Below are 103,638 nucleotides of genomic sequence, written 5' to 3' on the forward strand. Positions count from 1 at the left end.
CACTCCCTTCTTCTCTTTGCCTGGCTAACTCTTACTCATCCATAGAACTCAATAAAATATCACTTCCTGAAAGTGGCCTTCTTTGGTTCTTAAGCTAAATTAATTCCTCTTGTTCTATATGCTTTAACTGACCCTGATAGCAACTTGCAAATATGCACCTATTTATGGCATTGTTGGTTCAGTGTCCGTGTCTTCCCCTAAACTGTAAGCTTCTTGAGTGCAGAAACCCTACATTTCCTCTCAGCACAGTGCCTGGAACAACAACAAAAAGACTTAATGAATATTTGTTGAGTGAAATGAATGAGTATTAAAAGATTAAGCTGGGGTGGCTGGGTGCTCAGTCAGCTAAGCCATCAGATTCTTGATCTCCGCTCAGGTCATGATCTCACGGTTCATGAGACTGAGCCCACATGGAGCTCTGCACTGACAGCTTGGAGCCTGCTTGGGATTCTCTCTCTCCCTCTCAAAGTAAATAAACATAAAAAAAAAAATGGGGCACCGGGGTGGCTCAGTCCATTAAGTGTAGGACTTCAGCTCAGAGCATGATCTTGCACTCCGTGAGTTCGAGCCCCACATCAGGCTCTGTGCTGACAGCTCAGAGCATGAAGCCTGCTTCGGATTCTGTGTCTCCCCCTCGCTCTCCCCTCCCCCACTCGATCTCTCAATCAATAAATGTTACAAAAAAAAAAAAACAAAACAAAAACATTAAGCCAAAGGAAGCACATTCTGACTAGACAATGGACTCTAGGCAGAAAGACCAGCCCCCACCCCCCCCACCCAGGTCATCCCCTGTCGCTCCAAGACAGGGATCCTCTTGCCTCCACCCCATAAAGATGGTGCCACCCAATTGCTGTTACTCTTGATCAACCTTATGGTGTCTCTAGGGCGGTTGGGTTGGGTTGGATTGGGTTCGGATTTTGCTTTCCCAGTGCATGCTTTGCCTACCCAAAAAGAGTATAAGCCACTTGAGAAAAGAGATAAGATCCTATTTCTTTGTGCTTTCCCAGTACCTAGCACTTCACCCTGCACATAGCAGGTACTCAGTCAAGGCCTCGGGATACTGAAGACTCTAGAATTTCTTCTCTCAAGATCTCAGGACACGGGGAAAGAATCTCCCCATGTGGGATGATAGATGTCAATAACTGTCACAGAGCACCTTGGCTAGGCCCTTCCCATTCCAGAGACGAGGGGACTGAGGCGCAGCAAAGCTGAGCTGACTCGCCCAACGTCACAGGGTTCACGCAGGCAAGAACTGGGATTCAAACTCAGGTCCGTCTGTCTCCCAAATACAAGGGACAGGGCCCGAAGGGGCTGGGCTCCCAGCACTCTAGGTGTCTCCTCCAGATGCCCCTGAGATTATCACCTCGGTTCCCCAGAGGCCAAATACCCCAGGGGTTATAAGAATTCACCATGAGGCGCCCTGAGGAGCCCTCAGATTTCCCCTTCTCAGGTAAGCGGGGGTTAAATAATCCTGCACTCACTCTACATTATGTTTTTGAGTACCTGTGGTAGGTGCTGGGGATACAGAAATGAATCTGCCTTTAAGGAACTTAGAGTTCCTCACAGAAAATAAAACTGTCTTTTGTTATGAGTCCCTAGAGTAGGCCCTTGCTAAGACCATTCACCATGGAAACAGGGATCAGGGGTCTGTCTCAAATGCTGCCTCAGTTTCCCAATGTAGAATGAGCCTGCAGATAGAACCTAGTAGATGATTAGGGAACTTCTGTCCCTGGGATCCAATAGTGAATTTGGCCCCTTGGTAGGAAGGAAATCAATCTTGGAGAGCTGGACATTTAACCTATTAGCCTGACAGGTTGGCAGCGCTACTGGACTTTAAGCAGAAGCATCAGGGGAGAAGAATAAGGATGGCGAACAACGTTGCTAAGGACTATGGGAGTTGCAACTCCCATTTGGAATCATGAGAAATGCCCTGGCCAGTACCTGGACCAGGAGACAGAACAAGCTTCCTCCCTGATCAGTGGACACTCCTGAACTGATTGATAGCACCCGTTGCTGCCACACCCCTCTGGCTCACCCAGGCCTAGGCCCTCCAAAGTTAGCATAACCTAGGGGCACCTGGTCGGCCACTCAGTCAGTAAAGCAGATGACTTTTGATCTCAGGGTTGTGAGTTCAAGCCCCATGTTGGGTGTTGGGATTACTTAAAAATAAATTAGAAAATAATAATAATACAAATTTAAAAAGATAAGGTTAGCATTCCTGGGGAACAGACAGGGCACCCTTACTTCCAAACTCTCACCCAGAATTTCTTATGCAGTAGAAATCCTCAGATCCACAGACAGGATTCCAGAGGCTCTGGTCAGTTCCAGTCTATGGTGGAGGAGCACTTAAGTGGTCTTGCTGACCTCCAAAGAGTGCCTGGGGTGGAAATAGTCCAATTGTGCCTAAATATAGCCTCCGGCAGAAAATAATATAGAACAAGGGAAAAGTGAGCTGATAAGCCCAAGCAATAGATATTTACTGGATATTTATCAAAGGAAATGTACATTCTTTAAGTCTTTTGTCAATTACCAAGGGTGATTTGTACATAAGGCACCTTGTTTCTATTCCATCCAGCAAGAACTTATTGAGCATATTGAAAGGTTATGAGGCTAACACAGTGCAAGGTACTGTGGGGACTGCACAAAAAAATAAGAAAACAGGACAGGAAGTGAGACAATCTGGGTCCTACGATCAGCTCTATCCCGGTGTGTTGTTGGATGAGTCATTTTCCCTCTGGACCTTCGTGTCCTTATCTGGGAAACAGGACTTGGACTTCTGTTCTCTAAGGTCTCTTTCAGTTCTGACATTCTGTGAATTCCAAATTAGATGTGATGGCAGATGTGACCACATCCAGCATAAAGCTGGACTTCAAAGTTTGGGCTGGACCTTCATTCCCTGAGATGCTTTAAGTCCTGCCCTTGGGCTGTTTACAATGTGTTCTAGGGGCAGAAGAGTTTATTTCAGGGCAAACAATTCATGTGCCCTGAGGCACAAAGCAAAGGCGGCACTGAGGACTGAGTTGTGCAGAATATGATGAAAACTGCCCCCAGGATGCCTGAGCTTGGCTCAGGTCTCTCTGTGTGACCCTGAATAAGTCCCTTCCTCTCTCTGGGCCTCTGCTTGTGTATCTGTAGGATTAGAGGGTTGGACTGGATTCCCTTCCTTCCAGCTAGAGACTTTTCTGGATGGTCCAACAAGGTGAAGTTGAGAAGGAAGGATGGAAAAGGAGTTCCTTCTTCCTGCCCTTCCTTCCTCTCCCCTAGGGCCCTCTTCTCTGGGCTTAGGGCTGAAGGGAACTGCTTTCAGGCCAGCATCCAGGAAGAGTCATCTTGACTGAGATGTTTTGGGGGAAGAGTGACAGGTGCCTGGCAAGCTGCCATTCCTCTGCCAGTTTCCTCATCGGTAAAATGGTATGATTGGATGGCTAACTTCCGAGGATTTTTCCAGCTCTGCGAGCCAACATTTCTACAGTTGTAGCTCACAAAAACAAAACCAAAATTAAGAAGGCCTGGCTGGAGGTGAGAGCCTCAGTCATTCACTTGAGTGTTACCTGGCCCTCAACACTTTCTGTCCCTTCCTACGCCACCCAGCTCCTGCCTTTCTGGACCAGAGATCAGGAGCAGGTCCCTGTCTCCATACTCAGTAATGACCAAGCCTGGGGAAAGCCAGCCAGCATCATGGCTCATAGATTAAGGTATGAATTTGTTTTTTTTTTTTTTAAGCTTATTTATTTATTGTGAGAGAGACAGAGACAGCGTGAGTGGGTGAGGGGCAGAGAGAGAGGGAGAGAGGGAGAATCCCAAGCAGACTCCGCATGGTCAGCACGCAGAGGCTGACGTGGGACTCAAACTCACAAAACCACAAGATCATGACCTGAGCCGAAATCAAGAGTCAGACACTTAGCTGACTGAGCCACTCAGGCCCCATGAATTTGCTTAAAATAGACTGTTCTGGGGGCGCGTGGGTGGCTCGGTCAATCGTCCAACTTCAGCTCAGGTCATGATCTCGTGGTTCATGAGTTCAAGCCTGGCATTGGGCTCTCTCCTGTCAGCACAGAGTCCACTTCAGATCCTCTGTCCTCCCTTTCTGCTGCTAACCCCTCTCAAAAATGAATAAACATTAAAAAAAAATAGACTGCTCTGGGCACAGCTACCACAATTTGTCATGGTGTATTCACACACACACACACACACACACACACACACACACACACACAAAGAGAACGAGCAGAGGGGCACCTGGGTGGCTCAGTGGGTTAAGCGTTTGACTCTTGATCTCTGCTCAGGTCATGATCTCATGGTTTGTGAGATCAAGTTCTGTGTCGGGCTCTGTGCTCACAGCACAGAGCCTGCTTGGGATTCTCTCTCTGCCTCTCTCTCTCTCTCTCTCTCTCTCTCTCTCTCAAAATAAATAAACTTAAAAAGAGTGGGGGGGGGGGGTGGAGAGAGCAGCTTCTCTGCCAGTCCTCTGGTCACATCTACCAAGAGCCTCCCACAGCAGCCAGGTAGGTACCTGCTAAGGGACAGCAGGTGACCAGAAGGCCTAGCACAGAAGACAATGCTTCTTAGCCCAGGTCCCCCCAGGAGCCTGGAGCGGTTCACACAGAACCTTCTTACCCCTCTAACAGCAAGAAGAGCAGGAGGTCCAGGGGGATGGCTGAAAAGGAAGCCTATCCTCTCCCCCACATCCCTGCTGGGACCTGGAAATGAGGCCCGGGATTTCCTGGACTATACAGGGCTCCTCTCTGCCTGCTCAAGAGTCGAGGCCACATGAACACAAGACTGGAAGCGACAGCTGTGGTCAGTCACATCCCACATGTCCGCAGGTTCCTCCAGAAGCTCTTCTCTGGGCAGAGCATGGGTGTTCGGGAGGGAACAGAGTATGCAAATGTGCCTGCCCTCTCAGAACTTTATGATCCTTTGGAAACAACAGAGCCCCAGAAAACAAGATGGAACAGTGGGGAAGGAGGGAGTCTGGGAGACACAGGTCAGGTTGGCCTAGAAGCTCACGCAAATCATCTGCTCTCTCTGCGCCTCAGTTTCCCCTCTGTGATTGGAGGGTTGGACCCGCTAATTCTGGAAGACCCTCTTGGCCCAAAGGTCATAAAACAAAAGAGAACAAGACACGGACTTACATGCTACGTGGAGGGGCAAGGACTATCACCACTCAAAACCCGGCCTAATTGCCTTCCCTCCAGCAAACAGTCTTCAGGTGACATACGTTTCACCCCCCCTTTTTGTAAATATTTGTCGAGCGACTTCCTTTTTGAAGGGCCTTGTCTCCTATGTTCTCGTTCTCACAACTCTACAAGGTCGATATTATGAACTCCATCTTCTAGACAAGGAGAGGAGGACCAGGGAGGTTGAGCAACCAGTATGTGGCAGGCCAGGGCACAACCCAGGCTCTCTGGGTACAGCACCACGTGAGGTCTCCCCAGCTTTGAGGGGGTCTTCCCCAAACGGGCAGAGACAGCTCTGTCATCTTTCTCCAGGAAACTCCTTGAGGACCCAGGACCTCCGCAGGACATCCTTGATTCATATGTCTGGAAGGCACATTCCATCATCCTTAAGCAGCAGGGCCTCTGGCACGTCCATCCTGCCTGGCAGACAGAGCAGCAGACAACAGACTTTCCCTGTACCATTCGGTGTCATCCTCTGACCCATAGGTGGGTGTGATTGTTATTAGCTCACTTTTAAGATGAGGTTCAGGAGGGGCACCTGAGTGGCTAAGTTGGTTGAGCATCTTGGTTTCGGTTCAGGGCATGATCCCAAGGCTCCTGGGATCAAGCCCCGCATCGGGCTCCATGCTGAGCGTGGAGCCCGCTTAAGAGTCTCTCTCACTCTTGCCTGCTCTCTATCTAAAAAAAAAAAAAAAAAAAAAAGATGAAATTCAAGAGACTTAACAAACCTGCCAAAAGCCACAAACCCAGTAAGTGAAGATGCCTTCCTGGCCCAGACCCCTGTCTCTACACTCAGCAACGGCCATGCCTGGGGAAAGCTAGCGTCATGGCTCCTACGACAAGCTAGGCATTTGTTTAAAAACAAAGACTATTCTGGGGCGCCTGGGTAACTCAGTTGGTTAAACGTCTGGGTCTTGATCTTGGCTCAGGTCATCTCACTCAGGTCATGATCACTGAGGTCATGATCTCACTTGATCTTGGCTCAGGTCATGCGTGATCTGACAGTAGGGAGCCTGCTTGGCCTGCACGGACAGTGCTGGGATTATGTCTCTCCCTCTCTCTGCCCCTCCCTCGCTTGCTCGTGCTCTCTCTCTAAAAATAAATAAATAAACTTAAAAAAATAAAATAAAGTAAAAACAAAGGCTATTCTGGGTGCAGCTATTGCCCAGGTTAGTGGAGCCCAGAGCTTGCTTGTTTTAACCACTGGATTCCACCCCAAGGACGGAGTATAAAGACCCAGTTGGCCACTTCCTAGCCATGAACTTGGAAACGTACTTAAAACTCTTCGAATCTGTTTTATCACCTCTAAAGACCGACAACATCCTCCTCACTGCGTCCTTGGGGCCTGACACCCAGTACTTGTGTGAAAGGCTGGCCGGCTAGGCTCCAGGTAAACACCACCCACCCCCCCCAACCTCGGTGTTACCACTCCAGGGTTCTGAGGTGGTTGATAGGCTACTGGCCACTCCCATTCCCTAGGCAAGGTACTCACCTTCCTCACCGGAAATGACTCCTTCCCCACCCTCTCTCACCTTGCTGTTTCTCGCTCCTGAGCTCCCCATTTCACACTCCCAGGCTTTATAGAATTGCCCTGGGGATGGGTGGGGGTGCAAGCCCAGATATCCACCCCCAAGTGTGTTTCCCTGCTCCAGGAAACCTGCAGGAGAAAGGACTCCAGGCGAGGGTAGCCAGAATTAGCAAATAAAAATACATACAGGATGCCCAGTTATATTTGAATTTCAGATAAAGAAAGAATAATTTTGTATACTTATTATATTAAGTTCATAACTTTTTAAAACTTATTTGTTTTTATACTTATATTAAAAGATTATTCCTTATCTGAAATTCAAATTTAAGTGGGTGTCCTTTATTTTATCTGGCATCCACGCCCCAGATCCCCTTGGAAGACTGACCTTAATGGCAGACAGCCCAGGAAATGGCTTTTATCAGGAGTTTTTAAGCACTTTTAAGTACAATTTGCATAACATAACAGTTACCCATGTTCGGTGTACAAGTCAATATTTGTTAGTAAATTTGCCACGTTGTACAACCATCACAAAAATCCAGCTTTAAAACATTGTCATCACCCCAATAAGTACCCACTTACAATTAATTCCCATGACTGTGCCCACAAATTGCTTTTTTAAACATTTAATAAATCGTTTTTTCTCCTGTATAAAGCCACAAATTCTTTTTTTTTTTTTTTTTTTTTAAGTTTTTAAAATTTATTTTGGGAGAGACAGAGTGTGAGCAGGGGAGGGACAGAGAGAGAGGCAGAAAGAGGGAATCCCAAGCAGGCTTCTCGCTGTCAGCACAGAGCTGAAATCAAGGGTCCCACGCTTCACCAACAGAGCCACCCAAGCGCCCTTCAATTATTATTTTCTTAGGATAAATGCTCAGAAGTGGAGTTGTTTTGTCAAAGGGTCTACACATTTTTAAGGCTTTGGATAGTATTTTCCGACCCAGTAAGGGACACTACCATGGGACCCGTTGTCCAAGTCAGAAGCCTCAAGTAGGGGGTTCAGTGCAAGAGAAGACGACTGACGGCTGAAGGCTGACATGGGAGTGGCGGTGTATAGGTGATAGGGGGAACAAGCGGGGGGGGGGGGGGGGTGCAGAGGAGAGAAGCTACCAGGCATTGAAGACTGTCTGGTACTGGGGATACTGGGGAGACACCATGTAGGACTTCCTTGGAAACCAGAGGAATACTCTTGCCCCCCCCCCCACCAGCCACAGGTGCTCGAGGCAGCACACTTCAGGAACTCCTTCCCTGCCACCCCCTGTTCCTCTTGAAGCTCCTCCAAGCAAGCTGGATGCCAGCTCTCCAAGATCCAGCCAGCTGCAGCCTGCCCAGAGTCCTGCCCACCCCCACAGCTCTGAGTGGGTCAGTCTGGCTTCCAAAGGCGGACCCTGGCACCCCACCAGGGGTCCAGCCTCCTTTCCCCTCCCCCTCCCCCAACCTTGGAGGAAGACCAACTGGGAGAGGCTAGAGCAGGTGGGTGTCGGATTGGGGGCGTAGCTCTTGAGATGACTCATAAGGCCACCCGCCACCCGACGGGAGAAAGGGGCTGGGGGATGAATGGATTGCAAACCAGAGGGAGGGGCTGAGGAGATGAGCTTTGGTGCCTTGATTCGCCCGCGTCAGTTTCTTCAACATCTGCAGTGCGTGGGGTTGAGCGATCCCACTGGGGGGTTGTAGGGGGTAGGGCTGGGAGGCTGGCTGACGTTTGCTTCCCGCCTGCTGGGTCGGCCGAGCAGTTCATGAATGACTCACCTCATTGTCAGGCTGATTCACTGCTCTCCTGGGGACTTGGAGGGCGGGGGGGGAGGCTGCAGCAACCCCCTCTGAACGACTCAGACTGTCGCACACACACGCACACGGGCGCGCACACGGGCGCACACGCGCGCGCGCGCGGGGGCGGGGCTCCAGCGGGTCCACTTACCTGCTGGGGTCAGTGCCCCATAGATGGGTTTCTGGGATAAGACGGAGGGGGATGCACACCACTTGGTCTGTGGAGAACAAGTCTTGAGGTTTCTGTCTAATCTACCCATGGCTATTTACATTCAATTTAATTAAAATTAAATACAAAAAACTTCAGTTCCTCAGTTTCACTAGCCACATTCCAAGTGCTCAAAGCCTCAGGTTACTAGTGGCTACTCCGTCGCACAGAGTGGATAGGAAACACCTCCATCAACACAGAATGGTCTATCAGTAGCGCTGGTCTGCACAACCTTCACGCACACAAAGCCACACAAACAGATCAGCCCTCCCCCAGCCCAGACACTCAGCACCCCCACCCACTATGCAGCACGCAACACTCATTTCATTCCATACACACGCTCACACAGCACCCACCTGCCAACGTGGCCACGCGAGACTCACAATGTCCATACCAAGGAAAATCTAAACATAAACACACACACACACACACACACACACACACATCAGCACACCGATTCACATACAACTGTTGGTACAATAAAAATACAAGTTAGGGGAAAATGCATTTGCAAACATGCTGAAATAGATACAAACTCAAACCATGTGGTTCTCATAACAAATCTCAGCACATGTTTGCCAACTCAAGTAGGGGGGAAGGGAACCCACATTGTTGAGTCCCTGCCAACGTGCCGGGCATGGAGTTAGCCATTTCAATGCGTTAATTCAGTTAATCTCACAGCAACTTTGCAAGGAAGGTATATTGTCCCATTTTTATAGATGAGGCAGCTAAGTTTCAGAGAAGAAAAGTAACTTAACGCAAACTGTCACACAGCCACTTAGCAACAGGGTCAAATACAAACCAAGATTTGTTTAACTTCATAGTCAATGCAGCATGCTGTCTCCAAACACACATGCACTGGCATTGGTGCACGTGCACACACACATGCACACACACACACACACACACACACACACACACACATACACACTCAAGGTGTGTCCTCCTTTGTACCTAAGAAGGTGAGTCTCCTCATCCAGCAACTGCAGGGATTTGGGGAAGTAAGCAGATTCATTTATACTCCCTCTTAACAAATGGCATTAAGTCATTCAACAAACACTTGCTAAGTGTCTTCGGTGTTCAAGTCCTATTCCAAGTGCCAGTTCACAAAAGGAACGCCACAGTTGTCGCCCTGAAGGAGTTTGAAATCCAGCAGAGAGGTGTGAGGGAAGCCTAAAGACAATACAAGGTATATAAGAGACCCAAGTCATAATGGAAGTAGGCCAAAAATGCAGGGAACCAAAGAGAAGGTAAGCTCTCTTACCTTCTGGGTAAGATCTCCTGGGGCAGTAAGGAAGGCTTCTTAGAGGAGGCAGCCTGTGAGCCAGGGCATGAAGAACGAGTGGGGTGGAGAAGGATTGGTATTGATTAGGAGATTGGTTGAGAGATGAGCTAGGGCAGGGAGGCACACACCAGGGCATTGCAGGCCCTGGGGATTTTATATGTCATCCCTCAGCAACTGAGAGGACTGAAATTTTTTTATGATGGAAAATAGTATCCCATTGGCATGTTAGAAAGAATGGACAGAGGGAGACCATGCAGGAAGCTACCACCATGGCTCAGGTGGGAGTTTGTAAGGCCTGATGTACATACAGTTGGAAGGCATCTGGACAAGGTGAGGGATAGACGGGGATGGGGGAGTTGGGGTGTATCCTAGTCCCAAGAAAGAGCAAGGCAACAGGTTTCTGACCCCTGAAAATGTGATCAAAGCCATGGATTCTCGCTCAGAACAGGGCATATAGGCATAGGTGCACAGTTTTTGCGCATAATTATAATTATAGGGGGCTTATATTCTCTGAAGCCCCAGGTTAAGAACCCAGTTCCTTGGAATTCTAACAGGCAGAACGACATAGTGGTTAAACCCTGTGTGGAATCAGACTGCCTGCTTCCTCATCTCAGCTCCACCACCTATTAACTATAGGAGCTTGGGCAAGACATTGACCTTTTCCTCCTCTGTAAGGCAGAAGTAGTCCTAGCACCTATGTCGAGGCTTGTTACAATGATCAAGTGAGCCAATACATGGAAAGTTCCAGAACAGTGCTCAGGAAGTACTGGCTGTTATAACGGGTTACATCAGAGTGCTATTAAGACCCTCTCACTACACTCACTCCTTTTTGTACCCCACTTCATAGCTGGGGGGCTGGTGCCTTCTCTTGTGGCCCTCTAGCCCAAGTCCGGGCAGCCCACTTTGCCCTTTCCCGGAACCCACCCCTTCCTTTTTGGCCTGAGTCTCCATTATCCTCAAGGCTGGTTCTTAGAGTGAACGCTAACCTCTCTTCTAGGAGGAGGGAGAAAAGGATCGAGGTCCCATCACCATACAGACCCAATCCTTGCTTTTCCCTTAAGATGACATTTGATTTGGGGGAAGGGAGACCCTTCAGTACGGGGGTCCTTCCCAACTGTAAAATCGCAGACCACCTCCTCACTGTGTCCTGCCATCTCCTCTCTAAAATGTCGCAGGTCCACATTTTCCCTTTGCTCCAACCACCTATCCCCAACTCCATCCAGGTTCTAACAAGAGGTGGGGCAGTAGATGGCCAAGTTCATTTAACTTAGTAAAGTGATGGAGGAGAAAATAGGATTTCCCATCAGAAGGTCCACCACTAAGTGACTGTGTGACCCTCAGGGGGTCTCTTATCCCCTGGACCTCAGTTTCCTAACCTGTAAAATAATACTGGCCCCTCACTCTTCATGGGATCTTCGTGGAGACAAAATGAGCTCGTGACTAATACTGGAAGCCTCAGACTCCAGTGTGGATAGGAGTTGCTATTAGTCCTCTTGGCCTTTTGGGGTCTGTGATCCCCCTTCAGCTGGAGCTGACAAAGCCCGGATGCCTGAGGGGCCCTGAGACTGGGTCTCCAGGATCATCCATAGCTGAGCAGGAAGAGCTGTGCCCAGGATTCCAGTAAGGAGAGGAGGTCCCAGGTCAGACGAAGCACAGAGGCTATGAAGGAATTCCCAGATTGGATGAGAGGAGTCCAGCTTTCACCTCCCATCGCCGTTTTGGCTTCCATTCTGACATGTGATGGGTAAACTGGTCCATATGAAGCTATGACGGCTGTCCAGAGGTGAGGCCAGTCCAGGCCACATCCAAGATCCAAGATCCAAGATCACATCATTAAGAACTTGAATCAGCTACCTTCCTCCTGCCTTTTGAGTCCTCAAAACTATGCAGCTCTAGGGGCACCTGGGTAGCACTGTTGGTTAAGCCTCAGACTCTCTCTCTTTTTTTTTTTTTAATGTTTATTTATTTTTGAGACAGAGAGGGGCAGAGCATGAACAGGGGAGGGGCAGAGAGAGAGGGAGACACAGAATCTGAAACAGGCTCCAGGCTCCGAGCTGTCAGCATAGAGCCCGACGCGGGGCTCAAACTCACTAACCTGAGATCATGATCTGAGCCGAAGTTGGACGCTTAACTGACCGAGCCACCCAGGCGCCCCTTGCCTCAGACTCTTGATCTCAGCTCAGGTCTTGATCTCAGGGTCATGAGTTCGGGCCCCATGTTGGGCTCCAAGCTGGGTGGGAAGCCTACTTATAAATAAATAAATACATAAATAAATAAATAAACAAACAAACAAATAAATAAATGACTATGCAGCTCTCATGTCACTCCCTATAGTGACAAGCAAGAAGGAAAACAGGAGGACTGAGGACTGGCTCAGTGATAAGAGCTAACTAGCTATGCCAGCTCACTGGGACCCTGTGCATCCCTCTGCACAACTATCCTAGACTATTTTTTGACCTATGTCTCCTTGACTTGTGAACTTGAGGGACAAGGACTCTTCTTAACGTCTCTATCTCCAGTGTTAAGCATTGTGCCAGATACACGGTAGTCATTGTGTCATTCATTCAATAATTCTATTGAGCGTTGTGCTAAGTGCTGGAGATACAAAGTTGAACAAGCCAAAGTCCCTGCCTACACGGAACTCATATTTTTTGCTTGTTTGTTGTTTGTTTGATTGGTTTGTTTTGGTTTTGGTGCTGAAGCCCGAGAGCTCATATTTTAGTGAGGAAGACACACAATAAAGATGTAAACCATGGGTGGAGGGATGTTACCTGAGAGACCAGTGACAGGGAAGATCTGAGATCTAAGCTGAAATATGAAGGGTAAAAAAAGCAAGACCAAGAACATCTTTGCTTAATACCTACGTGTTGCAAGGATGGATGGACAGATGAATGGATAGACAGACCAATGGGGCGGATTCTGATGTGAATGAGACTCACGCTCTAGTGCCAGGTCCCTGGTGTGCTTAACTCTAGAGAGGAGGGTGTGGGCGGCACTGGGGACCCAGGATTCCCAGCCTGCTCTCCCAGAACTCCTGTTGAAGCCGCCGACCTGACCCGAGGGGCCGCTGGGGGGCGACCGAGAGCCCATTCATTTCCCTTTAAGGCCGAGGCGGAAGACTGACGGAGGAAGGGCCTTTGTGTCGGCGGGATAGAAATAGGCCAGCCCCTTTAAGAGGGCGGAGACTCGGGAGCCGCGGCCGCTTCGAAAGTGGCCTCGGGCGCTGGTGCTCGGCTTCCCGGGTTTGTCGGCCCCCGCCGGGGTCGCTGAGTAGCCTTTCTCCGACCTCGCCTCAGAGACCGTGCGGCCCGGACTCCGACGCTCCCACCGCAACCAAGACCGAGGCCCCGGCGACCCCTCGAGTCGGGGGCTTCCCGGCCACCCCCCTCGCCGGAGCCCGCCGGCCGTCGCCATGGTAATGCCGCGCCCGAGTCCGCAGAACTGCCTTCCGGCTTCCAGCCCTTCTCTCGTGCTAGCTGCAAGGCCGGCTAGGGTTTGGGTCAGAGCTTGGTGGCTTCGGGAGACCTAGGTTCTAGTCAGTGCTTGCTCGGAGACCCTTGGGAAGGTCCTCGCCACACACCTACCTCCCTCTGGGCCTCAGTTTCCCTCCTGTTGCCTTCCATCTCTTCTTGGAGAACTCCTGGTCATCCTCCCCGGTTGGTTCAAATGTCACGCCTCCAGAGCCCCCACCCCCTCCCCCTAACCCGGACACTCTGATCCTTGGACGCTTGGGGGTGGGGGTGCCTAACTGTAGCCCTTGCTCTTTTGGCAACCGGGGTTTAGGCACAGCCCTCTGCTCTGGAGTTCGACGCCAGTCTAAGAGCTGGCCACAGTAGCCCTGCTGCCTAGAAAGAAGGAACCGTGGACTGGGACATCCTACCCTCCTGGGACGCTGGCTTTGGGGCATGGGATTAGAGAGAAGGAAACCATTGGTTTGGCTTTCAGAAACAAGGCCACTAGCACTGCTGGGCATGCTTGGATTTATGGTGGCCTCTCTCTTATTTGACATGGGTTCCCCAGGCCAGGTCTTTGGGATGTTGCAAAATCCTTAAGCCCATGTGCACAGCGCGGAGTCCAAAGAATGACCCAGGTTCCCTCTGGCAGCCTTCCTCTTGCCTCCTCCCCCCTCTCCCAGGGCTAATGCAGCTGGATCTGCGTGGATTATTTTACAAGAAGGGATTCTAAATCATCCAAGCCTTTAAGTAAATCCCATCTCTCCCCTCCTCATCCTTTATTCCTCCCTCAGCACTAGCAAAAAAATAAAAAATAAAGAAAAATAAAGAACAGTACACCTGGTGGTCGTGTTAGAATTGGAAAGAAGCGTAGTGAGGACAGAATGTACTTGCAAGCAGAATTTCTCCTCCAACCTCAATTGCTTTGTTTTCCTCTCAGGCATGCAGTTTGCAGAAGCTGTTTACTGTGGAAGAGGAGTTTGAAGATGAGGTAAGGAAGTGTTGGTGATCAGAGATAGCAGACGAGGTCTTGAGTTGTAAACACCCAGACTCAGAACATTTCGAAGCAGCCTGCCCCAGCCTCCTTTCTTTTGACATGTATAGCTTTTGTGTCTGTGAGAGGCTGAGAAAACATGAGACATGTAAACAGCCTACTTAACCGTTTTAGAAACACAAAGCCAGAGACGTGAGGTGCCTAAATGGTAAGGGCCCTGGCCTGGAAGCTATATTATGTGGATGATTCGATTCACCTTTACGATGACAGACTTGAGGTGGGAAAGAAAGTTTATGGAGAGCCAGAGACAACACAGTGACTGGATGACGGGAGGCCTGAGGTCGGTCGCCAAGTGGCTATGTGAGCCAGGGAAAATTACTTCATTCTCTGGCCTTCTGTTTTCTACAGTATGAGGGATATTCTTTTGCTCCAAAGGCTCTTCCCTTCCCTCTTTCTCAGAAGATGAGGGATTAGACTGGATCGGAAGCCAGCACATTAGAATCACCCCTGCTGAGGCCCTAACACATACCAATTAAACCAGGACTTCTAGGGATGGGCCCAGGCAGGGCTATTTCTAATCTGGGGCTATTTCTATAGTCAGAGATCACTGAATAAGCTAGCCATCCCCACAGCTCTCTTTCTGCTCAGATCCAATGGATATAGTTTCCTCTGGGAGGCCCAAAATTGCTACCTGAAATCCTTTTCAGAAAGAGGTAGGATTGAAGTGAGTAAAACCCAAATAGGTAAATTAACCTGCTTAAGAATACAGCACCAACAATCCGGGTGAGGTCCTCGCCTCCTGATTCCAGTCTACATATATGGAAACTCTTAAGCTGCATTTATAGAGTAGAATTGCTTTACTTTATCGGCAACAAGCCATTCCAGCCTATTTTTTGTCTCCCAGCTCTGTACTTTAAAAATTATGTTTAGGAATGGGGCGCTCAGTCAGTTGAGCATCTGACTCCAGCTCAGGTCATGATCTTACAGGTTCGTGGGTTCAAGCCCCACATCAAGCTCTGTGCTGACAGCTCAGAGCCTGGAGCCTGCTTCAGATTCTGTGTCTCTCTCTCTGCCCCTCCCCTGCTCATGCTCTGCCTCTCTCTCTCAAAAATAAACATTAAAAAAATTTTTTTTAATCATGTTTAGTAAATAAAATAAAAATCACATTTAGAATTTGTCCAGATGCCCAGTTTGTACCTAGTATGGTGATGAATGCTGCACCAGGGGCCCCACAGTCCTTTTCACAGTTCTTTTGAGGCTTTTGGAACCTGAAGTTTGAAAGGGAAAACAGAACTTCCTCAGACCCCTTAAAAATCAGTCTCTGGCTTTGCTCATTCACAGAAGCCCTAAGACATAATGATAGGGGCACGTCTGAGTTCTAATCCTGATTCTGTGAAGGTACTTAACTTCTCTGAGTCTCCATTTCTGAATCCATAAAACAGGAATAATAATATCTATTAGGGCCATTGTGAAAATTCATTGCAAGAATTCTGGTAAAATGTTTACATGGTCCCTGGCACCTGGCATGGTTTCAGATTGTTACATGTTTTTGTTATCACTTGGAGACTTTAATGCGGTTTTTAAAAAAATTCAAAATTGCCCGCTTTGTCGAGGAGATGCGTCCTTGTCCTTGTCTTTCAGCTTTGTAGATGTGTATTTACAGGCTGCAAAAGTGGCTAAGTGCCCCACTTGGTTCTTACCAGGTGATGGTAGGACGGCTGGGCCAGCAATGGGATTAAGGATGAAGGTCTCAGGACACCCGGGTGGCTCAGTCACGAAGCGACTGACTTCGGTTCAGGTCTCATGACTCACGGTCCATGAGTTCGAGCCCCTCATCAGGCTCTATGCTGACAGCTCAGAGCCTGGAGCCTGCTTCTGATTCTGATTCTGTGTCTCCCTCCCTCTCCACCCCTTCCCCACTCATGCTCTGGCTCTCTCTGCCTCAGAAGTAAATAAACATTAAAAAAAGTTTTTTTTTTTAAAAGAATGAAGGTCTGTGGGGTGCCTGGCCAGCTCAGTGGGTAGAGCACGTGACTCTTGATCTTGGGGTCGTGAGTTCAAGTCCTACATTGGGCATAGAGATTACTTAAAAAAAAAAAAAAAAGAGTGAAGGACTCTGACAGTTCAAGTTTCTGTTCCATGGCCAGTCCCTTTCCCCCTTCCCAAGGCAGATGACATCATGTCTGAGAGTGAGCTCTTTTTTTTTTTTTTTAATGTTTATTTATTTATTTTGAGAGAGAGAGAGACAGAGCTTGAGGGTGGGGTGGGACAGAGGGAGAGACACAGAATCCAAAGCGGGCTCCAGGCTCAGAGCTGTCAGCACAGAGCCCGACGCGGGGCTCAAACTCACAGACGCGAGATCATGACCTCAGCCAGCCAGAGTCGGAAACTCAACCGACTGAGCCACCCAGGCACCCCTGTGAGTGAGCTCTTTAGGAGAAAAGGGATCTGTCAACCTCCAGGATCATCAGGATTTTATTGCTGCTGTAATTCTAATATTGTTATTATTGCTAAATCCCATGATAGTCCTGCTAGAGTATGCTACACCCCCGGTAATACACAAAGCCAGGAAAAACCTTTCTCTGGCCCAGACACTCCAGTGCAGCAGGACGGGTTGGGGGTGGAGGGGACCTTCCTGTCAGTTAAATCAGCAGTTCTAACTCAAAAACACCCTCAGAACAGGTCTGTTGCTCTCGAAGGTGTCAATCTCACCTTGCTTCCCAACTGGAATCCATACTTAATTTAACTTGCCTGAAAAGCTATATTTAACTTCTGCCTATCTTGCTGGATCCAAGGCCTCTGGCTTAGTGAAGGCTGTGTGTGTGTGTGTGTGTGTGTGTGTGTGTGTGTGTGTGGTGGAGGAGGGGGGAGGAGTGCGTTGAGAACAGGCAGCATGACCAGCTGGATAGACCCCTGTTGCACAGGCTGGACACCAGAAAGCTTGTTTTCTTGAGATGGGTGTGTGGCCTTGGGTGATTGGATTCCTTTGTGCCCTGGTATGTTTGCTTCTCCTGCCACTCCCCTGACTGCCACCGCTTCCCTGTCCCCCGAGAGAAGCTACCTGAAGACTTAGCCTTAGAATGTTTCTTTCTTGGTGCGCCTGGGTGGCTCAGTCGGTTAAGCGGCCGACTTCGGCTCAGGTCATGATCTCGCGGTCTGTGAGTTCGAGCCCCGCGTCGAGCTCTGTGCTGACAGCTCGGAGCCTGGAGCCTGTTTCAGATTCTGTGTCTCTCTCTCTGCCCCTACCCCATTCATGCTCTGTCTCTCTCTGTCTCAAAAATAAATAAACGTTAAAAAAAAGAATGTTTCTTTCTTTCCTTATTTCCTTTTTTTTTTTTTTTAAAGATTTTATTTTTAAGTAATCTCTATACCCAACGTGGGGCTCGAACTTACAACCCTGAGATCTAGAGTCCCATGCTCCACTGACTGAGCTAGCCAGGCATCCCACCACCTCCAGGCTTCTACCGGAAACATTCTGGGGCACCTGGCTGGCTCAGTGGGTGGAACATGAGACTCTTTTTTTTTTTTTTTTTCTAACATTTATTTATTTTTGAAGGAGAGAGAGACAGTGCATGAGCAGGGGAGGGGCACAGAGAGAGAGGAAGACCTAGAATCTGAAGCAGGCTCCAGGCTCTGAGCTGTCAGCACAGAGCCTGACACGGGGCTCAAACTCACAACCTGTGAGATCATGACCTGGGCTGAAGTCAGATGCTTAACCGACTGAGCCACGAGGCGCCCCTGTGGAGCATGGGACTCGATCTCTAGGTTGTAAATTCGAGCCCCACGTTGGATATAGAGATTACTTAGAAATAAAATCTTAAAAAAAAAAAAGTCTGGAAGTGGGCTCATAGACAAGGTCAAAGATGGTGAGAGACTCCACCATTGTCCTTCATGGCTTGGTTTCTCACTTGCATATATCTGTGCTTATATACACACCACATGCATGAAAGTAAGAGCAAGACTGTTCCTTTGGGGCACCTGGGTGGCTCAGTCGGTTGAGTGTCCAGCTCATATTTTTGGCTCAGTTTCACAGTTCATGAGTTCAAGCCCTGTGTTGGGCTCTGTGCTGACAGCACGGAGCCTGCTTGGGATTCTCTTGTCTCCCTCTCTGTCTGTCCCACCCCCCACTTGTATGTGTGGGTGTGTGCTCTCTGTCTCTCTCTCTCTCTCTCTCTCTCTCTCAAAAATAAATAAATAAACGTTAAAAAAAAGAGAGACAGAGTGTGTTTCTTGATTTCCAGATGCCAAGACCCACTATCTCTGCTTCTTTGTAGGATTTTTTATCTGCTGTGGAGGATGCAGAGAACGAGTTTGCTGGCTCACGGCCTTTGAATGCTGGATGCCTGAGACCTGTCTCTTCTAGGCCACAGGAGACCGTGCCGGCACAGTCTTCTGGGCAGCTGCCGTCATGCCCCACTGCTCCCTCAGAGGCTTTGGGCCCGTCAGCCCTGGGACTCCGCCTTCCTACCTCCAGCATGCCCAGGGCCATCAGGGACCCGCCTTCCATAGGAACAGCCCCCCTAAGGCCTGTCTCGACTTCTGGCAGCTGGACTGGCCATCAGAGACGAGGGACCCTGCCAGAAGTGCTCAAAGAGCCAGCGAGACCCCAGACATCAGCCTCCCGCCCCCTGCTCACCTTTGAGAGCCAACAGCAGGTGATTAGTGGCTTTGAGGGGCCTGAACAAGATGAATTTGATAAGGTCCTGGCAAGCATGGAGCTGGAGGGGCCTGGCGTGGAGCTGGAACTTGGAATCAGCAGTGAGGCCACGGGAATCCCGCCCACCTGGCAGCAGGAGGACTTAGCTTTGGCTAAAAAGGCTCGCGTAGCTGAGCTGAGCAGGTCTTGCCAAAAGGGGCCCACGCCTGCCTCCCACATAACGAGTGTCATGTCAGCCGACGATGAGCCCCCAGCACCTGGGGTCCACTGTAGGACTGCACAGCCCCACCTGAGACCCGGTGCCGTGAGCAACCTTCCTACCCCAACTGCCTCAACAGTTCCTGCTCAGCAACCCCACTCGGAAGCCTGCCCTCAGGGGCCCGCTCTTCGAGCGGCACAGCCTCTCCAAGCTGCTGGCCGGCCTGTTCAGAGCAGCCTGCAAAGTCCTTTCCCTGGTCAGTCATTCCAACGTCCAAATGCCTGCTTGCGTGGCAAATCTCACCTTCCTGGACCACGAACTCCCAACTCGATCTGTTCTACTCCCTCGAGGACTATCTCTGCGTTATTTCCTCGGAGCCCCTTACAACCCCGAGCTCCAGCGGCTTCCGTCAAGTGTCCTGCCGGCACCCCAAAGAGCCCCCATTCCTCCCTGGTTCCCCAAGCAGTTCTCCAGCCACCCATAGTCACCAACCACCTGGTGCAGCTGGTCACTGCTGCCAACCGGACACCCCAGCGACCCGCCCGCACCAAAACCCGCCGCTTCCCCGGCCCCGCAGGGATCCTGCCCCACCAGGTGAGTGACGGCTTCTCGTTGGCAGAAGGGGTCCAGGACGTTGCGGGGACAAGGGGGAGAATCTGGTCCCAGAATATCTTCACTCCTGGGGGAGGGAGGGAAGGAGAAAGTGCAGAGAGAGGGCTGTTTTGTTTTTTTTAATGTTTATTTTATTTGAGAGAGAGGGAGACACAGAATCCGAAGCAGGATCCTGGCTCGGATCTGTCAGCACAGAACCTGACGCGGGCCTCGAATCCACAAACCGCGAGATTATGACCTGATCCGAAGTCGGATATTTAACCAACTGAGCCACGCAGGCACCCCAGAGAGGGGGCTTTCCAAGTGGTAGAAGAAGTCAAAAAAAGTGGGAAGAAAGAATCAAGTGCTTGAAAAACCACAGGCGAGAGACGTGCTTTGGCTCTGAGAACCTCACGACTTTTATTCTTCTGTTGAGCACCTACTGTTTGCTAGCACTAAGGCAAGGCAGATTCATTCACGTCTGTTTCCTAAGGACTTGTATGTGTTGGTCAGTTCGCTTGGAACTGGGAATGCAGAGGTTAAAACAGAAGTAGTTCCAGCGCAGTGGAAGAAGCAGACGCGAACGAGCGATTAGACATAAAATGCATAGTGTGAGTAGAGGTCATTCCCTAGGTGCAGAGGAGACACTGGACTCCTTATGCTTACCGAGTGGGCTTTGGAGGGATGGCTAGGAGGTTAACAGGTGTGTATAGGAAGGCTGTGCTCCGGGAGGCATGTCAGCGGTGGCAAGACCGGGAAGAGCGTGTGCGAAGGCACAGCGGCGTAAGAGCAAGATGCCATCAGAGGTGCAGAGAACAGCTCACTGCGGCTGGTGTGCGGGGTCGGTGTGGGGAAGCCGGGCTGTGCCGAGAGTTTGAATTTCAGCGGTGGTGGAGGGACAGTATCCGTCAAAGCATCTTGGATCAGATCCCAGATAACGGGATTCTGCGGGTCTGATCTGGTGGTGATTGGTGTACTCCTTTTCTCACGTTTTAGGGCGGTTCAGATAATTTCTGCCTGTTCCTTGCTCTTCGCTGGCACTTTAAGGGAAATCCAAGGAGGCCATCTACCTTCCTCCTGGGCTAGATCTCTGCAGGGAAGGGTTCGGTCCCTGAGAAGGGATTTGGGGAAAGCTGCCCCTTTGCCTAGCCCAGGCCTCTCTATCCGGGTCATTGCCTCCTTCAGGAAGCCCTGGGTTTTGTTCCTGGGCCAGCTCCAGCTCCCTCACATTCCCAAAACAGTCCCCAAAGCATCTTTTTTTGAGCTGCCAACGAGGCTCCTGAGACTTCGTTAGGAGAGACGTAATATGTGTTAATTGTCCCTGATAGTTTCCTGAACTCATTATGTAACCCAGACAAGAAGCTGCAACTTGTAAATAACAGCTGCTGAGCTCACTCTCGCCTTCTTCTTCTCTCTCCCCTTGCAGCACAGTGGGAAAAATCTGGAGGAGATCATGGTTTCCACACCCCAGACTCCGACTCATGGTGCCCTGGCTAAATTCCGGGCCGAGGTAACTGGTTCCCTGCGGATATTCACTTCCGGGGCATCATTTAAGAGTGAGGGACATCCCTGCACGTTTTAGGAGTTGAGAAGCAGAGTCTATGCTGCTAGGCCTCCCCGCGGTGACGCACCAAAGGGCACGTGGCGAAGGCCGTTTGGGAAAGTGGCGATTCTCCTGGCACAAAGTGAAGCCTGTCCTGATGCTGACCGAGGCCAGGGGTCCAGTCTTCCCTACTCCTCTAAGAAAGAAAGGCCCAGCTAACTCCCGTCTTTCCTCAGGGGAGGGGAGCATAATGGGTATTAGGCAATCGTATCTCAGGAACCCCTCCTCTCAGGTTTCTGAGAATTGAGTGGGGAACGATCTGCCTTCATCTTGCCTCCAGTGGATTTCTTTTTGGTGGGGGAGACCCATCCTTCCTCCTCACTGGGATTCTCGTTGACCTACTCTGCCCTCACACCCACTTTTGCTTTTAATTCTCTAGCAGTTTTTCTCTTTGCTGTAGTTCCACAGATCTATCAGTCCGCTTCAGGTCCAAAGCAGCAAATACTCCTCTGGGTTCAAAGCATTTTTTTTTTTCTTTTTAACGTTTATTTTTCAGAGAGGACACAGAGTGCAGGCAGGGGAGGGTAAAGAGAGAGGGAGACACAGAATCTGAAGCAGGCTCCAGGCTCCGAGGTGTCAGCGCAGAGCCCAACCCGGGGCTCGAACCCATGAACCACGAGATCATGACCTGAGCCGAAGCCAGACGCTTAACCGACTGAGCCACCCAGGCGTTTTTTAATATGAGCATTTTTTAATATAAGAAGGTTAATAGTTAAGCCAGAGGCATCCCAAATAAAATATGACTGTTTCGAAATGACTTAAGTCACTATGAAAGCCTATCAATGTAAGTGGGGGCTCCCTGGCCCTAAGACTTTTCGAGGCTGTTACACAAGAGACAAGCATGGATAGACCATCTTTTGCTTCGGGACAACTAAAGTCAGGAACTGACTTAAAATTTAAAAAAAATTTTTGAGAGAGAGGGTGCAAGTGAGTGAGGGACAAAGAGAGAGAGAGAGAGAGAGAGAGAGAGGATCCCAGGAGGGGCAGAGGGAGAGAGAGAAAGAGGGGTGAGAGAGAGAGTGGGGCTCACCCGAAGCGGGGCTTGTGCTCACCCAATGTGGGACTCAAACTCATGAACCGTGAGATCACGACCTGAGTCGAAGTCAGATGCTTAACGACTGAGCCACCCAGGTGCCCTAAAATGAAATGAAATAAACAAGGAGCACCTTTGCTATTGCTGTTAAATGAAAGATGTGCTGTGCAACCAGATCTCACGTACCATTCTGAGACCTAGAGGATAAGCGAAAGCAGAGACTGTGCCTACCATGTTGCAGGGAATGTGCCCTTCCCTCCCACCCCTCCATCCTGTCTCGGTCAAGGTCTGTAGCAAGGTGGGTCCATTAACACAGGCTCCCCCTCTGCTCTGTGGTGCCAGATTGTTACTAGTTCCCAGGCGTCGGTGGAGGAGGATTTTGGGCGAGGGCCCTGGCTGGCCATGAAATCTGCTCTGGGCCTGGAGGAGAGAGACCCCACCTGCTTTCTCTGTACCTATAGCATCGTCATGGTGCTGCGGAAGGTAAGGGTCCTGGGTGCTGAGATGTGCAAGAAAGACCGTTTTTACCCTTCCTACCAACCTGCTGTCCTATTCCACCTTAGGAAAGGGGCTGTCTGTTTGCTCCCTCTTACCCCAGGGCCTGTCTCTGAGCAGCAGCACGGAGTCCCTTTTGGTTGTGTCATCTTCCGCTCACCTAGCATTTCACTAGCATCGACAGTATCAGGCACAGGTGGGAGCAGAAAGTGGGTTATGGCTATGTCTCTGCACATCCAGGCCTTGGATGAGGCGGGGGTAAGCACACTGTTACCCTTCGAGCTCCCTAGAGGTCAGGTGTCATATGCAGACACATTCTCGTGGCCTGCTGTGATGTAGCTCTCTATAAATACATATATGCCGGAGAAAGGAAGCAGGGGGCAGAAAGGACCTGCCAGCTTCGGGTCTGCTAGAGAGAGACAGGATGGGTCCTTCAGACGGCCCTTTTGCCCCCCACAAAAAGAGCATCACCACACCTGTACTCTCCTCCCCTCCTCCTCCCCTCTGGTTGCCCTGGTGCACTTGGGAACCTTACAGGTGGGATGTGGCTTGCTCAGCAAATGCCTCTCCTTGTAACCAGGCAGCCCTGAGGCAGCTTCCCAGGAACAAGGTCCCCAACATGGCAGTGATGATCAAGTCCCTGAGTCGGAGCACGATGGACGCCAGTGTGGTTTTCAAGGACCCCACGGGTGAGAAGTTAGGTCCTGGGGGTGTCTGATGAGTGGCCTTCGTGGAGTTCAGGAGATGAGGAGGAGTCACCCTCTTCATTTGCAGATGGGAAAATTGAGGCAGTGAGCAGCCCACTTCCCAGCCAGGGCCCAAACCAGTCACTGTGCTGTCCTTGACCCAGACTGATGGGCCGCGCGGTATTTGCAGGAGAGATGCAGGGCACGGTGCACAGGTTGCTGCTCGAGGCCCGGCAGAGTGAGCTGAAGCCTGGCTCAGTGTTGCTGCTGAAGCAGGTATGGGGGCTCCAAATGGGGACCTCCTCTCCAACCCTCCCAACCCTGGAGAAGGCCCCTGAGTTGTCCGTCTGGCTCCCTTCCCTCCCCAGTCCCCAGGCCAGGAATGGTTGGGCTGGTGCTAGACCCCGCCTGCTATTCTGTGGGGCAGATGGGGATGGGGGGGGGGGGGTTGTGTTGTGTGGAGAGGAGGGTGTGGTATGTGCTTCTGCAGGGCAGGGGCAGGAGCGGTTTGGGTGAGCCTGGTGCAGAAGCCAGAGAGGGAGAGGCAGGCGGGGACCAGGTGGCATGGGACAGTATCTTAGCGCCCCGTCAGGGCACTGACCTTCCCCTTCCTCGACCCCAGGTTGGAGTGTTTTCTCCTTCGCTCCGAAATCACTACCTCAACGTGACGCCCAACAACCTGGTCCATATTTACGGCCCAGATTCTGGGGATGGGAACTTCCTCAAGCCATCTCCGCCCTTCCCCAAGGTAAGAGGAGCGGGATGGAACGGGGCCCGGGAGATCCGCTTTCTGCCTGTATATTCTGGTGTCTTCCCCTCCTTCACCCTGGGGAGCAGAGTGTGAAGGGGGCAGTTGCCCTGAGGTGAAGAGATGCCTTTGGGGACAGGGTCATCTCCTTCTGTTCCTGGTCCAGCCGCCTGCCAGATGGCACAGTAACAGGACCTAGAGCAGCTGGCTTCTTGGGGATCGTGATCTGATGGCAGGCTTGAGCACTGGAGAGGATAGGAGTCACTTGAGAACTAAGCAAGTTGTGCGTCCCCCAGAGGGTGTGGCCCTCAGTAAGTGACGGAGGCTCAGATCTGCTACAGGTGGCAGAGAACAGTGAGCTACATACAGACTGTCGGGTGAGCCGGCACTTAGCCTGCATCTTCCCTCCTGGCCCCCACCTATGCTAGGTGAGGCGGCACCCACACAGAACCCAGGTGGGGACACCCCCCTTGGGAACTAAAGGAGCCCAGGGTTCCAGGCAGCTCCACTCCAGGCTAAGAGTGCAGAGCCTGGCCTTGACTTGGCACATAGTGTCCCTCTGTGGCCACTTCTACACTTCCCGGGATCCTGGGTTGTTATCATGGCCCAGCCTGGAGGTCAGGAGACCTGGGTCATGTCCCCACTCTGCTGGTAATTTGTAACGTGACCTTGGGCAAGTCCTGTCCCCGCCCCTGCTGTTGCTTCATCTCTGAAGTGAAGGGTTAGACCTGATGACTTCTGCTCACGCTCCACCCTTGGCTCTAATGGCCTACTTCCATTTCTCTTATCTTTCCCCTTAACCTTCCACGTTTTCTCAAAATCACCCTGCTTCCAAAAGATCATCTTTCTTTTTCTTTTAAGTTTCAAGATATCCATACTCCTTGACAAAAATCGAAATGGTACAGAGAATAAAGCAAAGCTTGTAACTCACTCTTCTCCGCTGCCATCCCCTAGGGCTAACCGTAGTTAACAGTTTAATTACTAATTTCCACTACCTGCTCATATATCAGCTAGTGTGGGGATTATTAAAAGCTTTTTAATCCCAGGCTAACTCCTCAGCATATTTTTGAATGGCTTCTTCACTCTCTGCTCCAACTATATATAGATTTCCTAAAGCACCAGATGCCAACAAAATTAGGAAAGAAGAGTGCCCAAAAAGTGTTTTGTTTTTTTAATTACCTGCTGTTTTGGGTGTTGGGTATTTTTATCTCCCTCCCCTGGGTGACTGGCCCCTGCCACACTCCTCTATTGTTTTTCCTGAACCCCCACCTATTCCATTGAGGTCGTCTGGGTGGATGTGGAATTGTCCAGAGGGGTATCCAGAACACAGGCTTTGGTAACCAGGCTGTCTGTCCCCAGGACCCAGGGAGCTTCCCTGGCAGCCTCCACCATGAGACTGCGAAGTCTGGAAGAGGCCTCAGAACAGCGCACGATGCAGAAGCAGGGCCATCCCCTGAGGAAGAACTCCCAGAAGCAGGTAAGGCAGTCAGCTCCCCAGGAGCAAAAGAGGTTCTCCTTCTATTTCCTCTTGAATAGCACAGCCAGAAGAACCTGGCTGCATCTTTCTCCTCCTCCTGTGAATCTTTGGGTCTTACGCAACCTTACAGAAATCGGATGTGGTGTCTTTTCTGGCCAGGCTGCAGGCCCCGAACTAACTACCAGTGTGATAGGGGCCACATAAAGCAGATACAGCGTGAGCCACAGGTCTCCCCCATTTCCAAGCCGTGTGCTTTTAGCCACAAGGAGGAGATGAACCGGCACCGTCCTTCTGCCACAGCTTGAGTCTTCCATGGGCTGATGGCCAGACCCCAGAGGCAGATTTCCGTATCCTGACCAAGCTCAGAGGCCCTGCAGGCGGTGCTGAGGACTCACACGTCCGTGTGGGACCAGGACACAGACCCGAGAGGCCCAAATACTGGGTTAGGGTACAGCCAGCTTGTTCCTCGGGGGGCAGCATCCCCCAGATGAAGCTAGCACAATCCAAGTCTGCGCCTTAGCTTTTCGATTCCATAAATCCAACCCTGTCTGGCCTCACAGTTCATTGAGATTATGGGTAAGTGTCTCGCGTTAGGGGTGCCTGACTAGCTCAGTCAGAACAGTGTACGACTCTTGATCTCAGGGTTGTGAGTTCAAGCCCCACACCGGGTGTAGAGGTTACTTAAATAAATAAATAAATCTTTAAGTGTCTCACATGAACCAATTTCGCGTTAGACCAACGGATAAACCACAGAGCCCATTTACTTATAGCCTATGAGAAGGTACTCCTTATGCTGGAATCTTCTCTGGAATGTCCTTGTAAGTAAGCTTGCTGACAAGCCAAACCATCCTCAGAAGGTCGCCAGGGGTCAGGGAGTGAGACTGAGGAGACTTGCCTGTACGATATTGTGGCTGGTGTCACATCTCCGCTGTAGGGACAGACATGCCGAGCGGACAACTACTTGTGGTGGCTGGACAGGGCCTGGAGACGCCAATACTCATTCTTACTCTGATTCCCAGTTTCCTGGCCCTCACTGATTACTCATTTCCCCTTCATTAAATGTAGAGTTTCCCCGAACCGTCCTAATGTAGCTAGTGAGGGGCACCTTTTTTTGTTACAAATTTCAGTCCCACTTCCCCGAGTACAGGGCTGGTCACCTTAATCAAATTCTGAATGCCCCCAAACAGGCTTCTATCCTTCCAGCAGCCATGTTTATCACGTGCCCTGAGCCAGACCAGACTCGCCTCTGCAGGGGTAGTTTCCAGCCCGACTTACTCCACGGGCGGCCTGATCCCGTCCGTGGCGCGGGAGTTTTCTAGCTGGAAGCCGTGGCGCTGGCATGGGATGGAGCTTGAGTAGGCTCACCACGGGCAGGCCGTTTGACCTCTTTGAACTCGGTTCTCTCAGATAAAGTGGGGATTCTAACAGGAAGCACCATGAACTGCCCCGTGAAGTATACTGTGAGGACTGGAAGGAAGGGGTGAGTACGGCGGGTGCGGCCCCGCACCCGGTACAGCACACGCTCAGTATGTGTTAGCTGCTGTGTCAGCAGTAACAGTACCAAGCTCCATTTCCAACTTCTCAGACACAAGCACCCGTCTGAGAACTACAGTCAGGGCCAGTTACTTTCATTCCAAACGCCCCTGAATGCCCTTTGGGGAAGGGGATGATGTTGTCTCACGCTCTTGAGGTGAGAAACCAGATTAGGGAATGCCGTGATTCTGAACACCTCAAAGGGCTTTCCCCGCCTTTTTTCTCCCTCTGGCCAATGAGAGGGTAGCACCAGAGAATGTCTGTCTGCTCAAGCACTCTGGATGGAAAGAGAGGAACTACTGAGGCCCAGGCAAAGCGTCTTTCTTGACAGAACGGCCCAGGCATTTTGTCCGTACCCCTTGTGTGTGTGTGTGGGAAGCAGAGGGAAGGTGGGAGTCAGGCCGGCCTCGGGCCCATTAGTGCGGTCACCACTGCCCAACTGTGTGGCCTGGTCCAGGCCTCCCTGAAGGGCAGGAGCTTTGGACCTGAGTCACGTGGAACCCTAACGCTGACACTAAGTCTGCCTACCCTCTCCATCTCCCCCTGCAGATGACCTAGATGGACTCCTGAGTGAGCTCCCCGAGGACTTTTTCTGTGGGACCAGCAGTTGGGACTGCCCCGAGGCAAGGCACCCACCGTGAGCAGGCAGCCTCTCAGCACCCAAGCAAGGCCCCGGTTGTGTCTGATCGGGTCCCCGGGAGAGAGGAGGCCTGGCACGACTGGGGAATAAACACAGCTGAGGACTTTTATGGCCGCCCCCACCCTGGATGCTTTCCCTGGGAACGCCCTTGTCCCTCGGACTCTCCGCTGCTGTCACTCATACCGGAACTCAGCCCTGGGGTGGCCCTTCTGCTCCTCTGTCCTCCAAGCCCTTGGGTGCATCCGTTCCTTCTGCCATCAGGGAAGGTGTGGCACTCTCCTGCCTCACCTTGACTTTGGGGGCCCCTGAGCTCCTTACTCCCTATCCCCTGAACACCTGAGGAGCCACACCACAGCAGTGGCGGCCGTCCCTCCAGTCAGGGAAGGAACACACTCAGACTTCCCTCTGCTTTGTCTCTTGAGACCTGTGGCTGCCCAGCTCACCCGTGCCCAAGGTTCCCAGGTGTGGGGGGCAGGGGTGTGGCTGTGGTGTCTTGTTCTGAAATAAAGCAGCTGCCTGTTCTGCCCGCCTCCCTCTCCCCTCCACCCTCGCTGCTCCTGGTCTTGTCTGTCCTGCCGGAGGGGCTTTGACCAGGGCGGAGCCAAGCCGCTCGTTTTCCTTCTCTCTCTGTCTCTCTCTGTCTCTTTCTTCATAAACTTTTCTTCTAGACAGTTTGAGATTTACAGAATTGTCGCAAAGATAATACAGGGAGTTCCTGTGTATCCCACACCCAGTTTCCCTGTCGGCATCTTACGTTAGCGTGGACACTTCTTACAACCAAAGAACCGGTATCCGTACATGATGATTATTAACTGGGCTTCGTGCTTGCTTCAGATTTACAGCTTCCCTGCTGTCCTTTTTCTGGTCCCTGACCCCACATTCCATTCAGTTGTCCTGTCTCCTCAGGCTCCTCCTGGCTCTGGCAGACTCTCCTTGTTTTTTGTGACTTTGACAGCTTGGAAGAGTATGGGTCCAGCATATTCCAGGAGGCCCCCTATTGGAATTTGTCTCATAAAAAAAAAAAAAAAAAAAAAGATGAGACTAGGGCTACATGTCTTGTGGAGGAAGACCACAGAAGTAAGACCACACATCAAGGGTTGATGTTGACCTCGACCACCTGGCTGAAGGAGGCGTTTGTCAGGGTTCTCCACTGTAAATTTTCTTCTTCTCTCTTTTCATACTGTCCTCTTTGGCAGAAAGTCACTAGGTGTTGCCCATGCTGAGGAATGAGGAGTCCTGTTCTACTCTCTCTAAGGGCAGAATGTCTGTATAGATTATTGGGGATTCTCCCTCATTTCCTACTCAGTCCTACATTTATATCAGTGTGGGCTCGTGGGTATTTGTTTTATGTGTCGGGTCCTAACCCAACGCTACTTTACTGTGTTGTCCAACAGTTCCTTGTCCTGTAGCTTTGCTGTGCTACCTTTCAGACCAGAGTTGGACAAGGGGCATGTGTACAAGGTGTGATTATACCAAGTTGCCAACCTTGTTCTCCTCTCTGGAATGAAGGGAAGAAAGGAATCGTCCCCCAGCTCGTGGTTGAGGGGGTGTGGGTTAAAGACCCTAGTCTGACTGCCAGCCTCCCCTGCGTCGGCCTCAGCCTTCCCTAAGCTGCTGTGCATCTGAGGCCTCCAGTGGGTCTGGTGCCGCTCTGGGGGAAGGCGCTAATCTCTTTCTTCCCGAAGAAAGGCTGATCCCCTGGATCCCTGTCTCAAGGCTGAAGTGAGCGAGTGCTTTAAGAACGCCATGTTCAGCTGGCTTCTGGTTGCTGTGGGGCCCTGTTCTAAAAGGCTTTTGTGTTCCAAGCCCAGGAGCCAGAAGGGGCCAATTTGCTAGCAACCTTCCTACCTGAACAGATCCTGCACTTCTCCCTCTTCTAGCCACTGCGAATTCCCCAGCCCTGCTGACGCAGCTCAGATCTGGGACACAGCCCACCTGTGCTGGGGGGTCATCCGGTACCTAAACCGCTCCGTGCCCCTTGGCCTGCAATACCACTCCCCGCTCAGTCCCCTTGAGCCCCGCTCTCTACCGCTCACAGTCCTGACCGGCATCCTGGAATCTTGTGTCCTTCCTTACCCTACAGGCTCAGCTCCCAGAGGGCAGGGTGGGCATCCAGTCACCTGGCACTGTTCCCGCCACTAGAACTGGGCTCCCTGGGGGTTTGTGTGGGGGTTGGAGTAAAAGCCTCCATTTTCTGCCCTCAGGAAGCTAAGGCTAAAGACAGGAGACAACACACGGTATCTTTGAGGACTGGGTTGTGGTCAGAGCACCTTCAGGCCTGCGTGACAGACAAGAAGGCTGCAGAGGAGCTGAGGAGGTCAACACAGCCCTTCACCCTACACGTCATGACCACTGTGTGCCTCAGAAGGACGGGGACACCTACCCCACCTTGGCCCCTCTTGGCCCCACCCGGCCCATCGGCTCCCAACCCTGGGAACCCAGCTGTGGGTGCTGAGCTAGGCCGTTGGCGGGGCAATTAAAACACCAAATGGGTTCCAACAGGGTTAATCACAGCCGCATTTATAGAGGCGCCTTTCTCTGAGGATCTCCAAAGACCTCGCTGCGCATGATGTCATTCCTCCTCTGGGATCCCCCACCCTGGAATACCACCAAGAAGCTGGGGCCAGAGTGGGTGAACAGCAGGGTAAGGGCAGTGCCGGAAACAGCCCAGGCTGCTGCCACCCACTTGGGCAGGCAGATGAGTGTTCGGGCTGGCAGAGAACAAGGGCCCTCAGTCAATGCACTACACATAAGGGGCCAGCCTGCTGCCAGCCAAGCGCTTCTAAACACCACATCCAGACCTATTGTGTGCCAGGCCCTTGCTGGGCCGCAGAGACCCAGCTGAATAAATCCTGGCCCTGCCCTGGCCCAGCATGGCCGACTTCTGTCCACGGGACACTGGGCTAGGTCCTTCGCAAAGTCCGCGTGAAGTCCTCCTGGAGCGCGGGGCAGGGGAGTGGCAGGGAAGGGTGAGGAGCCTCAATGAGGATGCTTCGGGCCCGAGGAACCGGGCTTCACTTTGGAGAGGGCAGCTGTTGGAAGCCAGCAGACACCGTCAAGCTAGGAAATGAACCATTTTAGATCCCTCCACTTGGGTGGCAGAGCAGAGGGATTGTGGCCAGAGAAAGGAACAGCAGGAGGCTGGGCCCGTCTGAGTTAAGGGCACTGAGATGGTGACTGACAGTGCGAGAAGCAGCGCTGGGACTTTGTGTGAGGGATCAGGGGGAGGAAGTAGTCAGAGGTAAGGGAGCAGGGGCTGCTGCGGTGCCAGGGAGGGGAGGAGGCGCTGCGGGCTGAGGGGCCAGGAGAGCCCGCAGCGCTGGCGCAGATGGACCGGGCCGGGCCGCCGTGGGGCTCGGCTGGCCCTGAGGGGCCAAGGGGCCTCCTGCCAGCACACTGGGAGAGGTTGGGGATTGGGACAGCCGAGGTTGGGGCATCCCTTGTACCCTCCCCTTCCCCCCCCCTCCCCCGGCTTGGCCGCAGCACCAGCCAGTGCTGTTTCACGGCCTCGTTCCTCCCCCTAGAGGCTCCTGGAAGGACAGCTGCTTTCTCTTGGTGAATGAGTTTGTGGTTTGTAGGTGTCTTTGGTCCTAGTGCCCAGTTGCCAGGTGGACCCCTTGCCTGGCAGGCAGGTGAGCCCTTTTAGGTGCCGGGGGATGGGGGGGGGCGGGGACACAAAATTCATTGTGGGCAGTTTCTAGAGATCATGCTGGCCTGCTGGGAGGGTGGGGAAAGGCTCTCACCACTGTCCGCCCTCATGTGGCCACAGCAGCTGGAGCCAAAGTGCACCATCTATGCAGTCTGGCCACCTGGGGTCCTAGTCCTGGCTCTGCTCCAAGCGGTGACCTTGGAGCCAGTAATTTCCCCTTGTTAATTTCCCCTTAAGTTCCTCATGGTTAAAACCGACATAAAACCACCCACCTCAGAGGTGCTCAAGTGTGATCAGTGGCTTGATTGTATAATTTATTGTCAAAACCAAGCTTTTTACCTCCGTGAGCCAGGAAGTATGGCCCTTGGAGTGAAGATGGGTGTAAAAGTTGGGGTGCCTGGGTGGCTCAGTTGGCTAAACATCCATCTCTTAATTTCGGTTCAGGTCATGACTTCATGGTTCCTGGGTTCGAGCTCTGAATCAGGCTCTGCGCTGACAGCGAGGCACCTGCTTGAGATTCTCTCTGTCTCCCTCTCTCTCTCTCTCTCTCTCTCTCTCTCTGCTCCTCCCTGCTTGCACATTCTCTCTCAAAATAAATAAATAAACATAAAAAAAAAAGAACGTAAAGGTAATGTAATTACTTGCAAAGCCCTGTGCATATGTGTGCAGTTATCCCTACCACGGCAGACGCTGGAAGACCTGGCTGCATCCTGTCTCCACCTGCCCGTATCTCCTGGGCTGGGCTCCGCCCTCCAGCCAACATCTGAGAGGCGGGGGCACTCAGGCTCTTCCTCCCTGTCCTCCCCGTCTCCCAGATCGACTGTTTCACTCCCCTCGGCCCTTGCCAACCCAAGATGCTCTCTCCAGAGAAGTAGGGGATGCTGACCATGAAGTTCCGTCCCAGATGGCCTCAGCTGAGGGCCACTGCCCCATTGGGAGGCTGTCAGCCGGGGCAGGCGTTGGCCCAACACCTTCTCTGCACCAGGATCACGACTCTGGGCAAGCGGTGTTTACTAAACCAGCGAAGGACCTATTTATAGCCTCAGCTGCTCTTCTTGCTGGGTCACGAGTGAGGGGCAGGGTGGCTGCTCAGAGCGAGGGAGGCAGTCGGCCGAGGGAACCGGGCTGTGCCCAACTGCCACTGCCCAGACCCCTGGGCCCCTCCGCATGGCAGAGGAGACCTTCCCCTTCACCTCCTCCGCGCTGCGCGCTCTCCGCCTGCAGCGGGAGTGGCTGGAGTGGGAGGACCGGCGGCGGGCTGCGGCCCAGCAGTGCCGAAGCCAAAGGTGCCCCCCCAGCACCCGGGCCCGACTCACCAGACCACGCCGCTGCTGCCGAGACCCGGCCGTGCACAATGCTCTGTTCTCCGGTGACCTGCCACAGGTCCAAGCCCTGTTCCAAGATGAAGACGCTGCCAACATGATTGTGGAGACTGTGAGCAACCAGCTGGCCTGGTCAGCTGAACAGGGTAGGGAGCACCCAGTGGGGAAGAAGATGAGGGAGGGTAAGGGGGTGGGGGTGGGGGTGGGGAAGAGGACAGCCTTGGCCCCGCCGCCTCCCTCCCGACCACAGCCTTGACCATTCCTTCCTACAACCCATTCTAGCTCCCTCCTAAGCAGAGATGAAGCGTAGTTAGCGGTTTGTATGTCTTTTCAGAGTTAAAGTTATATTAACATATCAATTACATGGGAACAGTTATTCTGATGCAATTTTTTCTCTGAATATATATATATATATATATATATATATATATATATATATACACACACACACACACAAACACATATTTAAGGGGTTTTTTTTAAGTTTTTTTATTTTGAGAGAGAGAGTCATGTAAACACGATCGCAAGCAGGGGAGGGGCAGAGAGAGAGGGAAGGAGAGAATCCCAAGCAGGTGATGCAGGGTTCAATCTCATAAACGTGGGATCATGACCTGAGCCGAAAGCAGGAGTTGGACGCTTAACCGACTGAGCCACCCAGGCACGCCTAAGATTTTATTTTTAAGGATTTCTGCTCAGGTCATGATCTCATGGTTTGTGAGTTTGAGCCCCGTGTCTGGCTTTGTGCTGACAGTGCTGAGCCTGCTTGGGATTCTCCATCTCCCCCTCTCTCTGCCCCCCCATCCCCGTGCACGCGCGCACATGCACCCACTCACTCTCTCTCTCTCTCTAAAATAAATAAACGCTTTAAGATTTTTTAAATAAAATAAGTAAGATTTTATTTTTAAGTGATCTGTACACCCTATGTGGGGCTCAAACTCACAACCCCAAGATCAAGAGTCACGCACTTCACTAACTGAGCCAGCCAGGCGCCTCCACATAATATTTTAAATAGATGCATAAATTATATTGTATGAGTGTGCCATGATTTATATAACCAGCCCCCAAATAGACTGGGTAGATAGGGTTCCTTTTTTAGAAAATTATTTTAAATAGCAATATGATGAACATCTTTGTGTACTTGCCAGAGAGTTTCCTTAGGTGCTATTCTGACCCGTGGGTTTGTCCGTGTAAACCAAATACCTCAACTGAGATCGCCCTGCTCTTAAGACCGACAGAGATTGCCTCAAATCCCACACGTGGATCTGGGGGCTCAAAATCCTCGGAGAGCTTATGTTCTCACAGTCACTGCCAGCGTCAGACTCCTGCTTGGCCTTAACTGTTAGAGATGTGACCCGACCCAGGGTATCCTGGTCTCATCCTGCAGCATATCTATCCCCAAATGGAACTCGGCCTTAATTTCAATCCTAATAAAAAACAAAGCATGCTTTACCCCAAATTTGGCAAACCCAGGAATCTCCTTCACCGTACTGCAAACAACTTACAGTTGGATATTAGGCATCTGCGTCCTAAGCCCTTGGGGGTGCCTGGTTGGCTCAGTCGGTTGAGCATGTCTGATTTCAGCTCAGGTCATGATCTCACCTAGGATCAAGCCTCGAGTCAGGTTCCACACTGAGTGGAAGAGCCTGCTTGGGACTCTCTGTCTCTGTCTCTGTCTCTGTCTCTGTCTCTATCTCTTTCTGCCCCCTTCCCCCACTCTCGTGTGTGTGCTCTCTCTCTCTCTTAAATAAAAATTTAAAAATTTAAGTAAAATAAAATAAAAGGCTGTCCCAATTTATATTCAGTGAGCCCCTCTCCGTAGGTACAGCCCTGCACAGCGTTTGTGCTCAGCCAAGGGTGCAGAGGGAAGGCCAGGGTCAATTGCATGCCACAACCTGCCCTGCGGATATCACATACCCCGCCCCCAACACTGCCTCCTCTCCCCAGGGTTCTGGGTGCTGACGCCTAAGACGAAGCAGACGGCACCCCTCACCATTGCTGCTGCCCGAGGCTACACCGACTGTGCCCGCCACCTGATCCGGCAGGGAGCTGAGCTGGACGCCCGGGTCGGAGGCCGGGCAGCCTTGCATGAGGCCTGTGCCCGGGCCCAGTCTGACTGTGTGCAGCTGCTGCTGACCTTCGGTGCCAAGGCCAACGTGTTGTCTGAGGAGGGCACGACCCCCTTGCACCTCTGCACAGCCCCTGAGTCCTTGCAGTAGGTGCCCAGGGGAGGGGTGTGTGTGTGTGTGTGTGTGTGTCCAGCTCACATGGCCGGAAGAAGGGGAAACACCTCACATACACATGTCCTCACAACAACCTGGGAGACAGGTGTCATCCTATGGGTGAGAAAACTGAGGCTCAAAAAGTTTTAGTAACTTGTCCGTCATGTGAGCTAAGCCCAGGGGGCAGAAGCCTTGTTGTTTTTTTGGAAAACCTATCCCAACCACAGTCTCTTAGCCTCTATGCATCCTCTGTAGCCAAATTCCTACCTGTTTTAAGGCAGGCATCAAGAAAGATGTAGCCCAGTGTTTCCCAACCTTAGTACAAGCCCCGGCCACACACACACCTCCTCCTCCCAAATTTTAAGATCGACAAGTTTTTCCAGGGGTCGAGGGTTGTGCCGAATGGGTGAAGGGGAGGGGGAGATATAGATCTCCAGTTACGGAATGGATAAGGCAGGGGAATAAAAGGCACAGCATAAGGAACATTGTTATAGCGATGTAACAGGACAGACGTAGCTACACTTGTGAACATAGAATAATGTATAAACTTGTCAAATCACTAAGTTGTACACTTGAAATTAATGTAACGTTGTGTGTCAACTATACTAAAAAGAAAAAAAAAAACTTAAAAAAAAAAGATTAACAGGGTTTTGGCCCCCCCTACATGATGGCATTCGTACTTTTCCAGATCAGGTCCCCAGCCGGGGCTGGCAGTGGTAGGGAGTCAAGGGCTTCTGGGAGACACTCCATAGCCCACATGCTGGGGACCTCTCCCCAGCTGGATCTAGATCAGCAATGGACCCAAGTGATTCTAAGTTTCCATCCCTTTCTTGAATTCTTATGAGCACACGGTGCACTTTCCAACTGACATTATCCTTTTAAGTGAACTTACCGAAACCCTCCTGAGTGAGCTCTCCAGTGTTATTTATTTATTTTTCATTAAATTTTTTTTTAATCCTTATTCATTTTTTTTTTTTTTTTTTTTTTTTTTTTTGAGAGACAGAGCGCGAGCGCGGGAGGGGCAGAGAGAGAGGGAGACCCAGAATCCAAAGCAGGCTCCAGGCTCCGAGCTGTCAGCACAGAGCCCGACGTGGGGCTCCAGTGCCCCAACCACGAGATCATGACCTGAGCCGAAGTCAGATGCTTTACCAACACTGAGCCACTCAGGCACCCCTCTTCGGTGTTACTTAAGTGTGGTATTTAGAGACAAAAATTAGCCCATGATTAGAACTGACCGAGGAAATAAAGTTTACGGATGACTGGGCTGCTGCTCCATTCTTGGCCACGGAGCATGGAGCCTCCTGCATCTGTGAACTGAGGAGGGGTGGGGGGGGGGGCTGGAATACTGGCCATTTTGGGGAGGGACACTGACACCCGGTCATCAGGGTTTTGCTGGGGATGCCGGATCTGCTCCTGGGCTTCCGGTGGCTCCCATTCTGGCTTTTTAATTATAAATTACTGTTAGTTTAATTGCATCATTAATGGAGTTTGTTTCGTGTTTGTTTTACCCCGTGGTGGTTAATGATGTATGTTTGCCTCAACAGTGTTCTGGCCTATAATTTTTCCAGGGACTGGAAGACTGTGAAACACGTGCTCCCTAAAATCTGGGTTTTGTTGTTTTCTCTAAGGGAAAGGGGAGCGGGTGGGTCTTCAGGTGCCTTCCTCTGCTTGAGTGGATATCACTGGTCCAGAAGGGTGGTCTTCCAGGTTGGAGGCATGAAGAAAATATTAGGACTTCTATTTCTTTTTCTTTCCGTCTCATACTCTAATTTTCTATGCGTAACATTCATCAAGGACACAGTAGTGGGTTTTCAAAACATTTTGTGCTATCAAAATGTTAGGAGACCACTGGCAAGGGGATCAGAACCAGGCCCTGGGGCGGGACGGCGGGCGGGGTCCCAATCCGCTTGGGGAGTCAGGTTTCAGAAACAAAAATTAGCCCATGATTAGAATTTACTGAGGAAATAGATTCTGGGAGGAACTGTCTGAAGCAGTGAGTACTAATTCTGACGCCGCCTCTAACTTGCTGTGGGTCCTTGGCCGTGCCGAGCCCTTTCTTGGCTGAGGTTTTATCTGAAACCTGGAGATGTTCCTGGTGACATCGATAGGCCTTGAAGCTCTGCCGTCTGTCCTGGGGCTTCTGTGAGTCTGATGGTGCACACCACGCTCGCTTCCAGCCTCTAGGCGAGCGGGATGGGAAGCAAGGGGGAAGGGGATGACCGCAGGCCAGGCCTTGGTCCCTCAGCATTGGCCTCTGGGCCTTGCGCCTTGCCCCCAGGTGCGCCAAGCTGCTGCTGGAAGCGGGCGCGACTGTGAACTTGGCGGCGCAGGACAGCGAGATGACACCCCTGCACGTGGCGGCGGCTCGCGGCCTGGAGGAGCACGTGGCCCTCTACCTGGAGCACGGCGCCAACGTGCACCTGCGCACCAGCCAGGGCGAGACGGCCCTGAACGCGGCGTGCGCGGGGGCCGAGGGCCCAGGCAGCTGCCGACGTCACCAGGCGGCAGCGCGCCGGCTCCTGGCGGCCGGGGCAGATGCCCGCGCTGCCGGGCGCAAGCGCCACACGCCGCTGCACAACGCCTGTGCCAATGGCTGCGGGGGCCTGGCCGAGCTGCTGCTGCGCCACGGGGCCTGCGCTGGAGTGCCCAACGGGGCGGGCCACACGCCCATGGACTGCGCGCTGCAGGCCGTCCAGGACGCCCCCAACTGGGAGCCCGAGGTCCTCTTCTCAGCGCTGCTTGACTACGGGGCCGAGCCTGTGCGCCCTGAGGTGTGCAGGGAGGGCCTGTGCAAGGAGGCCCGAGTTGGGTGGGGAGCTCACGGCTGGAATTCCTCCCCACCCCCACCCCGGGAAGAGGGGGACCGAGAGACTGAGAGCCCGGCTCTGTGGTCGTCTGTCCCCACCTTGGAAAGGACCACTGAGGGCTATAGGGGAGCGTGTCTAAGGAGAAGAGAGCTCCCAAGGAGACTGGTTGGGGCCAACAGGTTGCAGCCCACTTGAAGGTGGGGTAAACCGAGGCATGGGAAAGAGTGGGGAGAGACGCAGACTTTAGCCTCCCAAATTTGGGTGTGAATGGGGCTTCGGCTTCGGCTGGGCTTGGGTCTGCCCTTGGCCGGGAGAGCTATGGTGACCCTAAGACCCTCTTTTGATTCCTAGATGCTGAAACACTGTGCCAACTTCCCTCGGGCCCTGGAAGTCCTGCTTAATGCCTACCCTTATGTCCCATCCTGTGATACCTGGGTGGAGGCAGTGCTCCCAGAGCTGTGGCAGGTAAGCATGTCCACCCCAGGGGCACAGCTCCTTCCTGGGCTCTGGGGGAGATGGAGAGGAAGGATGAGCCCCAGGCCTTATCCGTCCAGGGTGGGCTTCTCAGGGCCCCCCTCCCCCTGGCACCTCAGAACAACCTCTAATCCCACACACCTCTCCTGCCTCTGTCACTTGTGCCAGCATGGGCATTTATCAGCGGGCTGTGTTGGCATCTTTGGAGTTGGGCGTGGGTGCAGTCATGGCTGAGACCCTGCCCTACAGCGCGGTCCCATCTCCCATGACCCCTGCCGGGCCTCTGGGCTCTGAATCTGAGTCTTTCAAGATGCACCAAACACCTGGGGCGGGGGTGGGGGGGTGGGGGTGGGGTGGGGGTGCATGTTGCAAATGCCCCCGGGGCCCCCAGCTCTAGGTCATCCTGAGAGGTCAGAGTCAAGGGTACTGGGCCATCTGATCCCGTTCCACTCCTGGCCTAGGAGCACGAAGCCTTCTACACCTCGGCCCTGTGCATGGTGAACCAGCCCAGGCGGTTGCAGCACCTGGCCCGGCTGGCTGTGCGGGCCCAGTTGGGTGGCCGCTGCCGCCAGGCCGTCGCCAGCCTCCCACTGCCCCCCGTCCTCAGGGACTACCTGATGCTGCGTGCTGAGGGGCGTATCCAGTGAGCCCCACGCCAGCTCATCCCTCCGGCGGCTTCCCGAGCTGCTTGCTGACCTCCAACCCCACCCGGGCTTCCGCTATCCGACGGGAAGGTCTGCACACTCCGCCTTCACCCACCTCCATCTCCTTTGCTTACGTGGATGCCCCCCCCCATCCACCAGGCCCCCAGGCGAGGAGGGGGGATCCTTGTTGTTCCCCCCATCCCCTGCCACCCGTGTACTTGCCTGGCCTCGTCAAGAGTCACAGACTCTGCCTGTACCTGCACTGCCTCTGCCCGAACTGCCTTTGTTGCTTGACGGGAAGACCTCGCTGACGGGTCTTGAGACCCATGCCCGGCAAGGATGCCGGAACTCCCTTTGGGAATCACAACTCTGATCATGCCCTTCAGCGGCTCCTCACTACCTGCAGGCTAAAATCCAAATTCAGTAAGATTGATACATCTTCCACCGCTGCCTCCGCCAAGCTCTCTGGTCCTCTGACCCCCTCCCCCCGCCTTCTCCCTCTGAGGTTCCTGTGACCCAGCCTTAGCAAACTTAGCAGCTGGTTGCTGGATAGGAGCCACGCTGCTTCGCTTCCAGGCACCTGTATGCGCTGTTCCCTCTGCCTGGTGTACCCTTCCCGCATTTTTTTAGCCTGGTCGAAGCTGAGGACAAAAGAGCGCTATCAGCCCGATAGCACGATCTCCTCAGAGCCCTCTTTGGATTGCACTTTTAAAAATAAGAGCCTGTGTCTGCATCAGCTTGGCTGAGACCGGGACTGCATTCCTGGAACAGGCATTTCAGCAAACGGTTGTTGAGGAAGGAATAAATGCGTGATGCCTGGGACCCGTTTACGGTCGTGCCCCCCTGTGCCCCCACCGGTGATGCATGGTGTCTTAAGCAATGGTCACTACACTTGTGGTCTCTAAGGGCCTGTGACAGGAGGACAAGCCACCAGCTGTCCCCTTCTCACTTCCTCCTCTGGCCCCCGAGTCTAAAGTACCATCATTCATCTTTAAGAGGAACCTTTTGAGCCAAAGCAGTTTTTATGAATGCAAATAAATGACTTGTGCCCAGAATCAAAGCGTGGATGTGTGAGATTGAAATGTGGCTGAGATACGGGGCACCTGGGTGGCTCAGTCGGTTGAGCGTCCGACTTCGGCTCAGGTCATGATCTCACGGCTCAAGGGTTCAAGGGTTCGAGGGTTTGAGCCCCACATCGTGCTCTGTGCTGACAGCGCGGAGCCTGGAGCCTGCTGCAGATTCTGTCTCCTCTCTCTGCCCCTTCCCCGCTCACGCTCTGTCTCTCAAAAGTAAACATTAAAAAATTTAAAAAAAAAAAAATGTGGCTGAGGTCCCCCTCACTCCATTTCTTTCACCCCACCTTTGTGCTCTTCCGTGGTTCCCAAGTTTTCTGCACGGAGCACCTGTTACACTTGTGATAGGAAAAAGGGTATAAGGACAAACAGAAGGCCCCTGCCAGACCCTGAGCCTGTCGTACCCACCGCAGGAGAGTCCTTTTGCTGAGGGACCTGGGCTGTCCCCTGCCATTACTACCTGGAGTCACACGGTAGAGATGGGTCAGGAGTCCTGGGGGCCGCCTCCTGCCGCTGTCGCCCGGCCCACTCTCCTCCGTGGAGAGTTGCATCTGAGGATCTTCCCTTCCCCCAACACGAGGACGGTTTTGTACCTTGGCATGCAGAGAGGCAACCTCTCCTTTCTGGAAGAAAGTTTTGCTTTAATTTCGCAGACCCAAAGAGAAGAGAGGGAAATCCTCTCTAGTCCTGGGCCCAAGCTGGGAGCCTCGCTCTCAGGGGAGGATGCTGAGGGGTCCACCCCTTAACAGTAGGCAGACCCCAGTGAGCTCTGCCTCTTCTGTTCTATTTACAGCCGTGAAAAAATGCCCACTTAATAAAACCCCCAAAGAGACATGAGATTAGGTATGTTATTTTGGGGTAGGAGAAGATCTTCCAGGGTGAAAGCATACAAGATTAATAGATTGGATACAGAAAAAAAAAAAAAAATTATTTGGTTATAAAACCACCAAATCTTAAGCACAAGTAAACGACAAAATATTGGGGGGTGCCCGGGTGGCTCAGTCAGTTGAGCATCTGACTCTTGATTTCGGCTCAGGTCGTGATCTCGCAGTTCATGTGTTCGAGCCCCCACTGGTAGCGTGGAGACTGCTTAGGAGTCTCTCTCTTCCTCTCTCTTTGCCCCTCCCCCCTCAAAATAAATAAACTTTTAAAAAAAGACAAAATATTGGGGGGAAAATCTGCAACTAAAAGATTTCACTTCCTTCATCTGTGAGGATAGGAACAGTATCTGAGTTTTTTGTTTGTTTTTAATGTTTATTTATTTTTGAGAGAGAGACAGAGTGGGGGAAGGGCAGAGAGAGAGAGACAGACCGTATCCAAAGCTCTGAGCTGTCAGCACAGAGCCCGACGTGGGGCCCGAACCCACAAACTTCGAGATCATGACCTGAGCCAAAGTTGGACGATTAACTGACTGAGCCCCCGGGGCGCCCCAGGAACAGTATCTGGTTTATTCACCACTGGTGACTGGGTGCCTGTGCAGGGCTTTGCGGAGAGCGGACCCTCCAATATCTGTCGAATCCATGAATGGTGATGCTCAACCTCGCCAGCAATCAGGAAAATACAAACTGAAACAATAATAAGATACTATTCGCCCACCAGATTGAGGGAATTAATTGGTAAAGACTGATAACACACAGTGCCCAGGAAGATGGAACTTTTTGCTCGTCCTGTTGGTGGGAAGAGAAATTGCCTTTTTGGTGGGCGATTTAGCGGCACCCTTAAGCACTGCTCCCCAGTTACACAAAAGGCTGGCACACATGGGAACGTTCGCCCCAGCACTGCCTGCAAGGAGGACACACGAAGCGGGAAATCGTGAATAAATCCATACTCTGGCGTACAACGCGGCCCTTACAAAGGGTAGTCCCTCCAGCAGGAAAGAACTGGGGAGGGCTTCCACGTGACCAGCACAAGGTATTACCTTGGAAAGATTTTCAAGGCCGTTGTTGAAGAGAAAAAAATAGGTCGGGATGCGATACGTCCAGCAAACAAACAAAACCAGACCCCACGATCGCAGATGAAGAGAGAACGGCCCAGAGGCAGGTGCCCAAAAATTCTCCTCTGGGAGGGGAGAAGGACTGTGACAGTGGGGCATTTCACGGTCTGTATTTAAGGGGCGCCTGGGTGGCTCAGTCGGTTAAGCGTCCCACTTCGGCTCAGGTCATGATCTCGTGGTTTGTGGGTTCGGGCCCCACATCGGGCTCTGGGCTGACAGCTCAGAGCCTGGAGCCTGCTTCTGATTCTGTGTCTCCCTCTCTCTCTGACCCTTCCCCACTCATGCTCTGTCTCTCTCTGTCTCAAAAATAAACATTAAACAACAACAACAACAACACACATTTATTATCTTATGGTTCCTATGGGTTAGAAGTCCAGACATGGACTTCTATTCATTCTCTCTATTCTGTTCTCTTCTATTTTCACTCTCTCTCTCTCTCTCTCAAAAATAAACATTAAAAAAGAAAGAAAAAATATATGGTCCATATTTTAAATTTTTTAAAAAAATTTCAATCCCACCATGTGTTTGTTGTTGTTGTTGAAGTAGGCTCCACGCCTAGTGTGGGGCTTGAACTCACAACCCTGAGATCAAGAGTCTCATGCTGTATGACTGAGCCAGCCAGGCACCCTGCCACTATGTGGGGTTTTTTTTTTTAAGTTTTTTTTTTTCATATTTGAATTTTTTACAAACAGGTACCCATGGATTCTTGTGAAATTAAAAGTTTTTTAAGGGAAGAAAACACAAAAGGCCTAAACAATCAATTTACAAAGTGACTGAAGAAATACGAAAAATGGAAAACTCTCTAGTAAGCCAATGAAGGAAATCAAAGGAACAGACACGCCTCTCTCTATCAGATTGGCAAACATGGATGAATGACACAAAGTGCTTGGGGAAGGAGCAGTTTTAGCAAAACAGACTTACTGTACACATTCCAATCCAGGTGCCCTGGAAAGCCCCTTTCAAAACACTCTTAACTGTTTCTTGTCCTTTTCTCTACACGTTCATAAAATGCATCCTTTGCTTGCATCAACCTCCCCGGTTTCTTTTTTCTCTTTAAAAAAAAAAAAAATTTTTTTTAATGTTTATTTATTTTTGAGACAGAGAGAGACAGAACATGAACGGGGGAGGGTCAGAGCGAGAGAGGGAGACACAGAATCTGAAGCAGGCTCCAGGCTCTGAGCTGTCAGCACAGAGCCCGACGCGGGGCTCGAACTCACGGACCGCGCGATCATGACCTGAGCTGAAGTCGGACACTTAACCGACTGAGCCACCCAGGCGCCCCTCTTTTTTCTCTTTAAAAAAATGTTTAGGGGCACCTAGGTGGCTTGGTGGGTTAAGCGTCTGACTTCAGCTCAGGTCATGATCTCGTTGTTTGAGAGTTCGAGCCCCGCATCGGGCTCTACTGTCAGCGCAGAGCCTGCTTCAGATCTTCTGTTCCCTTCTCTCTCTGCCCCTCCCCTACTTGTTCTCTCCCCTCCCCTCTCAAAAATAAATAAACATAAAAAATGTCTACTTCTGGGGGGCGCCTGGGTGGCTCAGTCAGTTAAGCATCCGTGTTGGGCTCTCAGGGCTCCTCACAAGGAGCACAGAGCCTACTCGAGATTCTCTCTTTCCCTCTTTCTCTGCCCCTCCCCTGCTTGCTCTCTCTCTCTCTCTCTCTCAAATATAAATAAACTTTAAAAAATTTTTTTGTATTCTTGAAGTATGGTTGACATACAACGTTACATTAGTTTCGTGTATACAACATGATTCTACAATTCTATACATTATGCCCAACCTCCACTTTTATCAACCCTTCATCCCAGCAGCTGAGCATTCCAAGTCTACCTCACCCCTAGCCAATCCTTCTTCCTTTTCTGTTCCATCCATTTTCTTCCCTGCCACGGCCGTCTTAGGACTTCACCTTTGGCCAGCAGAGAAGAGAACTCTCTCAAATTCCCCATCTCTTCCCTCCAGCTTCTCCGAATCCAACCATCATTCATCGAATACATCTTGACCAAGTAACTCCTATAGGCAGGCACCGGAATCGATTGGGGGGATAGTGGAGTAAAAATAAATAAATAAATAAATAAATAAATAAATAAATAAATAAATAGGACACGAAAACCACAGCTCCTCCCTTTAAGGAATTTGGTAAAACAAAAAAATTAAAAACGACAATACAGTATGATAAGCGTCCTGGCAGAAGTCGGTCCATGCAGCTTACGAAACACGAGAGTGTTTGTGCCTAGTCCCCAGATGGATTAGTCAGATAGCTGGGGCAGTCAAAAAGCCGGATTTCCAGCCTCCTCTGCAGGGCAGCCCTGGCCACTGGCTGCACCCTCCTGGGCTTCAGAGGTCACTGCTCAGTCAAGTATTCCCTTCTCAGATAGCCTTGATTTTCACTTCCCCCTTTCCCTCTGCTCTTTCCTCCTTGTAGGATCTTGTATCAGGATTCTCAGAACCTCCCCCCACTAGTCCCCGTTCTCTCTAGCCTCCACCCTGTTTTGGGGGAAGGAAACAGTAGTGGGTGCCATTCACGCTGCTATAGGAATGGAAATAGGTACAACCTGCTAGAGGGCATGTATCAAAAACCTTGATAATGTGAACACCCTTCGATCCAGCAATTCCATTTTTTGGAATTTATCCTAGGGAAAAAATCATGGATGTGTACAAAAATCTGTCATCAAAGACACACAAAAATTTTTATTGAGACACTGTTTCAAAACAACATACTGAAAACAATCTAGATGTCCATCCAAATGAGATAATTAGCTTAAAATTAAGACGCAACAGAGGGCACTTGGGTGGTTCAGCTGGTTGAGCGTCTGACTTTGGCTCAGTCATCATCTCAAGGTTCGTGAGTTTGAGCCCCATGTCGGGCTCTGTGCTGACAGCTCAGAGTCTGGAGCCTGCTTCGGATTCTCTGTCTCCCTCTCTCTCTGCCTCTTCCCCGCTCATGCTCTCTCTCTCTCTCTCTGTCTTTCTCAAAAATAAATAAACATTAAAAAAAAAAAATCCCTTGCTGGGGCGCCTGGGTGGCTCCGTCGGTTAAGCGTCCAACTTTGGCCCAGGTCATGCTCTCACGGCTTGTGGATTCAAGCCCTGCGTTGGTCTCTGTGCTGACAGCTCGGAGCCTGGAGCCTGCTTCGGATTCTCTGTCTCTTGTCTCTCTCTCTCTCTCTCTCTCTCTCTCTCTCTCTCTCTCTCTCTCTGCCCTCCCCTGCCCATGCTCTCTCTCTCAAAAACAAATAAACATTAAAAAAGATTACGGTGCAATATGGAAGATAATACTGTTGAACAGCTACTTAAAGCTATGCTATGATGCTATAAAAATATTCGGTGACATAGGAGACGCTTCATGGTATACAATTAATGAAAAAAGGAAGGGACCAAATACTGACAATAAGATCATACTGACAGAGAGAGAGGAGAGAGAGAGAGAAAGAGAGAGACAGCTTGAGCACAGGCACTGGATGACTTTAGCTATAGCACAAATGGCCTCATGTGGACAATTATTTATTCTCTGTGAGCCTCAGTTCCCAAACCTATAAAATGTGTATAATAAGAGCTACTTGATTGGGCTCCATAAGATAATGTATATGAAGTAGTTAGCACAGTACCTGGCACATAATAAACTCTCAAAAGCGCTAATAGTGGTTCAGCTCATTGGCTTATTCGTTCCCTCAAGTATTTATTGAGAGCCCTTGAACTTGCTACTCTCTCTGTTTGGAACTTTGCTTGATAAATCTCTATTCACTCTTCAAAACTCCGTGTAGCTATATTATGATGCCCTGCCCCCTCCAGCATTCTTCAAAATAAAAACACTAAATTTTAACCCCCCAAAATACACATATGCATACATTAAAACAATACCTTACCTTTCAGGGGCACCTGGGTGGCTCAGCCGGTTAAGTGACCGACTTCTGCTCAGGTCATGATCTCACGGTTCATGCGTTCGAGCCCTGTGACAGGCTCTGGGATGACCGCTCAGAAACTGGAGACTGCTTACGATCCTGTGTCTCCCTCTCTCTCTTTTTGCCCCTCCCCCACTTGTGCTCTCCCTCTCTTTCAAAAATAAATAAACATTTAAAAAAAAATCCCTTGGGGCGCCTGGGTGGCGCAGTCGGTTAAGCATCCGACTTCAGCCAGGTCACGATCTCGCAGTCCGTGAGTTCGAGCCCCGCGTCAGGCTCTGGGCTGATGGCTCAGAGCCTGGAGCCTGTTTCCGATTCTGTGTCTCCCTCTCTCTCTGCCCCTCCCCCGTTCATGCTCTGTCTCTCTCTGTCCCAAAAATAAATAAACGTTGAAAAAAAAAATTAAAAAAAATTAAAAAATAAAAAAAAATCCCTTGCTGGGGCCCTGGGTGGCTCCGTCAGTTAAGCGTCCGACTTCGGCTTAGGTCATGATCTAGCGGTTTGTGGGTTCAAGCCCTGCGTCGGGCTCTGTGCTGACAGCTCGGAGCCTGGAGCCTGCTTCAGATTCTGTGTCTCCTTCTCTCTCTGCCCCTCCCCAACTTGTGCTCTGTCTCTCTATGTCTCTCAAAAAATAAATAAACGTAAAAAAAAAATTTTTTTTAAATACCTTGCATTTCACAAACGTACTGTTGATCAAAAGAAGCCAGACCAAAGAATTGAAAGCAGGGACTCAGATAGATAACTCGTACATCAATGTGCGTAGCAGCACTATTCACAATAGCCACAAGGTGGAAACAACACAAATGTCCATTAACAGATTAACGGATGAAGAAAATGTGCTATATACATACGATGAAATATTATTCAGCCTGAAAAAGGAATGACATTTTGGTAGAGTCTACAACATGGATGAGCCCTGAAAACATGGTTAAGTGAAATAAGCTGGATACAAAAAAGACAAATATTGTACGATTCCACTTATATGAGATACCTGGAATAGGAAAATTCATAGAAAGTATAATAGAGGTGGGAAGGAGGCATGGGTATAGGAAATGGATAGTGGTGATGTGTGCATGACATTATGAATGTCCTTAATGCCACTGACTTAGCCACTTAAAATGGTTAAAGTGGGGGCGCCTGGCTGGCTCAGGTGGTAAAGCATGTGACTCTTGATCTTGATCGCAGTCATGAGTTTGAGCCTCAGGTTGAGTGTAGAGATTACTTACATAAATAAAATAGGGGCACCTAGATGGCTCAGTCAGTTGAGCATCCGACTCTTGGTTGCAGCTCAGGTCATGATCCCAGGGCTGTGGGATTGAGCCCCACATCAGGCTCCATACTGAGTGTGGAGCCTGCTTAAGATTCTCTCTCCTTCTGCCCCTCTCCCCCACTTGCACATGCTCTCTCTCTAAAACATAAATCAACCAGTAAGTAAATAAATACATTATATGGTCAAAACGGTAAATTTATGTGTATTTCACAATAAGACTTGGGGGAAAAAAGCTAGATGGTTTGATTCCATTTATACAAAGTACAAAACCAGAGAAAACTAATCTATGGTGACAGAAGTCAGTGGCTGGAAAAGGACATGAAGAGGGGTTATGGGGTCATTTGCTATGTTTTTATCTGAGTGTGGGTTCCACTGGTATTCAATTGGTGAAAACCACCAGCTCTTCACTTATAAGTTTACCCCTGTCTGCCTTTTTTATACTTCATTCAATAGTTCACCAGAAAACGACAAAAATCCTAACATGTCTTCTGGAAAAAAAAAATTTTTTTTAAATAATCTCTATGTCCAATGTGGGGCTCAAACTCACACCCCCAACCAGGGGGGGAGCCAGCCAGGCACCCCCGAAAGAATTTTATTTTTGAGAGAGAGAGAGAGAGGCAGAGTGTGAGCGAGGGAGGGGCAGAGAGAGAGGGAGACAGAATTCGAAGCAGGCTCCAGGCTCTGAGTCGTCAGCGCAGAGCCGGATGAGGGGTTCGAACTCACGGACTGCGAGATCATGACCTGAGCCGAAGTTCGACGCCCAACGGACTGAGCCACCCAGGCGCCCCATGAAAGAATTTTAATTGCAAAAATCCGGATAAGTTCTCGGGAGATGAACCTTTTTCCTCCTGTCTTTTTCTGTGCTCCTTTTCTTGCGCCTTAAGCCTGCGCTGAATCTGTGCCTTCTTTGAAATGCTTTCTCGCCTTATTCACCAAGGTCCCACGCTACCTGGGGCCACATTCTTGGAGCAGCCGGCCGGTGACTAAATTGCCTCCTGTCTGTCTCTAGACTAGCCTGAGTTGAACTTTGGGAGGTCAGTCCTCACTGATCCCGCTAACCAGGAACTCAGCGCACAGGACAGAGCAGTATTAAATCCAATCAGCCCGGGAGGCTGGGAACAAGACCGGAAGAGCAGGCTGGGACAAGGGAAGCGCCGCTCACGTTCTGCCCAGCTGTGCCAGCCCGCCTCAGTTTTCCAGACGCGAAGCCACGCCCTCCCCCAAGCACCTCCCCCAATCCCATCTGGCCCCGCCCCCCACCCATGGGCTCCTTAGGCCCCTCCCAGTGAGTGTGGCCCCGCCCCGGGAGGGCGACGATCCCGCCAACAGTGACTCCGCCCCTCCTTCCGCTGAGAAACCTGTCCCTTTTATTTAAAGAATACATTTACGTCAGCCCGCCTTACGTAGATTTACGTCATCAGTGCAAAGCGCGGAGGCGGGACTTCCTTCTCTGGTTCAAACAGCTTCCGGGAGAAGCCGGAAGAAACCGGACCCTGGACAGAATCGGGGATAGCCAGCCCCTCCCCCGGCCCCTACGGAAAGGTGAGTCCATGGGCCTTCCTGGCGAAGTCAAAACACTTGGTCTGGCCCTTTCTGGTGAGGATCTCCTTCCCTATCCAGGCACCGTACTGGTCCAATCCCCCTTTAATTTCCCATGACTCCCCGCGTACTCAAGCCCCGCCCCCAGGCCCTCAGCCCCGCCCCGAAGTTTGAGGGGTGTGGATGGTTTGTGACCCCCTCTTCCGACTCTACCCCTTACGGGCTGGGAGAACTGAGCTTGCTGGCCAGGGACCGGGCGGCCTTTCGGCTCAGGTGGGCCCACGGACTTCTCTCCGGCGCCGCGGGAATAGGACCGCCCAACGCGGAGCCTGCGCCTCAGAAAACGCAGGGTCGGGACCCCTCCTCACCGCGTCGTCAGTGTCGCTCACAGGCTGAGGAGAGAGCAGAGGCCTCTGAGGCCGGAGAGCTGGGGTCCTGCCTGGCCCCTGCCCCCGAAAGTTCCCTGTGTCTGTGCCAGTCGTTTTCGCTTCTCTTCGCCGCAGTTTCCTTTTCTGTAAATCAGGGTTGGTGACATTAATCTTCTTACCACCATCAGGGGCTAGTCTGGGGAGCGAGAAGTAACTGCTACCATTTATTTATTGAACGGTTGCCATGTGCCAGACCCTGTGCTAGGTATCTTGCTTCGATGATTTCCCGTCACCGTCAAAACAACCTTATGAGGTAGGTGCTATTTTTAACCCCATTTTACTGATGAGAAAGCTGAGGCTCTGAGAAAGTTGTCCGAGGTTACAGAGCTAGTAAGAGGCAAGAGCAGGATTGTAATTAGTGTTCTGTTTTTGTTTTCACTCCAGGGCCCATGTTCTAAGTAAGGATGTGGAAGCTATTCAGATGTTGACATGTCACGCACATATTCTTTGAGCAGTTTCTATGGCATCATGCTAGGCACTAGGGTACAGAGAAAAATACTTGTCATCCAGAAGTCTAGTAGGGAGAGATGGACAAGTAGATGAGTGTAATGAAATGTTATAGGTATCGTGAGAATAGTTTATTAATGATAATCATCCGATCGGATTTGCCCGGGACAGCTGTGAAAACAGCACACTCTCCAAGGGAAAGAGTAGGTCCTCTAAGGAGCAAAAGAAAGGCTTTCCTGCCTTTCTAAGGAACTACCAAGGGAGAAACTACACGGTACGAGAAGAGAGATACAGGTATGGATTGTGAGAGCTATTTTGGAATCTCTTCCAAGTCATTTCCACCTAGGTAGTGGTTTTGCAGTCGTGAGCCTACGATGACCCAGAGGGGTGGTGTTTCTGGTGTCCGTCCTCCTTCGCTCCCTAGGGCTCGCCGGAAGTGTTTCAGAGGCGGGAGACACATTGCCTGCTGCATAATGTCTGCTGATGGGCCCTACACAGTTGTCCCTTTGGGGTGGTCTGTGACTCTGCTTCTGGTGAAAAAATGTTTTTTTGGTTCTTGACACCTGCACCTGAATAGGTGACCACGAACGAGGTAGGGTTCAAATGAGACAATCTGGCAAGAGTGGCCGCACTGTGTTTCCAGAAGGCCCTGGAATGAAATATTTCAGGCTCTTTGGTCTCTCTGAAGCCTCCTTGGAGGCTTCTTGGGGTGGGGGTGGGGACATAGTTGCTGGACCAAGTGATAGAAATCCTAGAGAAACTCAGGGCTCAAAGAGGCAAATGTTTTTCCCCGCCTACCAAAAAAGCAACGATGAGTTGCAGCAGCAGCAGCAACAAAGTCCTGAGGTTTTCCTGATGATCCATGCTCTCGGGAGGTTGAAATGTGAGAGAGGGAAGGTGTGGATCCCGAAAGCTAGTGTTTCACATTGGAGACAAAAGGGAAGTCCTTAGCTTTAGGTTGGGGGTCCGGAGGTAGGAAGGTTTGTTCCCCTTCTATGGGGAGCCGAGCTCCCATTTTCTTTCAGGGCTGGCTCAGTTAAAACGTAAACAAGCTAGGGACCTGGCTGCAACCCCACGTACCCTGCTTATGCTATCCCCCTTTGTTCCTGCAGTGTCGACCCAGTCAGCAGCCAGGCCATGGAGCTCTCTGATGTCACCCTCATTGAGGGTGTGGGTAATGAGGTGACTGTGGTGGCAGGTGTGGTGGTGCTGATTCTAGCCTTGGTCCTAGCTTGGCTCTCTACCTACGTAGCAGACAGCGGTAGCAACCAGCTCCTGGGCACCATTGTGTCAGCTGGCGACACATCCGTCCTCCACCTGGGACACGTGGACCATCTAGTAGCGGGCCAAAGCACCCCAGAGCCCACTGAACTTCCCCATCCATCAGAGGGTAATGACGAGAAGGCTGAAGAGGCTGGCGAAGGTGGGGGAGACCCCACAGGGGAGCCCGGAGCCGGGGGTGGCGTTGAGCCGAGCCTTGAGCATCTGCTTGATATCCAAGGCCTGACCAAAAGACAAGCGGGCCCAGAAAGCAGCAGTCCAGAGGCCCCCCTGAGACCTGAGGATGGCAGCTGCCTCCCCCCCAGCCCTGGCCTCATCAACGTGCGGCTCAAATTCCTCAATGACACCGAGGAGCTGGCTGTGGCCAGGCCGGAGGATACTGTGGGTGCCCTGAAGAGGTGAGTGGCCTGGAGAGCGGGAGGCTTCTCGTAGCCCGTGCCCTCAGCCCTTGGTCACCTGGGAGGAGGCTGGTGTCCACATGGGAGCAGCAGGGATGGGTCAGGTCCATCCAGCCCCCACTAGGATTGCGTAGGATGCTTCTTAGAAACTCACCCTTTGGTTTTTCCCCTCATTGCCCTGCTTTGTCAGTCCAGGCCTGTTTGCCTTCTCATTCCTCGCCTTCTGTGTTTCCTTCTGCCTCTTTCATCCTTACAGTAAATACTTCCCTGGACAAGAGAGCCAGATGAAACTGATCTACCAGGGCCGTCTGCTGCAGGACCCAGCCCGCACACTGCGTTCTCTGAACATTACCGACAACTGTGTGATTCACTGCCACCGCTCCCCCCCAGGGTCAGCTGTTCCAGGCCCCTCAGCATCCTTGGCCCCCTCTTCGGCCACTGAACCCCCCAGCCTTGGCGTCAGTGTGGGCAGCCTCATGGTGCCCGTGTTTGTGGTGCTGTTGGGTGTGGTCTGGTACTTCCGTATCAATTACCGCCAGTTCTTCACAGCACCTGCCACCGTCTCCCTGGTGGGGGTCACCGTCTTTTTCAGCTTCCTAGTATTTGGGATGTATGGACGATAAGGATATAGGGAGAAAATGAAAGGCATGGTCTTCCTTCTTTATGGCCTCCCCCCTTTCCTGGCCAGAGCTGGGCCCAAGGGCTTGGGAGGGAGGGGTGGAAAGGATGTGGTGGGTCCTCCTCCTTAGGACGTAGGAGGCAGGTACAGGGCCTCCCCTTCACGTCCACGAGGGTACAGACGTCCCCTCTGTGCAAGCACAACTCAGGTAGAAAACGAGGACGTCATCTTCTTTCACTTTTAGGGTCCAGAGATTCAGAGCTGAGCTGGCGGTCTAGCTCAGTGGGCAGCCGGGGCTCGGAGGATTCCCTCCCAGCTGTGGCCCTAGCTCTTTCCATTGTCTTGCATGTCTGCTCCTCAGTACCCAGGGCTGCCTGCCAGGGCAGCTCAGCATGGCCCCAGCATACTTCTGTAGGGAGCCTGGAGTATTTTTCTGTTTCTTAAGGGAATATCCATCTTTTGAGACTAAAGTCACACAGCAGGAATGAAGGTTGTGTCCGCTTCCCCTGTAGGCACCTAGCCGCCTCTACCTTCCCCCTCCACCCCTGTAGCAGGAATAGGGTGTTCTCTGTGTTCTGGATAGTTTCCAGTGTTCTCCCCTTTTTCAAAGCACTTTGCTTGTATTTTTTTTTTTTTTTTAATAGTCCTTTATAGAGCTCAGTCAGGAAGGGGAGTGCGGCACAAAGCCAAGCCCCCAGCATTGGGAGAGGCCAAGCCACAGCTGCTGCTACCCTAGGCCTAAGGCTGTAAGCAAGAGACAGCTCTGGCCCTCAGCCAGTGTCCTACCCTGCCCAGCTCCAAGGACGAGCTCTGGGTATGGAGCCCTGGGCCCCAGGCCCTTGCCTCTGGGGCTCATGGATGGAGGGTCAGTGTCTGTGACTAAATAAAGTTCCGTTTTGTGGCTGTGGAGCCTCCTTCTGTGACATTAAGAGAATGGCTTTGCTCTGTCCCCATCAACATGGTAATGAGGGTGGATAGGCTGGGCTACCAATGGGAAATGCAGTTTATTTACACCAGCAGCCATGGGGGCGGGGGAAATACACAGCGTTTACAAAGTTAGCTACCTGTACAGGATGGATTACATATGCAAAAATAAAAATCTCAAGACCACAGGACAGCGTGAGCCCCACCCCCCTCCCCCAATGACCCCAGCATGCGGTAATGCCAGGCGGGTGGCCCCTGGGCATGCGGGGGGGAGTGATGCATGGAAGGAAAAGCCACCGGCCATGGAAATTAGTACAGAACCCCCCCCACACACACTCAGACACATGATAGGATACAGGGTGGACGACACCTAGCCGGGGTGGGAAGGATGGGAATTGAAACCCACACAGCCTGCTGTTAGAGGGAGGGGAGTGGGGAGCTCCTAGCCCCTGTTCAACTACATGGTAGGGGGGGCACACTCTCCCCGGAAGGAAAAGGGTTTGCTCCCTCAGGGTCCCTGCTGGACCAAGCCCATCTCTTACCCAGCTTGGGCAGGGGGCTCTGCCCTGAGGGCGGGCCAAGGAACAATGGGGAAGTGGATGTGGACAAACCAGTTCCCAAACTACTTCCCACTTCTCCCTCCTCCAACCAGAAGGGGGAAAGGGAGAGGCCAGAGGGGAAAGGGTATGGTAGGGCCTGAGCTGCAGCTGCCTCTCAGAAGGGAGAGTGGCCTGTGGCCTTCCTCCCTTCACCTTCAACCCACTCCCAAGACTTCACTTGGAAGCAGGCTGGAGGCTGGCTGAAATCCTCCTTCCCCTCTGGCTTCCCCTTAGAGGGAGAAGGCTACAGAGGGTCAAGAACAGAGGAGCCCAGGCCCTAGGATTTATTCTAACTCCTGCCAAAATTTGTTTGGCTTTTTAAAAAATAATCACAATTCGTGGGTTAAAAACCAATTTGTAACCAGGCGTCGGCCACAATCAGAACCACCCCGGGGGGGGGGGGGGAGGGGAGATTGGGGTTCCAGACAGGGTACTGCAGCCCTAGCTCTTGTTGTTCCCTTAACCCTCTAGGGTCCCTAACCCAAATCAGTCCAACCAGTCCTGGGTACTAGCTACCCAAATGTGGGATGGCTCCTCCTGGGAAGAGGGCAGGGGACACATCCAGCAAATGCCAGAGAACACAGCTCAGGGTCAACTCCGTGCCGTGTCATCAGTCAGCTCTGCTCCCAGCCCAGACTGCAGTCCTCCAGCTCGGCTCCTGGGAGTGATGGCGCCCACGTGGAGGCGGGATGGTGTATCTCTTCAGGATGTAGACCAGGCAGGTGGCCGCGCTGGCAGGGTAGTCCCACCGGAGGGCATGACACCCCTTCCCCCTCCACTGACGACCCAGAGCACGGAGACTAGCCTCTTCCCACCCCACTCCTAGCAAGGGGGGAGAGGTAAAAGGTCAGGATTTTCCTCAGAGCCCCAAACCACAAGTACAGAATAAATAACTTAAAAGCGGCTAAGGAAGGGGAAACAGGGCAGGCTTCGGAGGCAGGAGCATTGAGAGAGGAACTGAAGCTGGTCAAGGTGAAAGAGGGGGGTAGCAAGCAGCAGTCGGGAACTTGGGCTGCCCTGCTAGGGCAGTGGGGCAGGGGAGGCAGGAGGAACATGGGGCCACCCCAGGAGGGTGAGGCTGGGCCCCTTCCTGGGGCAGGGAATGAGGTAAGAAAACATTTCAAATAAAGCAGCACCGTTCCCTCTCACCTTGGGGCCCCACTCCTCACCAGCCCTGGGTCAGGGAGGAAAGGTAGGGGGGAGTCATTTTGATACACAGCTCCCTCTTCCTACCCTCCCCTTGCCCATTCCGTGAAGCTGTAGAGGCTGGAGGCCCTTTCCTGGCACCCAACAACAAAAGGACAGCTCCTGCTGCCAAGGAGGCCCATGGGGACTGAGGGGAAAGGGCTGCCCCTGTGAGGGGCAGGGAAGGCGGTGGCAGTTCTGGACACCCACCTCAGCAGACAGCTTGCTGTGCCTGCCTACCCCTGGGATTGGGGGCATTTGATAGGATTCTGCACACAGACAGGACACGCCCAGCCCTGCCCCTCAGCTCCAAGCACCGGACCCATTCACATTGCTGAGGGCAGCTGGGGGAGGCCCCCTCCAGGCTCAGCTTCCAGCCCACAGCCTCCCGGGTAGCCGCGATGCTCCTCGGCAGGGCTGAGTCCAGTTCCTGGGGTGGGGGGCAGGCAGTGCCCTGGCACAGTGCCCAGGTCAGGCCCCTGGCCTAGCTGGACATCCAGTAACTCACAGAATAAATAGGAAAACCGCCTCCCCACCAAACTTATGTCCAAGGCATAATATGTCCAGGTCTGAGTCCTGCATGCCAAGGGGTCGTGCTCCATCGCAGAGGACCCTGACACCCCCCAGGGGCGCATAACTGGATCCTCTGCTTGCCTGGCCCACCAAGCTTCCCAAGCCCAAACCCCCAGCAGCCGTCCATTTGCCAGGCTTCGCCACCTGGGTGGGGGTTGGGAGAGAGGGCTCTGCTCAGCCAAAGGCTATCCCTTGCACCCAAGTCAGTTGATGTCATCGTAGATGCTGGGCGTTGGGGGTGCCGGTGGCTTTGGCTTCTTCTTCTTGTTGGAGCCTAGGCTGGAGGCAGTCCCTACCAGGCTCAGATGGGATTTCTTTTTCTTGGTTTTCCGTGACTCTGAGCTGTTGGTACCTGAAAAGAAAGAGGCACGCGGGATGAGGGCTGAGCTGTGTCAGGAGAACGCAGGTGTCCCCACGTCCTCGGCTTCGGGCAGAGAGACCAGGGGGCCCAGATGTATCACCTACCTAGACCCCATCCCTGATTCTCACTCGTCTTGGAGGAGCCCGAATCAGAGGGTGAGAGATCAGAGGAGCCGTCCCACTGAAGCCGGCTGATCAGGGCCTGGCTGTCAGTCATGTCAAAGCTGTCGTTATCCAGGGAACTCTCGACCTCTGGAAGGACGCTGGAAAGAGAAGGGGCCAAAGAAGGGCTTGAGGGATACCAATCACGATCTTCATCTTTCACAACCCACCACCCTTCTCAGAGGGTCACTTACGCTGAGGGTCCGAGGAAGTAAATCCGCACGGCTCGCCGCTGCTCATCTGTGTGCTGGGGGCAGCGCAGGGACCTGGCGAGGACAGAATTAATCAGACCCTCCTGACAAGGCAGGAAGAAGGGTAGGAGGAACTCAGGTGAAGCCCCTTCCCTCAACAGAGGAGGGACAAACAGACAGACAGGCGAGGGATACACAGAGTGCCCCCAGATTGTGGCCTAAGGCCTGACCGTTAGAGGAGGGAAGGGAGGAGTGGGGTCCCCATTGCTGAAGTCCAAGGGTACTCCCACCCCATGCCCAGGATGTGTGTGCAGGAGGCCCCTGGGCGCCTTTTCTAGGTTCTGAGCTCACCTTGTGCACATCTTCTTGGTGTGTTCAGAAATCACCCCACATTGCTGGAAGAGGAACAGAAGCTGAAAGGAGGGGCGGAGAGGAACCCACTCCAGACACTAGATATTCTCTTCTGTACAAACTCTAGATTGCACGAGCAGAAACGGCCCCGGGGTGTCCAGAACAGACAGTCCCAGACCACCACTGGCCAGGAAACCTAATTCCAGAGAGAGTGAGCTATATGGCCCTGCCTGCTGTCACCAGCCTCCTCCAGGGACGTGACCACCGCCTGTGGCTCCAGCCCACTCCCAAGGGCCTTCCCTCCCCTGGTCTCTCACCGTGGTGAGCAGGCTACGCAGCTCCTCCGGCCCCAGGGTCTCGTAGCTGATCCCAGTTGAGTTGTTATACTGGGCGAGAACCAAAGGTACAGGTCAGAGAAGGGGCAGCCCAAGAGGGAGGGGGGAGGGGAGGACAGGGAACCCATCCCTCTCATCCTTTTCTACATGGGACTGCCCAGCAGTTCTCCAGTGATTCTTTCCACCCCACCTGCTCATCGGGGAGGGGCTGGGACCCAGCGAGAACGTAAACATGCCAAGACCTAAATACCCCATCTAGTGCTTGGGGCCATCAGCATCCTGACCCCACCTGCCCAAATCCCACCCAACTCCCAACAAGAAAAACGGGAGAGAACCTAAGAGGGGCAGCACCTACTCACCTTAAAAGGATCCGAATTGCTAAGTTCCCCTGAAGAAGAAAAAAGAAGGGGAAGGGTGTTTGATGCAGAGGTACAGACAGAGAACCCTGAAAATAACCAGAGAGGAAGTGGGGGTGACAGAAGGATCACAGGCCCTCCCTCGATACCCCTGTCCCCTAAGCTCCCCACCTCCACCCTCCGGCAATGAGTCCCAGAAGACACAGCTAGAATCGCTCCCATTGTTCAAGACCCACTTACCATTTTTGTGTTTTAAAGACTTGGATCTTCGAGGGGAATTGGGGTTCTGGAATGGGAGATACCATAGCTTTGGGGAAAGGGTAACGATAAGGGGGAGCCGAGAACCCAGGGAAGGAAAAAAGATTTGACAAAGAAACATCCTCAAATTCCTACTCTTCCTCCCCAGTAAGAGGCCCATCTACCCATATTCCCTCCTCCCCCATTCCCCCAGGGCCTCCGCTGCCCTCCTGCCCACCACAGACACCCTCATCCCGAAACCCAGAGAGGCACCCGATGACCTCAGACTTGAGTCAAGATACCCGAGGACTCCCTGCCCAAATGGGAGGGTGTCTGTCCTTCACCCAAATTTCCCTCATGCTTGCCCCCGCTCTCACCTTGTCTGATTTCCTCTTCTTGGCTGTGTAGGACAAAAGGACAAAGGACAGGGTCACTTTAAGTTCTCAATTTAAGGACCTCTACGGAAAAGGACAAAGCTGCATTCTCTCCTCCTCATTCAAGATAACTTGTGACCCAACACCCACTTGCCACCTCACCCCAATGCCCCCCAAGTTCCCCTAGATCCCCAAACACCTTTCTTCTCTGAGCCGTACGACCAGTCGTTGTCATTGATGTCGTCGTTATCCTCTTGGTCACTCTCCGACTTGTTCATATTGTTGCTGTTGGCAATCCTGCCGACAGGAGGGGAGAGAACGGGTCAAGGCGGCCACCTCTCTGCCCCCAACTTCACGGGTACAGTGCAGCATCGGAGGCCAAGCACGAGCCACCCTCTGTGCCCTACCAACGCCCCCGAGGGACTACACCACGGCACAGGGTACGGAAGACGCGCAGCTCTGGTTCCGGCAGCGGGAGAAGCCCTCACCGGCGGTTGGCGATCCGGCTGCTGTTCCGGCCCATTCCCAGGCACTTCTCCAGATGTGGAGCAAAGCGGGAGGCGGCAATGCTGCGGCTGCAATTGGGGCAAACACACTCCTTGCTCTTCCACTGGTTGAAAACCTGTCCAAAGATGTCCAACCCCGGCTGGTCCACGATCTCTGGGGACAGGAGAGGCGTGGCGATCAGGGTGGGCAGGGGACCCTCACCTCGTGTTCCCGCCCATGGCCCCGTGGCCTCGTGAAACCCCCCTGCCTAAGCTCACAGGAGCTCCAGGCACTACTTCTGGCGCAGTTTCCAGAGAAGGGACCTCCGAGCGCCCCCGGGGCTGGGCTGGACTGCTCTCCTTCAACCCTGAAGCTCACCAAAATCCTTCATGCTATCAGGGTCCGTGTCGTCCAGGAAGAAGTAGCCACACTTGACAGCCCGGTGTACCTCAAAGCAGAATCCCAAACAAGAATCCTCGACCAGGTCCGCGTATATCTCCTGAGCGATGGCCTGGGCCCAGGGGAGAACATCCGCGGTCAGGAGAGTCACAGCCCCCTGGACCGAGAGCAACTCTCTCTCACCAACCAAGTCTGCCAATTCGCCCTGGCCAAAAATAATGCTTTCTTTGCCATTTTCCCCATCTTGACTTCGCGTCCTTTCTTCTTCCGGAGCCTTGGACCTTTTCAGCTGGCTATTCCCTTTAAGGAACCAGGCTGACTACCCAAATTCCTCTTTGGTGTGAATGCCAGATATAGCGACGTAGAGACATCAAGAGAAAGAACTAGAGGCACACGTGGGGGAGCCCTCACCTCTAGTTTGCTGTTATCCAGGCCAGACAAAGACATTTCCTCCATTTTCATTTGTAAACTCTTGTGGAGACGGCGCTCTGACTGCTCATAGCACAGCGGGCGGCAACACGGCTGCACACACGGGGGTGGGGGGTGCTGGTGTGAGTCCAAGGCACCTGTGAAGACTGCCACCTCCCCTCTGCACCTCACTGCCCAGAGCTTAATCCTGGCATCAAGATATACCCCTCCCCAAGGCCTAGGCTCACTAAGTCTGGATGGTCCTGCAGGGCCCGAAACCCAAAGGCGGCCTAGTCTTTTCCAGGACTGAACTCAGGCCCTGGACTCGGCTGCCAGTCAGTGTCTGGGTCTATAGGAGGCAGCAGCTCAACCCAGGTCCCCCAAACTCAAACCCCTCTTCGATACCCATGGTGCAATGCAGCAGGGGGAGGAGAAGGAACTCTAAGGCCTCAAAGCAAACCCACAGGGTGTGGCAAAGAACTGCACAGACTCCTAAATACCCCCCCCCCTTCCCTAGGCTCTCCTCAGAGTCACCTCTGCTTTCAGCCAGGATGTCCACTTGGGGGGGTACTGCTACCAGAAGTAGGAACGGCCCTAGAACCCTACAACCTTCACCCCACTCTGTCTTCCCTTGAAATAAGCCTGTGACCACGGAAGGGGAGCAGAGCCCACAGAAACCTAGAGCCGAAGGAGCATTTCTAGCCCCCATGAGCAAGAAGAGGGGGTAGAGCCCGGTTGGGATGGCATGCCAGGAGTGGGCACTCCCCTTACCTGCTCTTCTTTTAGATAACCACCCTCCCTCCCTCAGGACCAGCCCGGAAGTCTCTCCAAGAGCCCCAAAGTCCAGGAATCCCCACCAAAGGATTCAGAAACAGCGCCCACAGTCCGGGGCCCCTCTGAACGGTGGGTACGAGTTTAAGGAGCTGCCGGCCTAGAGTGGGGTGGGGACTGACAAATGAGCCAGGGGCACTGGGGAGGGTAGGAGGCCGGGCCTCGGCTCTTCCCCCGTCCCTGCGGCACTGCTGCTGCATCATACCGACTGGGGGGAGGAGAGCCGAGCCGCCCGAGGCCGGCGCCGGTCCGGGACAGACCGACCCCTAGAGAGTGGGCAGAGTGGGACGCGTCCCGGCCCCTCTCCTTCCCCGCCCGCCGACAGCCCCAGCCGGCCGGGGAGAGGAGTCCGGGAGGGTGTCTCTATTGTCCCGGGGGCTGGGGCCTGGCTCCCTAACAAAGGCCCCGCGCCCCCTCCCCGGCCGGCCCTGCCCCGCCCAGGGGGGACCCAGACAGGGGGAGAGCTGGGGGCCCCGGCCGGGCCGGGAAGCCGGGGGAAGCCGGGCGTTTCCGCGTCGGCCCGGGGGGAGGGGAAGGGGCGCTGACCCAGACCTGGGGGGAGGGGGCCCAAGCCCCGCCTCGGGCCCCGCCCCCCGCCCCCCGCAGGCCCCTCCCCCGTCCCCGTCTCCGTCCCGTACTCACCCCGCCCGGGGGGCCGCGCCGGGGCCCGGCGGCCTCTCAGGGCCGCGTCCTCCGGCGGCGGCGGCGGCGGCGGCTGCTCCGGAGCCCCATGTCCGTCGGTCCGTCCTCGCCTCTCCCCGGGGCCCAGGGCCCGGGGCCGGGGGGTCGGGCCGCCCCCCCGCCTCGCCGCCTCACCGGGCGGCCATGGCCCCTTCCCCTCCCTTCTCGTCCCGTCGCCGCCTCCTCCTCCTCACCTCACCCCGCCCGCGCGCAGTCCGCGCGCCGTCCGCGCGCCCCTCCCCCCGCCCCCCACTCCAGCCCGCCTCTCCCGGGCGGGGGGTGCGGCGCGAGCCCGGAGCGCGCGCGCGTGCCGCGACCGGAGGATGGATGGATGGGGCGAGCGAGAACGCGAGCGTGCGCGCGCGCGCCCCTCTCCCCCTCCCTCCGCGCGGGCGCGAGGCCAAGCGCGAGCGCGCTCCAACCTCCTCCTCTTCCTCCTCCCGCCCCTCTTCAACACCCCGCCCCCGCCCTCCCTTCCTCTTCCTTCTTTCGCTTTCGCGCGCCCAGCGACTGCTCGCGCCTGCTAGAAGGGCCCGAGCGCGTGCATCTGCCCCGCGGCCGCAGCTCGGCAGCATTTGCTCCAGGGGGCGGGGACCGGGCGGGGAGGAGGGGCGCCACGCCGCCGTCCAAAGTACCGGCGGACGGGGACGGGGGCGGGGAGATGGGCGGGGCCTTCTGGAGCCACCTCGGCCAATCGCCGTCTCGCCTCGGTCCGGTCGGCCCAATAGGATGGCGGTGGGTGGAGCGACGTTCAAGGTGAGGTGCGCGGTGCGCTGGGGGCGGAGACGTTGTGCCGTCCCGGCCGGCTCCGGGGCGGGGGCAGCGGGTGGCGTCGAAAGAGAGCGCCGGCTCCCAGCCGAGCCTGGGACGCCTTCCGGCCCAGGCTCCCCCGCCCTTCCCTCGGGGCTCCCGGCTCTTCCCCCCCCCCCCCGCCCCGTGTAGTCCCCCGGCGCCCCCACTCCGGCATTTACCCCGAAGCGTGCAGCCACTTCTCTGAAGAGGCCGGAGTTGAAGTGGGGCTCTGTTAGCACCTCAGGGCAGAAAACCTATGGAGCCAAAGGGGCTCGTCTGAGCCTCCGTTCCCCTGTTTCTGGGCGGGTCTCAGCCCACTCCAGGCCTGCGAGCCAACGAATGCCCGAGATGAGGGTCCTCCACTGAGAGCGGAGGCCGAGCTGTGCCCTTCTGAGCGGAGCGCCCTCCCCGCCCTCAGCCTAATTTAGATCCCACACCTGCTCGCTTTTCCTGCTTCCGGAACCCACGCTGGACCCCCACCTCTCAGCCAGCCTACCCGGCACTAGCCAGACCCTTCCCCCGACCCAGTGCTACTCCCCTGGGTGTGCCCGTATCCGCGGGCTCTCACAGTCCCCCATTACCTTCTGGAGGAAAGGGCCTTTCCTAGCCGCACCGATACCCAGACTAGCGCTTCAATCTGGGTTATTCTCTAGGTCTGGAGTTTTGGAGCGGGTGTCTGACAGCTCTCTCCCCCCTAGAAGATGAGATTAAACGAGGAAAGTCTTCATATACTTGGTTGGGACCGTCACTGGCTGTTTAGTCTTCAGCAAACATTTATTGCGACAATAATCCTAAGTGTTTCAGACCAGGAGTCAGATTAGAATTTAAATCTGTGGACTTGAAAAATGAACTTGGACAAATGAGCTCTCTGTTGCCTCAGTTTCCTCTGTTGTCACTGGGTATAATGATAGTACCTATCTCATTAGGTCGTTGTGAGGACTGACAAGTCAGTGCATGTGAAACTCTTAGCTCAGTGTAAGCGCTTTATAAATCTTACCTGTTATTCTTACGGGCCCTGTAAGAATTCTTACGGTGCGCTGTGCTGGGATGCAAAGATGAAATAAGACAGTTGTGCCTCCTCAAGGAAGTTCACAGTTTGTCAGATAAAACTGTAGGAAAATAATTGCCAAACACTGTGATAAAAACAGAGATGCACAGGGGATGGGGTGGCCAGAAAGATAGATAAAATGATGTAAGAGAGTTGGTCAGTAAAGGCTTTTTGTAGTGGGAGATTAGGAGGGCACTAGACATCCTAAACAGCAAGCTTCAGGAATATGGCTCAGTTTGGGGACTGGCTGGAACACAGGAATGAGTGGGGAAGCAGCAGGAGGTGAGCAGGTCAGACCATAGAGGACTAAAGGTGTGTTGAGCAATATGGACTTAAACCCTATAGGCCACGAAGAGTCCTCAAGGGGAAGGACTCATTTGACCAGATTTTAATTTTTTTTCAATGTTTATTTATTTTTGAAAGGAGAGAGAGAGAGCACAAGCAGGGGAGAGACAGACAGCGAGGGAGACAGAGGATCCAAAGTGGGCTCTGTGCTGACAGCAGAGAGCCTGGTGCGGGGCTCGAACCCACAAACTGCGAGATCATGACCTGAGCTGAAGCCAGGAATCGGATGCTTAACCAACTACGCCACCCAGGTGCCCGTGACCAGATTTGAATTTTAAGTAGAATCACTCTGGCATGTGGATAATTATCAATTGGGGTATATGGGGTAAAGGACAAAGAGGCCCTGAAAACATCTTTAAGCTCTGAGGAGGAGATGCGAGGATATAAGGAGAATGACAAGTTCGGCTTGGTTTATGTTGTAGGTGCTGTGGGATGAGCTGGTGGAGACTCTGAAGGTCATTGAACTTGCAAAAGAATGAGGCCAAGTCTTCAGGAAGCTCCGAAGTGTGAATCAGGAATTCTCCACACCAGTGATGCTGATCGGCTTCCTAGTCTCTAAATATGCCCAGTGTATCTGCCCTGAAGAACTTACACATGCCCAAGAAGCCTTCCTGTCTCCTCTCTGTTTACCTAAATACTTCCTCACTTTCCCACCCGTGGCCATCCTCACACCAACTCCTTTACAACTGGATGGTTCGGTTCATCCAGGCCCTGGCCTGGGCTGCTCTGTGGCGGTGACCTCTTTGGGAACATGCCTGGTCTCCCCAGGTAACATCAAGCAGTCTGCAAATACTGAGGACCGTGCTGGTCTGGGCCGTGGGTGAGGCCGTGGCGTTAGGGCAGCAAGCCAGAGAAACCCACAGACTTTATCCTAGTAGAGTCTACACCCCAGCAAAGCCTGATGTGGGTGAAACAAGACTGTGAAGGCATCGGGCTGCTGAAGAAACAAATGGCATGGGCACTTGGGTGGCTCAGTTGGTTAAGCATCTGACAATGGCTCAGGTCATGATCTCACAATTCATGAGTTTGAGCCCGCCTTGGGTTCTCCGCTCTCAGCAAGGAGCCCGCTTTAGATCCTCTGTCTCCTCTCTCTGCCCCCTTCCCTGCTTGCTCTCTCTCTCAGAAATAAATAAACATTAAAGAAAACAAACAAACAAAAAAAAAGGAACTGGGGGCACCTGGGTGGCTCAGTTGGTTAAGCAGTGAAGCGTCCAACTTCTGCTCACGTCGTGATCTCATGGTTCATGGGTTCAAGCCTCGCCTCGGGCTCTGTGCTGACAGAGCCTGGAGCCTGCTTCCAATTCTGTGTCTCCCTCTCTCTCTGCCCCTCCCCCACTCATGCTCTGTCTCTCAAAAATAAAAGCATTAAAAAAAAGGGGGGGGGGGCGCCTGGGTGGCGCAGTTGGTTAAGCGTCCGACTTCAGCCAGGTCACAATCTCGCGGTCCGTGAGTTCGAGCCCCGCGTCAGGCTCTGGGCTGATGGCTCAGAGCCTGGAGCCTGTTTCCGATTCTGTGTCTCCCTCTCTCTCTGCCCCTCCCCCGTTCATGCTCTGTCTCTCTCTGTCCCAAAAATAAATAAAAAAAAAAACGTTGGAAAAAAAAATAAAAAAAAAATAAATAAAAAAAAAAGGGGGGGGGGACAAATGACAGGAAGATGTTTTTGTCAAGGGGTCAGAGAAGACCCCCCCCCCCCGGGAGAAGTGATCTTTTAAGGGGAGCCCTGAATTAACTACACAGTGAGGTGACGAGGAACATGGGGGCAGAGGGAATGGTTATGTGTATAGGCAGAATGGGTACCGGCCCTGGAGGAGAGACCTGAATGGCTGGCATAGCTGGGGGTGGTGCAGAGGCAACAGGCAGCGGGAGCAACAGATCTTCCAGGGCCTTGTCAGCCATACTTTGTCTCTCATTCGACAAATGTTTCTTGAGTGTCAAGTTTGTGTGCCAGGGCACTTTAAAAGGTGCTGGGATTACTGTAATGGACAAGCAGATAAGGTGTTAAGTGTCTTTTACTTGGGGAGATAGACAAGAAACAAACAAATAGTAGAAACAAGATGTAGGAGGAGGCCTCACCAGAAAGGGTTGTTAGGGAAGGCCTGTCTGCGAGGTGACATTTAATCTGAAGCCTGAGGGTTAAGAAAACCAGCTGTGTGTGCATCTGGGGCAGAAAGAACCAAGTACAAACGCCCTGTGGTAGGCATGTTTGAAGAACAAAAGAGAACACTTGGCTGGATCATTGTGGGTGAGCGAAGGTGGGAGATGGGAAGCAGGGGCCAGGCCTTGTAGAGTCATGCAAGTTGTTAGTACGGAGGTCATGAGATTTCTTTTTAAAAGATAACTTTTGTAGCTGTGTGCAGAATGGACGGAGGGGGCAGGAGTACAAGCAGGAAGACCAGTTTTAGGAAGTCTTTGCAGAAGTTGGGCAATGGTGGTGGCCTTGAATAGGATGGGGATGACAGCAATGGCGAAAGGGTAGACAGATTTGAGAGAGACACAGGAAGTGGAATGGACAGGGCTAGGTGAGCAAATGAACATGGAGGTGAACGAGAGAGAAGTCAAGGCTGACACCCTAGTTTCTAGATTGAATAACCAGATGGTTGGCGATCATTTTGGGTCTTGAGGTGAGGTGCCTGGCAGATATTCCAGAGGGCACACAGAAATCTACACAGATTTGCAGCTTGGAAGACTGGTCTCTGGAGATACCACCTTTTGGATTGGTTACCTACGGGTGACAATTGGAGGTTCATAGGGTGACATGAACACCTAGGCTAGAACGAGGAGGAACCAATGCCTGCAGAATAGACCAAGAAGTCAAGAGATGGACAGGTGTCCACCAGATGGGATGATGAACATGCTGGTCAATTGAGTCACCCCAGGGGAGGTGAGGAAATGGAGACCACAAAGGGCAGTGAGTTTTCTAGCAGTTTGACCAAGAACAGGAGAAGGGTGTGGGGCCAAGGGAGAGCTCTTGGATGAGGTCTAGGTCTCCAGCGTCGGTGGCTCCAGGAATCCAGCCAAGGCCTGTGCAGGGATTCACTTTTTTTTTTTTTTAACTTTTGAAGTTTATTTATTTATTTATTTTGAGAGAGAGAAAGTGTAAACAGGGGAGGGGCAGAAGACAGGGGGAGAGAATCCCAAGCAGGCTCCGTGCTGTCAGTGTGGAGCCCCACGCGGGGCTTGATCTCACCAACCAGGAGATCATGACCTGAGCCAAAACCAAGAGTGGGGTACTTAACCAACCGAGCCACCCAGGCACCCCAGGAAGGCTATCTTCCTTAACTTCAGAGGAATCGTCTAGGTTCAGCCTACTTCCTATCAGAGCCCTGGGTGGAGTTAGGAAAGTCATCTCTAACCCTGGGAGAGGCGGACGGCTCAAGGTGGGAGAGTTACCCCAACTCCCAATGATAAACCTTGATAGTCATAAAGTGACCCCTTATTAGGGTCAGGGGTTCACCCTAGTCATGCAAAGCTGATCATCACCCCCAATTTCCCAAGGCAACGCACTCTGGGGGAAAATATTGTTACCTGTTCCCTCAAATTCTCCGAGTCCTTAGTGGTCTGACAACCCAAGGTGTACAGACAGAATCAGAAGCTCCGTAACAACCCAGAACAATGTGAAGGTAGGTTGCCTGTGGAGCCTTCAGCAAGAGAAAGCTGGTTCTAGAGAGAAGCGCAAACAAGCCAGACTTCAAGTCTTTCCCATTGAACCTGTTGGGTCACCCCTACACCCTGCCCTTGATTCCAGTGACCAGACAGCAGTCAAACCTTTGTTTTTTGCTTTATTGTACAAAAAGAGGGAAAACAAAACTTCTACAGTTGGCCTTAAGCTTAGGCAGACACCTCTAAGACATTCCCTCCCACCTCCCATGGTACAAATTCAAGTTGTGGTTGTTGTTGAAACCTACAAAAACACTCCTTAAATATTAGAAAAAAAGGGGAGAGAGTGGGGGGGTCCTCTGACTCCAACCATCCCATCCCAGTGCCAAAATGCACTCAGAGTGACCTCTTACAGCACCAACACCCCCACCCCCACAGCCCTGTTTGTACTGTAAGAATTTTTCAATTTTTAAAACAGGAAAAAAAAAAGCGCCCCATTCAAAGTTGTTTTTAAATGAAAACACATTTCACTAAAACACAACAGCGCAGGGGCATTCAAACAGGGAAGTGGGGTTCTTTGCAGGGGCTCCTGGGAAGAAATAGAACCTATGAACCCCTGCGTCAGGGTCAGGACAAAGGAAGGGGAGTGAGAGCAGGGAGTGTCCCCCCCCCCCCCCAATTCCCGCAACCCCAGCACCATGTCCAAGGCAAAGCATATTGTCTGCCTTCCTTTGGGAGCGGGACCCACCTTTCCCATTCCACCTCCTGGGTAGAATTCCCACTCTTCCCCCATCACTTGACTTTCATTCAGGGGGAGAAGGCAGAAAAGCACAAAGCCCCAATTAAATAGGTCATTGACATGATTATAAGGAGAGAAAAAAAAAAAGGCGCCAAATCTAATCAAAAATTAAAAAAATTAAATCCAGAGACCAGGTGGCTTGGCTTACTAAGGTTCTAGGAATCAGGGTACCCCAAATTTTGAGATGGCCAGGAAGGGTTAAAGGGACAGCCGCAAAAGCAGCCTTTGCAGACCCCTTCCCCAGCTGGGGGTTTGGAGGGGTGGGGAAGGGAGCAGACCTGAGAAATCATAGGGAATGGGGGTGGGGAGCTGGAAGAGAGAGGGACAGGGAGGAGGGATGTGTGTTAAGAGCTTGAAGCCCAATTTCTGAGCCTCAGGTGGCCAGGCAACCTCTCAGATGAACTGGAAAGGCCTTTCCCACCAAGTAGAAGCTCTCAGGTCCACCCAATCTGTCCCTCTCCCCAGTGTCCTGCTGGAGACCAGCAGCAGCTCAGAGCCCTGTAGCCCTGGCAGAGGGAAGCAGGTACAGGAAGCATCAGAGTGGCTTCAGTAACCCTCCTCCCCAAATTGAATCAGAGATTAGGCAAAGCAGAGGGTGTGGAGAAAGGGGCTGACCCAGCCTGTTCCCACCAGGATCAACGTCTCCCTGGGCCTCACCAACCCATTCAACCAGATTCACAGACTGAAGCGGGCTCCCCCTTCTCTCTTCCACACACACACTCACACACACACGTGCCTTTGCACACATCCACAGGTGCACCCATGCTATGTACAGGCGACACACACACACACACACACACACACACGCACGCACACTTTTCCATTCGTGCCAAGACTGTTTTAAAAAAGTCCCAAACCTACCCCCCTAAACCCACCCTCTCCCAGAAATGACAACAGAGACGGCAGCCGAGATCGGTAGGAAACGTCTCGTTGACAGCTCAGAGCTTAAAAAAAAAAATATATACACATATATAAAAAACACTTCTGCCCCCTCCCCCCATGAGTGGGTCCAGGCAGCTCCTTCCTGCAGAGGGCAGGGGAGAGGGCTATGGGGCAGTGCCTGTTTGCTCTTAGGCACCCACCCTCCTCTCCCCACCTGTTCCCTGCCTCCAGTTCCAATGTAGGGGTCCAGTCGGCAAGCCCCTCTGGGAAGGGAGGGGTCTTCCCCAAGCTTCCACCCTCCCATGGGTTGGGCTGCAGGTGTAGAGGGCCTCACCGAACTCTTTGGGACCCCCCACCCCACTCCCAGGTCCATTGTCCATGACGGAGCCGCAAGTGCAGAAGAGGGGTGGGCCGGCCCGGTCCAGTGGTGGCTCAGTCTGATGGTTGCGTTCCCTGGAGGGCCCCCCAGGGCTGATGTCTCTGAGGCAGCAGAGTCCTGGCCTGGGCTTCTCCAGCCCCTCCCCCACCGTATTTTGTTTAAAAAAAAAAAAAAAGAAAAGAAAAGAAAAAGAAAAAGAAAAAGAAAGTGGGGGAGGCCAGGGGGCAGGGGATAGAACATGGGGGAGAAACAAAGGTGGTTGGTTGGGGAGGGGAGCCCCGGGTGGGGCTGAGCCTCAGTTGGAGTCAGAGTCCGAGGAGTCTCCCGACGAGGAGGAACTGGAGCTGCTGCCCTCAGACTCGTTGTCCTCGTCCTCGTCGTCATCCTCGTCGTCATCCTCGTCCTCATCATCCTCCTCGTTCTGGGGGGCAAGGGGCGGGCAGTCAGCGGGTGGAGTTCGTGGCAAGGTCCGCCCCACCCTCCCACCATGCCCGGCCGCCTCGCCTCGTCTCCGTCCTCGCTCTCATCCTCGCTGCTGGACTCGGAGGAGTCCCCGCCGTCCTCAGAGGAGTCCCCGTTCTCATCCTCCTCCTCCTCTTCATCCTCGTCCTCGTCGTCCTCATCCTCGTCCTCGTCCTCCTCAGACTCCTGGGAGGGAAGGAGGTGCGTCAGTGGTCTCCGCCCCGGCACTCGGGGCACCGCAGACCCCTTCCTGGCCTTCCCCCGGCCGGGCGGAGCTCCTTACCGACTTCGACTGCAAGGCGGTCCGGCTGGACTTGGGGTTCGGGCCTCGCAGCTTGGTCATGCTCTTACGTTTCTGTAGGAAAGGCCAGAGACAGACAAAGGGAGCCGCCGTGAGTTCCACACAACGACTCCCCAAACCCTCCCTTTCCCTGGCACCGCCCTGCTCCCCGACTCACATTGGAGATGTACTCTTTATATGCTGCACGGTCCTGGGGAGACAGACTCTGTGGGAGACAGAGGAGGAGGGAAAGGTTGGAACACGCCCCCCCCCCCCCCCCCTTTGAACTTCTGCTGACCAAGAGCCAGGCAGTGGGCTAAGCATTGACATGCCATCGTCCCATCTTTACCCCTGCTTCCCTCCCCATACCTTGGGCCTCCGCAGAGAGCCCCGCCCCCCCCAGGATCTGAGAACACAGCTCCCATACTACTGCTTAAGATGCCCCGAATCCTTTTCTAAGCTACCTTCTCCTAGGGCTGTTGGTTTTCCTGTCCCTCCTGTTGTTTTACCCGAGTGCAGGCTCGAGTTAGGGCCTCCCTCAGCTCAGAAAAGCCTCCCCCCACCCCCCCCAATGGCTAGCCTGGCATCATCATTCCCACCCAACAAGCCTGGAGCCACAGATGAGGCAGTCTGGGGCTCCCCAAACTTCTGCCCACCTAAACCCTGCTGGCCTAAACCTATTTCCCAGGGTCCCTGGCGAACCTGCCCGGATGGCTGGGTAGGGACACAGGGGACTCTCCTGTTACAGATCTGACCACTCAACCAAGGGACAGAAGGGGAGCTCAGAGGCTTGGGGCCAAACCAGAGTCTGGGAGAGGTCCTCTGGTCCTGGATGGAAGTAGGAAAAGACAATCTGATCTGGACTATTCTGCCTACTAGCTATAGGACCTTGGGTAACCTACTTAACCTCTCTGAGCCCTGGTTTCTCTTCTTTAATAGCAACTGTTGGGACTTCAATAGCAACTACAGGGCTGCTAGGACGCTGACTGCAATCATGAATGCGGACCAGCTAGATGAGGCCTCCTTCTTCCCAGGGTCCAAGCCCGCTCACCTTGACCCAGAGGTCCAGGTGTACTTTGTACTGCTTCTGCTGCTCCTCTGCCAACTTTTTGTAGTGCTCCTTCTGGCTCTGGGAGATGCGCTGCCAGCGGCTGCCAATCTCGACCATGCGCTCCTTCAGCGGCAGGTGGTTCAGCTCCCCGTTGGACAGCAGCTCCTGGGAGAACTTCTGGTAACCGTTCCTAGGAGGTGGGGTGGTGCAGGCAGGGTTAGGACCCTGGCCCAGCAGCCCTTCAGCCGTGACCTTCCCCAGCGCCAGGGTGGGTTCCAGACACGGGACTCACATGGGAGGCTTCTTGGGTTCTCCTTGGAACTTCATCTTTTTGGATGAGTTCGCGGCAGCTGGGGGTGCCCGCATCTCACTCAGCTCTCTCTGCGGGGACGCCCAGAAAGGTCACACTCGCTCCACCCCCCCTCCCACCCAGAAACATTCCTACCTCCTGCCCCATGCCATCAGTGCCTGAGCCGGCTCTCCTTTTACGTCCCAGGGGAGGAGGAGAAACCGAGGCAGAGCCAGGGAACCACTTCCCAACAGCTCACACCTGGGTCAGGCGCCGTTGCTCGAAAGTGCAGTCACAACTGCACCCACGTGACCGGCATCACTGACCCCACTTTACTGATGTGTGACCGAGGCTCAGAAAAGGAAGTTGGGAGATTTGCTCGGGTCACACAACCAAGGCTGGGCCTTTTGGGTCCACGGCCCACCCAGGGAGGAAAGCTGCCCACACAAAAGGATGCTCCCACCAGTGCAGTGGAGGGAGGCGGCCCCAGCTCCACCCCGCCCACTGGGCCGAGCAGCAGAATCCTTCCCACCTCGTATCGCTTTTGGTCTTCGGCTGCCTTCTTAATCCACATCAGTTTCTCCTTCTTCTCCATGTTGTTCCAGGTCATCTCCATGGCTTTCAAGGCCTTTACCCGGTCATTCTGGAGACAAACAGGGGTGTCAGCTATGGCAAGGGTCCCCTGGGGCCGGAGGCGGCCTGTGTAGGCAGCCTGCTGAGCAACCCCTTTCCAGCTCCCTGCCACCTTGAAGCGGGCCAGGTAGTCCCCGATGACGCTCTGTTGCCAGATCTCCTCAGCTCTCTTGGGTGACTCAGGCAGCTTGCCCCGTTCCTCGCGGTCCCCGCCTGGCTTCCTCTCCGACTGGGCCTTCAGCGCAGCCTCCCGGGCCTTGTACTTGGCCTGCGGAGGGATGGCAGTGGCGTCAGCCTTCCGGCCGCCCCAAGGGGGCGCGCGTTCCTCAGCCAGCAGTTGAAGTCTCCCCCCATCCCCCCCCAACCCCTTCCGCAAGGGCGGGGAGCGCAGAGCAGAGGCAGAGGCGTGGGCTGGTGCAGATGTCTCCAGCCTGGGGCTCAGCCCGCCAACCGGCTCTGCTCCCCAGGGAGCCAGAGCCCTCAGCTGACAGCTTCCCGCCTTCCGGCCTGCGGAGCTCCCAGCCTCACTCACTCACTCGCTCGCTCGCTCTGAGCTCAGGCACACGTGTGGCTCACACAGGCCAAGGGTGAGGAAGTGAAGCTAGCCCCTGGGGGAGAAGCAGCCTGGTCTCGGCCCGGCAGCCCCTCTGGCCTAGGGAGCCTGACCTTCTTCTTTTCCGACAAGTCGTTCCACATGCGGGCCAGAAGCCGGGTCAGCTCGCTCTCCGAGAGCTCGGGCCGTTCCTCTTGCAGCTGCCGCCGCTTTTCTTCAGAGAAGATGAACATGGCCGAGACGGGCCGCTTGGGCTTCTCTGAGCCTCCCTACAGGTGAACGTAGAGGGCCGGGTCCCATGGGGTGTTGGTGGGGAGCCCCATCTTCCCCCCTCCGCCCCAGTTCTGCCCCCTGCCCACCTTGCCCCCTTCCTGGGAGGGCTTCTTGGAGGCTGGGCTGGTGGCCTGCTTCTTGTTGATGCTTAACATCTTCTCCTCCCCCAGGACCCGCTGCTGTTCCTCCTCAGGAAGGCTCTGGTCCAGAGACAAGAGGTGGCATGGGGCTGTGCACCTGGCTCCCAGCCTGCTCCCAGGTTGTCCAAAGGGACTTGTTCCATCCCAATGCCTGTCTGCCCAATGCCCCGCCTCTAACAACGCTCACCTCTAGAAAACGGAGCAGCTCCACTTCATAATCTTTCTTTTTCTGGGGAAGGAAGGGGGAGTCAGGGTGAGGCCCTCCAGTTCTCAAAGGACAGTAGTCCTCTGCAAAATGTCCAGAACCCGGACAGGACCTCATTTTCCCCTATAGATGGTAGACATCAGCCCAGACACCACCAAGTCTGTAGCAGGCGCCCAAGATCCGTTTGGTCAATCCCTGACTGACCCCTAGCTGGGGCCAGATGTCATGCTTCAGGTTTCTGAGGCCAGGCCCAAGGGTCTCCAGAAGTTCCTCAGCATAGCTCACCTGGTCACACTTCTTGTGATAGGCATCCTTCTCCTTCTGGGAGAGGAGCTTCCACTGCTGGCTGCATAACACCATTCGCTCAGTGCTGGGCACGTCCTTCATGTTGGCCATCAGCTCCGCGCAGTACAGCGAGTAGCTGTTCCTATCAGAACCAGCAGGAAAGGAGGAGCATCTCCCTGAGCGACCGGGGCGGCTCAGGGCGACAGGCTTCCTCAACTTCGGACGCTGGCCAGTGTTGCTGGCCCAGCTCCCTAGATGCCCGCTTGCCCACTCGCCCACCCCACCCCAGGGCAGCGCTCACGGAGGTGGCTTGGTGGGTCGCCCATCAAACTTGTCCTTGAGCTGGCGTTCGGCCTTGGTGAGGGTGGACTTGGTGATGCCCTCCTCACTGATGTTCAGCTCGGGGTGCTTCTGGATATAGTCACGCATAATCTCCTGCAGAGTGAGGTGGGGGGACGGAGGGCAACGGGGTGTGGGGTTAGCCGGGGCCGGGGAGGGGGGAGAGCCGCTGGGGAGGGGAGGCAGGGAGCAAAGCTGGGGGGGTGGCCGTGTGTCTGCTATGTCACACGAGACGTGGTGCCCTGCCCTGCCCTAGCCTGAGATCTCATGGAGGGGAGGGGGGCGGGGAAGGTAGGGGCAGAGGTGAGGGGCCCAGAAGGCCCCTCCCTCAATGGAGGGACAGGGAGTGACCGCCTCCCGCAGAGTGCGGAGGTCACAGAGACGGAGGGCAGAGGCTCTTGAAGAGCCGGATGGGGAGGAGCGCAGCGGAAGCCTAACCTCGTACTCCTTCCGCTGCTCCAGGGCCTTATGAATCCATTTCAGCCTCTTTTTGTCCGAGAGCTGAGACCACTGCTTCCCCAGGGAGTCCTTCACCTCCTTCGTAGTGGCCTGCAAACCAAAAGCCGTCAGACACACACAGGCAGCCAGGGGCAGGGAGAGGGGAGGGGGAGGGGGGCACAGAGGCCCCCGCCCCCTCAGGCCACAGGAGGTCACATGAGTGTCCCCCACAGGCCAGGAGGGGAAGGTGGAGAGGCGGGGGTCCCGCCTGGGTGCAAGGGGACAGGCTCACACACGCACGCACGCACACGCTCGCACGCCAGCTGGCCCAGGCCCTGTCCATGCAGCCCACCCCTGGGGAGGGGCCTCCTCTCCTGCTCCCCTGCACCGTGCCCGGCCGACCTGGCGCGGCTCCCCCCTTGCCACCACCGTGCGCCCTCCTTCCCCACCCCCTGGCCGGACACTCACATCTGGCCGCACTTTGAGATACACCTTCTTCTCATGGGTGTACCACAGCTGCTGGGGGGTTTTGGGCTTCTCGGGGATGTCCGACTTCTTGGCATTCTGGATTAGGTCAGGGTGATCCTCCCTAGCCAGGGCACGGGGAGCAACAATCAGCGGGTGCGGGGGGAATCCTGCCCGGGAGACCCCGTCTAGCTGCCCACCCACCAAGGCTCCTAGGCCTATCAATCGGGGCCTCTTGGGACAGCAGCCGCCTGCCTGTCCCTGCCCTTGAACATGACCCACTAGGGTCTACACATGACCCATCCATCTTCCATGCCTCACAAATGGCAAACTCGAGGCTCTGGTCAGTGTCACCTATCCTGCCACACCCAATGCCCTGTGGCCCTCCTCTGGGCTCCACTGCCTTACCTGAACCGGGCCAGGTTTCGCTCGAACTCCTGTTTTTCTCTCTGGAAGTCCTGAATATATTTCATCTGGGGGAGGAGGGGACGGGGTCATCCAGGACCCAAAGCCTGAGCTATAAAAACCACCGAGTCCTCCTTGCTAGCTATTCTGCCTCCCAGTGGTGACGTGGACAGAGGGTGGCATGAGCTCGCAGGAGACGGTGGCCTGCCTTCCAGTGGGCTGGGGAGACTCAACCGTAGCCAGTCACAGTGAGCAGTGACCGGGCTGGGACTCCCCCTGACCCTACCTCCCCACCTTTCCCCAGCACCGCAAAACTCTCCATGAGGAGGAGCTGGCGGGTGGGGGGGGGGGGGGCGGTGTGTAGGCCTCCTCCGGATCATTCCCTCCTCCAATGATCCTCCAATGTCTGTGGCAGCTGATAATGGTTTGCTGCCTCAGGGGTGGCCCACAGGGCCAGGGCCAGGCTGGACCCTGTTTTCGAGGGCTGAGGGGAGATGGTGTTGAAGGAACCTAGAGTGAATTCTTGCAATGTAAATGACATTCCGATAGATCTGTCTCTTGAATTTGGGTTTTCTTCCCAAGCCACTACATCCGGTTCCCATTCCTAACCCCCTCCCATCACCTTCTTCCCTGCCTCCAATCCCTTCTTCCAGGCTCCTTCCTCAAACTTCCTTTCCAATCCGTTCTTTCCTTTCCTCATCTGCCTCCTGTCCTGGCTCCCACTCGGTGTCCAGCTCTCCTTTCTCCCCCATTCACAAGAGTCAGCCTTAGAAGGGACCAGGGGCTCATGACAACCGAGCCTAACCCCTGCCTCTCACAGAAGAGGCACGAGGCACGGGAAGGGACAGCTTCACTCTCCCCTGTGGTTCCTGCAGAAGACAGGGAGCAGCGCCCAGCCTACCCTGCCCCAATTTTGGCCCTCCTCACACAACTCAGCAGCCTTCAGAACAGGAAGGCACTGTATGGATCGGGCTTACTCTCTGCACCTCAGATACAGACCATGTCCAGAGAAACGAAGTAACTTACCAAAGGTCACATACAGAGCAATTCAGTGGTAGTCAGGAAACCAGGCCCCAGTCTTGCGTCCCCCAGGCCAGCACCCTGTCCACCCTACCATGTAGCTTCTTGTCCTTCCCTGGTCCTTGGACCCTCTGCCTCTCCCTCCCATCCCGTGTGTGTCTGGGCGTCCTGTGGGCAGCCAGCTCTGCAACATCCCCATCAGAGGGGTCAAGGAGAACTCCGCCAGTTCCTACTCCTGCTTGGCCTGGGCAGCCGGTTTCCCCCAGCCAAGCTGGCTCCTTTTTGGGCACAGAACCAAGGGCACGTGAGCCTGCAGCCAGAGTACACAGACCAGAAGAGGGCTGCGCGTGGTGTGCCGGCTGGGTTATGGCTTTGTTTCCTCTTCTGGCAAACGTGCCCTCTTGCCTCTCCTGCTGCCCCTCCCCGACTCCTCTCCCTGGCTCCACCCTGTAAGTCCAGCACCAGCGGTGTCTGTCTCTCTTCCCACCCCAACTCCCTCGGGCCCTGCTACAGGCTCCTCCACTGCTTTGCTGCCAGCTGAGGGTCCACCTGACCTCACTGCGCTCGTGTCCACCCCTGCCCTGGGCGACTCGGGTAACCTCCGCCCAAGGTTAAGGATCTCCGATGGCCCGGGATAGCACAAGGCCCCAAAGGACAAGGTATGTCCTTGGGCGAACATGCGTACGAAGGAAGGAAGCCCACCTAATGATGTACGGACGGACACGGCAGTGAGAAGAGCACCGGACCCAAGTCCTGCTCTGCTGTCACTAGTTGTGGGGCCCGGGACACGAGTCCCACCTGAGCCTCAGTTCCTTGCCCACAGGGTCGGAATAACCCCTCCTCCGGGGGGTTACCTTTCCAAGGATACGGCACACATCAAATGAGACCACACTGGGAAATGTCAGAGGGTGGACCTGCTGTGCCAGCCTCAGAGCGAGGACGCGTGCACAGGGGCAGAGCCGTGTGAGAGAACGCTGTGAATGGTCCGGGGGGCAAAATGTTGGTCTGAGCGCCTGCTTCAGTTTGGATTACACCTTCGACAATGCCCGTGCCTGACGGTGTGTGGGATGGGGAGATCAAGTGTGGCTGCCCAAGACCCTATACTCTGCTACGCTGACCCACCCGTATCCCTGACGCCGAGTCCCTCTGTCTGAGCCTCCCCCCGACGGCTGACCTACACCACACCAGCTGCTCCCTGCCTCTCCCTTCCTCCCGCCAAAGCCCCCCTCCCCCCACCTTCTTCTTCTCCGGCAGCTCCTTGTATTTCTTGGACAAAATCTTGGTCAGGTCCAGGTTGCTCATCTCAGGGTGGAGTTTCGCATACTTGGCCCGCTTCTCCATGAAGAAGCGGAAATAAGGGGTCAGGGGCTTCTTTGGGAAGTCCGGGTGTTTCTGGAAGGAGGGTCAAGGACACGGTGAAGGTCAGACAGCATCCGTTCTTTGGACCATTCCTCTCCTACATGCCATGCTCCTCCTCTTGGAAACTCACCTTGAGTTTTTTGCCTTTGTAAGGATTTTTAACGTGTTCCTGAGCATCAAGGATCAATTCTGTCAACGTACGGAACTTCCTCACCTGGAGGAAGAAGGGAAGTGAGTGCAAGAGGACGTTCAGGACAGGGGAACACCACCCCAGAGCCTACCCCCTTTTCCAGCAGGTCTCCTCTATTTTCCACTAGGCTGAATTTATCACGGGAGGAGCAGAGGCCAACAGCCACAACTCAGACAGCCCCTGACACCCCAGGCAGGCACCCAGGCGCTGGCCCATGCCTACTGCAGAGGACCAGGCAGTCCGTATACACCAAAGGACAGCAACAAGGTGACCACCTGACCTCGATGCGGTTGTCCATGCCAGCACCTCATTCAATCCCCAGAACAGCTCAGGCGACAGAAGCTCCAAGACGGTAAGTATTCAAGGCCACACAGCTAGAAAGTGGCAGAACTGAGAACTCTAGGCCAGTGCTGTCAACCATGCCACCTCCCGAACGCACAAGGGCGACCACATGAGCACCTCGCCTGGTCTCTTTCCTTCCTGTTTACAGACTTCTGTTTCCTCTCCCCCACCAGGAAGGTTGAGGCAGAGTTTGTGTAGCTGTGTCAGGAAGGGGGGGGGGGGGAGATCAGTTACCTCATTAGAAATCTCCACCCATTTGAGCTTGCACATATCTCCAGAAAAGTCTTTAAATGCTACTTTTTCCCAGTCCATATGTGACTCGGTGGTTTTGAACTTGGAGCTGTCGTTGGATGGAAGGTTGTTCTTCATGCATTCCAGCAAAGTCAGCATGTCTTCCTGAGACCAGCGGTCTGGGGAGGGGGAAGAAAGGCAGTCATGCCCAGCTCCATCCTTTCCCCTCATCTCTTCCCTAGTCCTTCTTTCCCAGAGAACCCCACATCCCTGGTTGCCTCCTATGGGAAGGCACGGACAAGACACGACCTTGTCATAAGGGAAAACTGTGACCATATGGATTAGAGCTGGGATTCCCGTCCAGAAGGCATCAAGACTACGACTGTTTCTAACACGCTAGGCCACCACAGGCTACTATTTATTACAGGGGAGAGGAAGAAATGAGCTACAGTGATTTGGGGCTCGGTGGGAAAACAGCTAACTTACTGGGAGAGGGGAGGGAGGCACAACACATTGATATGTGTTGCCAAGTTTAAGTTCTAGGCAGACACCGGAGATGTGCAAAGACAGGATGGAGTGTGGGCAGTAAGGAGAATCCATGCAGACGTTTTTCTCCAGCGTAACTGGAAACTAACCTTAAAGACATGGGTATCCCATCATCCCCCACTCCCTCTTGGCCTCTCAGGGAAGACCAAAGGAAAATTTGGGGCAAGTAAGAAAAATGGAGTGGAAACAGAAGAACCATACAGGGGAGTTGGGAGGCAAGACGGGCAGGTGGGCAAAGGGCCCTGGCTCCAGGGAGAACCGGATCCCCCGGATCCGGGGAGTTGAGCCCAACTCCCTAGGGAGGCAAAAAAAGGGGTGGGTCTGAACCAGCGATTTCCAGTCACTGAAATACAGCTCCAGAAGGCCTCCCTGGAGGTTGGTGACTCTGGAAGGTGAGATAGGAGAGCAGATATCCAAGGCTAGTAGTCAAAAGGGCTCTTCATTTGCATTTGCATCTGGTCAGGGTTTCCGCAGGGTGGGTCACATGGACCCATAATCCTTTCTCCTCTCAGTGTCCGACAGTCATGGCCAGATGCTCATCTTCATCCTACCCCCTGCCCCCACCCCCCCATGGGATCCCTACTGGATGGGATAGGGTCTAGTTATGGACGGCCTATGGCTTGGAGCCTCAAAGCCACCAAAACATCCTCTCTCTCCACCTGCCTCACCAAAAATCTTGTCCTCTTAATAACAATAAAAACCTGAAAAGCCTTCCCAATCCCTCTTTTCTCCCTCTTCCCCCCACATTCCTCGTCCTACCTCCCATTCCCCGACACCGGGTGTAGAGAGGGCACACTGGGGTCTGCCTGGGAACCCCAGAAAGAAGGCTCGCACAGGCCTCCCTCACCCTCTCTAAGAGAGGAAACGGAGTGTGAAAAATACAGCTTACTGTCCCAAGGGCAAATAATTTGGGTTTGGTCGAACTTAACTCATAAAACTGAAGACACCGACCTCATCTCAATTCAGAGAATGCAGACGGCAACCCTTTTGAAGGAGAGCGGACCCTGCAGACAGCCATATGAAAAAGAGAGCTTAAGTTAAAGAGCTCCTACCTTGGCCTTTGGGGGCGGCCATTTCCAGGTCTGTGGGGCAGTCAGCTTCTCCGTTCATTCTTTAGCCGTCCAGCCACCTCCTCCAGCCACCTCCTCGGGTCGTGCTGGCCGGGCAACCCGCGGTCAAAACCACCTCACCCTTTAGGAGAGATACCAGTCCCCACTCAGGCGGGATGCGAGGTGAGGGACTTTCTATTCCTCCCTCCCCCAAAGGGGAGGGGGGCACAAGTCCACACTTTCACGGAGACTGCCAAGACCCTAGTAGACCCGATGGGTCGGTGGGTGTGGGAGCGCCCCCCCTCCCCCCCGCCCCAGCCCCTGCAGCCCGGCTCCACCGCGTGCGCCCTCCCCTGCCCACGCGAGAGACTGCTCCCGGCTCCCGCGTGCAGCTAGCGCCCGCCCTCCACCCTCCCTCCCCCACCCGGGCCAAAAAAAAAAAAAAAAAAAAAAAAAAAAATCTCCTCCTCCTCCTCCGTGCGCCCGCCCCGGGGAGGCCCCAGGCTGGAGGGCGGGGGAGGAGGAAGGGCGGGTAAAGGGCGCGCGCGACCGCGAAAGCGGGCACGCGCCGCAGTCTCCTCCTCCCGCCTCCCCCCGGCCGGTTCCCCCCGCCTCCGCAACCCGGCGGGGACCCGGACGCAGCGCAGCCGCCGCCGGCCCCGGAGCGCAGCGGCCGCACCGCCCCCGGGGACCGGATCCGGATTCCCGCCGCCCCCCCTCTCGGGCTCCCGACGCCGTCCCCGCCCGCCTGGGCGGGCGAGCAGCCGGAGAGAAGCGGCCTAGCCTGCCCCCCGCCCCCGAGCCACCCACCCCGGCCAGAGGCGCCGCCACCGCCCAGCCACCCCGACGCGCACGGAGGAGCCCGGCGCAGAGGCGCGACCACGGCGGGAACCGCCGCCTCCTCCCCCGAGCTTGCGGCCCAGCCCCGCCGGCGCCCCCGCCCCGGCCTCCGGGGAGCCGAGCCAAGGAGAGGGCGGGAGGACGGCGGCCGGGAGGCGGGGGCGCAGCGCTCACCGGCCCCGCCGCCCCCTCCGGCGGCCGGCGAGAACTGCGCCTGCCGGCTCGGAGAAGCGCGGGCTCCTCTGCCCGTGGCCCGGGCCCGGGCCTCGCTTCCTGCCCTCCCCTCCCCCGGCTCTCGGCGTCCTCTCCAGTGCCCTGATCCTCTTTCGTCCAGTCCTCTGCCTGGAGGGCGCCCCGGGTCCCCCTCGGCGTCTACGGCACCCGCGGCTCGCTCCCCGCCGCCCGGCCCCAACCCCGGCGCGCGTCCTCAGCCGCCTCGGTTACCCGGCGCAGCGCGGCCTCCGGGCTTCCCGCTCCGGCGTCTCCCTCCCCGGCTCTGAGCGGCGGCGCCCTCCCCCGCTCGGCCGGGCACAGCCGCAGCTCCCTCCCGCGGCGGCAGCGGCTCCTCCTCCGGGCGCGGCGGCGGCGGCGCTGGGGCGGCGGCTGCTGCTGTGGCGGCGGCGGCGGCGGCTGTGGCTGCTGCTGCCTGCTGCTCCTCGCGGCGAAAAGCACAAAGCACAGCGCCCTCCGCCTGCAGGCAGCCCGCCCGCCGCCCGCCCGCCGGCCCCGGCCTCAGCTCGCACACCCCCCGCCGCCGCCGCAGCCTCCGCCGCCGGAGCGGGGAGGAGGAGGGAGAAGGGAGGAGGAGGAGCGGGAGGGGGGGCGGGAGAAGCGGGGCAGCGAGCGCGTCCTTCCCCGTAGAGCGCACACCGACCCCCGGGGAGCGAGCGCCAGCCCGCCCGCCTCGCCGGCTCCGCTCCCTCCCACAGCCTGCCCGGGCGGGCTCCGCGGGGGGCAGCTGGGAGGAGGGGCGGGAGCTGGGGGGACCCGGGCGGCCGAGGCGGAGGGAAGGAAGGAGGGGAGGGGGGTGGTGGTGGTGCTGGTGCTGGTGGTGGTGGTGGTGGCGGCGGCGGCGGCGGCTGCTGCTGCTGCTGCTGCTGCCGCCGGGGAGGGGGGGGGCCGGGGCAGGGAGACACGCAGCCGCCCGGATGGCGGCGGGGCTCGGAGCCGAGGCGGGCGGGCGCCGAGAGCGACCTCGCCAGACCCGCGGGGGAACTAGCAGACTCGGCCGGCGCGGGAGGGAGGGCTCGAGGCGCGGCCGCGAGAGGGTGCCCGGAGGGGCCCCCCGGCGGCTGGGAAGGCTGAAGGGGTGCCTGCAGCCCTGCTTCGGAGCTCTCCCCCAAGTTCTCCCAGCTCAGATTCGGGCTTCCACGGCCGTCCTCACCAGCTCCCCTCTCCCGCCTCCTGGAGCGGGCGCTCCGCGCCCACCCTCATCCCGGGAGCGTGGCCACCGGCTTGGGGCGCACGCACGCCCATCGCGGCGCCAATCTTCGGTGCCTGCCTCGCGGTCCCCTTGCTGCCGAACGGCGCACACACACACACACACGAAACTTACACAAAAAAAATTTGTTTTACCCCGACAAAATGCCCTCCCTGCGAATTAAAAAAAATAATAAAAAATTCCCTTTGCTCCTTACACCCCGGAAAAGGTGAGGAGGCGATGGGCTCCGGCGGAGGAGCCGCTCTGGGAGCCGGTTCAATCCAGCCCGGCATGGCTCCCCAGGCCTGCCCGGGCGCATGGAGATCGGCGCCGCCGCCACTCGCAGCAACCCCTCTCCCCCGAAATCCGCGGAGCCCGGGCTCACTTACCGAGCGTGTGAATGGGAGCGCGGGCCAGGGGCACCTAGGGGTGCGGCGGGCCGAAGAGCTCCGCCGCAGCTCCGCCGCAGCCGACGCCGGGGCAGCGAGTCGCCAGACAAAGCCCGAGATGGCGAAGCGGAGCGACGGCTAATGGCGAGCCCCACGCGCCGCGCTCCGCCCGCCCCGCTCCGCCCGCCCGCCCGCCCGCCTCGGCGCAGCGCAGCGCCGCTCCGAGCGCTCGCCCGTCAGAGCCGCCTCGGCGCCGCCGCCTCCCGGGCCACACCGGCCTCGCCTGGCCCCTCCGCCTCCTCCGGGCCACTCCGCCTTATCCCTTCCCTCCCACCGCGATGGGGGCTGCAGGAAAATAAAAAAAGAAAAATAAAAATGCTTTTCTTTCTTTTTTTTTGGGGGGGGGGGGAAGGGTTGGCGTGTTGAGACTTTTGGGGTTTTTTGCCCCCAGCTCGCACTCACCTGCGGAGCCGCCGGGAGGGCTGGGGGTGGGGGCGCGCGGGGCTGGAGCCGGCGAGCGCGGGTTGAAAGCTAGCCAAGCTCTGCAGCGCCCGACCCGGGCGTATACGCCGCCGCCAGTCCCCGCAGAGAAATCGTCCTCCTACCCCCGCCTCCATCGCTCTGCGTTTCTCTTCCAATCAGCCGGTCGCTTGGCGGCTCCTCCATTCTCCGGCCAAGCCCGCTGCCTAGAGCGAGCTCCACTCCTCCATCTGCTAGCCCGGCTCTTCGCTCCCCTGCCGGGGCCGGCGAAGCGACGTGGGGCCGGAGGGGGATTTGCGAGGGAACCTGCCTGCTTCCCGCTCCCATTGCTCCCTCCCCACTGCCTCCTGCCTCCTGCTTCTCTCCTGCGTCTTTCCAACTCTCCCCTGTCGCCACTGGTGTGTGTCTGAGTGTGTGCGCGGGTTTTTTTTTTTTTTTTTTTTTTTATTGCTCTTTGCTTTTGCAACCCTGAAGCCAAAGCGAGGGGGTGGGGGATAAAGGAGGGGGGGTGTTACAAAAAAAAGAAAAAGAAAAGGCAAGAAAGAAGCTCTTAGATTTGCAACACATTGAAAAACCGGGGGAGCACCCTGCCTCGCTGGATCTCGGCTTCCCGCGAGGGCCTTCCGGGTTTTAGAACGAGCCTCTCGTTGTTCTCAAAGCCCCTCACCTCCGCCGGGTTTAGGATCCGAGGAGTCCGAGCAAAAAGTTCTCCCCCTGGGCCGTAGCAAAGGGTGTCAGGGTGGGAGTTGGGATTTCTCTAGAAGCAGCAGCCATCCCCCCAACCCTGGTGTCGGTAGTTGGGCCGAGGTTAGGGTGGAGAGCATAATCCCGTTGGGTCTGAGCGAAGGGGCTTCCGGGGCGAAGTGGGAGCCGGGAGACCGCGCTTCGCGCATCTCCCCCTCGGTCTCTGCCTCCGGTCCCCTGCCAGCTCCCCCTTTAATTTTTTTTTTTTTTTTTTTCCCCTCTCCTTTAATCTAATTTCTTCCAACTCCACCTTTGTTGTTACCGGCGTCACGCCCGGACCAGCCAATCCCCGCCATGCAATCAGCTTGTCAAAAAGACTCGGCCAGCCCTGGGAAAGCAGGCCGCGGGCGCTGCTCCCCCCTTCTCCCTCCAGCGGCGGCGGGGAGCCGCGAGGGGAGCCTGGCACCCGGGCCTCGTCGCCTGAGCCGCCCCGGGGCAGCCTTCGCGTAGGCCTTCGGCACTCCACCATCCTGCGGAGCGGGTGTCGAAGGGCCTGGGCGGGGACCACCAGCCACCCTCCCGCTGCCGTCGGTTGCGGTCGCCCGTCCCGGTCTCCCCTCCTCAGAGGAAGGGTTGTCGGGACGCTGGGAGCCAGAAGACTGAAGAACGCCTGCTTCCAACAGGCGAGCCTGCGGTCTGGGCCGTCGCTCCCCGGGCAGCGCCATGCCTCCAGGCTCCCGGGGCCCGCGGGCTGCCAGTCTCCCACCCGGACACTGCTAACTGCCCACATCTCGTCCGACTGGGTCACCGGCCCCTTGGACTCTCCCCTGGCACACAGCCTTTTCTATCCTCACTCAGCGGCCTCTCTGCTGCTGTAATTCCTCATGCCTCCTGGGAGCAATGAGATTCCTTTCCCAGGACTTCCACAGCCCACATCTGCCACGTTTTACAGACAGGGAGGAAAACCCTGTCAAAATCTGGTGTGACCGGATTTTTTAGTCGGCAGGGCACGTAGGAGAGGCCGATTTACCTTGATGCTAATGAAGCTTAAGCTAATGGGCCCTGTTTCGCAGGGCCTGTGCGGTGCCCTGTACTTAATTTTGTTTCATCATTTGATATTATTTTTGTTAAAGACCCCCCGCCCCCCAATTATACAAGTTAGGTCTCCACAAATCCGGCTCTGCCCTTGCAGCATATTTAGAGCATTTTGCTGTAGGATCAAGCCATCTCACACTGTACCTGGAGAAGGCAGGGACTGACTTTCTTATTTTGACTGGGAAAGAGCAAAGCCTTTGGAGTTAGAAGTCACAGCTCCCCGTTTCTCGGCGGCTTTCCCACCTTCTTAACTGTGTGCATGTGATCAAGTCTCCTACCCTCATCTGATTCCCGTTTCCTCATCAATAAAATGAGAACAGCAATCCTATGTTTTCTGCTTTCCCCCTCCGGGGTTGGAGGGTCAACTGAGATGATATATGTAAACTGTAGAATATTCCACCGTGTCACTTGCCACAATTGAGAAACTTAGATCCCAAGAAAGTTCCCCAAGTCTTCCACGTACAGATCTGGAGTCCAGGTGTCCTGGCTCTCGTCCCTGAACTTCTTGGCTGGGCCAAGGGGCCTTTCGGTAAAGTGCTCTGGAATAAAACAGGATGAACATGAATCATAAAAATGATTATTATTGATTTTTCATTCCTTGGGCAGCAAGAATCACGGCTGGCACTCTTCCCACTTGGAAACCAATTGGCTTGTTTTACATCTATTGCGTCTCTGGTGAGGTCAGGAGTCTAGGACTTGGGCTATCGGCCAGAGCATGAGGGAATCTGCCCTTGGTCCTTTTCCTTTGCCCCCTCTCTCACTTTACCCTCCCCCCTTTCCAGTTTTCTGCCCTGTACCTTGAAGCAGAGCCTCAGCATTCCACAACTCCAGCCCAAGCTGGTGACAAGGCATAATCCTAGCTACACACTCTCCACTTGGCCCCAGCCCTTCCTTCGGTTGCCAGTATTCCAGCACCCGGCTCATATCAAACCCCTAGTGTGCCTGGAATGCGTTAGCCAAAGTGTGGTACTTGAATTCCTAGTGTACGTGGAGTCATTTTTATTTATTTGATGCTCCACAATGAACATTATTTTCCAAGTTATGTGTATTTTATTTAATCAATTAATTTTTTTTAGAGAGAGAGCATGGGCAGGAGAGAGGGGCAGAGAGAGAGAGAGAGACAGAGAGAGAGAGACACACAGAGAGAGAGAGAGAGAGAGAATCTTAAGCAGGCTCCACACTGAGCTTGGGAGCCCAACACAGGGGTTGATCCCATGACCCTGAAATCATGACCTGAGCCACTCAGGCGCTCCAGAACGTTTCTAATACACATTAAAATACACATAATATTGGAGCACCTGGATGGCTCAGCCAGTTAAGCATCGATCGGACTCTTGATTCGGGCTCAGGTCATGATCTCACGGTAAATGACTTTGAGCCCTGAGTCAGGCTCTGTGCTGACAGTGCAGAGCCTGCTTGGGATTCTCTCTCTCCCTCTCCCTCTGCTCCACCCTTGCTGGTGCTCTCTCTGTCTGTCTCTATAAATAAATAAATAAATGTTTTCAAAAAATAAATGTTCCGTTTTTAAATTTTTATTCAAGATAATGACATAAAGCCTCCATTTTTTTCCCCCCTGAGCTACTGTTCCTTATTTATTTTTTCTTTTTTATTGAGGTATAACTTACAGATAATGAAGTATTCACATCTGAAGTTCACAGTTTGATTTTGACATATATATTTTTAATATTTATTTATTTGAGAGAGAGAGAGAGAGAAAGAGAGAGAGCACGAGCCAAGGAGGGGCAGAGAGAGAGAGGGAGACACAGAATCCAAAGCAGGCTCCAGGCTCCAAGCCGTCAGCACAGAGCCCGATGCAGGGCTGGAACTCATGAGCTGTGAGATCATGACCTGAGCCGGAGTCGAAGTCGGATGCCTAACCGACTGAGCCACTCAGGTGCCCCTGATTTTTACATATGTATACATAGTATATATATATACCATGTAACTAACACCCAGATCAAGGTATGGAATGTTTCTAGCATCTAGCAAACTTACTCAAAGTCAATATTCCCCTCCAAATATCACCAGTATTCTGAGTTCCATCGCCATAGATAAATTTAGCCTGTTTCTGGAGTTCACGTACATGGAATCATACAATATGTACTCCTTTACGGCTGGCCTCATTCACTCAATGTTACGACTGAGATCAATTTGTGATGTTGCATATAGCAGAAGTTCATCGGTTTTCGTTGCTATATAGTGTTCCATTGTATAAATACACCACAGTTTGTCCTTTCTACTTTTTTTCTTTAATGTTTATTTACTTTTGAGAGAGAGAGAGAGCTCGAGCAGGGGAGGGGCAGGGAGAGAGGGAGACCCAGAATCCGAAGCAGGCTCCAGGCTCTGCGCTGTCAGCACAGAGCCCGACTTGGGTCTCGAACTCACCAGCTGACCTGTGTGGAAGTTGGACACTTAACCGACAGGCCCCTGTCCTTTCTTCTTTTAATGGTCATTCAGGTTGTTTTTAGTTTTTGACTATTAACAATAAAACGGCTTCAAACATTTTTGCGCGTATCTTTTGGTGGATATGTGCATACATTCCTCCTGGGTATGTTTCCAAGAGTGGAATTCCTGCATCAAAGAATATAAATATATTGGACATTAGTGATATCGCCAAATGGTGTTGTCAAGGTTTTTGAATTTGGGCCGTTCTGATAGGTGTGTAATGATATCTCTTTGTTTTGATTTGCAATTCCCTAATGCATATGATGTTGAATATCTTTTCATAGGCTTAGTTGCCCTCTATATATCTTTTTTGATGAGATGTCTGTTCAGATTTTTTGCCCATTTTTCAATCAGGTTGTTCATTTTCTTATTGTTGACTTTTATGACTTCTTTATATATTTTCAATAATAGTCCGTTATCAGATGTATCTTTTGCAACGGTTTTCTCCCAGTCTGTGGCTTGTCTTCTCGTTTTCTTGACATTGTCTTTCATAAAGCAGAACTTTTTTTATTTTAATAAAATCCAGCTTATCAATTATGTCTTTCATGCCCTTGGTGTTGTTTTATCTAAAAAGTGATCACCGGGGCACCTGGGTGGCTCAGTCGGTTGAGCGTCTGACTCCGGCTCAGGTCATGATCTCGCAGTTTGTGAGTTCAAGCGTGGCATTGGGCTCTGTGCTGACAGCTCAGAGCCTGGAGCCTGCTTTGGATTCTGTGTCTCCCTCTCTCTGTGCTCCTCCCTCATTTGTGCTCTGTCTCTCTCTCTCTCTCTCCAAAATAAATAAACATTAAAAAAGAGAGGGAGACAGAATCTGAAGCAGGCTGCAGGCTCTGAGCAGTCAGCACAGAGCCCGACATAGCTCTCACAAACTGCGAGAACATGACCTGAGCTAAAGTCAGATGCTTAACCAACTGAGCCACCCAGGCACCCCTTGAGTGTCCTTCTTAATACCCAACACCCATCTAGCTCATCTCCTACCCTCCTACCTCCATCAACCCTCAGTTTGTTCTCTGTCTCTGGTGGTTTGTTTCCCTCTCTTCTTTCCCTGCCCCTTCCCATATATTAATCTGTTTTGTTTCTTAAATTCCACATATGAGTGGAATCATATGGTATTTGTCTTTCTCTGATTGACTTATTTCGCTTACCATAATACATTCTAGCTCTATCTGAGTTATTGCAAATGGCAAGATTGCATTCTTTTTTTTTTAATGTTTATTTATTTATTTTCAGGGGGGAGGGGCAAAGAGAGAAGAAAGAATCCCAAACAGGCTCCTTGTGCACTGTCAGCACAGAGCCTGACTCGGGGCTGGACCCCACGATCATGAGACGAAACCAAGAGTCGGATGCCCAACTGAGTAAACCACCCAGGTGCCCCCAATATTTCATTCTTTTTGATGGTTAAGTGATATTCCATTGGATATATATACACCACATCTTCCTACCTTTGTGATTTACATTTAGATCTATGATCTATTTTGAGTTAATTTTTTGATGACAGATATAAGGTCTAATTAGATTAAATTTTTTTATATATTAAAACATTTTTTTTTTCAATGTTTATTTTTGAGAGACAGAAGACAGAGCACGAGATGGGGAGGGGCAGAGAGAGAGGGAGACACAGAATCGGAAGCAGGCTCCAGGCTCTGAGCTGTCAGCACAGAGCCCGATGCGGGGCTCAAGCTCACAAACGGTGAGATCATGACCTGGGCCGAAGTCGGACACATAACCGACTGAGCCACCCAGGTGCCCCTAGATTAATTTTTTTTTTTTTTAAGACTGTCTTTCGTCCATTGTATTTCTTTTGCTCCTTTGTCCAACAGTTGACTATATTTATGTGGGTCTATTTCTGGGTTTTCTGTTATGTTCCATTGATCTACTTGTCTGTTCTTTTGCAAATACCACACTGTTTTGATTACTGTAGCTTTCTAGTATATCTTGAAGCTGAGTAGTATCAGTTCTCCTGTTTTGTTTTTCTCCTTCAATATTGTATTGGTTATTCCAGGTCTTTTGCCCCTCCATATAAACTTTAGAATCAGTATGCCAATAGCCACAAAACTACTTGATGGGATTTTGATTGGAATTGCTTTGAGTCTATATATCAAAAAGGCAAGAATGACAACAATATTGGGCTTTCCTACCCATGAACTTGGAAATCTCTCCGTTTATTTAGTTCTTTGGTATCTTTTATCAGAGTTTCGTAGATTTCGTCATACAGTTCTTGTACATATTTTGTTAGATTTATATTTAAGTATTTCAGTTTGAGTGCCAATATAAATAATACATTTTTTATTTCAAATTCCTCTTGTTCATTGCTGTTATATAGGGAAGTGACTGACTTTTGCATGTTAACCTTGTGTCCTACGATCTTTTTATAATCATTTATTAGTTCCAGGAAGTTTTTTATTGTTGTTATTGTTAGTTCTTTCTGATTTTTTTTTTTTTTTTTTAATTTGAGAGAGAGAGAGAATCTTAAGCAGGCTCCAGGCTCAGCTCAGAGCCTGACTCAGGACTCTATCCCATGACCCTAGGATCATGACCTAAGCTGAAATCAAGAGTCACTCAACCAACTGAGCCACCCAGGTGCCCCTCTTTCTGATTTTCTACATAGACAATCATGTCATCTGCAAACAAAGACAGTTTTATTTCTACCTTCCCAATTTGTGTACCTTTTCCTTTTTTTTTTTTTTCTCCTCCTTTTATTGTATTAGCTAGGATTTCCAGTATGATGTTGAAAATCGGTGGCAAGAGGATAGGCACATCCTGCCTTGTTCCCAATCTAAGTGGGAGAGTGAGTTTCTCACCATTAAGTATGATGTTAGCTGTATGTTTTTTGTAGATGTCCTTTATCACATGGAGGGGATTCCTTCCTAGTACACTGAGAGTTTATATCATGAATGGGTATTCAGTTTTGTCAAATGATTTTTCTCATCCATTTATATGATCATGTAGTTTTTCTTCTTTGGCCTATTGATATGATGGATTATATTAATTGATTTTTGAATGTTGAACCAGCCCAACATATGTGAAAGATAGCCTGCTTGGTTGTGTTGTATAATTCTTTTTATGCATTGTGGAATTAAATTAGCTAATATTTTGTTGAGGATTTTTATACCTATATTTATGAGAGATATTGATCTATATTGATCTTATAATGTCTTTGATTTGGGTATTAGGGTACTTCTGGCCTCACAGAATGCATTAGGAAGTATTTCCTCTGCTTCTATATTCTGGAAGAAATTGTACAGAATTGATTTAATTTCTTCCTTAAATGTTTGGTAGAAATCACCAATGAACACATCTGGGCCTGGTACTTTTTGTTTTGAAAGATTATTAATTTTTGACTCAATTTCTTTAATGGATATAGGCCTATTCAGGTTGTCTATTTCTTTTCGTGTGAATTTGGGCAGATTGTATCCTTTCAAGGAATTGTTGCATTTCATCCATTTATCAAATTTGTGGAATTATTTAGAATATACCTCTATATCCTTTTAACATCCGTGGGATCTGTAGTGATGGCATCTTATTTCTGATATTAGCAATTTGTGTCTTCTCTCTTTTTTTCTTTGTTAGCCTAGCTAGAGGTTTATTGATTAAGAAAAAAAAACAACAACAGCTTTTTTCCTGGGGTGCCTGGGTGGCAGGCTTAACCTGCCAGTCAGATGCTTAACTGACTGAGCCACCCAGGTGCCCCTATTTTTCCCATTTTTAAAAATGGTAGCAAAATACATTTAACATAAAATTTACCATCTTTGCTATTTTTATTTTTATTTAAAATATTTTTTTAACATTTATATATTTTTGAGAGACAGAGAGAGGCAGAGCATGAGCGGGGGAGGAGAGAGAGAGAGAGAGAGAGGGAGAGAAACAGAATCTGAAGCAGGCTGCAGGTTCTGAGCTGTTTGTTAGCACAGAGCCCGATGCAGGACTCGAACCCACAAACTGTGAGACCATGACCTGAGCTGAAGTCAGACGCTTAACCGACTGAGCCATCCAGGTGCCCCTTTTATTTCTATTTTTAAAAAAATGTTTATTTTTGAGACAGAGAGCATGCTTGTACATGAGTGGAGGAGGAGCAGAGAGAGAGGGAGATAGGGGATATGAAGCAGGTTCTGTGCTGACAGCAGAGAGCCTGATGCGGGGGCTCGAACTCATGAACAGTGAGATCATGACCTGAGCCGAAGTGAGTTGCTTAACTGAGCCACCCAGGCGCCCCATCTTTACTGCTTTATGTTATGCAACCATCACTACCATCCATCTCTAGAACTCTTTTTATCTTGTAAAACTGAAATTCTGTCCCTATTAAACAGTAACTTTCCGCTCCTTCTCCCCCCAGCCCTTAGCAACCACCATTCCACTTTCTGTCTTCATCATTTTTGACTACTTTAAGTATCTCCATAAATGGAATCATACATTGCCTTTTTGTGAATGGTTTATTTCACTTAACGTGTTATTTTGAGCGGGGAGGGGCAAAGTCAGTTAGGGATCTGACTCTTGGTTTCAGCTCGGGTCATGATCTCACAGTGAGTTCAGAGCTTGGAATTTCTCTAGCCTGTCTCTCTGCCCCTCCCCAGGTTGCTCTCTTTCTCTCAGAAAATAAATATATAAACATTAAAACTAAAAACATAAAACTAAAAAAATTCCTTCTTTTTGTAAATAATTTCCATTGTAAATAATATTCCATCCACATTTTGCTTGTCCATTCATCCATCAATGGACACTTGGCTTGCTTCCAAGTTTTAGCTATTATGAATGCTGCTGCTATGAACATAGGTATACAAATATCTCTTTGAGACCCTGCTTTCAATTATTTTGGGTATATAGCCAGAAGCAGGATTGCTGGATCATATGGTAATCCTATTTTTAATTATCTGAGGAAGCACCATATTGTTTTCCATAGCAACAGCACCATTTTACATTCCTACCAACATTGCACAAGGGTTCCAATTTCTCCACATCGTCACCAACATTTGTCATTTTCTGCTCCCCTTTCTTCCTTCTTTCGTTCCTTCATTCCTTGCTTCCTTTGTTCCTTCATTCGTTCGTTTGTTCCTTCCTTCCTTTCAGTAATCATCCTAATGGGTGTAAGCTGGTATCTCATTGTAGTTGTGATTTGTATTTCCCTAATGATGAGTAATGTTGATCATGTTTTCACGTGTTTATTGGTCATTTGTAGATCTTCTTTGAAGAAATGTTCATTCAAGTCCTTTATTCATTTTTAAATTGGGTTGTTTTATTATTATTGTTGTCTCTATTTCTTTTTCTTTTCTTTCTTTCTTTCTTCCTTTCTTTCTTTGTTCCTTTTTTTCTTTCTTTCCTTTTTGAGACAGAGATAGAGAAAGAGCATGAAAGCTGGGGAGAGGGATGGAGGCAGAGAGAGAGAATCTTAAGCAGGCTCAATGCTCAGCATGGAGCTGGACGCCGGGCTCGATCCCATGACCCTGGGATCATGACCTGAGCCAAAATCAAGAGTTGGATGTTCAACTGACTGAGCCACCCAGGTTCTCCTCTATTTCTTTTTTAATGAGCTTCAAAAGTTTATGTTTTTCAAGGAATTTAGTTTCATCTAAGTTGTGAAATGTATGGCTATTTATGTTTGTAGTATTCATTCACTATCCTTTTATGTCTTAGGGTCTGTAGTGATGCCCTCTAATTTCTATTATTTATAATTTATATTTCTCCTTTTTTTCTTGGTCAGCATGGCTGGAAGTTTATCAATTTTATTGATTTTTTTCCCAGGGAACTAATTTTTGGTTTCATTATATTTCTCTCTTATTTATACTCAATTTCATTGATTTCTGTTCTAGCTTTATTATTTCTTTTTTCTGCCTGATTTGGTTCTAATTTGCTCTTCTTTTTCTAGTTGTTTTTTTTTTTTTTTTTCTTTAGTAAACTCTATGCCCAACATGGGGCTTGAACTCATGGCCCTGAGATCAAGAGTCACATTCTCCACCAGCTGAGACAGCCAGGCATTGCTCTCTAGTTTTCTAAGGTAGAAGCTTAAATTACTGAGTTGAGATCTTTTTTATTTTCTAACCTAAGTATTTAATACTATTTCCCTCTAAGCACTGCTTATATGCATCTCACAAATTTTGATCTGTTTTCATCTTCATTCAGTTTAAAATATTTTCTGTTTCCCTTGTGACTTCATCTTTGATCCATGGGTTATTTAGAAGTGACTTGCTTAGTTTCCAAATACTTAGGCTTTTTTTTTTTTTCCAGATGTCTTTCCATTACTGATTTATTTTTTTAAAGTTTATTTTATTTTATTTTGAGAGAGACCGAGAGAGCGCGAGTCGGGGAGGGGCAGAGAGAGAGGGAGACAGAGAATCCAAAGCAGGCTCAGCACGATCAGCTTGGGCCCAATGTGGGGCTCAAACTCATGAAACCATGAGATCATGACCTGAGCTGAAACCAAGAATTAGAGGCTTAGCCGACTGAGTCACCCAGGCACCCCTCATTACTGATTTCTAATTTAATTCTGTGATGGGCATAGATTATACTTCCTCTGACTTCAATTCTTTCACATTTGTTAAGGTTTGTTTTATGGCCCAGAACATAGTTTATTTTGGTGAATGGGTGTAGTTAAAGAGAATGCGTATTTTGCTATAATTAGTTGGAAGGCTCTACAAACATAGATTAGGTCAAGTAGGTTGATAGTGCACTCCAGGTGTTCTATATCTTTAATAATTTTCTGCCTACTTGTTCTATGGTTAATTGAGAGAGTTGTGGTTTCCTACTGTAATTGGGGATTATCTAGAGAGACAGAATCTGAAGCAGGCTCAAGGCTCCAAGCTGTCAGCACAGAGCCCCACGTGGGGCTCGAACTCAAGAACTGTGAGATCATGACCTGAGCCAAAGTCGGATGCTCAACTGACTGAGCCACCCAGGTGCCCCTGAAATTGTGTTTAAAAGTTATGTATGATCTATTTTCTTAAACTAGGTAAATTAGTGTTCCCATATAAGTCAATCTGCAGGAGAATATTCTAAATGATTAACAGTGAGTGATTACCGAGAGGTTTTCTGGAGGCTTTTATTCTCTGTATTAGATAGTTCTATAATTTTAAGTGTTTCACATACAAATTTTTAATAATTGAAAAGATGGGGGGGCACCTGGGTAGCTCAGTAGGTTATGCATCCAACTCTTTTTTTTTTTTTTTTTAATGTTTATTTATTTTTGAGACAGAGAGAGACAGAGCATGAACAGGGGAGGGTCAGAGAGAGAGGGAGACAGAGAATCCGAAGCAGGCTCCAGGCTCTGAGCTGTCAGCACAGAGCCTGCCGCGGGGCTCGAACTCATGGACCGTGAGATCATGACCTGAGCCAAAGTCGGACGCTTAACCGACTGAGCCACCCAGGCGCCCTTGCATCCAACTCTTGATTTTGGCTCAGGTCAGGATCTCATGGTTGGTGAGTTCGAGCCCCACATTGAGCTCTGTGCTGACGGTGAGATGCCTGCTTGGGATTCTCTCTCCCTCTCTCTCTGCCCCTCCCCTGCTCACACTCTCTCACTCTCTCTCTTTCTCTCAAAAGGAAATACAGAAACTTTACAACAAAAGAAAATATGAAGATGTGGTTTAAAGAGAGATGGTTGCGTGCCTATGAATGTGTCCTTCCTACCTGGAAAGCAGTCTCTGGATCACCTTGGAGAAGAGTCAGCTGGGCTCTCTCTGCCTGCCCATTCCTGCCAAGCTCCCCAACCATGGCCTACACCTCCTGCTTCTGCTTCCTCACCAGCTCTTCCTCACCTCCTGTCATCTGGCTCTGGGCCCAGGTGCCTGGGAAAGAAACAACTTTCTGAGGTCACCATGTGGCCTGCCAACCCAGCAGGCTTTCCACCATGTCATTTGACTTTGCCGAGCTTTTCTTTTCCTTTTTTCCTTTCTAAGTAATCTCTACACCCAACATGAGGCTCAGACCCCAAGATCAGGGTTGCACACTCTACTGCTCTACTGACCGAGCCAGCCAGGCACCCCTGAATATATTCATTCTCTAGACCTTTATTCCCCGAGGATGTTCCCCCTCTCTCATCACTGGGCCAGCTCTTACTTTCCCCTTAGGAATCAGAGCAAATGTCTCTACCTCCAGGAAGCCACGCCTAATTCTAGCCCTGCTCTGCTCCCACCACTCTGTGCAAATCCTCACCATTCTTGTTGAATGCCATGGTCCTGCGCTGATTGCAGGGCCTGTGAGGGCGGGGGCTATGTCTGTTTGCCTCTGCTATTGGCTCACTTACCTTCAGATTCCCAGTTTGCCTCCCTGCAGCCAGTCCCTCCTGTATATAGCTCCCAGGTGCCTCACTTTAATCATGTCACTCCCCAGTTCAAGAACCTGCAATGACTCCCTGGTGTCTACTGAATCAAGTCCAAACTCTTCCTCTTGGGTATATTTAATTACATCAAAATTAAAGATTTGATCAACGAGGTAAACAAAATTAAGACAGAGCTGACAAAATGGGAAAATGTTTTAACAAGATCTCAAACCAACAAAGGATAGAGAATGTCTTGCAAATCAACACCCAGAAAAGCATCAACCTCAGTAAGAATATGACCAAATGATATGACAAAACCGTGTATAGAATGGGAAATCATTTTTTGAAGTTTTTGAAAAATTTATTCATTTTGAGAGAGGGAGAAAGCTCAAGTCAGGGCGGAGCAGAGAGAGAGGGAGAGAGAGAATCCCAGGCTCTGAGCTGTCAGTGCAGAGCCTGACGTGGGGTTTAAACCCACGAACTGTGAGATCATGACCTGAGCCAAAGTCAGATGCTTAACCAACTGAGCCTCCCAGGTGCCCCTATATAATAGGAAATCTTTTTTTTAATGTTTATTTATTTTTGAGAGAAAGAGAGTGCCCAAGAGAGATCGGGGAAGGGGCAAAGAGAGACAGAGACACAGAATCACAGAATCTGAAGCAGGCTTCAGGCTCTGAGCTGTCAGCCCAGAGCCCAACATGGGGGTCAAACTCATGAGCCGTGAGATCATGGCTTGAGCCGAAGTCAGACACTTAACTGACTGAGCTACTCAGGCGCCCCTAACAGGAAATCTTTTTTTTTTTTTAAGTTTATTTATTTGAGAGAGAGAGAAAAAGAGAGTGCGCGTGTGCAGAGGAGGGGCAGAGAGAGAAGGCAAGAGAGAATCCCAAGCAGGCTCCAAACTGTCAGCACCGAGCCCCATGAGGGCCTTGAACTCACCCACCATGAGATCATGACCTGAGTGGAAATCAAGAGTCTGACGCTTAACCGACTGAGCCACCCAGGCGCCCCTGTAATAGGAAATCTTAAAGACCAATCAGCAAATGCAGAGATACTCAAACTCTACAGTGATCAGAGAAATGCAGAAGAACAAACAAGCAAACAAACCCCAAAAACAAAGAACAATGAGGTAATTCCTCAGTCAGACTAGCAACAATCAAAAGGGCTGAATAATGTCAATAACATGGGGACATAGGAACCTCGTGGGCTGCCCGTGGGAGTGCTGAATGGTGCAGACAACGCTGAGAGGAATATAGCCATATTTGGTCAAGACAGACCTATTTATACCCTATGACCTAGCACATCCACCCCTGGCCCCTGGATACATAACCCAAAGAGGTTCTCACCAGAACCAGAAGGGGACAAGCCTGAGGACGCTGCAAGTCATTTATGGGAGGGGAGTAGGGTGCAGCAAGGTGTCCCTTCTTGGGAGACAGAAGAAGCCGAAGGTAAGGTGCTCCATGGAGCACCACACAGGAGCTAAGGCAACTCAGTGTTCACCTTTGGATCCTAAAACCATAGTGTGGGGCAGAAAGAGCACCAACAGAGCCGGGACTAGAACATGATGCTGATAACGTATAGGAACAGACAGACAGACAGATACACACACACACACACACACCCCAACCGCAAACAGACATCTTGAGAAATTTATTGTAGGTTGGATATTTGATAATATCAGGCACGAGTGCTCATTTTGTTGGGTGTGATGGGGGCACTGCAGCTGGTTAAGAAAATGATCAGTGTTGGTGGGAAGGTGCACAGCTGAAGGGTGCGTCTGAGATTCATTTGGAAGCATTGCGAGAACGATGAAACAAACAAATCTACCCTGAACTGAGGATGATGAATTTAACCCTTTGCCCTGGAAGTCCAGGCGAGGGAGGGAAAAAAAATACCCCTATAACTCTACCACTGTGGCGTTTTCATATTTCCCGTCAAAGCCTCTAAACTTCGTTCCTGTGCACGCTGTCCTTTCCTGCATGGCTGTCACCTTGACTGTCACAGCACTTCATGCTTTGCTTAAGAAACAGGAATAAACGTTTTGCTTCCTAAATGCCAGCACCGGGGGCACCTGGGTGGCTCCGTTGGCTGAGCATCCGACTTTGGCTCAGGTCATGATCTCACTGTTAGTGGGTTCCAGCCCCACGTCAGGCTTTGTGCTGACAGCTCAGGGCCTGGAGCCTGCTTCGGATTCTGTGGCTCCGGCTCTCTCTGCCCCTCCCCCGCTTGCGCTCTGTCTCTCTCAATAATAAATAAACATAATAAAATAAAATAAAATAAAATAAAATAAAAGCCAGCACCGGGCTAGGACCTCGAGGTGGGTGATCTCAATTTATCCTCTCAATTACACTGTGAAGTCAATATCGTTACCACCGTTTTACAAATGCAGATGACGTTTTCTGTCCTTCTCCAACTAAATCACAAAGCTGGAATTCCAAACTCATTGGCCTCAGAGGCCCAGGATCACGTGATTGCACCAAGCTGATTCAGCAGCTTCTTCATCATCATTATTATTTTGTGGGTCTTTTTCCTAAGTAGGCGCTTGAACCAACAACCCCAAGATCAAGAGTCACATGCTCTACAGACCGAGCGAGTCAGGTGCCCCTCATCATTTTTTTTTTTCATGTTTATTTACTTCTGAGAGACAGAGTGTGAACAGGGGAGGGGCAGAGAGAGAGGGAGACACGGAATGGGAAGCAGGCTCCAGGCTCTGAGCTGTCAGCACAGAGCTTGACGTGGGGCTCGATCCCACGAACTGTGAGATCACAACCTGAGCTGAAGTCGGATGCTGAACCCACTGAGCCCCCCAAGGTGCCCTGCGCCCCTCATTATTATTTGTAAGGCCTGCCTAGTGGCCTATCATATTGAGGTAGGGTGATTTGCTATAATTTACTAACCACCCTCCTATTACAGAGTATTTGGCCTCTTTCTAGTTTTTTTTTTTTTTTGTTACCATAGATAGTCCTATTAAAAAAATAGCTTCGGGGCGCCTGGGTGGCTCTGTCGGTTAAGCGTCCGACTTCAGCTCAGGTCACGATCTCGTGGTCCATGAGTTCGAGCCCCGCGTCGGGCTCTGGGCTGATGGCTCAGAGCCTGGAGCCTGCTTCCGATTCTGTGTCTCCCTCTCTCTCTGCCCCTCCCCCGTTCATGCTCTGTCTCTCTCTGTCCCAAGAATAAATAAACATTGGGGCGCCTGGGTGGCGCAGTCGGTTAAGCGTTCGACTTCAGCCAGGTCACGATCTCGCGGTCCGTGAGTTCGAGCCCCGCGTCGGGCTCTGGGCTGATGGCTCAGAGCCTGGAGCCTGCTTCCGATTCTGTGTCTCCCTCTCTCTCTGCCCCTCCCCCGTTCATGCTCTGTCTCTCTCTGTCTCAAAGGTAAATAAACGTTAAAAAAAAAATAGCTTCAGGGTCCCCCGGGTGACTAAGTCAGTTAAGCGACTGTCTCTTGATTTCCACTCAGGTCATGATCCCAGGGACTAGGGAGGGAGCCCTGCGTCAGACTCCCCACTGAGCATGGACCCTGCTTAAGATTCTCTCTCTCCCTCTGCCCCCTCTCCTCCACACACACACACACACACACACACGCACTCTCTCTCTCTCTCAAATTAAAAAAAAAAAAAAAGGCAATCTTCAGGTATAGGAGTACGTAGTTGGCTGAGTGGAGCATGTGACTTTTGATCTTGGGGTCCTCAGTTCGAGCCCAATGTGTGGAGTAGAGTTTACTTAAAAATTTTAAAATATTTAAAAAAAAGAGAGAGAGAAAGTCTTCAGGTGTATAGCTTTTGGATTCTGTTGAATTATTCTCTTACCTTGAGGGGGGTTATTTTGCGTTCACACTGCAGTGTGGACCTCGTTTCGGCAGCCCATTCACATTGAGGCAGTCTTCGAGAAAGGGTTGAGTGGGTGAGCAGGATTTAAAACTGCAGAGATGTTGAGGGAGTGTGTATGTATTGGGGGGTTGGAGGGGGCAGAAGGACAGCTCTTAGAGGAAACGTGGGCAGTAGAGAGAGTGGGACAGGGCATCTGTTGGGGGCGGCCGGAAGCGCAAAGGGAGTAAGGCCTCAGGACAGGCAGGAAGTTGATGGGATTGATTTCTGTGGCCTTCACACTTCCCTAATGCCTTGCCTGCTCAAGGTGGCCAGTGGGGTTCTGGCGAGCTCTGAGGACCGGGCCAGCTGCTGTGGAGACATGAAGCTGCTGTTTGCAGGAGGTGGACAGCCAGGACGGCTCTCCCTGGGGCCAAGGTAGCTCTCTGGCCCTTTGGCGGCTGTCCCGGGCAGCCTGGGAGGGGTCAGCTGGGGATAGGCGGCAAGTAAATATAGATGCAGGGAAGGAAGCCAGGCGGCCCAGCCCTGCGCTGACCTCTCGTTGGAAGGCTGAGAAGTGTGGGGAGGGTTTATGTTTTGGCACCCTCCTGGCCAGGGGGTGAGTGACACCTGGCCCAGAAGCCTTCTAGATTTGCTGGAAGCTGGTGGTCTTCCACGGGGACCAGAGTGAGGGCCAGTGGAAAAGCTGGTCAAGAGACGCCGTTCCTGCGTAACTGAGCGCAAACTGCCTTCCCTCCCTGGCGAGGCCCCTCAGAGGCGCTGCCCACCTTGATGCGTGCAAGCCAAGGGGCTGATTGGCCCCAAGGGATGTGGGGCCCATGGTACAAGGGACAGGGCCAGCCTGAAGATACCGGATGACAGTCCTTTCAGCCCCTCCGCCCACTGGGTCTTGCTCATTCCGAAGAAGGATGTCCAGAGCGTAATGTGTCTTCCCTTGCTCTCACCCTCTCACTGGCGGCTGGCCTTCTCCACCCTAAGACTCAGGGCCACCAGTTGTATCCCTCCCCCCAGGATACACCCTGCCACCCCCCAGCCTGGCCCTCCTTGCCCGCACCCTGGGTTACTCTGGGCACCAGCCCCACGGCGTGCGTGCCGTGTCCACAGGGTCTGGCCAAGACCCCTCGGACCCCCGACTCTCAGAGGGAAATTGCAGCAAGGCAGTCACTCCACCACAGACGCATTTATTGGCAAAACCTACTCCCAAGCATCAAGGGGAAGGGTGCTAGCAGTGCGGGCGACTTTCTTTCCACTTTCCTGAGCGGTGTTCAAGGAGCAGAAGGAGGGAGGGGGCAGGGACACCCCAGTGAGGATCACAATACCAGCAGCGAAGGTTGATTGAGCGCTTCCTCTGAGGCCTGAGGCCAGGCTGTGCTAAGCAAGCGCTTTACATGCACTGTCTCATATCATCCTTACAAGAATCCTACAAGGTAGGTACCATTATCGTCACCATTTTACAGATGAGGAAGCTGAGGCATAGAATGGGGAAGTGGTGAGAGGCAGCTGTCAGCCTTCAGGGATGCACCCAAGAGCCTCCCATCGGGCGCCCAAGGCACCTGATTCTCCGTTTCAACCATTTCTCACCGCTTCCAGCTCTTTCCACTCTTTTTATATGTTTGTTTTGTAAAAAAAAAAAAAAAAAAGAAAAAGAAAAAGAAAAAGAAAAAGAAAAAAGATTATGCCCCTCTTCTGCAGAGTCCACTGTCTCTTACCCCAATTGGTCAAATCTGGGTTTTCCCCAAGATTCAGCTGGGGTGAGGTTGTGGGCAGTGCGTCTCCAACGGGAGGCCTGGGCATTTGTGTGAAGCCGAAGTACAATGAAAGCTCTTAGAAAATACGCAAACAATAAATTACAAACCTCCCTCCCTTCCCCCTCCCATCTGATCTCACCCCCTCCATCCAAATCTAGCACAGACTCTGCATCACCGCCTCCCGCCCCCCCTCCCCCGCCCCCATTCCCCACCCCAGGGCAGAGTCTTTTCTAGGTTGCCCCTGTATCTGCAGGGACCAGGGCCCTCAGTGTTTGCAGAATGAATGAACACAGGACTGAGTGAGAGCATGGGAGGAGGGAGTGAGCACTTAGGAGTCCTGGGTCCCCGCCCTGACTGCAGCGTCTTCACCTGCTCCTTGCCCTCACCAGGACACCTCCCTCTGCCCCAGACGAGAGGGTCCAAGGGATGGGGGTGGGAATAGGGAAGGGGAGTCAGCAGGCTGCGCTTGCTTAGCACAGCCTGGCCTCAGGCCTCAGAGGAAGCCTTCCCATCTCTAGGCATGGGAAGGTGGGTAACTAAAATAGAGCCTAGGGCTCTGGCCTCAGAGTCAGGAGACCTGGTTCAAACCCCAGCTGTACAGCTCAGGAGCTATGTGACCTTGGGCCAGCCTGAAGATACCGCCTGACAGTCCTTTCAAAGTTGACAAGGCTCCTTTTTCACATTTATCTTTGGTCCTCAGTAGCCATCCTGTAGCGTGGGTATTATTATAATTATACCCACTTTACAGAAGAGGAAGCAGAGGCTGGAGGACTTGCCCAAGGTCGCACAGCATGCAGGAATTTGAACCTCACCCCCTCCACCTCCCCGGCCACTGCCCCTGTCTGTGCTGGCTGTGAAGACGTTGGCTCGGATCAGAGCCTTCCAGCTTGGGAACCCCACGTGGCGTGTGGCAGCAGGAGGGGACTACACAGCGAATTTCCTAATGTGGGCCCTACTGGCCACCTCCAGCCATAAAAGCTGGTTTACTAGTCACTCCTTCCATCCCCACCCACAGCCCCAGGGCTCCAGTTGCTACCCCAGGAGGGACATGAGAGTCTATGAGATACCCATGAACTTCTGCTTTTCCTGGGAGAGAGGGGAGGCGGGAAGGTGGAGGGGGCTCTGAGGCCTGGGCCTTCCCCTCACACGGGCATGGGCGCCTCGTCGTATTCATCCTGACCTTCCTCCTCATCAAAGTTCGGCTTGGCATCGTCGGCATCCAGCTGGAGGGTAGAGTAACAGGAGAGAGGGTAAGCTTCCGGGGAGAGGCGGGGCAGATGAGCCCTCCCCCCAGGGCTGAGAGCGCCTCTGGAGGGAGAGGGCCTGGCTCTCTCTGAACCTTGGACGAGTCATGTCCTGCCCCCTCGGCCCCCAGGTTTGGTCCAGATGAGCGGTGTCCAATGGGCGAGGAGCCCCCGGGGATCCGGTGCCCCGGCAGGAGAAGGCCTACAGAGGGTGGGCAGGGCACCCCTTCGCCAGGGCAGCCCCACAGCGACTGTCACGTTGTGGAAGCATTCTACTGGAGGAGAGACTGTCCAAAATGACTTACAAGACCACAGGACCAGTCCCCCAGCGGTGAGGACAGCTCGTGTGGAACACAGCCCGTGTGCTTCCTAACTCTCTCCAACCCTGCCATTACTTCTGTTACAGGTGAGTAAACCCAAGGCGTAGAGAAAGGAAGCCACTTGTTCCGGGTCAGAAACTAGGACGCGGCAGTGCTGGATCTGGACGCAAGCCCCAGACCCAGACCTTAACCTCTGCGCCCTTCTGCCTTCCTTTGTTTCCAGACCCACCCCTCCTATTCTGCCAGCCCCGGGGATGACCCCTCCCTGCCCCCTGCAGCTCTGCGGGGGGTGGGGGTGGGGGGCGCAGGGGAGGGGAGGGGAGCAGACACTTACACACTTGAGCTCCAGCTCCCTGAAGATAAGCGGCAGCAGGAGGCGGCGCAGAGGCACCGTGAGAATGAGGATGAAAGGCAGGATCAGTGAGATGGCCTGGAAGGACTTCACGACCCACAGCACCACCAGGCAGATGATCTGGATGCTCGTGAACAAGTGCATGCGCCAGGTCTTCACCTGCGGGCAGAGGCTGGGGTTACCGCCCGCCCTGCCCGGGCACCCCGCAACCCCCCACCCCACTCTGGGCCGGGCCGCCAGGAGGGCTCTGTACCCGCTTGACGTAGGGCACGACCGGGTGGTACTTGGGCGGCTTGAACAGAAGCAATAAGCGGTCAAAGAGCTGGATGCCGCTGAGGGATGTGACCCCCATGTAGAGGAAGATGCCAAACAGCACAGCCAGGGGGATGAGGGACAGGATGGGCCCCATGAGGATAGACACACCTGCGGGGAGAAGCACACGCTCTTAGCCCCCAGGGGCCCCAGTGGGCCAGAAGCATCAGGGGCTGGGGAATGAAACCATAGGTACCGTATGAAGCCCTCTTAATAGGTATTACCCCCATTTTACAGATGGGGAAACGGACCCAGAGGGGGGAAGCAACATGTCTGCAACCACGCAGCTACTAAGTGGCGGGTCAGGGAGTCAAACTCCTGCCAGCCCGATTTCAAAGCCTTTTCTTTTAGCCTCAGGGGATCACAGAGGTCAGAGAAGCCCAACTTTTCCATCGCTCCAGCCCAGAATGCCTCCAACCCCCTCCGCCTATCCAAACCCTGACCCTCCTCCAGCTAACACCAACTTTGCCTCCTTTAAGAAACGTCCCTGGTTCCTCCATCAGTGACTGCGGCGCTGCCCACACTGAGCTCAGCCGGACTCTCAGCTGCTCCAGAACTTGGATCAAACCCGAGTGACCCTCTGTCTTCTCTCCCACCCCAGATTATGCCTGGGGCACTGCCCTTGGGATCAGTCATAGAACAGCCCAGCTAGAGAGACTTCAGGGGCATCTAATGAACCCTCTCATGGTACAGACCGAGAAACCGAGGCCCAGAGATGAGGAGGGTTACTAAGTTAGCAGCAGGGCAGGGCTGGAACCCACCATTCACTGACTGAACTTCTGTTGGATAAAACTCTGAATGCTGGGTCCTATCTAGAGAAGTCCCCTGCTCCTTCCTCGACTCAGATGTCCATCTCAGTGCCTTGGGCATTTCCTCCAGAATTCCCTCATGTGGACAACAGACACTGGGAGACACGGGCAGGGGGTACGTCGGGGAGATCTGGCTACAGTGCGGGCAGGGCTGGAGAAGGCACTGGATCCTAACGGGCAGGGGCTGGGGGCCCGGAGCAAGGCCAGAGGGTGGTAGAGAGTGTGGCCAGCCCTTACTCACCCACGAGCACAGCGACCAGGAGCCCGCTGATCCGCTGCTCCCTGACCGATTGAATCTGGGGTGCAGCCCCCGGGGTGCTGTCCTTGACCATGACGGTGAGCGCGTTGGCATGGGTGATGGATCGCACGGTTGTGGCGCTGAGCCAGGGCAACCCAAAGAGGGCACCCACACCGCCCATGCCGATAATTAGCAGCAGGTCCAGG

At 52.9% G+C, this 103,638-nt stretch overlaps 6 protein-coding genes and 1 long non-coding RNA gene across 31 annotated transcripts in view; 4 read left to right on the forward strand and 3 right to left on the reverse strand.

Annotated features, from left to right (window-relative positions):
• Nucleotides 1-13,133: 13,133 nt before the first annotated feature.
• HROB (homologous recombination factor with OB-fold) lies at nucleotides 13,134-28,595 on the forward strand. Of its 2 annotated transcripts, XM_045489126.1 has the most exons (10): nucleotides 13,136-13,380; nucleotides 14,358-14,408; nucleotides 18,686-19,861; nucleotides 21,285-21,368; nucleotides 22,837-22,977; nucleotides 23,570-23,678; nucleotides 23,866-23,951; nucleotides 24,298-24,423; nucleotides 25,783-25,900; nucleotides 27,983-28,595. In XM_045489126.1, exons 1-10 carry the CDS (start codon nucleotides 13,378-13,380, stop codon nucleotides 28,072-28,074), a joined length of 1,986 nt encoding a protein of 661 aa, XP_045345082.1. In that variant the 5' UTR covers nucleotides 13,136-13,377; the 3' UTR covers nucleotides 28,075-28,595. The 2 variants fall into 2 exon arrangements, with proteins under 2 accessions (XP_045345083.1, XP_045345082.1); XM_045489127.1 differs by lacking the exons at nucleotides 24,298-24,423; nucleotides 25,783-25,900; nucleotides 27,983-28,595 and having other exon boundaries at nucleotides 13,134-13,380; nucleotides 23,764-23,866.
• Nucleotides 28,596-32,372: 3,777 nt separating this feature from the next.
• Nucleotides 32,373-40,243, forward strand: ASB16 (ankyrin repeat and SOCS box containing 16). The gene is made up of 5 exons (XM_045489128.1): nucleotides 32,373-33,190; nucleotides 34,989-35,256; nucleotides 37,542-38,034; nucleotides 38,422-38,535; nucleotides 39,006-40,243. Exons 1-5 carry the CDS (start codon nucleotides 32,890-32,892, stop codon nucleotides 39,189-39,191), a joined length of 1,362 nt encoding a protein of 453 aa, XP_045345084.1. The 5' UTR covers nucleotides 32,373-32,889; the 3' UTR covers nucleotides 39,192-40,243.
• An 8,594-nt stretch (nucleotides 40,244-48,837) lies between these two features.
• TMUB2 (transmembrane and ubiquitin like domain containing 2) lies at nucleotides 48,838-53,035 on the forward strand. Of its 3 annotated transcripts, none has more exons than XM_045489138.1 (4): nucleotides 48,838-48,962; nucleotides 49,516-49,640; nucleotides 50,947-51,513; nucleotides 51,770-53,035. In XM_045489138.1, exons 2-4 carry the CDS (start codon nucleotides 49,606-49,608, stop codon nucleotides 52,134-52,136), a joined length of 969 nt encoding a protein of 322 aa, XP_045345094.1. In that variant the 5' UTR covers nucleotides 48,838-48,962; nucleotides 49,516-49,605; the 3' UTR covers nucleotides 52,137-53,035. The 3 variants fall into 3 exon arrangements, with proteins under 3 accessions (XP_045345094.1, XP_045345093.1, XP_045345095.1); XM_045489139.1 differs by lacking the exon at nucleotides 48,838-48,962 and adding an exon at nucleotides 49,772-50,128 and having other exon boundaries at nucleotides 49,150-49,640; XM_045489137.1 differs by having other exon boundaries at nucleotides 48,907-49,640.
• Nucleotides 53,036-53,117: 82 nt separating this feature from the next.
• Nucleotides 53,118-60,924, reverse strand: ATXN7L3 (ataxin 7 like 3). Of its 7 annotated transcripts, none has more exons than XM_045489129.1 (13): nucleotides 60,546-60,924; nucleotides 59,076-59,186; nucleotides 58,644-58,776; nucleotides 58,268-58,439; nucleotides 57,979-58,076; nucleotides 57,783-57,805; nucleotides 57,409-57,475; nucleotides 57,172-57,257; nucleotides 56,795-56,863; nucleotides 56,478-56,521; nucleotides 56,130-56,201; nucleotides 55,879-56,036; nucleotides 53,118-55,765 (listed from the first exon to the last, which is right to left on the reverse strand). In XM_045489129.1, exons 2-13 carry the CDS (start codon nucleotides 59,124-59,126, stop codon nucleotides 55,617-55,619), a joined length of 1,122 nt encoding a protein of 373 aa, XP_045345085.1. In that variant the 5' UTR covers nucleotides 59,127-59,186; nucleotides 60,546-60,924; the 3' UTR covers nucleotides 53,118-55,616. The 7 variants fall into 7 exon arrangements, with proteins under 7 accessions (XP_045345085.1, XP_045345088.1, XP_045345090.1 ...); XM_045489132.1 differs by having other exon boundaries at nucleotides 57,409-57,454; nucleotides 60,546-60,923; XM_045489134.1 differs by having other exon boundaries at nucleotides 57,172-57,200; nucleotides 60,546-60,922.
• On the forward strand, nucleotides 59,863-63,747 carry LOC123603815. 3 transcript variants are annotated; one of them, XR_006715051.1, is made up of 4 exons: nucleotides 59,866-59,975; nucleotides 62,303-62,351; nucleotides 62,848-63,020; nucleotides 63,192-63,747. It is a non-coding gene; the product is annotated as an uncharacterized LOC123603815 (long non-coding RNA). The 3 variants fall into 3 exon arrangements; XR_006715049.1 differs by lacking the exon at nucleotides 62,303-62,351 and adding an exon at nucleotides 60,249-60,250 and having other exon boundaries at nucleotides 59,870-59,975; XR_006715050.1 differs by lacking the exon at nucleotides 62,303-62,351 and having other exon boundaries at nucleotides 59,863-59,975.
• Nucleotides 63,748-66,531: 2,784 nt separating this feature from the next.
• Nucleotides 66,532-82,471, reverse strand: UBTF (upstream binding transcription factor). Of its 10 annotated transcripts, none has more exons than XM_045489143.1 (21): nucleotides 82,093-82,471; nucleotides 78,985-79,123; nucleotides 77,390-77,565; nucleotides 76,754-76,837; nucleotides 76,501-76,656; nucleotides 74,248-74,312; nucleotides 73,843-73,963; nucleotides 73,375-73,485; nucleotides 72,899-73,032; nucleotides 72,598-72,739; nucleotides 72,295-72,336; nucleotides 72,054-72,167; nucleotides 71,808-71,963; nucleotides 71,254-71,409; nucleotides 71,041-71,151; nucleotides 70,512-70,600; nucleotides 70,220-70,409; nucleotides 69,347-69,394; nucleotides 69,172-69,243; nucleotides 68,931-69,074; nucleotides 66,532-68,847 (listed from the first exon to the last, which is right to left on the reverse strand). In XM_045489143.1, exons 2-21 carry the CDS (start codon nucleotides 79,040-79,042, stop codon nucleotides 68,722-68,724), a joined length of 2,295 nt encoding a protein of 764 aa, XP_045345099.1. In that variant the 5' UTR covers nucleotides 79,043-79,123; nucleotides 82,093-82,471; the 3' UTR covers nucleotides 66,532-68,721. The 10 variants fall into 10 exon arrangements, with proteins under 10 accessions (XP_045345099.1, XP_045345100.1, XP_045345097.1 ...); XM_045489144.1 differs by lacking the exon at nucleotides 82,093-82,471 and adding an exon at nucleotides 81,631-81,853; XM_045489141.1 differs by lacking the exon at nucleotides 82,093-82,471 and adding an exon at nucleotides 80,266-80,378.
• Nucleotides 82,472-101,093: 18,622 nt separating this feature from the next.
• SLC4A1 (solute carrier family 4 member 1 (Diego blood group)) overlaps nucleotides 101,094-103,638 on the reverse strand; it is a 15,191-nt gene continuing 12,646 nt past the window's right edge. For all 5 annotated transcript variants that reach the window (XM_045489154.1, XM_045489153.1, XM_045489150.1 and 2 more), the window contains exons 17-20: nucleotides 103,436-103,638; nucleotides 102,327-102,496; nucleotides 102,056-102,232; nucleotides 101,094-101,380 (exon numbers count right to left, since the gene is read on the reverse strand). The exon at nucleotides 103,436-103,638 is cut by the window's right edge and continues 51 nt beyond it. In XM_045489154.1, the coding sequence (XP_045345110.1) occupies nucleotides 101,300-101,380; nucleotides 102,056-102,232; nucleotides 102,327-102,496; nucleotides 103,436-103,638 (631 nt within the window). In that variant the 3' untranslated portion in view covers nucleotides 101,094-101,299. The remainder of the gene's footprint in view (nucleotides 101,381-102,055; nucleotides 102,233-102,326; nucleotides 102,497-103,435) is intronic.

The sequence above is a fragment of the Leopardus geoffroyi genome, chromosome E1 (genome assembly GCF_018350155.1).
Source record: "Leopardus geoffroyi isolate Oge1 chromosome E1, O.geoffroyi_Oge1_pat1.0, whole genome shotgun sequence".
NCBI classification, from domain to species: Eukaryota; Metazoa; Chordata; class Mammalia; order Carnivora; family Felidae; genus Leopardus; species Leopardus geoffroyi.

Excerpts from the sequence above, each read along its gene's own strand:
- HROB (XM_045489126.1), top strand. Across the intron at positions 19,862-21,284 it reads CAGGGATCCTGCCCCACCAG|CACAGTGGGAAAAATCTGGA; the intron begins GTGAGTGACGGC and ends CTCCCCTTGCAG. Across the intron at positions 24,424-25,782 it reads CATCTCCGCCCTTCCCCAAG|GACCCAGGGAGCTTCCCTGG; the intron begins GTAAGAGGAGCG and ends GTCTGTCCCCAG.
- ASB16 (XM_045489128.1), top strand. The coding sequence starts at position 32,890 with ATGGCAGAGGAGACCTTCCCCTTCACCTCCTCCGCGCTGCGCGCTCTC. Across the intron at positions 35,257-37,541 it reads ACAGCCCCTGAGTCCTTGCA|GTGCGCCAAGCTGCTGCTGG; the intron begins GTAGGTGCCCAG and ends CCTTGCCCCCAG. Across the intron at positions 38,035-38,421 it reads CCGAGCCTGTGCGCCCTGAG|ATGCTGAAACACTGTGCCAA; the intron begins GTGTGCAGGGAG and ends TTTGATTCCTAG.
- TMUB2 (XM_045489138.1), top strand. The coding sequence starts at position 49,606 with ATGATTTCCCGTCACCGTCAAAACAACCTTATGAG. Across the intron at positions 49,641-50,946 it reads CGTCAAAACAACCTTATGAG|TGTCGACCCAGTCAGCAGCC; the intron begins GTAGGTGCTATT and ends TTGTTCCTGCAG. Across the intron at positions 51,514-51,769 it reads ACTGTGGGTGCCCTGAAGAG|TAAATACTTCCCTGGACAAG; the intron begins GTGAGTGGCCTG and ends TCATCCTTACAG.
- ATXN7L3 (XM_045489129.1), bottom strand. The coding sequence starts at position 59,126 with ATGAAAATGGAGGAAATGTCTTTGTCTGGCCTGGATAACAGCAAACTA. Across the intron at positions 57,476-57,782 it reads AGAAGAGGAAATCAGACAAG|CTATGGTATCTCCCATTCCA; the intron begins GTGAGAGCGGGG and ends CTTTCCCCAAAG. Across the intron at positions 56,202-56,477 it reads ACCAAGAAGATGTGCACAAG|GTCCCTGCGCTGCCCCCAGC; the intron begins GTGAGCTCAGAA and ends TGTCCTCGCCAG.
- UBTF (XM_045489143.1), bottom strand. The coding sequence starts at position 79,042 with ATGAACGGAGAAGCTGACTGCCCCACAGACCTGGAAATGGCCGCCCCC. Across the intron at positions 72,337-72,597 it reads ATCACAAGAAGTGTGACCAG|AAAAAGAAAGATTATGAAGT; the intron begins GTGAGCTATGCT and ends TTCCTTCCCCAG. Across the intron at positions 72,168-72,294 it reads AGCTGCTCCGTTTTCTAGAG|AGCCTTCCTGAGGAGGAACA; the intron begins GTGAGCGTTGTT and ends TCTCTGGACCAG.